Source organism: Haliaeetus leucocephalus, unplaced genomic scaffold (genome assembly GCF_000737465.1).
Source record: "Haliaeetus leucocephalus isolate CR32 unplaced genomic scaffold, Haliaeetus_leucocephalus-4.0 Scaffold3, whole genome shotgun sequence".
Lineage (NCBI taxonomy): Eukaryota > Metazoa > Chordata > Aves > Accipitriformes > Accipitridae > Haliaeetus > Haliaeetus leucocephalus.
Genome location: NW_010972439.1, coordinates 2,655,484 through 2,799,662, shown reverse-complemented (window position 1 = coordinate 2,799,662; position 144,179 = coordinate 2,655,484). Strand labels below are relative to the sequence as shown.

The following is a 144,179-nucleotide window of genomic DNA, read 5'->3' as shown; positions in this document are numbered from 1 at the left end:
CAAAATAAGGAGGAGGCAGTAATGAATGGTTAACAGGAAAAAAAACTGTTAATATGAAGAACTGTGGTCTACGCATGCTGAAAGGCCAAAAAACCCGTAGAGATGCCCTGCAGAGCTGAGTGGTACCAGAATAGTCGCTGGTCTATATGGACAGACCTGAGCTCCAAAACCTCTGACCCGAGCGCACGTCCCTCATCCTGAGGGCAGCGAGGTGGTGCCACCTGAGCCCTCCTTAATTACTGAGTATGGAGAAAGCATATGGAAAACCTCAGCGCAGGAAAGCAGCACAAAACGTCTTTGTAGAGCGCCTGTGCCAGTAACATTGCCCTGCATCCTGCTAGGAAGCAAGCCAGGGAGCAATGCTTCAGCGAGAGGAGCTCTGAAAGCCTTGATTCAATTTGTACCCAGCTCAGCTCCACGACTGTCTCTTAGCTGCTTCAGATTACTTTCTTTTTGGCAGCCCAGAAATTAGATGTTAACTGAGAGAACTGTATTAATCTCTATTAGCAAGGGGCTGGAATCTAAATAGCTCGAACTTAGGCTTTCTGGTGTGTCAACTGAAGCAACATGCATTTATCCAATCCATAAATCAGCTTGTCTGACAGAGCAGCCAAAAGTAGGTGCCACAAAAATACGGTAGTCTATGCACAGCGTTCATCTTGAAATTGTTTTATGACTTACTTAAAAAAGCCTGAAACAAATAAACAAATAAAATTATGACAAAAACTAGGAACTGATCTGGGGAGGCTAAAAATACTAAAATAATTCAAAATTTATTTATTTTAAGCTTTTCCCCAACATTACAGATTACAATAGCATACTGCAGGTTTTCAGCTGCTATTGTAGTGTTTCTGCAAGGGAAACTCCCTCTTAAATAATTCTTATCTAAGAGAAGAAGCTGAATTTCTTCACTACAATACACCATGCACAGAAAATGCCTGCTTGCCATCTAAACCCTTCTCTCTTGTTGAGGCAGTGTCCAGCACCACACGCTCAGAGGTAAAAAAAGGGCAAGAAGTGCTAAAATGAGCAATTACTAAGGAACCTGCCCCTAGCAAAAGTTGCCTTCTAATCACTGGGCAATTTATTGTTATTTATGATCTCAACCATGGTGATTTATATTCCTCGTAATTTGTTATTCTACTAAGTGTAATGCTTGGTGTTTTTTATTATTCATGGGCCTTTTAAAATCTTATTTCTCTGCCGACCTCAATAATAGCAGCTGGGGCAGTAAGTTCCACAAGTTAATTATTGGTTGTGTATAAAGCACCTTCCTTAAAAGAGTTGTATTTTACTTACATTTGCCTCCTAATTTGCTTGAGCCTCTCCCGTTCCTGCACTCTGAGCATGGCTTCTTCCTCTACAAGGTTCACTATTCTGCTTTGGCTACATCTTCAAAAATCATTGCTTTTTTGTCTCCTTTGTCAGCTCTGAGACTATGCATCCCTTTGTGTGCAAACAGAGTTTTTCTGTGACCATTCGTACCACAAATACTTTCTCCATCGGCCACCTTCTGGCAGGTTTTTTTACCAAAGGTCTCCAGGTTGCAGAACTGCTTTGCCCTACCAAGGTGACCACCAGGGTGTTGGTAAACAACAACAAAAATGCAAGAACTCTTCCTGAATTCTCTTCCTAATTAGGAAGCGAGCCCTCGAGCAGGGCTTTGGATCAGCCACGCTTGCATCGTCTGCCAGAGCTGTCACGATGGGGAAATATATTGTCCCTGAACAAATCCTGCCTGACAGTACGGACTGAAAATAGTGCTTCGCTGGGGCTTGCCTCCCTCCCACGGCCCTCGCTGGAACCGTTCCCCTCCCACCGCTCCCCCCTGGCTCTCCCATTGTCCCCTTGGCCCGGGGGTCCCGTCTGCCCCCCCCAAGGCACAGCTGCCAGGGACAGAGGGTCGGTGCTGCACAGATCCAGCGCCAAAACCACCTCTCCCATCCCTGTCCCCGTCCCCGTCCCCGTCCCCTCCCTGTGTTTCCCCAGGGAAGAAAGCGGGGGCTCGCTCAGGGCTGGGGCATCACCGGTGGCTTCCCAGTCCTGTCCCAGCCCAGCATCGCTTCACTCTTCCTCAGCTCACGTGGGGGTTCAATTTCTCACTTTGCTGTCTTGGGGGGTGGAGAACCTTCTTCCTACCTCATGTGGCCCCCGCGCCCGGCCCTGAGCCCTGTCCCACACCAGGCGCCCAGCCCCTGCCCACGCTTCCAACCTGCCCCCGACGCGGCGGTGCCTCACCTACCCCAGGGCATCTCCCTGCTCTCCGTGGACTCGAGGAAGGGGCAGCAGAGCAGAGCTGGGAGTAAAACCAAGCCGATACAAGTGCCACAGAGCTCCGTGTTTCTTCTGTGGTGACTTCTTCCATTGCCGCTTGCGAACTTGTGCGGTCCCGGGCAGATGCTCCATGCAAGGGAACTCCAGCCCGGCCACCATTCCTTGTCCCTGCGCACCGGCTGCACCCAGCACCAAGGCCCACCCAAAATGCTTTAGGACAGGAGTGCCGCAAAAAGCTCAGCCGCCTGGTTCCCTGGTTATCAAAGATGCGAGAAGTGCCAGTGAAAGATGATGGGAACAGCATTTCCCGGCTCCCACCGTGCTCCCCGGTGGCCTCGCTGTTGAAAGTCAACAAAGAGAAAGAGGTTCCCATCCCCATCCCCACCACCCACTGTGCCTGCCTGCAGTTACTACTCTCTCTACCTTGCTTCAGAAGCAGCGATTAAACGACCCACGAGTATATCTTTGTGATGGTACGCAGTAAATCAAATATCCATTTGGGCTAGACATGTCTGGTCTTCTAATTAGCTTGAAGTATTTGATGTCGACAGCTCAGGATCTCATCACGAGTTTTGCGTTATGGGTTTAGGTCTTTTTTTTTTTTTCTGTTCTCAGCCCATCACCTGGATGTAGTGATATCATTTGAAGCCCAGCTTTCATTTTTGAAATGGTAGTTCTGAGCCTTCCCAATTGCACTGAAAGGACTCCAAAACTAGAAAAGAAACAGAGAACGTAAAATATGTACTTTTAAAATAGCAGAGGTTTAAATTAAGCTCATTAATTCGGGAGAATAACTCCCAATGCACTTTTTATTTACTTGGGCTGATGAGATGAAGCATACCTCTCAATCTCGTTTCAAAAGCTCAAGTATTTTTCTGATCCTGAATCACGCGAGAAATACAAATATTCATCCAGCATCAGTGGAAACTCCGTTCCAGCAATCCTGGGGAAAGCGGGATGGTAGGAGTCAGGGCCTGCTGGTGAGATGAGAGGTGACCCAGGCACCAGGGCAGCCCTGGGCAGGATCGGTGCCGTGGGTGGACTCGAGGACAGACCCCTGCGGCCGGCCCCGGGGCTTGTGCGGAGCGGGAGGCTGTGCAGGGGCACGGCACGTGCGTTCGCACGTGTGTGCGGCAGGAGGTGCGGATTTGCAAGGGAGCGTGTCCCCGAGTGCGGAGGTCACTCGGGGGGAAGCGCTTTTCCTGGAGCGTGGGGGGAAGGAAAGGTGGCAAGAGCCGCTTCCATCGCAGCTAAGTGCCAGAGACTCCAGGAAAAAGCCAGGAGGTTTTGTTGCGCTTCTTTAAATAGGGAGGTTTTATTGCTGCGTGGGGCAGGCATCCCCGCTGGCTTGGCTGGACCAGTGCAAGGTGTTGCAGAAGGAGCAGCAGCAGAAGGCTGCTGAGGTGGGAAGGGCAGGAGGATGGGGGACGCTGTCCGAAGGAGGTGGAGGAAAAAGTCAAGATACCCGAGACCAAAGAGCGGCACGGCTGTAAGCGGTGATGTCGAGTCTGGAGGCGGGATGGAGTGAACGGAGACGAGGCACACGGTTATCCAGCTCTTCCCTCCTAAGGTCACATCTCCTAGGATCCACCTATGCTGAAAATTCGTGTCAGGTTGGGCAAACCCCTTTTTGGACCACGTGCTCTCCCCAGAGCCACGGGACTGCCAGGGCATCCCGCGGTGCTGACCCAGGCTGAGCCACTGCGCAGGTGGGCACTAAGGCACTGGGGAGCAACCTGCGCTGATCGGTGGGACTGTGGGGCGACACAGGTTACCTCGGTCTTCCTTCTCCTGACGCAATTCCTTGTTCGGTACTAGAAGGAAAGGACCCAAGCTATGGCGCTGCTCCCTCCACCTGGAAATCGCTCCTGCTTTAGCTGAGCCACTGTCGTACGTAGAATTGATGGAGGATGTTAGAGAAGTTCAGGCCAGGACAGGAAGGCTGCAAAGGCTGACTCAGCAGGGGCTGCCTTTACTCCAGAAGAAGAGGATTTGTCCGCAACCAGAAATTAAGATGTCGTCTCTATCTGATACAGCAATCACCTCTGCAAACGCTCTACGGAGCCATATTCCTCTACAAATAGACTTTAATCCTATTAATGCAACTATGAGAAGTTTTTCCAATATTCAGTGCAAGACAGAACCTGTATAGCATAGAGGGTGACAGCACCGAGCCTTTTCCCATCTAAGAAAATACCCAGAAACCTAAAAGAAATGCTGTACAATGTGAGCAAGCCTGACCTTTTTCCAGACAGCAGCAACAAATTATCAAGCTGAAAAAAAAAGTGAAGCAGTCTTTCTAAGAAGGAAAGTGAGCTCTGGTAACTGAGTAATTTCATGTCCTTTAATGTCTCCAGCCAAGCTTCATATCACTCGGAGCAGTAAGGGAAAAAAAGAAAAGAAAAAAAAATGAAACCACCTCTAATTCCCATGAGGAGGTCACAGAGTTTATCATGTCCAAAGGCTTACAGCCTGGTGCAGGGGCTACAAAAAGCAGCAGGGAGCATTCCCTTGGAAAATGATACATCTTTTCCCCTTCTGTCAGGATTTTTCTTCTTTAATCAGATAAAACCACTTATTATATTCAGTATACTTAGAAAAGAAAGAGAGATATAAGATTGTGCCTTCTATTCAACTCCTTTAAGGCCTTAAAGAGAACCATTACAAAATATCCAGTCTACCTGCCCGACCGCTTCTCTCATCTCATGAAAGATAGGAAAGCTGTTTACGTATTTTAACTTTAGCTCAGAAATTGAGGTTCTCTCTCTCTCTTTTTTTTTCTTCTTCCAGCTCAGACTTTCAGGCGTGCTTCTTGCTGTCTTACTTGATGTGAACACTGAGGACGTGGGGAAAGCCAACCACCTACGCCCTGTAGCAGGACAGCCTGTGGAGTACCTCTACCACTAGCAAAGCAATCATGCAGGTGAACCCAAACGCGCCCAGCTCTTTGTTTATACACACAGAACTGCCAGAAGTTAAGAGAGAAGCTTTCTGAAAAAAATGTGTGACCTTGACTCTTCAGCAAACGGTAGACAAATCTCCCAATCCACTTCATTAGTCCTCTCAGCTGGCATGAACAAGGCTGTCATAAAACTACCGTACAGGTCAAAAAACCTAAGCAAACCTTTTAGGACTTCTTCATGCACTTTTAGAATAATAATGGCGGCAAAAAGCCCATCTTGAGCAGAAGTTTCTATCACAGAGACATCAAAGCTTTTAAGCCTGGACTATTGTAATACAAGATGATGCTAAAAATTGCTCCAAAACAACAGCTTGTTAAGCAGGCAGGTACTTACCTGTAAGGCTGAGCAGACTACAGAGCCCATTTCTACCACAGGAGCTACCAGCTATTCTGCTGCGCAAATATGCTCTTCAGCTACACGGCTGCAAGCGAGCTCAGATCTTGGTGTAAGGGAGAAACCCCCCCTTCGGTCCTGCCACAGCAGCTGCCTGCCATAGGGACAAGGTTCGAACTTGCAGAGGAGAGGCAGGACCACGCCTGGGAGCTCACTGTGGTTGAAGATGAAGTCAACGAAACTCAATGTTTAGCCCTTTTTTTCAACTTGCAAGTTTTGCAGCATTTCTCCAACGTTTCCAAAGGGTAGAAGAGATATAAACTGCCCATGAACACACGTTGGCTAGGCTTAAAAAAAGGGAAGGAAGGACTGAAACAGCCTTTCAGCTGCTACTAAGGCTCCAAACCTTAGTGCTGGAAAAGCGATGATCTGTGGATGGGATAACAGTAAGTGTGGCTTGCAGCAGCAGAGTGAAAAGACCCTTTCCAGCTCTACATCCCTACATTTTGCTTTAGGAAGTTCACAAGCTAATGACAAACACATAGGCAAGGCCTGGCAAAAGGGAACGACAGCTCACAAACCATCCATATCCAGCTGGAGCAAAATGCGAGCTGCGTCACTGACAAACTTTCCTCTATGATCCGAGGGCAAGATTTACACTCTCAGGAGAGAGTCACGGAGTGCACTTACGGTTGTTCCTTCACGAACCCCCAGCTACTGGGACTGTGCTTAGACGAGACCAAGCGTGAGCAGCTCCTTGCCGCGCTCCTTTCGCTGTCTCCTGTCAAATGATGCCTTAGGACCGTGACTACTCCAGAAACCACCTCAGATCCCAGCTGGCTCTAGGACTGCGTGTGTAAAAAGGGCTTAAGGCCACGGCCAGTGAACCCCCTCGCTGCGGGACAGCGAGAGCCGCTCTCAGGCCGCCCCGAAAGACCCCCCCACGCTCCAGGAGGCCGGCACGCTGCACCCGGCTGCTTTGGAAAGGCGGCTGCCTGACCTTGCTCCATTTGTGGCTCCTCCTTCCCTCCGTAAGATTTGCTCGAGCATCCGAAAAATCCCTCTAGGAAGCCCGAGCCATCCGGGGCAGCTGGAAAGACCCGCCGCCTCTGGGAGGAAGAAAGCCGGGCTCATTCGGTTGTGTTCCAGAAGGAGCCAGGGTTATCCTGGCAGCCGAGCCGGCTGCTTGCCAGGAAGAGCAGGGGAAGCTAGGGAGGCAGTTTCTAGGGAAAACCTGTGTCTTTGGCTTAAAACGTGTGGCGCAAGACTCAGGGATGAAGTTGTGCTGGGAGTCAAGACCTGAAGACAAGAAAATATTTCTTGATGCGTGAGCAGGATTTGCAGAGGAGAGAGGGGAGCCGTGGACTCTCACCGGCTATGGGGGGGGAGCCTGGGAGGGGTGAGGCACACGATTTTTCAGACACGGCTGATGCTTCTGCGTGAGCCTGGGGGCTCTGGGGACAGCAGGGTTTCAGCTGACACGGGGCTGGGTGCATGTTCTGGAAATTTTCAAATGAGGCTTTAATAGGTCTGCCTCTCTTATCAGCGCCTCTAAGAGCTCAGGGTTCAGATAAGCACTGCAGAGGATGCATATTTAACCAAATGCAGAGAGGACTCTTATTTTTTCATCCATCACTTCACAGGTTTCCTTTTTAACATCCTCGGGAGGTATGACTCCTGCTTGTGTGTGTGCGTGACTGTGTAACATCTTCCCCATTCCATCTGGGTTGTGATTAATTTAGACGTAAGGCAGTCAATACAACTCATTCAATTTCTAGATACGTCATGTACAAAGGGTTGTTCAGGAACATGTCTGTCAGCCTATCTTCTTTCAGCAGCTTAGAGAAGAGAGAAAAAGCAGTAGGAAAGAATATGCGGTGTTTTGTATAGTCATAATTCTTCACTTTGTCCTCTGTGGGCATTTTTTTCTTAAGCCTGCTAGTTTATCTTGAACCCATGGACTCGAAAAAACATATCATTAAAGGATTTTTGTTTCTTTTTTGCTTTCAGCAATAAAAAGGTAATTGGAGGGGGAAACAACCTATTCCTCTCATGAATAATCTTCAGCGTGGGCCAGTGACTGCTCTGTGGTCAGCGGTCTGTTGACCACCATGGTCTGGCTGTGCTGGCTGTGAGGAGACATGAAATTCTGAAAATCTCTGACCTCTTCCCCAAGCAGTGATGCCACGAGCTCCATCCCAGCTGCCAAGGTCTGCTCTTGCCTCCAGCATCACAGCTGGAAACGGGGCTGCCTGCGAGACGGTGGGAGCGAAGCACGTCGTGCCACAGCCCAGTGCTGCGCCAGCAGGTGCCTGGAGTTGCTTGGCAGGGTGGAAGGGACAAGCGACCTGCCCAAAAGACCACAACTAGCCCAAACTGGACTAATACTGAATGAACTTACGTGGGTTCAAGTCGTCTTGCGGTTGCAGTCGGTAGACCTCCACCACAGCATGGTTAGCTCCTCTTAAAGGTCCTCTCTTTGTGATCTCTCTTCTTCCCGAAGGGTCCTGTAAGGGGCATCACAGAAGAGGGAGAGCAGCTTTGGGCATCACAGAAGACTTAACTAGCTGGGCAAAATTTACTGTGGGTGTAACTAGGGGGCAAGGCATGACACTTCTGGTAGTGTTACCCATTCTCCACGCTCTATTCATGCACTTCTGCAGCTAGTCTGTGCCTAAGCTGTCACTGCTGAGAGTGGTCCTGGTATTGCCCAGGTTCTTGTGGTCCAGGGTTAACATTTTTATCCATTTTTAATCTCATACAAGGCCATGTGGGCTTTGGAAACCTCTTCTGTAAACTAGCTTTAGAGTTCAGTTGTCTGGGCCTATCTGGATTTATAGGTGACCTCCTTTTTTTGGCCAAATGTTTATATAAAGATGACATGAGAATATATTGTACTTTGCCTGCCAAATTTTTGTCTCACTCTTTTTTGGGTTGTGATCGAGGTCCTGCTCCTGCTTGTGTTAAAGCTAGTAAGAGCTGCAGCATTTACTTAGATACTCCTGTGCCCAGTGCATTTATACGAGCCCTTGCTGAGATCTTCTGGCAGTAAAGACAACTTTGCACCTTTAACCAACAAAGTGCCTCGCGAACGTTACCCACACCACCTTTACGAATCAGGAACCCACCATAAATACCTGCAGTTTCACATCCAGGGAAGCTACCATAGATGGGTTAAGTTAATTACTGCCTTATTATAATAGCGATATGTTCAGGAGGATCACAACTGCTGCCCAAGACCTGGATACCCTTTCAGCAAAACACATTGAAACCCAGGAAAGGGCCAACAGAGGAGCTGAGGGCTCATTACAGCGGGACACTGTACCACAGGGGAGCTGCACCTCGCCGTGGTCTGAAACCACTGATTTACAGCTCCCTCGCAAATCTCCGGCAAGCCTTTACCCTCTACGGGTCACCTATTTCCTCTTCAACATGAACCAGTTACATTTGTTCTGCTGATAAAGTCTTTATCTTCTTTCTTTCTTTGACCACGTTGGCCACCCTGACCTTGCAAAAATGAGATGAAATACCACACAGGGACCTAATGATTTAAATATGAGACTGCACATTTCATCTTGAAATTCAGATGATCTTATTAAAGTGTGGAGGGAAAGCAGACAGAAGTACAGCCTTTTGTGTTTGGTTGGGTACATGTATTATTTATGATGTAGAACGAATGAATGATTGCCTTGAATTTTGATATGTGAGGCAAATGAAGAAACGTTACCTCTTTATATACAATGCCACAGGAAAGTGGTTTCTTCAAGCCTCTGATGTGGGAAAAGCTGGATTACGACACATTTCACATGTTTAAGCTGCAGCTGAAAGGTAAATAGGCAGAGCTGATTTAACAACAAGGACCTACAGTCATCTGTGGGGCAAATTCCATTATATTTAACAGTACAGTACCAGAGCTATGTTTGCCCAGTATTTGCTGATTAAAACTTCATGTAACTGCAATGTGGTTACTGGCAGAGCAGTGACCTTCACCCCGCAACTTGGCTTCAAGGGCCACAATGCTCTGCAGCTGAATAACAGACCCGTGTCTGCAGAAGAATTCAGTCATAAAAATCAAGCCACTGCTCTGACTTTGTGATTTTCTCATAATGGCCATCAGGGCACCAAGTGAATTAATCTCTTTTTCACATTACCAAAACGACCTCTAAATTATTAAAGGCAAAGAGAGGAAAACTGAACCTGTATATGCTGGGAAAGGACTTGGGTCACCAACTTGCACACTCTATCAATAACAGCATAAGTAACCACACTGTCAGCAGGTATTTAAAAATCATGTCCACCCCATTCTTCAAGGTACCTTTCTTAGCACCTAAATGGAGAGGCTGACTCCATTTTTGAGCGTGACCGGAGGCCGTGAGACAGTGTCCTTCCCCCGTCCCCCAGGACCACAACTGTTCTCCAACCACAGCCTACGCGCCGTCCTCTCGTTTTCAAGTTACGTCCGCTGACCCGCCGAGCGCTGTCCGTCTTCCTTGCATGTTTATGTAGAGCACATGGAAAAGGATGGAGCACCCACACAGATAGACTCGCACATACGTACTCCCGTGGTATGAGTTTAAATATAACTAGAGTTTGCAAGGCATTTTAAGGTGAAAAGCTTCACATAACTGCTGACTACCCTTAAAGTTGCATTTCTCCTTTTTCTGCTCAGCATATACTGTCTGTAAGTGATGACGACTGAATAGGCTATTCTCTCACAGGATAATGGCTTTCTGCTTCTACATTGTGCTAAGGTGAATTGGAGATACCCATGTGTGAGCAAGGGGAAGATGCTCATTTCCAAAGCAGAGAGACAATCGGTGACATCCTTCTGCAACCAAGGCTTTATTCTTCCATAAAACGAACCTAGGCACACATTGTAACAGTAACTCTTCCTGTTGTAATGTGCTACAAAAAATTCACTCTCATTTTATCTGTCTGCTGCCTCTAGATACCAGCAAAACCATTGCCAGTCAATGCCAGATATGTGGACTGTTTTACTGGCCAACAAAAGTAAACAAATGCATCCCTCCTCCTCCTCCACCAGATTTTGATAGCCTGATCCAGTGGAGTAACTAATACGTGAATAATCTCATTGACTTTCTGCAGCTTTTTGGCACGGCGAGGCACTGGTCACCGTGAGGGCTCCTCTACACAGGAGGTGTACCACTGCGAAGGCTGGGCTGCACACGAAATTGGAACTACACTGGTATAGTAAAAATGGTATAATTTCCCTAGGGTAGAAACAGTTATACCAGTATAAAGATGCTTATTTATGCCGAAATTTCTATTTCCATACAAGCAGGCGAGTAAGCTGTACTGGTATAAAGCACCCTTGTGCCAGCACAACAGCGTCCCCAACTAGCGGTTATATTGGTTTATCTTATTCAGCAAAAAATATCACACCTCTAATGGAAATAGCTGCACCAGCACAAAACCTATGAGTTGACCAGGCCTGAGCAAAAACTTTAGACAGGCTCCTTTTTTCCCCCTCAACGCTATAAAAACCATCCTAATAAGTAATCCGGCTGGATATTTTTTGAGCACTGGCTTGGACTACCTTTCCGCGCTCAGTGGCAAATGTGGGTCAAATACTCGGCCGTCTGACAGGCAGGGAGGCTTCCCGGCGTGACGACAGTGCTCGCAGGGAATGCTGTACTTTAATCCTTCTTATTCCGTTTCTTTTCCTTTTTAAGCAGCAGTTAATGCCCTGTGCGGAGATCCGAGCAGGGACGGGGGCTGAGCGAGGAGCGGCAGCACAGCCGCAGCCGGGGGGGCGAGGCGGGAGAGGACACTCGCACCCACACCCCACGGACAGACGCAGGAGCTCCAGAAATCGGGCAGAACGAACCGGGCGGCAGAAGCTGTTCCCTGGAAAACAGAAAGATGCAACCCCCACCACGCTGGAGAGCGGTCTCATGATCTTGCGGGTCTGACTCATGGTTCTCCATCTCCGATAATTCTGCCTCACACACTTAAAAATAAAATCTGCTCCTAGGCACAGGTCAGGTAGCGCTGGGATGTGTTTCTTACGAAACCAGGTTTACGCCTTCCTTTTGGTATTTCGCTGGCAGACTCCAGTGCCGGACTGGTTTGCTGCTGTGGAGAATAACATTACCTGCTCTTGGGAGAAACCTCCCCTGGAAAGTTAACCTGTTTTTTCTAACGCCACCTTTGATTATTGGTGACAATTCCCTGTCCTGGGCATATGAAGCAAATGCACATTTTCCCCATTTTTGGTAACGGTGGAAAACTTTCTTCCGGTTAAAGGAAAAGGTACGCGAAGGGACCTGGTTGAAATCAGTTTTGAAATCTCATTCACATTGCACCCTCAGTAATGTAACATGAGATCTGCATCCCGAGAAAAACAAGAAATCCTCACCTTTTGTTCCCGGGTTTGGGAACATGCAGCACGTTATTACCCTGGGTTGGGCTCTGTGCGGTCTGTTAGCGCCAGGAAAAACACTCTGGAGGTGAGGTACTGCATCTTGCTGGAGACCACACAAACCTAAGAACAGCTCTTCTGATTCAATGCAAAAAAAAAAAAAAAAAAAAAAGAAACAGGTTTGTGTGTGTGGGGGGAAGTACAGGCTGTCCCCCAGCCCTTTCTTTGCTTGTGCAATTACTGCGCTCACCAACTTTTGACTTGTCTTAGAATCGGGATTAAAATCCCCAGTCTTTCCACTGCGAAAAGAAGGGCGAGTTGTGAGCCTGTGCTGATGTAAGGCTTTTCCTTGAGAACAGGACTTCTCCTGTGCCGGGTCACTTGTTGGGAATTTTATTAGCCTGAAATAGTCTCCTTTGCCTCCCAAGCACAGCATGTAACACAAGATCTACTCTTCGCAGATCGTGCCCAATGATTTAGAACGTGCAAATGATTTAAAACGATCCGTGCTCTCTCCACCCGGAGCTGCCTGCCTGGGCTGCCGTCCTGTGTTTATACAGGGGCTAATAGAAAGGTCCTTGTTAAAGCGCTCGGGTGCTGTTGAAGCGGCAATATCAGGAACTTTTTCCTCTCGGGTCTTCCCCTGGGGCTAGTGGGCAGCACAGCTACAGGTGGGCGGGAAGCCGTAAGGGAGATAGAGGCTATTTAACGATCAGGGAACTTCTACCATGCAGAAAAGCTGTTTTAAATTTAGCAGCTGGATTCCAACTGCCTCTTGGATCATGCGTTTGCTGGAGATGTGTCTAGTTATAGATACAAGTACCTAGGAATATTATCCAGTATCTCCTACTTTATGCATTTGGGAGAACAAATAAAAACACAAGGGTACATTAAGGTGTCTGGTATGAAAGCCAGCTGAACAGCTGCTTTCCCTGCCTCTCTGAAGCTTGAGCCATACCATGAGCGGGTGAGTTTTCTTCTTATTTGACCTGTACTTACTGTATTTAGTATATAGGCCAGGAAGCTGCACGACTTGGAGAAGAGGGCCAAAGTATGACACAGGAGTCCCGAGCTCCAGTTTTGCCTCCGCCACTAACATCTTGGGTGACCTCAGGCAAGTCACCCGACTGCTTTGCTCCCATCCTCCTCTCCTGACTTTTCTAGTTTGTAAAGGTCTGTGGGGCAGGGACAGTCACTCACGTTGTGTTTGCACAGTACCAAACACAGCAGGGCTCAGGAGCTCAATTAAGGCTTGTATTTACAAATATAAGTAAATAGTAATATAAATAGAAGACATTCTGCCTGCTCAGCATACCGCTGCTGTGAAGGATTAACCCATTCCAGAAGTCCAATGTCTTCTTGACCGCTTTGATGCCAGGACAAGATGAATAAAACATGCTACTCATTACTTTTAAAAAGCATTTGCATAAAATATATTGCTATATTTTACTACATTTTCCTGTTATGCAAGCCCACCTTTATGTGGTAAGATTTATTGCAAGCTAAGATTTATTGACTTATTTCAGCATGGAAATGACTATTAGGATTGACCTGTCAGCAGTTTTTAATTTAATTGCTCTTTGATCCTTCAGCCTTGAACATATTTGCATTTTCAACTAAGCATCTCTTGGCAACACTTGTAGAATACGGCAGAAGCAGTAGCTGAGATGCAGAGTCTTAAGGAACCCTGTGAGTTTCTCCTTTTCTGGATGCATCCTGGTGTTGAATTACCACAGCTTTTCAATCTCACTTTACCCTTACAAGCATGCTTTTGGGTGGCAATAATACTGCTCTTTGTTTTCATTCCCTAACCTTTTAATCCCGCTCTGAGCATAGAAGAGGTAGAATCTCAAAGGAACAATTTCCAACCCGAAGCCAAAACAGGATATATCTAAATCCGTCCATATTCCGTGTTCCCTGCCCACAGCAGTGCACAGGCTTCATCCACAGGGTAGGGGGTCACTCTGCATGGAAATGGGTCTTAGCTTGCCCCTTAATACAAAGCAAAAGTCTGCAAGGATGGATGATTGCCATGGCATTTATATGGAAAAACATTACGCAGCATCCTTCTCTGTGGAGAAAACCAGCACTAATACGCAACCTAGTGCCAAACCGACTATTTGGAAAACAGGTAGGATGATCAGGACTGTAAATGAGAATGAGAAGGGGAACGGCCCTCTCCTGGAATGAAAGACCTGCTCCGATTCTTGGTTTGAACCTGGAAAAATTCTCTCTAATGACAGATGCATAGGATAAAACTAGCAAGCTTTAACTTGTGTAACTGGGCTTAGAAGAACACTTTGTACGAACACTGGCCCCAGCAGCAGTAAAGCGGTGATTTTACATAACACAGGATTGTTGCTAAATTATTCATCAACGCATAAAAATACAGCTCTTTGCACTTCTGCAGCACTGGCCATCTGCAGATTGCCTCCGACAGTTCCTTCCATAAGCTGGAGAGTCCGGAACATTAGCAGTGAGGCTAACGAACGCGGGGACAGGCACCGTGCAGGCAGCCAAACCGCTGCTCTGCGCTCAGCGTCGGCTCGTCAGGGAACGCGCCGGGTACACGCACCACCGCAGCTGATGGAAGGACGGGGGGCTGGATTTTACCAGCCAAGGGTCTGCAGCGGGGAGAGTCCAGTCTGGTCTTGAGCACGTTAACCGACCACGTAGCTGTGCTGCAGTCTTGGGGTCTCTTTGGTGACTTCCAAAATCCAGACATACCGGCGGTTTTGGTGGACCTCCTGCTTACCGAGGTGCCTCCTGTACGTCGTTTGCACTGTGGGGTGTTGCTGGGGAAGGGAGGGCTGCAGCTCTTTGGGTTACGCGTGCCTCACTCCTAGGTTTTGTCAGAGGGCAGACGCATCCATTTCCCTCTCCCTTTACCATTACCTCTGTTTAAGGAGATGAAACCGCACGGGCCACTGGGATCTGTGGACCGTAGCTGCGCACAGGCTGAATCACAAATCACTCTCCACCTCAACTGCCGTCCATTCACCCGCGGAGCCTTTGCTCATCGCCGTAGTGGGAGCACTCAGTTTGCCATCTCGAGTACTGGCTAAATCAAACCACATTTCGGTTTATTGCAAGGAAAAAAAAAAAAAAAAAAAAAAAGTGATGCAACCCATCAGTGGTGCCACCCAAACCAGAACCCTCAAGTCATGACCCAGTTCCCTGTGCCAAGCACGACAAGGGACAGATCCCAGCGCTTCTGACAGAAACTCCTCTGTTGAATGCATGAAACGAGACAAAGGAAACCCATGCATATTTGCACTGTGTTTGCTTTGTTCCTATCGCAGTAAACACAGGTTAGGATGTAGAAGACAATGATGTTCCACAGTCTTGTTCTTTCAATAAGGTTTCCTTTTTCAACTCCTGAATTGCCAACTGGACAGTGGTGTTTGTGTATGAATAATGTCCTCTTTCAGTCTGATGTTCAACTGCAACACCACTATGCTTTGTTCAGGGGGAAACCTTTAGGGCTTCGAGCACAATAATGACCTCAGAAAAGAGACATGGCATGCACATGCTTTTATCAGTCTGTAGACAAAAAACTACAGAAGAAAAAAAGCGAAAGGAAAAGAAATTGGCTGAAGACAGCGTTATCTGGAGCTGGATCTGACATTGCTTCCAGCACTGGACTGTGTATAGCTGTTGTGACTGCGTCAAAACTTAGACCCTGACTTTCTGAAAGTTCCTATTTTACAGGACAAAAAAAGCTTTTAAAAATGGAAAAGGATCCCGTAGTAAAGATGCATTTTTAACTATTCCTGACTTCCTGAAACGATGAAGTGTGCGTGCGCTCCCGTACATACGGAGTGAGTGATGGGAGGGAACAGACAGTGGAAGTGAGCTTGTTCTTAAACTCCTTAAGTGTGAAAAACACAATATTCCTGTTAAGTAGTTCTATTTTATCTCTCTTTTTAAAGAGTCTTCAATATTGCAACACATCAGAAAACTGTTTAAACAAGAACCAAAAAATCCTCAAATTGGTAGACAAACACAGGAGAGTGACTTTTATATCTGGTGCATCATCATGTAGCCTGTTAGTACTTAACCAAATTTAACAAATACTTCATAATATTTAGTAACAATGACGAAAAAAAGAAGTACCTTTTTGCTCTTAGAAAGGTTCATCCATCTTAGCATACTTTGATGAACAACCCTGGGAATTCCAACTGCATGGAAACTTTCTCCAGCCAAATGAAGACATCAGCAATGAATCAAACTCCACACCCTACTCAGCAAAAAAAAAAAAAGAACAGCGGATCGGAACAATGTTGCACCAAATCCAGGTGAAAATTACTGAAAAATCAGGAATGTCTTTGTTTCATTTTATCTTTAAAAAATGAACTCTGTCATTGCAAAGGTCATTTTCTGCAAGTGGGGAAATGCAACCATTATGGCAGCTACAGCTATAGCAGGGGTATAGCGTATTTTATTGTGTGTGCTCAACAGCAACAAATGGAGTAAGAATAGGAATAGTCTCATAAATCTTAACAGGTCTCAGAGGCAAAGCACATTGGCACACATAACGCACATGTAACTCAACAGAGGATTAGAGATAAGTAGAGAAACAGTACACAAATAAATATTCTAAATGTGTAAAAGCTGCTAATTAACTGTTGTAGAAGACAACTACTTTTCCCATTGCACCAATGAAGAACCAATTTATGAACATTTCATTCAAACTGACTCAAATCAAGATTTGTGCAAATCTTCGCATTTAAATTAAACCACGTGCTTAATGCTAAGCAGCACCGAACAACAGAACTGCTTCTTTCTTTTCTGGAGAGGTTAGAGGGAAAACATCGTACACTATCTCCGGGTGGCATTTTCCATCGTTTCATAAATGCGTCTCTCATTCTCTTCTTTTTTCCTACACGCTTACGAAGTGCCAATTTTTGGCTGTGGTAAATGTAGCATAAATTGTGCAAATCACTTGTATGAGCTGGGGAAGTTGAATCCTGCCACGTTCAGAACTCTGTAGATTGATGTGCATGTCAAAAGGTCTTTTGGTCCAACACTTTGCAGGACCAACATTAGCAGGCTGTCTGTACAAGAAAAAAAGAATCTATAATGAAGTTCTGTAAGTCAAATAGCTCATGCAGACAGCCAGTATTATTTAAAATTAAATATCTAATCAGAGCGATTTAACGCTGGCTTTATGGTTGAGTAATACTCTGAGCTCAGTAAAAAAAAAGTTAATAAAAACATGTAAAAAAGGGGAGACCTACAAATTTTATTTGAGACAGGAGACTAGATTTCTCTAAGCCCTGAACATTGATTTATACCTGTACAAGGAATAAAGGTACCAAATCCAAATTCTCCATTCAATTTCCCTGGTGATACCATTTTTCACCTCATTTCAACATCTTACCCAAAAAGACAAGACACAGGACCAGGTGAATCGGGCATGTATCAGACTCTTCCCTCTGGCTGAACTGAGGTCAGAGTATGTGGGAAAAACCTAGACTGAGAGATACACTGGGGAGAAGAGGAGCTCACTATCCTTCTTTCAGTCCTTCAAAAAGAAACCAGCCCGCGGATTGTCCAGCTACAAGCGTTACAAAAGACAGGTCAGGGACTAACCTGGGTGACACGTATACCTCTAGACATAGGCTGTGTCTGCACTACCGAACAGTGTGGACCGATACAAGCAGCTATACAGATGAAAATACTCGGTGCTGAGGACACGATGTCTTCAGCAGACACATTTTGGGGTTTTTCTTTTAACTCGGGATGAGCTCCAGCCTGGTTCCACGGACTGAACGCCAACTTGTGCTGGAGCGCATCTCCTGAATTAGTTTCATCCAGTAAGAACCCAGTTTCCGAGCTGTGAAGCAGGGTAAAAGAAGGGATGAGGGGGTGAAGAGCTTCAAATGTGCTTACCTGATAGACACCAAAATGCTGATGCATGATTACTTCCCAAATGAAGACTACTAAAAGCATTCATAGAAAGTTATTATATGGAAGGGTCATACCTATAATCAGACTTCATTATAAATGGGTTTATAGTAAAATTTCCATCCACCTAGGGTTAAATTAAGCTGCTACCAGGAATTCAACAGCACCTGGATGACAATATAAGAGCACACACAACTCCCATTAACAAGAGAAGGGAACGAACACCCAGTCTAGCTTCCTACTGTAGACAGCTGAACTCCCCCTCCATTTTTAGCTCAAGCTGTGACTGAGCCAGCAGGATTTTTCGTAATTTTTTTGCTGTCGCAGTGAAGGTGACATCTCATCTTGCAGCTGTTCTTACAGTTTTTACCCATGGGAATTCAATACTCAGAAGTTTATCCATGAATAACTCTTTTGTAAACTTTAGTTCTATACAGTGTCAAGCACCCAGAACCAGAACCTTTGCACTGCAAAGCCTGGAGAATCTGATTAACTCAAAATCCAGTTTTGGATCCCTTACACTGAAAAGTAAGTGCCCATACAACTTACTACACTAAAGGAGCCTTAGTAAGGAGAGGCTACAGACCCAGGGCCTTCAGGCAACACTCAGAACAAGAAGAAGGAGACCTGCGCTGAATTTTGTCTTACAGCACCTAACGAAGGAAGCTGTATTTGCTGCTGGTGGGATTATCTGCAGCATTCAAGCTTAGGAGTGACCAAATCCTTTCCTGTGATAGCATTTTTAACATGTTACTATTTCTGACCTAAAGCACACTGAGAAGACTTTTAAGGCAAAAGAAGGCTAATCAGTCAACAAAGGTAATCTTATTTATCCTAGGGAGTGACAAGAGCACCTTAATGCTGAATATATTAGCTTCCCTAATGAGGAAATGGATCATTATCAGTACTCCATTATTATCAAAATGTATATAGCTCTGACATCTTGATTCTAGTTGGTGATTTCTGCTGTGTTCCTAGATTATTAGTTGTGAGCTCTTTCCTGGCTTGAGACATTTTACATTAGACCTGAGACATCAAACACAGTGTACTGGTTTGCTTAAGTCCATCTCTAGTTCTAAGTTCTTTCTGTAAATAGAAAACATTTGGCAAAAAGAGTCTTTCAAGCCATGTCAGGTTTTGACTTCGCTTTTATTTGTGGCACTAACAGACATCGGTATTTTACAATACATAATACATAGTCACATTAAATGCAGATGGCTATATATTCTCGTGCTTTCAACATTACATAGCTATACATTTTAAATTTCAGCTCCAAAAAAAAAGAATCTGCCACCACTCTGGTCTGTGATTATAAAAACGTAAATGTACAAACTTCCTCTTCTTCAGTCTCATTACAATATAGGAAATGTGAAACAGCATTTTCATTTGTCCTTTTTAAGTTAATCAATTTAATGAAATATTTTCAAAATATGTACAACAACAACTACCAAAGTAGTTAACATTTGAAAAAGATGCTGTTATAAATACCTGTGAGACAACATACAACAGCCATACAAATTGGAAACAAAGGGCCAACTTATGCGTGACCTGAACAAGAGATGACAAGTCCTGGTTACTGATACAAACCAGCTTCACTTCATTTTGCAGTGCAGAAATATATTTGAAATCTTGGACCTCTACGCAGTACTCTGAATCTTATTTATAACCTTCACAGTCTGCTGCAAATAGAGATCCTTTAAGGTGTCTCTGTATTTTTAAAATGCCATGAATGTTACTAGGGTTCAGTACATCTCTGCATATTAGCATTCTATACGTCATATCCCATAAGTAACTCTTCAATAGACACTGTCTCACATTCATTATTGATTGCCTGCCTTCTCAGAGCTCCACCAGAGATATAAAGTCCATCTAATTTTAAAAACCAATGACTCCAGCATATGGAATTTAGGTTCTTCCTAATGTACCATAACTTTTTTCTTGTGATTGTTTTTTATGGATCTTTATTCTGGTTTTCACCCTAATCGCTTACAGCCCTTTTCCAAATCAAATAAGAAGCGAGTAAATAGTTTGAAATAGTTACATATTTTTAACAACTTGAAATGAGTATTACTTTTCAGATAGCTAGCAAAGTCTTTTAATTTTGCCCATAAACACAATTAAGTATTAACACAGGACTGCACAGTGTTTATATTCTTATTAACCTGCCAACAAGAATAGTTTATTGGCAACCTTAAATATTCAGAGGCAAAACACAATTCCTTGGCACAGAAGCTTTACAGCAGAGCAACATATTTTCCCCTTAGAACCATTATACAGGAACACACAGAAAATTAACTACAACTTATTTTGGCTCGCAGACAAGAGAATCAACTAAACTTCTTGATGTTTTCTGCCACTTCAGACCTTGAATGATGATTGTGGGTGCATACGGGGTTAGATTTTCCAATTACCTGTTCTTTAGACATGATTCAAACGAGCAGAGGGACCTATAACAAAGAAAAGCACATGATCATTCAAGATATTTTTAAACCTCCACCTGTTGACATTGTTAAGCAAACATTCTCCTGTGGGGCTGTTTTCAAGCCTGGTCTCTTCACCAGCTCCTTGAGACTACTTAAAGCCTACCTGCTTTCTTCTGGCTGTATCAGTCGGTCTACTGAAAGGTGTTATCCTTCCCTAAAAACCCCACACCTCGTACATCCTTAGGTATTACAGTTGCAATTATACGATTACTGGAACATAGGTGATGCATTTTTCTGTGAACTTCCTTCATTTTGTGGAATGAAGAGAAACCCAGGCTGCGAGTATGCGATATCTGACTGTCCAAATCTGTTCAGTATCGGTTAGCTGTCACTGGTCATAAAAATCAATTGATGAGCACTTTGCTTCCTGATTGAATGAAGGAAACTCCCAAAGGCTTTGATTCAGGAAAATACTTAAACAAATGCGTATCTTCCTTCCTAGTCCTCAGGACATCTAAGCATATGCTTTATTTTGAATACATATGCTAGGGTGCTCTTCCAAAATCAAAGTTACTGAGCTTTGATTCTATCAGAGAGATATATGTTAAGGTCACCACAAAAGCTAAACGGGAATAATGTATTTGATCGAGTCTAAATCTCCCATTTTGGCCTTAGTATCCATGGCAGAAGCTTTATTCTTGAGGGAAAAAATAGGTCACAGTATAAATTATTAGCAAGGTGAAGAGTTCAAATTAAATTTTATCTTTCGATTCAAACAGAGTAACAGCATGCAAACAACTGCCTCTCACTGTGCATGGGAACTAGAATCACTTTATAGGCTCATTTGACTACTGGTATATCAAGATTGGCCAACCTTTTAGTGGGGCCTCCTGCCCCATTTCCAGCATACCAAAGCCAACATCAACTGTGGCTTTGAGTTTGTAATCTGTCGTTGCACCCACACACATTGATGATATGAAACAGTATTTCTTCATTCACAATTATGTATCTCTGATTATGTGAGAAGAATAGTCCACTGCTTGACATAAAGGTATGGAACCAGGCCATGCTTCCTGGAAGATACTCAACGTGCCATAATTCAGATCGATGCATTACTTGTTGGCAACCAACTTCAAATTATCCCAGCGTATACCAGGGACTCATTGTAATGGCTGCAGTAATCACCTTGCCTGGCTCCTTTACCAACAGAATGATACACTGCGCGTATCAAGAGTTCATGTGACTAAATGTCAATGCCGAACACTGGCACGAATGCTTGTGGGTACTGTGATGGAGCCAAATTAATTTTCAAAATCGCAGGAAGCAAACAGAAAAGGCTGCTTAGATGCAGCTCCAGTCTTTGTTGGAAAATGTGCAATCTGTAGAATCTCTCTTGCACGTACCATTAAAAAGCAGTCCACAGCAATCAGTTTACCACGAGCAAAAGCCTGTTCTTCAGACATACGACTTGCCTCGTGCAGGCACATTCCCCTGCAACATTTCTACCAAATCCCTGGGTACAACTCTACCTAAAATGAGTAAATGGCATATAAGCAAAGGCAACTTTTACAGCTTCTCTTTGTTGGGTAAGATTTTTAATCCTGCATGGGCTTGTGCTACAACTATACCTACAGCTAGATATCTAACGGTTATTTGCATGCGTAGTTATGTTTATTTCCACAGATAATCATGGTAAATCCCAAGGCAAGTTACACAGACACACATGACGATATACAGAATTTCAGAAATCTAGCTAGGTCGTTTTGCACGTTCCGAGATAGAAAGTTAAAAACTAGACATAAAAGATCTTAAGTATGTGAAATTGTGACAAAAGTCACTCGATACAATTTAAGGAAAACACTCGTTCACTCTTAACACCAGAAGCTCAAACGGTACAGCTCTATGACCTGAGTTTTGCTCACCAGAATTAGCCAAAATTTGGTCTCAGATCAGCTGTTTATTTCCTAGATCAACCGGTTCCCCTTTGCGCAGGAGGCAGACCGCGTGGCCAGGAAGCAGGCTCCTCACCAGCGAGACACATCCATTTCTCAAGACAACGAGCCACCAGTGGCTGGCACTAGGTCAGCCACCCCGGCTGGTGGCTTTACTTGGTGCCGTCTCCCTGACTTGCTGCTAGACTTTGGAGGCGTTAAGCACCCGCCAGCTTCCTCAACAGACCCTTTGGAAAACTGAAGAAAAAGGTTACTTCCTGCATGTTGTCAGGTCTTTTCCAGTTTGGTAAGTTCATCCTTTTCCAGTAACAGGTCTGCGTCTCCGTTCCCTTTGGGTAGGATCTGTGGGGTAACCACTTTCTGGCAGCTCTTTGAACTGAACTGCACTGCGCTGGGGATGAACCATTTTACTGAGCAAGCCCAACTGGGCTTGGCACCCACAAGAATTTTCCTTCGGGAGTCTGTGGACAGCAAGAGTGTGCAATAAAACAGAAGCTGTTTCTTCAAAACAAAGTATGATTTATTTACCAAAGCAGGCACGGTACTCCAAGAAATGGATTAAAGAACAGCCAGGAGACCTATGTGCATACTGTTTTACCTATACTTGGCACTCCCCTCAGCTACCTGTTTTTGCTCTGGTTTGTTTTGGCCGACCCAATTACAGCCTATGTCGTGCAGACCCTGACTCTCAGCAAGGCAAGGTCAGGCTGCAGCAATTTCTCTCCTCCCTTCCTGCCCAGTGGATCTTTTAACCTTAAAGTTCATGACTTTAGCAAACAGCTGTGTAATCAGGGGTGGAGTGGAGGAGTTGCCTTTTCACAGATATTAATAGAGCTCAAATGTTTGTTGGGATGCTCCTTATCTAGGCAATTGGTTGCTTTTTACGTTTGGTTCCCAACAGCCCTGTTTGATCTACTTCCACTGCAAATAACCCCTCATAAATAAGCACAAACTGAGTCATACATAACTAAGCAATGCAGATTCTTCCCAGTTCCCCACAATACTAGCTAAATAAATGACTTCACCATCAGAAGCCCTTGTCGCAGAAAACTTTGAGAAGACAATGGAAGAGAAACAGATGCAATTACTGAACTGAACTACCTACTCTGCTCTCTAGCTGCTGCCACCAAAATCTTCTAGAAAGCAAAGCCAAAACCGGCTCTGTGCTCACCTCTCCAAATCACAACATCATAGATCTTTGACAGAGGAGGCAAAACAAAGAAAAAAGTTTGCTTCAGCCCTGGCACAAAACCACCTGCCAGCCACTGTCTACAAAAAACTCAGTGTTCCTTGGAGACACATTCTTCAGCTGTAAAAGAAAAAAACCCTGATACGCAGCTATCATGTATGCTCTCTCCTCTACAGGTTCAACTTTTGCTGCCACAAGTTGTCCAACTGCAGGGAAGGATCAGAATTCGACTTTCATTTAATGCAGCAAGCTAGAAGAGGTATTAATACGCACTGGATAGAGTCTTTGAGAAACCTGACAACATTTTTACTTTCATCAGTTATCAAGGGCATGAGATCTCAGATGTCAAAGTGATACAATGTCTTTGGCACATACAAGACTTAGCTTGCATATCCAATACCTGCAAGGACAGCACAGTAATAAGAAAATCATATACTCTGTCTTGGACAAAACACTGCTCTCTTTTAGTTTCATAAAGGACCTATATAATGAGAGATGTACTCTTCCGTCATTTCAATGTCAAAACTACCAAAAATTACCCCCTCTTGAAAATGAAAGACAGGCACAGCATTTAGCAGAATGCAGCAGTATATCCCGCTTACTTTCATGGCCTGCACTTGCTGTCCAACTGTTTTGAAATAAATCCCCAAGGATATGATAAAGACTTGTTTTAATGAGTAGAGCTACGGGTCCCCTCGGAGACTTCTGCAAGAGTAATGTAGTTGGAAGAAAAAGGAATTTGGAAAGATCTAGAAAACAACTGCATGAAGTATTCTTGAACGTCCAAATCCTGGTTTTTTTCTGTAAATTGGCGAAGTGGGGAAATAACGGCCTGATCTGGAGTGTTATTTCTTCATAGAATCACAGAGTCTCTCAAGTTGGAGGGGACCCATAAGGATCATCGAGTCCAACTCCCTGCTCATTGCAGAACTACCTAAAACTAAACCATAGGACTAAGAGCGTTGTCCACATGCTCATTGAACTCTGACAGGCTTGGTGCCTTGTCTACTTCCCAGGGGAGACTGTTCCAGTGACCAACCACCCTCTCAGTGAAGAACCTTTTCCTAACATCCCATCTGAACTTCCCCTGACACAGTTTCATTCCGTTTCCTTGTGTCCTGTCGCTGGTGACCAGCGACAGGAGATCAGCATCTCCCCCTGCGCTGCCCCCCTTGAGGAAGGTGTGGACTGGGATGAGGTCACCCCGCAGCCTTCTCTTCTCCAAGCTGAACAAACCAAGTCACCTCAGCCACTCCTCATAATAGTATGTATAATACATATGTAATTTTTCACATGCAAAATAACTGCACATCCAGATTTCTGTTTGCATGCTGGTGTAAAGTTCACTGAAACACTGATTTGTTTGTGCCATTTGTAAGATTCTGTGGAATTTCTGGTTTATCAGAAACAAGATTTTTTTGGCTATTTTTTAATGTTAAAATTGGATTGTATTTTTTGAAGTATTTTAAAGGGGACAAGTAAGCAAGGTTAAAGCCTATTTACACATTTATGGTTGGCATCGGCTAAATCACGTGTTGGGAAAACTACATCTGCTTTTGTACATTCCCTAAAGTCCTTGGATCAAAGTCTGTTCTTGGATACTGCAGTGTGATATTGGGATGACTCCACTAAGGCCAATTGATCTGCTTCTCTTTACCAAGAAATGCAGTATAACTCGAGGTTAGGAAGAATAATTTTTGATCAAAGAGATAAGTGAAGTTACTCCAAAAATCACACCCGGGCAACTGAGCGTTTAGCCATCTGGGAGCTGACTGACCCACAGCTGGCCACAGAAGTGAAACACACATCATCCAGTTAATAAAGTTCAGGTAGACATTAAAATGATCCCACAGTTTTACTGACAGCTCTCAGCACGTGCGACCAAGGTGTAAGTGTTGGGAATCAAGGTCTAGGACACACTACTGAAATTAGGAGAGAATACTTATTTCTAAATTTGCTTCAGGGTCTCCTATCTGATCTTTCTTAGGTTCACCCTGTCTAAAGGACATTCAGTGTTATCTCAGATTCACAAGAATGAAAGGGGCATGAAAATGCTTTCTGAAATGATATTCATGCTCTTGATGTTCTCTTTAAAAAAAAGTATTGACTATTCATACACTGCATATATGCACAGGTGTGTTTTAGTCTTAATAATATGTTTTGATAGCTGTTCAAAGGTTTGAAATACGTTCTGATCTTTGATTCACTTAGAGAAAAGAGTGCATGTACCTTCTTCTGATGGAAGAAAGAAATGTGTGGCTAGAGCAGCTTATAAATGGCTCTCAAAACCCAGCAAGCATAGGTTGTTTCATCCACGATAAAATATAAAAGTACACTTACCTTTTTCAACTTTGCTGCTCCGGCACCAGAGCGAATGGCCTCCAATAGGGCTTGCCTTGCCTCCCCAGGGTTACCTGTAGCCGTGGCAGAGAATCTTGGAGCTGCTGCTGCCAGCTGAGTGGGAGGTGGTGGTGGCGGCTGGGCAGGGGCGGGTGGGATACAAAGCCGCTCTTCCTGAGGGTCTGCTGCCTTCTGCAAGGACAGCTCTGTGTTCCTAAAACTCTGCAGCTCTTCGGAGGCCACGGAGGAGATCTGCTCATGATGCAGTTGAAAGAAGGTGATTAATATCAAGCATGACTAAACTGTAATTATTTGACATTTGATGCACTTTCAGTACCCCGATTTCACTTTGCTTGAATGATGTAAAACACATAGAACTTTTGTTTGCTCATGGGGTTGAACATCTGTTACTACTCACTCACATCACTCAGCTGGGCTGATTACCAGAATAAAGGATTTGGCATTGACTCTGTCTCAGAAACGAAATCTTTATTTACTGCAAGCTCCAGCATCCTGTAACTCTTCTTGGCACATAAGGTAAGAGAAAGAGTTGGACTTGATATTCATTTGGAAATGACCACAAGGGTTTTGGAATCAGGAAGATATATTAAGGCTGCAGTAGCCACCCAGGAATCTCGTTACTTTTTGCAGTCTGGGCTGCACAGAAATAATCTCAGATGACAGGCAGGCTCTTCTAGATCTGAGCTCTCAGACATGGCTTCATTGAAAAAAAAGTCATTAAACCTCAAGTTTTCAGCCATACTAAAATAAAATAAAATAAAATAGGACCAGAGAGAACTATGTGAAAGCACTGAGAACAAAATCAATTGATTGCTCTTCCAAGCGTGTTTCTGTGAAATTTCTGCAACCAAAATTTCTGCACGAATTACCAGCTTGGAAACTCATCCTACTTTAAATGAATGCAGGGAGAGGAGGCAACCTTTCAGACTAAGCCAGCTTTTCTGTCAACTGTCTCAACAAGTATTTTTGCTGTTAACAACATCACTAGTAATAATCATGATAAATTGTTAGCAATTACGATGATTTAGCGATTATTAGGAAATTCAGTATCATGTGCCAAATGGGAGGTTTTCAAGCAGAGGCATTAGCATTCCTTTCTGAGAGAAACTGAGGCACAAAACGTCTCTAGTGAAAAATGAAAGGATTCATCTCCCATCAAATAATCCACATTCAGAGAGCTCCTGTATTCTACTCCTTCACTGTACACAAACACAAACATATATGGGAATAATGCCATGTCAGATAAAACACGAACACTTGAGGTAACAGGAAAGGGACAGCCCTTTCATCACAGCACATCTGTATCTCACCCTGTACACATACAAACAAGGTGCTTTAACTAGCACAGGTGACATGGTATGAAAAAGCAGCATATGGTTTCTAGGCAACTTCCTTCAAAATGATGGCAAAAGCTTCTCTGCTGCGGGAAAGTAATCCAAAAAGTCTCTGTGATAATACACCACCACTTCATTGTCAGAGCCTCTTTTACACAAATTTACATTTATTCCCAAGGAATGCAGAATGCAGTCAAGCATGTGTGAAGATGGCTGCTGCCTAGCGCAGCCTGCTCTCAAGCTCAGAGGAAGCTGTACCCTACTTGCAGCAAGGGCAGTAAGATATTTGAAGGACAAAGTAATTCCCTAACACAGACAAGAGATTCTTTCTATCTAATGCCAGCTATCTGGGTATGTGCTAATGGCCTGAGTCACTGCACGAGGGAAATGGGAACCTACTTGCCAAATACACATCCTTGGCTGGATTAGTGAACTGAGTGAAAACTAAGGCTAGAACAATGCAGGTTTTGGCTATTAGGAATAAGAGATGCTTTAAAGATTAGGTAAATCTTTCAGACTGAAGGAATCATCCTGCTGTGGTGAAAGCTGATGTTCCCTCAACACCAGTTACTTGCATACAACTTACACGCACCAGCTCATGTTAACAGATAAACAGCATGCACGAAGAAGCCCTAGTGTGTTTTCAGGTAACTGGGATTTAATGCATATGGTAGGTAATGCAAATATATTAATCTAACTGCATGCTCCTTTAGGAGTGCTAAATGTGAAAATGAAGAAGATGATGAAAATCTGATGTCTTCTATATACACTCCCTGTAATTTGTTTGGATTTCTACATGCTACTTTCTCAGCTAAAAGCACACCGTTTGAAAGTGTTAAGTTTTACAGCAGAGGACAGGATCGGACCCGCTATCTATCTGCGTAAGTCAGGTCAGGTCTTGTGTCACACTATTCCCCCCTTAACTTTTCTCTTTGCGGCACAACATTTAGTTTGTGGCATATCTGGGTTTATTCAAAACACCCAGTAGGAACAGCCTGCACTTAAAAAGATGGCTTACCGTCTTGATTTCTTACCTTTTTCAGCTTTGAGGTGCCACTGTGGCCTCTAATTGCTGCTAGCAGGGCTGAGCGCTGATTCTCTGGCTCAACATATGAGGGTTTCCTCTGGCTGCCATTTAGTGCACTGTCTGAAACCTAGAACATGAAAAGAATAAATTGTCATTACATATTTACTTAGAGATAGTTTGGAAACACTCTTAAAAGTATTTTTGGCACTTGTACCAGAATGCAAGCTATGGAGACTAATCAGTCTGTCTTCTTTTGGGCCTGCTTTTACAACCCTTACTCACACTGAACGGTGAGGATACGTCTAGATAGTAATGCTGTGCTCACAGATGCAGTCTCGTATCCTCTGAGCATGAAGTCAGTGGCAAACTAGTATCACCTAGTAATATAAAAAGCAGTTTTCTTTCGTTGCAGGTATTTACACGTTTTCTCCACCCTGTGCGTTTCTGTTTTTACATAACACACTGAAATGCAGGTTCGGCTCTTAGGCTAACCTTAATTACCCCTCTTTTATGCTGTGTCTCTGTACCCTCTGCCTCTTCTAGCTAGTGCAGCAGCCATGGTGTTGCGTAATACACAGGACGTGCAGGATAAGCAGTGGGTTGTTCTGTATTTTGCCATTATAAATTTTTCAAATGCCTTGTGTACTCCAGCTCACCAGCAACTGTACCAGTTAGAATACCTCTGGTGTCTTGACAGTGTGAATACAGGGCTCTGCAGTCTGAACAGGCTAAAAAAAGTCTCCACTTTACCTTTCTGAGTTTCTCCTTTCCCCCTCCTGTTTGAATGGCTTCCATTAGGGCACTGTGAAGCGACGTGTCCTTTGGAATTGGTTTCTGGATGACAGGTTTGAACTTCTTCTTTGGTCCGAAGATATTGGTCTGCACATTAACATCCAGTTCACTGGTAGCATTAGTATCTGAATCATCAGGTTTCTCCTCCTGTTCTGACTGTGCATTTGCTGCTGCACCATTTAGCTCGGGTGAAGCTTTAAGTGAACTAACTTGTACACCGTTAGCAGGAGGCCATTTAGTGACTCGCAACGATGAGCCGAAAGAGGACGGGACTCCTTGGAGGTCAGGAGACTTGAGAGATGAGGCCGAATTAGCATGGGTCAAAGTCTCACATTTCTGGTCAAACAACACACACGTGCTTTTCTCTGCTATACTTTGTTTGCTGTTTAAACCATGATCATCTTCTGCACTGTTGTTATCCTTTGAAGAGGATTTAGTAAGTGGGACACTGGCATTCTTTTTATAGAAGCTCAGAGGAGTTGCTTGATTTGGTGCCCTGATGTTAACTACTTTGTTTTCCACGCCAGAATTATCACCAGGTGTAAACCTGTGGGATGCTTTTTGACTGCAAGTAAAAATACTTGAAAGCGTTTCTCTGGTTTCTGCAGATTCTGTTTCCACAGGGCTATATTTGGCCACAATAATGCATCTTTTTGGTGAAACTTCTGCTTCAGTTTTAACCTCTCCTGCCCCTTGCTTATTTTCATCTTTCTCATGATATTCTGTAGACTCAGAATTAAAGGTAATGGCATTGATGTGCCTTGCAATGGCAGAGGCAACGTACTGACTTGAAGTTCTCCTATGTGGCTTTACAAATGGAAGCTCCAGCTTGTCCTTATTAATGGCCGGGGCCACTAATGATGTTACCTGAGAATGCATAACTGGAACAGGAGGTTTGGTCCTTTCGTTCTCAGGCTGTCTTTCAGCTACCTGGGTAGTAACAGTTTGTGGTGCTACAGGCTTTGGAGCTGCAAGACAGACAGGTTTGTGTTCAAGTTTTATAGTAAAGGGCTTAGAGTTTGTGGTGACTCCTGACTTTTTAGGAAGATACTCAGCAGAGTCATCGCTTTGCTTTTCCATAGAATTTGACCTCCAGAATGCCTTCACTTTCCCAAGATGAATTTCCTCACTTTCATCAGTAGAGGTACCTGGTATGTGCTTACTGACACCAGTGTTTGGGCCTATAAGGTTGCCTAGTTCATCTATCTTAATGGCACCAGTGGAGAGTGAAACTCCTCTATCAAAATGTTTTACTTCAGGTTTGGGAGGGACAACTTTAAAGGTTGTCAAACCCATTTTAGGTTCGTAGTTTGTTCCTGAATTCTGGGCACGATGACACCATGTGGGTGTTGATGGGATTTCTTCTACTTCAATTTTTTTTGCTGGTGGCCATTTGATTTCTAATTCTGATTTACTTTTTTTCAGAGATCTTTCCCTGTTACTACATTCGTTAAACGGATTTATCTTCTCTTTCGCTGTACTGATTTCAGCTGTGACCTTGGAGTGAGACAGAGTCAGCTTAGATTTACATTCCTCAGACTTCGCAACATGTTTTGGGGGGGGTTCCAGTCTTAAGTTCTTTTCATTTCTCTTTTCGAAGGAGGATGTGAGAGATTCAAACATATCTCTCCTCTGTTCCACAGGCAAGTGACTGAATTCATTTTCAGATGGTTGCTGATGTATTAGGTCCTTGGATATGCATACAGCTCCACTATCTGTGTGTCCCTTATCAAAGGAACCTGCGTTGTTGTTTTTATTTTTAAAGTTTCCTGTACTAACAGAGTCAGCTGAGATATTTGTCTCTGTCTCTTGATCTCCAGCTGAGTTAGAGGTGCTAACTTCTGGAGCATCATCTATGACTGTTACTGGAACAGAAATGGTAAGATCTTGGGCAGCCTCAACTTTTCTTATATGTGGGCTCAACGCTTCATTGATGTACTCGGAGTCAGAGTTACTTATACCATCCAGTGCTGCAAAATACACATACAATATTACATACAGGCAGTATTTAGGCAGTATGACTTTAAATTATACAAACAGCCAGTACAAACTTAAGCGGATCAGATATTTTAGTTACACTAAAACTAACAGGAACATATTTATGCCTGTATTACAAAAAAGGAGAGATCTGGGTCCTTTTTATTGTCTGGTTGCTGATTAGGATCAGCCAAATATTCCTGCAGTCCTCCTGCTTCAGTCAGTGGGAAACATACAAATGCAGCTGAAAGCAGAATTTAATCTATTGTTCATACCTTATCTTTGACTAACTTCTCTCAGTGATAAACATTTCACCACATGACTCCAAAGGAGAAACATTTCTGAGAAGCAGCGAGCAACTCCAAATTATGTTTCCCAGACCTAGTTAGTAATAACAGCCCAGCTGAAGGATTTCCTTGAGCAAGCAAACAAAGAAACAGTACTTGTATTTTTTCTCCATTCTTCTCACCCTTCGTTACCAGTGACTCCAGAAGCCTCACTGTGCAAGAAGCTTAACTCTGCTCTCAAATTTGCTGGTATATATCAAGGGTTACAACACAGAAGCTAAGAAATTGCAGTGTTAGAGAACTCACAGAAATTAAATCAGAATCAAGTCCACTGCGGAAGTACTGAAATAAAGATGGGAAGTTTTAAAAAAGCATTCAACATCATTGGTGACAAACCATTAATAGAGAAATATTTTTATTCACAGTAGGAAAAAGAGGAGCACAATATGACATTTTATCTCTTCCCACTGTTTCTTTTCATGTTTTTTGATTTTTAACTTTAAAATATGGCTGCTAACGCAGAGAAGGCATTGGCTACAAAAATGTCCCCCCCTTCTCCACTTCATTGTGATAAAATACAAAATAGAGGCATTGTTCATTAAACACAGAGCTAAATTCACAACTGAAGTCAGTGAAATTACACCAAATTTGGGCCATAAAATGTGACCATAAACTGCTGTTCATCTTTTTTTGGTAGCAGACACCGAAATACAATGACAATCGGATAAGCAGCTTGAAAAACATTCAGCGTGAGCCTATAAAGAGCAGCTGCCCCAGAAGAAAACAGAGAGCAGCCACTTTGCGCGGACCACATTCTGCCTCAGACCTGCGAGTTGTTCCCAGGGACCTTAGTGAGAAATGTGCAGATGTCTCAGAGCACCTCCTGGGTCTGCCTCTCCCTTCTGTACTTCAGAGGTAACACACTTCCCTACCTTCTAAATCTTCATCCAGGCCAGCCAAAGTCTGCTGGAGTTGTGCAGCAACGAACAGATCCTCATTCTCATGCTTGGCCAAAGCCGTTTCTTCATCTCTCCTGCTAAATGAAAGAGGAGAAAAAGGCTGGGTCTCCCCCTTTTTTCGCTTTGCACTGTTGCTCTGCTATCCACTATCATTTCAGCCCCTTTGGTTCCACCGGGGTTCTGAAACTTACTCCCCAAAGTATGAAAAATAAGCAGCCTTAGAGACGCACCCCACCGCACTGACACAGCCACATCTAGGAAGGATCTCTGTGGTGCCTGAGCGTACTCAGCGTGCTGGCGATCAAAAGATTAGGGTTAATAAAGCCTGTCGCAAAGAAATGGTCTGGCTTCGCTGTGAAGTACGCAATTCAGCCGGGCTGCAGAAAAGCAGCATATGCCATGGCAAAGGTTTTGCATATCCATACAATTTTAAAGCAGACCACTAGCCATCCCGTGCACCCACTGTGCCAATATATCTGCACCTTAATTAAATAAAAATTGCCTGGTAATGAAAAATAAATACAGCTAAGTACTGTTAGACAATCACTCTGCATCCTGAAGGGAGGGAGGGGAGGAGGAAGGGGAAACTAATCCCTTGAGAGCTGTTTCTAATGAAACATATCAAGGGGCCTGATTTTGCCAGAAAATAACTCCATGGTTTTTGATGAAGTTGTACAATGACCTAAAAGAAACCTGAAGTCAGGATGAGTGCCAAGTGTTGTCTTGGCTTATTAAAAGAAAAAAAGAAAAAGAAGATGAAACTAAGAAAAATCCTAACAAAAAATAACTAAAATTAAAAAAATATGTATGGCAACCTGTTACACAGACCTTCTATTTCTTAGGAAGAAAAATCTTGACCAGCAGAGCTTTTCTATCTAAATCATTGAAGCTAGGATTTCACACTGGGCAATTCATTTTTTCTAGCTACCTCTTCCTCACCTGCATTTAAGACATTGTTGTCTGTGACACTATATCTAAATTTTGCCCTTGTGATTAGCCTATTGAAAAAATAATTTTCCATTCTAGCCACACTTAAACTAACTCTGGTCAGGCGAAGCAGATTTGCCCTTTTCAAGATCAAACTCTTAGCAGCACAGATACAGTAACAGATGACATTTTTTGGTAGTTCACCAAACACTACCTGAAAAATGCCATTTTTCTGCTGCCCTTTAAGATAATAACCTGAGTAAAAATTCAGGGATGTTTCCTGACATTGGTGTAAATTATGTCTAATGATGTAGCTTCCTTTTTTGCGATTTTATTGTTTGATTTTTCTTTGTTCATACATGGAGCAACTGAAAGCACATGTTGAAGCATTGGGTATTTTATTTTATATTACTTCATTATTTACTTATTTATCTAGCATTCACCTCTTCTTTCTTTTTGACTTTTGCAGTAGTCCTGGAGCCCAATTCTTCTACTTGCACCTAAACTGCATTGCACTTAAAAAGCTGACTTCATGTATGTGGGATCAATGAAAGAAGCAAAATACACCTGCAAGGAAACCTTCCAAAGCTTTTTTCACGTACACATCCTTGTGTATCTGAACATACAGACGGGATGAATTCAAGATGGCAAGGCTACATGTGTGCCTAAGTGGTTTCCTAAACTGGAATCTAAGACAGAAATCTGTATTGGTTGTTTAAGTACAGAGGAAGAGATACAGTGCTCCGCAACTGGAATACAATTTCTTCCAACATTTGCCATTGACCTGAGCTTTGACAGGCCCTGAACATCCCCAGAAGCCAATGTGAACTGATGATACTCAGGCTCAGCACCCACACTGCAAGACTCATGGTAAACTGAGTTTTCCCCCTGATGGATTAAGAGAAAGATGGCACAAATCAGTCAAGGTCTCCAGTGGAGGCAACTGGCGCTGTAAGACTGCACTCCTACTGTACCCTGAAGCATACATGCACACAAATCAATGAGATTACTCATCTGAGCCATCTGACAAAAAGATTTAAACTTGCTGCAGCATTTGGATTGGGAAAGAAGACTGGCAAACAAAATTCTCAACTTGAAGGTGGCAGAAAGAATGAACTGACTGAATTTCATATTGGTTCTGCAGTGGAAAGTTTTATAAAATTAGTAAATACTTGCTCTCTTCTGCGTGCATTTTAAAACAATTTACTGGCGAACTCAGAGAGAGCATTTTTGATGGGAGAATGATTCAAACGGTGCACCAGCTAAGCAACAAGTCTATCCAGCATGGAAGGCAAATATTGTTTTCTTCTCTACAAAGCTGGTCTTGCGGGGTAGCTGTACATAGGTAGAAGCAAATTAGTGGCAAATGTTGAGACTCTTTCTCTAAGCTACTGTGAAGAAGTTGTTTCTTAAACCTTGGAAGAAAAATGTGTAAACCTGTATCTATCAGAGAACAAGACCTAATTTCATGAAGGCCATGCCAGCTCACCACCTCTTTGGTATCTGATCGTCTCTTTCTATTACCTGACTGTTCTACAATACAGCCAAAATCTGGGACTGGAACAGGGATTCCTGGGCTCCAAACATGCAGTGTAGGTCCACTGCACTGACCAGCTCTTTTCTCATGTCCATCAATGGGAATCTTTCAGTGACTCCTTTTAGCAAAATTATCTTCTCCTTGATGGGCACAACAATCAGCAGAGGTCTCCTTCCTTATCCTCTGTGCACATATGCAGTGACTATACACAATTTGCCTCTCAGTCTCTGCTTCGATCTCCTTATCTAGACGACTGGGATAACAACATCCAATTCACAGAATTTTTCTGAAGGAATGAGAACAGTGCAGTGAAAATGAAAAGATTCTTATTTGCTCTTACAGAGGGAGCTTCAGAAAAAGCAGTTCTTTTCTTTTGCATTTCCAAATTCCTAAAAGAGCCATTGTTCAACTCATCTCCAAACTCACCTACAAAGCAAGCCAGAAGGTATAGATTAATCACAGGGCTTTACTTAAAATTCTTAGCATCGGGAATTTAAAATGTGATACGTGTTTTGTGAGGTGAAGGTCTGGCAGTTTCCAGTAGCTCACATGATTTATAAATATGCCTAAGGAGACTCTTTCTCACAACAGTATTTGGGAAAGGAAAGCAAAAGGCCTCTAAATTTTTTTTTCATAGCCTCCTTCCCTTCGAACCCTATACACTTTTCTTTTGTTGACAGCTCTGTTTTGGCCAGAATCCAAGAAAAATATGACTTATTCCAATACCACGTTTTACATTCTGAGTAAACATTACCAGTGGTATTTTCTCACACACATTTTTTGACTTAGGGAAGAACTTGATAACCTCTACACTGCCTTTCTGGTAAAACGTGGGGCGCTAAAAATACAGCACTTGTGAGCATTTAGCCCAAGCTCGAAATGTCAAATGTGTGCGGTTCCTGGAAGCCTGTGCACTTAGGTAGATTAGCAGAGATTTGTGTAAGAGCACAGAACGGAGCCAAGTGACTACTAAACTACAGCCTGTAGTGTTCCACTGAGCTCAGGCTACAATGCATTACTCCTCGGCGGTCGTTTGCGCAGTTGGAGACAAAATTAAACTTACAGCAGCATTTCATCAAATTAGCGCCATGGGAGATGGACATTTATAAGAAAGTTTACTTTCTAAGAGAGAAAATTCTCTGATAAACCTAGCTGGAAATGCTGCATTAAAAAGAAACCCAAACCAGTGGTAAGACAGTGGATTTGCAATGGCAGAAGCTGCCATTTTGTTATAGTTAGAGCCGCTTTACCTGGGGGTCTGCAAATGATAAAACTGACCCGAGTCCCTTTGAGCACTTCTCAGGAGTTCTGGTGAGCCTCATGTATGGTACCAGAGGTAGAGACCACAATTCCCACCGTAACTGTTTAAATACAACGCAGACCTACATAAACTGCAGAGAAGGCACTGAGGTAGAGATCCAGTTATCCCAACTCCGCACTTGGTGCCATCTGCAATACCGTAGGATATTCAAGACATCTGTCTGGGGCTGGCAGACATAATATGGAAGACAGGGAGACCCACGTCCTGCTGGAGTGGCAGCAGGCAAGAAGAAACGGCAGCAGACATCTCTCAGGTTAATTGACTATGACCTGAAAGTCTCACTCATTTTGCACTACGTTTGCTATATCAAAAGACTTGAGAATGTGGCTCCTGTGAATTTGTTACCAGCTGGGGAGGGAAGACAGAGCCATTGCAAATAAGAGAGAGTCAAATCCAGAGAGGCACCCCGCGCAGCACCACGCGCAGGGACGCAGCCGCTACTCTGAGGCAGTCCAAGGGCCATCAAGAGCGTTCAGCTTCTCACGTGTCTTAGGCAGCTAACAGGGACCGACCCGCACGGAAAGCTGATATGGTGACTCCAGACTGGGCTTTGGAGCATGCGGGCTCCTTTCCCAGCTCTGACAGTCTTCTCAGTTTGATACTGGGGAATTACGTTAACCTGTCTGTATGTATCCAAATTTGTCCTCTTCAGAATAAATCCACACTGTTCTCCTCTGGAAAGAGAAATGCTTCTACCTGGAGTATATCAAGGGGGTTGTTAAAGAAGAGACCGACGCTGAACGATTTTAAGTTGTAGAAAGTATGGCTGAAGCTTTTTGAATACACCTCTCTATTCAACCAGGCCAGAAAGGCGGCATTAAGTAAACTCAAGGTGTTTATAAATTTGTTTTGTGAGTGATGCAGCAAGTACTCTTCAAAAGTGGAGGTAACTATTTTCCAGATTAATGAAGAGTTTCCAAAACCTTAGGAGCCATTTTTCCATTCTTTGCATTTCTTAGGCTAGATGACTTTCTCCTATTTCCTTCCAAGGAAGGAATATAACACGAGCAGGAGAGCAGCTAGTGTAAGTTGTGGACTTTCTGGTCACCTAAGCTATGACCTGACCAGTGATATTTTCCATTTCTGCTGCCTACTGTGAACATGAGCATACAGTTTTAATGTTCGAATGACTAAAGCCTGTTAAATGCAAAATTCGTAGACTGAGCCACCAACTTAGGACTGGTTAGATAGCAAAGTCATCACTTGTCTTTGATGCCAGATTTCTGGAAGTGGGACGCAACCAGGAGAAGGAAAAAGCACAGGGTCATGTTCTGTCGAACACCAGATAACCTGCTTTTTATGTTCTTCAATGAGCAATAAAAAAAAGCCGCACATACTTTTTGAGCGCAAGGTACAGGTATCATTTCCATTCCAAGTATTTTAGTCTGTGTTCTGTTTCTAGTCTTATAGGACTGCATCAAACTTACAAAGGTCTTTAGACAGCATTTATATCTGTGCTGAATAAAGATAATCAGAAACTGAATTAAAACTATTTTCCAATCCTAGAACACACAGGTCCAGTAGCGCCTTCAGATGTAACACCACCCAATTAAAAATAAGAACTTGCAAATATAGATGAGGAGGAAAATGAAGTAATTTTTCAGCAGCAGTTGGGTTTATGGCCCTTTTGCAGTCCTCCTCCATGGTTACCGATCAAAAATCTGAACAGAAAGCAAATGAAAATGCTTTTGCTTAGTATCATTTTGTGTTTTAATGCTAGAAATCTCTAAGCTTGTTACGTACCAGGGTGGTTTAAGCTTCCAGAGTCCCCCGACATATGTCAGTTCCAAGGTCCTGCTGCATAAGCAGCAGCTTGCAGTTGCTATACAGCTGGAAGCGTGCCCCCGCTCCCCCTCCTCGCACGGGCCTCTGGCAACAGCTTCTCCACTGGAAAGCCCGCAGGCAGACAGCGTTGCCAGAAACAGTCGGGAAAGTGGACTTGCACGATTTAAATCTTAATACAGCCACATCACCTGTGCAATGTAACATTGCGAGCTAAAAGATGGCACAGTGAGGTTAAATGACTTCTCCTGGTTCACACAGAAAAATAAGAAACGGAGCAAGGACCAGAGGCTTTCTCTCCTGGAAGCCTGCACTACACCTTTAGCAACCCAAGCTGCTTCCTAACATGTAAAATATTCTACAGCTCCAAAGTATACGGCATTTTTCCAGTGGATGAGTTTAACAGAAAGGCTAATCTGGATTCTTGCTCTGTAACGACTGTGAATATCTATTACTTAACCATAATATCATTCCCTCCGTGCAGATCTTGCCAGCAAAAAAGCGCATGAGAGTATCCAAATTTAAAGAGTTTTCTGGAACAAGGGGAAAGGGAAAGCCAGAGATAAGGAAGGAAATTAGCAAAACTATGTAAGAAGCAGAGACTTGCAAATCTGTCAGACATCTGGGTCTTAATTAAGTAATTTTTCATCCCTGAAGTTCTCCCTGTTGCTTTAACCGTTTCTCTACCTTATTCCCCCGTAAGACTACATTTCTGCTTTCAGAAAAGTAAAACACGTGCCTACCCAGCTAAAATAAAACCTATCCTATAGAGAAATAACAGAATAAAACTTTCCCATATTTCTCAGAGATGGTTACAAGTGACATGTAATTATATGGAACGTGTTTGTGCACAGAGGTATATATAATACATACACATACACTGCTATTTTTCATTACAGTTTTTCCTTTCTGCCTACCTTCTGCTACTCACTATTATATTTTTTCTTCCTCCGACCAGCTTAATCACTGAATTCTCTCCAGCTACTGACTTCTCTTTCCCTCCTGTCCTTCCCAAGTGGAATACAAAACCTTGTAACATTTGAATTTGAATGGACTGAAAATTAAGCAGAACAAGTTCACCCACCCCTATCCTTTCAAGCTTTTGTTTTAAACTAACTCATGAAAACCCTGACAGTTTTGTAGCAAACAGCAAGTATGTCTCAGGTTGGTAACGAAGAGGACTCTTCTCCTCCCAGTAGCTTCAACTACCCCAGCCAGAGCCAAAGGTAACAAATTCTTCCAAGAGAAAGGGAGGAAATGGGATTATCCCTGTCCAGACCCACAGCACGACCCGATCTCAGGAGGGTTCCCCCGCCCCCACCCTATGCCCTCCACTAGCTGTACGTGAAAAAATATTTTTCTCTCATGGCTACTGAAACAGAAACTCAAGGGAGGGGAAAATCCCTTTCAGACCTTCGGAAGGTATTTTATCTTTTTGTCCTAAACAAGTCTGTATTTATTTAGCTTTATAACTGCCAAGTTCCCTTTACATTTTAAAAGACTTTTATTTGTTAAATACTTTAATACATTCAAAACCTTTTCAAAATTAAAAAAAAGTTTCGTATTTTAAAGTGTTTTTCCTGCTCAGAGAGGCTGGTGGAACCACTCACTCTTAAGATCCCTTTTAAAACCTTGATTTCAATTGCTTATAACTTTTGAGAAATTAAACATCTTTGCCAGGTGGCAGTCCAAATTCGACAATTTATATCATGCCCACGATCATTCTATTATTTTATTTCCGCCAAAATGGTTAAACGTCTTCCAAGAACAGAGTTTGGAGGAAAAGGAGAGCTGCATTCTGATAGATGAAATGCTATTTAATGGTCAGTCCTCTGAAAAAAAGGGGTCGTGTGGTCTAACTGGTCACTAGTCTGCCTTGACTCTCTGTGCATCAGCTCTCCTTCTCTAAAACAGGGTAACGCCACCTTTTCATCTCAGGTGAGTACTGTGCAGAGAAATGAATTTCAGTCTGCATAGCACATGGATACTAGTGTGATGAGTAAGATAAAAAGAGCAAAAGGAAATTAAATAGTCCTGTCTCCAGAAGAGAATTTTAACTGAGAGTGAACAGTGGTATACCTGCTTTATTAACTGAGCTCTGAAACTTAGAAAGAAAATAAAACAAAGCAGAGTATGATCACTTTAACTAGAGACTTTATCATGCTGCACAAAAGGGGGGGAATTAAGGTTAAAGGGGGGAATCTAAGGTTACACAAACAGCCTTAATATTAAAGTTACCTGACTTTGAGTGTGTGACCTAGCACCCCTAATAATATTATTTTAACATAATTTTTAATGTGTAATTATTTATAAAGCTTCAGACAGTAGGTGTGCATGATGCTTTATAGGATTATAAAATTGTCTGATCCCTGCCCCTAGGAGCTTGCGTGATGACACCACACAAGGGATGGGAAAGGAGGGGGTATGGGAGGACAGAGTTGCAACACTGTGAGATCATGAGATGTACTTACTGCTACATAAGCAACATTTCAGCTTCTCTGTGGTTTTCTTGTTACTCATTTAACACTATATATTAAAATTTGGTGAACAGATACGTAACACAAAGAAATCAACCGTAAGGAAGGATATGAAGAAAGAGAACTATGTAGTACAGTGTTCAGAGTCAGCAGTTAATATTAAAACATTCACAGCCAAACGCTGCATGTAGTCAATTATTTATATGGGGTTAGCCCGTGGCACCTCCAGCTGAGGTCTGGGTTCTGCTCCACCAGGCACTGTACAAACATATCATGAGATACGATAGCTGCGTTATGGTTTTTACCGTAAAAAAGGAGTCAGTGGCTGAAGGGGATATCAGAGGCGGAGAGACAAAGATAGTATAGCAGGTTAGAGGCAGAGCCAAGGGGAGAACTAGAGTTTTTTGACATTTGATTTGATATTCTACATGCTAATTAATATGTGTACTTGGATTAAGATTGCTTGAGCAAGAATCCCAAAACAAAACAAAAAAAAGAGTGCACTTGCAAGTTGCTCCCATGCACTGGCAAACAAAACCACAGAGAAAAAAGACCCCAGCTTGGAAACCCTGGAATCTGGGGACCTTCTTTTAGAAATTTTTCTGTCTGAGCTCTGGGAACTGAATGATATTTGAGCTCTGCTGTCTTTGTCATTTCTGCGTGCGCAAAGCCCATGGTATGTGCCATTTCGTACCCGGCCATACTATTATGCCGCTCTGTGCAGACAAATCTGTTGCATGTTGAAGGCTGTACCCTTAAATGCTCACAACTTTCCTTGACTTCAGCAGCAGACGAGGTGCAGACCTTGCTGTGATATTCTAATGCTATCAGGCATTTAAGCTACACAGAGACCACCCAGGCCACTCAGTAAACAATTCCAGAAACTCTAAGAAAAATGAATGAAAAACTAAACATATAACTAACCAAAGTAAGTAACATGGCAAAATACTCTTGATCCCTTGGAGCACAGGCTAAGCCCCTGGACCAAAGGTAGGTAAGAACTGTGGACTTTGCTCTTCACTGCAATACTTCACAGTGCATGTGCAAAATAACACTTGGACTTCATAGCCCTTCGCACTCCAAATGTAATTTGCTTCCACTTTAAGGGTACTTTTCACAACCCACAGAGTATAAAATGATTTTAGTATACAGCATTTAAATTCTTAGGAATTAGTTATTTCACCAGCTGAAAAGCCTGAGTTTTAGTCAGCTTTACAATTTAAAATGACAAGATAATATTTCCATTATTCTTATTAACCTTTTTTCCCGAAGCCTCATTTTCCTCAGCCAAATTAGTCACTAAATAAATTTTCTGGCTTCAGTGGAGCTCAGACTCAAGGAGGACTCCGATTCACTGCTGCTAACCACTGCTACTTTACAGTAATGACAAGTTCTCCCAATTTCTTTGTTCTTATCTTCCTTTTAAAATTGAGTAAGATCTTGGTATATGGACTAGAAGAAGATAGAAAGGAATGAATAAACTCCATGTAAAATTTTCCTTTAAGTTTTGTAGCTTATGAAACATATTTAAAACTCTGTATAGGTTGGTACCAATTATTGACATGAAATGCACTTTCACTTATCTGGGAATTTAGGAGGCTGGTTTGGTCCTGAAAGCAGCCTGTTCATCACAAGAACTACATACAATCTCAGAGCTCCTAACAGATTTTATTAGTGGGGTGGCAGCTGTTCTGACAGTGGAAGTTGAAACTGATGTTCTCCAAATTTGGCTGTACTCAGAATTGTGCTCAGAATTGATTTACATCCCACTAAAACAAGAATTTCATACAAATAGTTTTTAAAAAAACTCCTTATTTTTTTCCTTCCCTCTACACTTAGGAAGTGGCTTTTGAAAACTTAGCAAGTTGACCTCAAAAGGATTTAGATGAGCGCAGTTTTCAAAGCTCGTTTGTTTACAAACATAGGTTAGGAGCGGAATTGGATTTACCTTCAAATATTACTGGCACATTCAGAGTACAAAAGTTTCAAAGATGTTACTATCAGCACTGCTGCTGTGGCAATCTACGTGGTTGCTGACATAAGATGAAAACAAATCACAAATGTTAAGTTTTTGCTATTCCCTGAAGTTGATCAGAAGTAATTTTGCTGTCCCAGAGCCTGAAAAATAAATAGAATTTATGAAAAATAACCGCAGTCCCCAAACAACAACTGCCTCCTATTTCGGTCTAAAACCACTCTTTTAAAATTATGGGCGTATTAGGTAAATAGAGAATATTTAGCACCACAAAATCACGGAAAAGGTTAAGGCGAAAGCGTAGCCCAACCTCCTGCTCCAAGCAGGGCTCATTTCAAAGCCAGGCCAGGCTGCCCACGGCTTTGCGTGGCTGAGTTCTGAGCTCCTCTAGGCATGGGGACTCCTCGACCCCTCTGGGCAACCTCTCCCACCGCTCAACCGCTCCGTTTTGAGGAACCTCCTACTTACATTCATTTTTTATTTCCTTTACAGCAGCTGGTGGCTGCTGCCTCTTCTCCTCTCACCGTCCGCCCCCGAGAAGCCTCGTATTCCTCCTTTTGTTTAGGGAAAGACTGCCATCAGGTCCCTCCTCACCCACTCCGCTTTTGCAAGGCGAACAACCCAGGGGCCCCCTCTCGCCCTCGTACCTGGTGCGCCCCAGTGCCCCAGCCCTCTCGGTGGCTCTCCTCTAGACCCCCTCCAGTCTGCCCACCTTCCCCTTGGACTGGGGGCCCAGGGCTGGAGACAGTCCTACAGCACGGGCCTGGCAGCAGCCGAGCAGGGGGAGGCATCGCTCCCTGACTGCGACGGGCAGCAGACCCCGCCGTCCTTCCAGCTCCCGCTCCTCTGGCTCGGGAAGACCCCCGAGCGGCAGTCCTGCCAGCCAGCTCAGGAAACGTCCCGCTGTCTCTTTCACGTGCGCTCTTCCCAGCTATTAGAAGTCTTGTACGTTTGTGTGGCAAAGGTAGAACTCAATGCAATGTACAGGACATGTATCTTTGGCTGAAGTGAAAGATGGAGAGAATGCTGACTTCCAAGAGGGAATGTGTCACTCAGTGACCTGGGGTCAATCTTTTATTTAACTGAAAAAACAGAAAAAGTCCGAAAAATTTTTCGCTGATTAATATTGTTCTTACAGGGCTTTGCTTTGATGTCTTTGCTTGACATTATGGTAACTTCTTCCCCCCAGAATCAATGTTCCTGTGTGTCTTCCTTACCAGTTCAGATCCCGCATTTTGAGGAAAGTTGAGGTTGCTTAGTTATCTTACAAGGCCCAGTCTAAGTCTACTGAAATTAATGGGTTGCTTTTTTGGATCAGGTCTGGAATGTTAATCGCAGTTACTATACTAGACTATCTAATCCTCCAAATACAGACTGCATCAGGACCTAAGAAACCGTAAAACGACAAATCACGAGAAGAATGTATTGTTGAGCAAGCATCTAAGTGAGGCTTGACCTCGTCCCCATTGATATTGATGGATAAAGAAAAGCCCTGAGATCATTCCAATAGGTTAAATACTGACTTTGGCTTAATTTATCCCTAATTTATCGCCCACTGCATGATCCAAGATGAAGTTCTCCCTCAGAAATGTGTGGAAGGAAATAACTAGGTCATGATACATGCGCTTATGAAGGGGCTACAGATTAGCAGCTGAATGGAAAGAGACCAGAAAGCACAGACTTTGTGTCAACTGAGAATTCAGAGGAATTTCTGGCCCCTGTCCCATGACTCTGCAGCACAGAGCGGATCCCTGTCAGCATTACCAGGCCACCCTCCTTGCTGGAGGCATGGCTTCCTATTTGGCCAGTTTGTATTTGCAAAGTCCTATAAATTTTGGCCTTCCTTTGCAGCCCTGCCACCAACTATGTGAGCTTTGGCAAACAGTGTCAGAGTCACTTGTTCTTGAAGGCAGTTTCTAGTTAAATTCCAGGTTCTCGTATTTTCTTGCAAAAAATGCAGGAAAATGTTTGTTTATGCAAAGAAAAAGAAAAAAAAAGGAAATATCCTGAACCACCCCCCCAAGGTATAACGCCAGTGGAGGTTAGCATTAGGTGAACATATATATACAAGCACACACCCACAAACCAGTCCTCAAAGTTCACTGAATACAATCCTTTTCCACCTGGCTTTCAGTGGCTTGAATTTTTTCCATTTTATGACCTGCCTTTCATTTTCTAGATCAATATATAGTAACATTTTAAGCACTTCATATGCTATCATAACTACAAAATAAACCAAACTGTAACAAAATTATTTCAGACTTCTTGGAGAAATCAACTCTGGAGGGCAGCGGTCTTTTGCAAGAAATGTAACTACGAGTTCAAACAGAGAAGTGACCTTTGCCTGTTGCTACAAGTATGTCACTGGAGGGGATTTGGCAGTGAGCTTTTCACTGGGAGGAGTCACTTGGCATTGGTACTGGTTTATGAAAGAGCAGAAGAAAGTAGAAGTTGGTTTTCTTAAATGATTCCCTACAAGGAGGACATGCAAGGTATTTTCCAAGAGCTGGCTGCAAATAAATCTTTACCTCTGTGCAGCACTGTCGGATCCCACGCTGATGCAGTAGGCGTTCTTCACGGGGCAGGTCTCTGCACCGTACATCGCATCCCCCTTGGCTGAGTCCACGTAGCCATTGACCAGCTTGACGTCTCTCAACTTCATACTGTCATTTTGCGAATCCAAAGATACAATGTCAGATGGGGAGCTCACGACACCCGAGTCTTCCGTGGTGTCCTCAGATGCAAAACAGCTGCTTTCCGATGCTGTTTCTTCCACCTCCGATAGCTCCAGAACCATGTCATCCACTACATAAACATTATCATGTGCAGGCAGCAGGCTCTCTGAATGAAATACAGCAAGGAAAGTTAGCCGAAAGTCATCAGTACATAAATCAAACACAGAGAGATATTCCTTTGTAACTGGAAAAAAACACATGAAATACATTAGAAATAGTAGGATGGAGCTCAATATTTATATATATAGGAAAAAGATGATTTGAAAAGCGACAAAAAATTTGTCCTTCTTTGCTTTTAGGAAGGTGCTCTGCTATGCCTGTCCTGCGGAGTTTGGGTTTTATAACTTTCAGAGCAAATCAGTTTCCTTACTTCTGTGAAGAAACAACGTTCCAGGGACAGTTTCTTGGAGAATTAGACCAAAGTTTAAATGATGTGGCACAAGGAATGACTCTTGTTATTGCTTCTGACAACATCATCTCATTATTCCTCTTCCGTGCTGCCAAACAGATCATGACATTTCCAATAAGATGACTATACATAAGTAAAAATGGGCAGCATTTCCCAGTCAGGACGCTGAATTGGTATACTAGATCTACTGCTGGCCCACTGGGTGTCACTTTATTTTACCACCCTTCGATTTAAGATGCATTAAGTGGGAGCATAACAATTGTCTCTTTTTCAAAGCATAGAAAATCTACTAATAAGTGTACAGAAAAGTAGACACTACCATGCTTAAAGCAGAGCCTTTTCCAGCATTTAATCATTTATAAAGATCAAGGGATATGCCCTTTGCAAGTTTAACTCTATTAAAAGTTGCAAATTTTGAAAGATTAGACACAGTACAGTTTTTCGTACTCTGTTTTAGTTAGGTTCCTATGACCTGCTTGGGTTTTCATTTGTTTTGTTTTGGGGTTTTTTTTTGTGAAAAATACAATTTTGTTACTTCTCTTAAGAAATGTACAACTCTAGACTCCATCCTGCAATTATGCCATTAAAGGGGAACTCCCAACAAGGTCAATAATTTCAATGACCAAAATTATTGAGTGACTAAAGACAGAATCAAGCCCAAACACACTTCTTTTGATCAAAAGGAATCAATAAAGACTAATCTGAATGTTTAATTTGGAATTATAAGTGTGCTCCATTCTCTTCTTCAACCTCAGTAAGCAAAAGGAAGATTAAACAATAGTTTATGGTCTGATGCTGCAGACACTTGTGGTGGTTGTTAATTATATGAGAAGTCCCAGGCCTACAAGCATGACTAAGATTAAACATACAGCTCACTGTTTTTTAGGGTCAGAATCTACAACTTTTTGAAGCACGCATGAAGCTACAGCTCAATAAAAATGATCAATGGAGAGAAATACTTCTGTATTATGCTGTATACACAAAAGTATTTTAAGTCAGAGAACTGAAAACAACTTTGTCAAAAAACTTCATAGAAACAATTTTGTAAGGGTGTAGCTTAGCAGTGAAGCTTTGAGTAAAACTAAAATAAAAATCAAACCAACATTCTCCTTGACTGAGGTTACAAGATGCCATTAAGTACTGAAATTGATTTCTGACAGCAGAAGCTATAAAATTCAGAGGGTTACAAATCATGATTAAAGTTGTAAGTGCTGTCAAGCATCGATCTTAATGATGGAAGATGATCCAAAGCCTCTATTGCGACTTTGGAAGTAATGTTACTTGATTTCTTTGACCTTATTTTCTATAACATTAGCTCCAGGTTCCAGATTTAATCCAAGTGATCGTTCCATCTAAAAGTGGCAATTACAGGAACTAAGTATGTGTCACTGAATGGATTAGAGTATGCTTATGACAGAACTACAGTAAGGAAAACACCAACATCAAGGAGAAATATGAATAATTTGACATTAAACACCAAGTAACAAAACCCCACAAAACCAGACAGTAAACAAACAAGTAAGAGTATATGGCCTGCTTGGCTTTCAAACAAGAAGAACCCCCAGTAAGGACCCACCACCAAAGCATTAGTAAAAGCTACAGTATGCTAAAAACAGAACAAAGCAGGATAGCAAAGAAATCAATTTAAGGAGTGGAAGTTGACAAGTGGAAGCACATGGGAAGATTTCGAAGTAATGCACAATGCAGTATACCTTGATGCAAAGAGAATTCTCTATAACACAGGCCACATCTGTTGTCACCAGGATGCCATAAATGACCTCCACTCTGGAGCTGGCACAGCAATTTATAGCGCAGTATCTACTTCCAGTTCCTGAAAGGAGGATGGCAGGCGTTCCCCCCCCCGGCTGCCTCTCTCATTTCCTCATCCTCTTCTTGCCTGCCTGCAACTATTTCCTGCATCTTTCTGCTCAGGATCTAGATCCTTTTGGTCACACATCACCTGCTGTAGTAACAACACTCGAGGCTCCCCCTTGATGTGATCCAGCAAGCTGCTCTACGGCAGGACCTCCATCCCCCAGCCCATTCGAAAACCGATTCTCTTCTTATCGGGGTCCACACGCAAATCGATCCCTACCTGTTACGTCTGGATCTCGGCAGCTGAATCATCCAGTCCAGCGTAAGAACCTCCTCATTCAACAGCAGTTTTATCCTGAAGCACAAACTACAGAAAGACGTCTTTCATTTCAACGATTAAATTCCCTGTCCTCACGCACAACCAAAGTGTCCCCCTTTCTTCAAGCCTACCAGTTTGTCAAAGCGCTTCCCTAATCTTTTATCGTCACTGAGAAGATCCGTTAATTTTTAACACCGTTAACACATGGCACTGAACAGAGTTGCTGGCTGAGGCAAACCATTTTGGTTGCCACTGCTACTCGTCTGAGCATGAAAGCACACGCATAAAACACAACTGCTACAGTTCTGTGTCATGTTAACAACCTTGTTTCAGCTAAGAGCAGCACTAAAACACCTCTGTTTTAAAGTTAAGCCATCCTTGGATGGATTAAGTAAGAATCTATTCTTCCTTCTACACGCTTGATTAAGTCTCCACTGGTGCAAACTGAAGATGGATGGGCATTACTCAGTAATAATACATGACATGAAAAAAGCCTACCTCAACTTCACCGAATGGTCTTGACTCCAGGAGTCAGATAATACTTTTTCAAACTTTCTAATCCTACACAGGGAACTGGGTAACACGCAGTGGTAGATGCGACTCTACCTAGTGATCTTTGCATATTTTTTCTCAGAGGGAGCGCACATGCAGCAAACCACCACACACTAAGCACAGCGTGATCACAATGATGGCAGCAACTAAGATTATTTGTTGGTCGAATAAAGAATCTCAACATTTGTTTCTCTGTTCTCTGTCACGAAACTACGAAGATTTCAATACGGGCTCTGATCTTCAAGACCTTGTGGAGACACATCCAGGTTAAGACCGAACATTCAGCAAATACTTCAGGACTGGACGCACAAATAACAATTGCCACAGATAACGCATTACTGCAACACTGCTGTACCTCAGAAGACTGCCTGCGTTTCCAAATACCTATCAATGCCAAGACCTTTTTTTTCAGTAGACACGTGACCCCGCTCACTGGCTTCAGGTGGGGCGCGATACCGAAAGCGGTGTAGGACTTGGCGCGCGGTCCCCACGTCGTACTGCAGTAAGTGGGACACCTCACTCCCGCGTGGAATCGGAGAGCGTCCCTCAATGCCCGCATTCCCGCCTCCCGACGTCCCGCTCCAGGCTGCAGGCCGTGCAGAGCCCAGGCGAGCGCCGTACCAGGGATCAACTCTGCTCAGCAGAAGCAGCACTGTCGCTGCACAATTAGGTCAACCGCAAGTTACGAGGCTTTCTTGCGGGTGGGACTGGGACGTCTGTCTGCAAGAATGTTGCCCGTGATCATCAAGAGGGAAAGAGGAGAGTAGCTCATCAGTAAAGAATGCGAGCTTCTTGTTTAACACAAAGAGATCTTGTCCCTTTCATCTCAACAGGCTGTAAGTAATTAGGGAAACACTGAACTCTGAGTTTAGAGGAGTCGTATCTGCACTCGTGCAGTTTGATATCGCGTGTATGTACACATTACTCATACAGAATGCCAATGATGGGGAGACAGATAAACCTCACCTGGTTTAAATGCTCATCAGCACTTTCAGAAACGAAGGCTTCATTCAATAGGTGAAGACTACCATGGGTAAGATACTCACTTTGACTACTACTTTGAAAACAACCACCACCGACTTTGAATGAGATTAGAATCAGACCTAAGCGTTCAAAAGACGCATATCCGACCCAGACTGACCAAAGCCCAAGCCATCGCTCCGTCTGAGACCAGTGGGCACTGGGCGTCAGTCTTCTCAGACTACAACTGTTCACCAAGTGCTGGGACCTGCTGGTTTTACAGCACTGCTGGTGGTTTACTGTCACATTCAATAATGACAGAAACAGTATATCCAAAAGCATTTTTAGAGAGGTAACAGTTGATTTAACCCTTACGTGCCGAATAACCTGAACTTCGTAATGGTTTGAGAGAGGCAGAGCTCCTCTAGTTCCTCTGAGTTCTTTCTAAGAGGTTGGTAATTATTTTCCAATTTCTTTCATCGTTTGTTCCACTGCCAAAAAACTTTCTTTTCATGGACTAAAATTGCTTTGCTGTAGTTCAAATAGTCTATTACAATGAAGTTGTAAAAAATATTACAAATGTCATGATATTAAAGAATATTAATTCTTATAATGATCCCCAAATTACAATATAATTATTTCACTGACAGTACTTAAAATTTCTAGCAAGAGAAAGAAACACTGCTCTCATTATTTGTACAGGCAGTAAAAACTTAGACCATCACAAAATACCAGTATTAAAAAGTGTACATTTTTTCATACACTGGAAAGAAGCCTGGTGGAAGAAATGGGAAAATAAAGCATTTGTTATGGCGATGACTAACAGCGATGATGAAAATGGACAATACAGGATTAGCTTAAAAACTTTCACACAGGTACGTGTTCTGCTTACATTTTAGTTGCTCATTGATCAAAAACTTGTACATAGAGATAGGTGTTAAAAACCATGCAGTGAGCAGTTAAAGCACAAGACAGAACGGGCCAACTTCTCTTTTTTTATTGCAGTTAAGACTGTTTTAATCCAATATGGTGCTTCGCATATTTGAGCCTGCACGCATACTTTCATTTTTTTTAAAATCAAAAGAAACAGAGAGAAAAGAAATGACTGCTGTTATACAGTAACCACAGCATGGGGGGAGCGGGGAAACGGAGCAGGCGCGGAGGCACTCGTCCCTGCCCGGCTCCTGTGACTGCCTTGCAGAAACTGGAGGTGAGGAACCATGCTCTGCACCTCCAGCACTCCTCCAAAAGGAGGATGGAGAGCAGCTTAATGTCGGCTCAGCTCATTTAGGTCCTAGAAGCACAGAATAATTTAATTTGGAAGGAACCTCTGGAGGTCGCCTAGTTCAACCTCCTCCTCAAAGCGAAGCTAACTTCCAGCTTAGATGAGGTTGCTCAGGACCTTGAGCAGCTGAGTTTTGAAAATCTTCGTGCATGGAGACTCCACAGCCTTTCTGGGAAATCACGAATAATTCCTTGGGCAACGTTTAATGCTTCTCCCCATGAAGAACATTTTTTTCTGCCAAATGGAAAGATTTCTAGCTGCAACTTGTCACTGTTGCGGTCTTATCCTTTTGCAGTGAATACTAGAGAAGAGTCTGGCTCGCTCTTCCTTTTCTTTCAGACACAAGACAGCATTCCAGTTCTCCTGACCCTTCCCTTGCGCGGGCTGAACAAGCCCTGCTGCCTCAGCACCTCCATGTACCTCTTCGATGCCTTCTGCCAGACTCTGCTGCCTCTGCTCTGGTTTGTCAGTATCTTGTTCCACAGAACTCAAAACTGAACCCGCTTTTGGACAATGGACACAGATGTAGCCTCATGGCAGCCAGGTAAAGGGGAGTAATCGTTTCCCTTGATCTGCTCATCATGCTCTTACTAGCGCAACCCAGCCTGTGGTTCGTGCTTCATCACCGCAAGGGCACGTTGCTGACTCACACAGTCCTGCATGTGACTCCCAGTTCTCACATAATGAGATATTTTCAGCCTCCTTCCTAGTCTTATGCCCCACGCTCATGTTTTCCAACGGGTTCTTTAACTGCAGTCATTCTTACTGCACAAAACCTGCAAACAGAAGTAAATCCATTCCTTTACAACGCTAGCCAGTAACAAAAATTAGAAGACTTGCAAAGGACGTGTCTCACCAGAGATATCATCAGAAAGGTACATATGGAGTATTACTAGATACACCCTGTGAATCTTCAGCATTTCCACAGTCGATTGCAAGCTAATCACAGTTAATTTAGCTACGCAGTTCTACTCTACTATGGTTGAAAAATACATGCAATGTGGACTCATTTAACCTGCCTTACGAATTTGAGGTAGTTAAGCACTTCCCTTGAGGTTAAACCTGTCTGCTGTTAGTTGATATCACAACACAAAAGTATTGTAACTTTTACAAAAGCTTTTTTGGCAATGGTGTTTCCTACACCAAAGGCAATACAAGATAGGATCGAGCCAGGGAGCGGGAACTGAAGCGCATTCCAGTTCCTCCACTGTTTTTCCCATGTACAAGTGACTTTGAAGGTCTGTGCACTGATGTTTGATTTTCCTTTCAAACCTATGCTGACAATTATTGTGAAGTCTCTCTCTCAAAACAACGCTAGGTAAGACTGTCTGCTGGCTCTTCAAAGACTCAGAGGAAACTACCACTTCCAGTAAATGTCTGCTACCCTCTCCCATTTCAGACCTTTATTTTTACCACCTGCCAAAGAAGCAAAGAAAAATTTCTGAACTAATGCAACCCAGTTTTTCAGATGGGAAAATTAACATATTGGACTTTATTATCCCCATTTCTTTCCCACAATCCTTTCTTCAATGACCGCAAAAGCCTCTCTGACCTCTGCAAAGCCCATTTGACCTAGAATGCTGCTGCTATTGCTAAACTGCTTTTCATCCTCTCCTTTTTGGCACTCTCTTGAACCTACTAGTTCCTTGCTTTTATAAAAGCCTTGTTTGGACGCTCTGACAACGCTACACCATAGCCAGTAACCAGCCTTCCTTATTCGAAGGGATCAGATGTCACAAAAGTGACACGAAGAGCAAAACGCTCTTTGACAGGAACAGGACTGTGTGCCGGAGCAGACCTGTCCTCGCTTAACTGGAGAACATTGCCACTTGGCTTAGAGAAGGAGAGATTTTAAGTCAGTAGTGCGAGTTGTTCATTTCCTTCTGTACACAGTGAAGTATGACGGGGACGCTTTCACACCAGTTCCTGGCGTTCACTATCGGAGGTTAACAGCAAGCTAGGACAACTCACAAAGTGCTTTCCTGGCTCCAGTGGGTTCTTCACTTTGGTGTGAGGAGAGGGGCAGCCTGCTCAATCCATGCAGTTCAAAGAGACTATGAACAAGCAGACAATGTAGGTTAGAGGAGCAGGATGACATGGAAATATATTTAAGAGCATATACTAGATAGCTCCAGGCTTGCACTTCATAAATCACCATGTGTAACACTGGTAACGTGCCGTGATCAATAATGGTGCTCTTCGGAGGCCTTTGCGGGAAAGGAAAATCTAGATCTAAACCCAGAGACTGCCCAATATAATGAGCCTGGTGAAGAAATAAACCACTCTCCACATTTTGCTGGGAATTATTAGTCTTAAGTGATAGATTTTGGCAATCTGAATCTTTTACAGAGGTGGTCGGCTACCATTCAAGCAGACTGCAGAATCTAAACAAATGGACTGTGAAGGTGATTTTCATGAGCCACCTTAGAGAATACACTCTATAAAATTGCCTGAAAAGTGTATGTGGTGCAACCATTAAAACCAGAAATTATTAGTGCACCTATGCAATAAAACAATGTTTTATTAGGTGATTTTTCAGACCACAGAAAAAAGGCAATTTGCTCAACTTTTCTTTTTAAATGTCATCATCTTCCCCGCCCCGTGCACTCTGTTCTATCCGTTCTCTTCCTTAGTTTGTCAGTTAACAATTCCGTAAAATCTCTACTACAGTTTCTTATTTCTAGGATAATCCAGGGGAGAAAAACATAAAACACTTTTGCATTGTAATTATACTTTCCATCCCCAGAGACTAGCTGCCAGCAAACTCAGCAAAGAAGAGACAAAAAGACCCAACCCTAAACCAAACACACACATACATACATACACACACACTTGTGGGATTTAAGAGCTCTTTCCATAGTACAGAGACACCATTCCACTCACAGCTGTGTATTTATTTCTGATTAAAAGTGATTTAAAAGTTAGGGAGTGTGGAAGAGAATCAGGTCAATGTGTAATAAGTTATCTGTTACTGAAACCATTAGGTATTACACACAAAAATAAAAAATTTTGAACAGTAGCTTTCAATTTATGGGGACAAAGTATACTTGCCTTGGGCATACGAGCACTTCTATTGAGAACTGCTGCACAAATGAGAAAAAATAGTTTTATTACCTTCCTAACAATGCAGACTTACTAGGCAGTAATGGCAACAAATACTGGTTTTGCTTAATACCAAAAGCTGAGAGTGAACTCCAGGCTGGAGTAGTGGTTAACAAAATGGGATTTCATCACACTTGCAGGTTTTTTCTTATCCATCCTCACAGCACCTCAGTCCATTCAGATCTGTGATGTTGCCCTTCAGTTCCCCATCAGCGCATCCATCATTTTCCCTTACATCATCTTCTATCTTTGTATAGGATAGTATCTATAGCATCATCTGAAGTCAGACAGAGCCCTGAGAAAATTAAATGTTTCATGCACAAACCACCTGTCTAACTTACAATTAGGACGGCACAAAATAACTCCGTTTAATTGGCCAGAATATGCTTCAGCCAAACCACCAATAACGTAAATACCTTCACAGGAGATTTTCAACAGCTAGCTCCAGATTTAGATATGAAAACATTTTCATAGAACTCTGTGCTACAAAGACACAAAGCTCTACTCTGACCTCTTTAGATGTACATTAACTGCCTCCTCTTGGACCTCCTGATCAATGGAATACCTGCTTCCCTCTCCAAAGTTCAAACAACAACAGACTTTTCAATACACTTTGGCTGGTGGTTTACTTTGGCCATTATATTTCCAGAAATATTTTAACCTAGAAAAGCATGCCCCTCTTCTGAATTTAGTTATCATACATTTTACTGCACATTTGCACTCGATTACTCTTCTATCTTATTTCTTATAGCTGTAAGACATCCGATGATGTCAATAAAAGTATATACCTGGAGAGACTGCTTGGAGTACCTGAACACTCCTCGTCACCGAGACATTTTGCCTTCTGAAACTGCCCAGTGAAGAATGAATTACTCTCGCGGAGAACAAAACTGAGGACCAGAGCACCTCCCCGAGGATCTCGTGCGATAACCTCTGCAGGGGAATTGTACCATTTTCCAAGGACATTTCCTAGGCACTCTGAAGACCAGACTCCCGTGCTGGGATGAGGGCAAATCGCGGGCAGTGAGGCCAGGAGAGCGTGTGCCAAGCACGCTCCCCACCAACACCACCGCCAGGCACCCTGGGGCTACGCTAGCAGCAGAGAGCCGCAGACACGCTGCAGAGCCCATAAAGGGAACTGGTTGCACGGAAGGATGGCAAGAGACAGACTTGTTTTCCAGCAACACAGACGTAGCCAAGAAATCACTGCGTGGGGCAAGAACCAAAGGCAGGGTATCAGGAAGACTTCAGGCTCTAGCCATGAGGTTACCTTTTTCAGCAGCACACACTGATGCTCTCCCTGGGAGCCTAGTAGAGAGGGAATATTGGACAGGTAGAGAACAAAGTGCTCACGGAGGAGCTCTGCTGCCATGCTGCTACTCCTCTGACAGCAGATGGACTAGATCAGATTATTTCAGACATAAGCAGAGATGGGAATACTTAAGTGAGAGCTGAATTTGGCCCGCTCTTTCATAGTCCTCTTGTGAAGTCAATTATCTCATCAACTGTGCTTTGCCCTGGGGCTCTCCTTCTCTATTAACTTGAAATACCAGGAGGAAGAAATGCAAACATGCAAGAGTGGTAACTGGATGTTATGCTCTGTACTGATTTGCGGATAGTAAAATGTTAATGGCAGTGTCATCTCTGGTGCTAGGGTGAACAGCAGCCTGATGCAAGAAATGGGTCATCATCTGAATGATGACTTGGAATGAATTTTCCCCTTTCATATTTTGCCCTGTTAGTATCAGATCCTGCTTCTACCTCAGCAGCTGGGTTTTGCCACCAACTTCAATGGGAGCAGGATCAGACCGCTCACTGATTAAAATGCAAAGCTGCAGATATCTCCTGCATGGGATGAAACCCCACAGGGAAAATTTGTCTGCATTTTTATTCATGTGAAGCATTTTAAGGCTTTCATTTACACAGTTCATTCAATAATAATGTGCATGCCATATAATGGGGTATCTGATTAAGCATGCTTAAGTGCTTTGCTGGAGCAGGGCCATTTCTAGAATTTGAAGGTTCGCTATGATCATACCCTCAAAACAGACAAGCTAGTTTGGGGAATTTTTCACCTGAGTTAATGGGCTTAATTAGGATCAGCATAAAAGGTCATTCTTCCTACGGGAAACTTGGAAATGTCTTTGGAGTTTCTTTCTTTTTAGCCTCAGTTCCTACAGAAATTAGGTTGAGAAGGTCACACTGCTGTAGGTTTATAAGTCTGTCTATGAAACCCTTCAGTAACTTTCAAACTGCCTGCCAACTTCTCCTGAATTAGTCAGGAAGGATAACAGTCTGAAGTTCAGTTCCAAAAGTTTCATAAAGAGGTAGAAGGACAGAGCAAGGAGACTTTCTTCATATATGTGCTGACATAAAGGCTCATTCTGTATTTAATCTACCAGGGATACCTGAGGGAAGGATGCTATGAACAACAGCAAAGCTTCAGCCCAGAGCGTGGTGGGGTTTAGATACCAGAGAACTGAGTCATTAATGCAGAAGTCCAAAAGAATGCTTAAGGAATTACTCGATAGGGTCTGGGGGAGGAGAAGAAGAAAACAAAGAAGAAAAAAAAAAGGGGGGTGGGGTGGGGTGGGTGGGTGGATTCCCAAATCCTAACATCCATTTTGGTTTTGAAAAGCAAGAAGTTGAAGCTTCTGGGATTTTCTCATCCACCTATTTTTTCCCTTTTTTATCCATTATTATCCCTCTATTATCCTTTTTCTTTCCCCTTCTTATCCCTAACAACAACAAAAAAAAAGGTAGAAAGAGCCACCTCTTCTTTTAAACTCCAAAGAACCAGTTAATTTATTTTTCCTAAAAACACTACACAAGGATTGTGCTTGGAATTTTTAGCAGGTGTGACTGGCCACTGTTCCACTTTGTATAGTACAGTTTGTACAGTAATGCTCAAACATTATCTTCATTCTCCTGATTGCTCATAATTTCAGCATGATATTATAAAACTCTCCTCTCACCTTAGAGTGGCTCCTATCAGACCAGCACAAAATCAAGCTGGTGGTTTGTTATTACTCTTCACATTACAGCATGTAAGTTTAAAGACTTCTGTCTCTGTTGCTTTCCGTCTGCTAATTTTCTCACAGGCATTAATTTAGCTCTGTGGAAAAACCGCAAGGAGTTTCTCTGTGTAAGGATTTTTTGTGTAAAAAAATGCAATCAATACATTGCCGAAGCCTTGTATCATGAACAGTGGCATGTACCCTGAAAGTGAAGAAAAGCCTTTTTAGTACAATTTGTGTCCTTCATAAGAGCAGACTGAAGACAAATGATTTTATTTGAGGAACATCTGAATCCCATTGATTAGCTTGATGAATACAGAGCAGGAAAGCTGCCAGGTACAGAGGAAGCTGGGCATGTCCACAAGGGAGTGGAGCAAACAAGCAAATTACAGCATATGCATGCTTTTTTTTTTTTTTTTAACCAAAAGTTTTCATTTGGGAAACTTGGACACTTAAACCTCTAAGTTTCTTTAACTGACTGGTCAGTTAATCAGCATATTGTTCTAATTTTCTGAAGGCAAGCAGAGAAGGGTTTTAAAAGTAAAAAAATTATATTTTTAAGTTATAAATAATCAATAAAATGTTCACATACATTATGTTTAATTGAAGTAAGATTTCTTCTGGAGGGAAAAAAAAATATCTTTCCTCTTTTTGGGGAGAAAGCAGGATAAATTTTACCTGGTAAACAAGAATCGTGTCACTCCTGAGCATCAATTTAACACGTCTGAGACACTGGTAGTACCCAAAAAGGGTTTCAGAATAAAACCAAAATACCAACGCATTTGTGCAATAGTCCCCAAAGTAGTACCTACTTGCAGCAGCAGCAGGAAGCGATACAGGCTGGCCCTGCTACAACCCTTAGCAGTCCACTGTGAAGGCTTCTGTAGAGCAAGTCAAGTATAAGAGTCTGTTTAGCTTCCAAAATGCTCCATCTCTTATGAGTAAAAGTCAAGTAAAGAAAGTTCTTACCTTGAACTTAAAGCCAGTAGATTAGTTTTTCTTACAGTCTTTATAATTCTTATATAATTCTCCATAATTCTTATAATTTAAGAAAGATAGGAATTCTTAAATTCTTACATTCGAGTCTTGACTGTTAAACATATACACACACCTTATAAACAGAGGTATTGCACGTTTTCACTTAGTTAAGAAAAAATGTTGAAAATATTTCTCCATTAATTTTCATGTTTTTACAAACTGAAAAAATATTTTCCCCTTTAGTTTTTAACTTCTTGTCAAGTGAAAAAATTGAGGAAAGAGAAAATCATGGGAGAGAAAAGAAGAAAAATGCTAACCTACATGTTTAAAAATAAGATACCAATAATAATTTTCATTAGATGCTTGAAATGAAAAAATCAGTTGTTTTGTTTGTTTGCTCTAACAAGTAGATACTCCTTTACCAGTCCTTCACTGTTTATGGGAGGTTACCATATATTTTAGCAAGTTTACTTTCACCTTTTAATCACAACAGTCTTAAAAGAAAAAAAATATTTGTCTGTCGTAGCCTCCTTTCTCATTCTTTCCTCAGTCTTCTTTTGGTTTAGGTCTTTGTCCTCCATTACACCCCACCTTTGCTTATGGTACAGTAGGTTGGAAAGTACTTCTTTTATCCATGCCAGGAACCAATTATGGAATCCACAAAAGGAGCTGACAAAAGAGACTGTCTCTGCTCTCAGCCTTTTGCTCCCTCAGGCCCTCAAACCCAGAAGTGAATGTGCATGGCCAGAATTCTCAATTTCTTAGAGGAAAGCAGGCAGGCATTTTAGTCAGTGTTTACTGACTTAGAAGTGGTAATAGGAAAAGCTGAGTATGAGCATCTCCAAGGATGGACAAGCACTTTGGTATGGGTATTACCACCTACCTAGAACAGAGAATTAAAAAATTTTCAACAGTTTGCTTTCTGTAGCTGCCTGTGCATTGCCTGCATTTGAATCAGTAGGATCTCGCACTATAAATTTCAATGCCATTTCCAATACCAACCTTCCAGTTTTGATTTGGCTCATACATAATGTGTAAATCAAGAATAACTTCAAATTCTTACCCAGGATTAAAGTTTTCACACACTCCACTCACATCATGTGCATTTATATGGCTGGACACCGATGTTTATCTGGCTTGTTACTGATAAAACATGCCTAAATTTGTATAGGCGTGAGGATTTCTTCATATTCCACTGTTCAAGCGCAACACAGTATGTTTAAGATGCCACTCACTTATTAAAGGTACAGCTCACATAGTTAAACTGCTCTTACTTTGACTAAGGAAGAGGAAACCAGGGAATTTGGTTTCACTTAGAATAAACATTCACAGTTTATCCACAGACCACTTGGACTGCAGAGCTGGGCTGCAAGGGAACTGGAAGAGAAAAGTCTTTACATTTAGTCAGGATGGGAAATGTGAAGCTAAGGTTTATTCCTCTATGAAATAGGTAAATAACCAGTTAAAAACCTAAATATCAGGAAATGAGGCTAGAAAAACTATTTGATTCACAGGAGTCCAGTCCCATACTTAATGTAACCAGAAAATATTTTGTTATATTCAAAGGAATTGTTCTCCCTTACAGTAGGACTCACTTCTGGCTCAAAGTCTGCAAAATCACAGGTATTATTTCCAATACAGGCAGGCAGCGGAGTGAACATGTAAGGGAATACAAAATACCTCCTTTCCAACTGGTGTTACCTTTACCCAGAACTGAGTCTCCTTCTTCAGAACTTTCTCAAGGCATGAGAAAATGAAGCAGATCTAGCAACTCAAATTTACAATTTTCTTATTAGAACTGAACGGGAGAAAAAATATCTTCCATGTTCAAGGAACATTCAAGGCATATAAAGGACTCAGTAGTTGATACCTATTCGGTATGTTATCAACATCTAAAGTAGTTAATTCTTGCTACTGGGCTTGATCCTTTCAACAGCCATTTACCACTTGAATTCAGAACATCACAGAAGAATATGCAATAAACAAGGAATAAAGCAGCTGATTCTTGCACAGAAAAATACAAGATCACCTTCTCCCTTCTCCATCTCAGCAAAAATCAGCAGAGTTTATTATGTGTAAGCTCCTCTGGATAAATAAAGAATTAATTAGGTCACTTTTTGTTCTGTCAACTTCTTACGAATTTTAACAGTGGACTTCTCTAGTCATACAGGTGCTATACAGAAGCTTATCTGCGTACTATACATGAGATACCTGAATAAAAAAATGCGTAAACAGGGACAGCAAGTTTGTCTCACTGACCTTGAGGGGGGAGTTCATAGTTTTGCAATGACATTAGAAAACAACATGGCTGTAATTTTCGAGGGATGGAATAAGTTACATTCTGTCTTCTAAAATAACATGTATTTTAGTATGGAAAGTTAAATGGTGCCTACTGCATGTACTAAATATATATTGAGAGTCATGGTAGTGACTGGAAGCCAAGTTCGGAAGACAGAACTGCCGTCTTATGTATGCACACAGAGCCCAACTCTCACGAAGAGGCACTTTTATACTGGGATTGAACAATAAAGAAGGCTTAAAGTGGCTGTAAACATAAATGATGAATGTATGAGAATCATGACCACAGAGTTTACTTTACAAATGCAGAATACAGGGACAGATGATGGGCATATAATAGATTGTATGGCCATATGTTTAATAAATAAATGCATCATAGGCTTTTGCAATTCATCATACAATTTGGACTGGTTGATTTCTCTACCAATCACTCCCCCTTGGCACTTATTTGAGCAATCTAGATGCCACAGACAGCTTTAAATAGTTCCAGATAAAAATGAACAAAAAAAGAAATAATTCCTTTTTCCATTCATATATTTAGAATATTCTGTCCATATTTTACCTGCCCAGAATAATTTTCAGTTCCGGACCAGTAGTACCTTTTCTAAAGATAAAAATGGAATGAGTTCAAAGTTTAGTATTCTACAGCCCTGTCACTGGAAAAGAAAAAAATCCAGCTGCTCAGTGAGAAAGACAACATTCATTTCAATCCTCAAAGATTTCAATCCTAAGGAAAAAAAAAAAAGAAAGCATTACATGTAGAAAAGACATTTACAGACATTTGGAGAGTCTCTGAATCCTAGATTTTAGTCTCTGAATGACTGAATTGCTGGTAATGAAGTCATTTGTCTGTGAAAGGGGATGGATACTAAAACAGTCTGCTCATGCTTTTAAAATGCTAAAACTCAAGCTGATAAACCTTTCTAGCAGAACGTGTCTCTCTATATCGGCACTAAACGTGACCTACTCCTATGCACTTGTTCTTAAGCACGCACACCAGCCATATGCACTAATTTCCACACCTTGGACACAGCTGCCAGAAACATACAGGCAAAATCTATGCAATATACTAGTCAACCAAACATGCCACCACCCTTTCCAAGAATGCCTACAGTAAAAATTTGAGCTTACATCTGGAAGGTGCCATCACTGTGGCACCACCAGCAAATATGATTTTATCTTCGTTTTCCTACTTGTGATTAAACTGATTAAAAAAAACCTAGAAAAAAAATTTATTTTTCTTTTTAGTTGCTGAACAAAACAACTCAGTAAACTAATTTTAGTTTTATGGCATTCTTAAAGAGATGAAAATCTTTGTATAAGCATGATATGTGTTGGCTTAAAATTCACCTTTAGCATTATTCTTACTTGCTACCTACTGCAGAGATGTGGGGACCTCGGCTCCCTCTGGTGGTCAACATAAAAAAAAGTTTTATGTGGCCTTCAGTAAAATCTGTGCACCAGGAAGCTTAACCTGTTTCTAATTCACTGGATTTCGTAGGCGTTGAGCACATTCATCAGGTATCAGAATGGGTTTAATCATAAATCATACATCTGTCCTTATTTCCTAAGAGCACTGAATGTCACTGACATTGGAGTCGTAATACTGGAATTTGTTTTGATTTATAAGATATCTATGCGTTTACTTGTCCTCCTGACAGGGCTCAATAATATTTTCCAATTTTGGTTTTTGTTTGTTTGTTTGTTTGTTTGTTTGTTTTTCACCCCAGATGTCTTGCAGAAAGGACAGTATTTGAGCAATGCTGTTTAGTAGTGCAGATAAAACCTGTAAAATACTAAATTTGTTTCTTACTAACTCTGGTAAGAGCATTTTGGTGAAAAATTGTAGTATAGTAGTCAATTTGTTACCAACTTCTCCATGTCATTCTCATTACACTTCTAATGTCTCCATGGTTAAAATAAAAGGAGTAAAACCAAGCCAATGTCCTTTCATATCACTGCTAACCCAAGACTCCATCCAACTGACCTAAACTGACATTTCTTCCTCTCACTGAAAACGACAGAAAAACTCTCCTTCTCTTCCAGAAGGCGAATCGAGGCGACGTTAGAAATCCTGGGTCAAAGCCTGGAACAAGCAGGGATTCCCTCCCCAGCTGTAGGTCGGCACCGAGCGAGTGCTCATGAACCAAACTTCCAGCGAGTTCACGCTCCCATAATCACACTTTGCTTAAACACTTTACCCCTTGCACGCACACTATTAATGAATTAACAGTTGTGAAACAGAGCATCTATGCAATTCCACTGAATAGATGTGGATTTAATGAGTGTCACTGAAAGTTCTTTCCCACACTGTGTGTAGTAATGGGAGTTTTAAACATGTTAATATTATAAGTATAGTTTCTTATAATTAAGATGATTTCTTGTAAAGATGAAGCAATTTTTTCTTCTTTTAAGTTCTGTTTAATACTAATATGTACCTGGCATTTATGAAACTGTAAGAAACAAAGGATATGAACTAGCATAAGCAAGGAATTTTTTTTTAAATTCAGAAAGGCAGAGTAGCTAGCTTAAACCAGTATTAAGATATTTTAAATGGGAATTTCACAGAAATTGTTAATTCCCACAAACATATTTTTAGAGGCAATTTTGCATTTTAATAAAAAACCCCAGTAAATTAAGCACACCTAGGGCTTTTGAGAGTTTCAGCAGACCACCTGAAAAGAGAGAGCTTTTCACAGCAAACTTGTCAGCTACATGGAGAGGGGTCATAGCTGGATTCCTTCAAAGCAAGGAAACTTTTTCATCGAAAATGTAATTTTGTTGAAAACTCAAGCCTCCTTTAAGCTAAACTGGTGTCAATGTGAAGAACTGCTTTTACAATACACTGTACTTCTACATTTTACTCAATACAAACCCCTTTGTTTCACCACTTCATTATTCCATTTTCATACTAGTCTGAACTCCACATGGCATGTAACTCTATGGAGTTACAAATAGGATGTAAACAGAGTAATGAGAATGTGTAAATTAGGTTCTTAATCTTCACATTGTGAACACCTACTATCTTTTTTTTTTTTTTAAGGGAAGACTTATAATTAAACCATTGTCCTGTCTTAAGAAGCTATTACAAAGTACTGGCAGCGCAGAGAGTTAAATTCTACTCCACTTTTATTAGAAGACCCTCAGGTTATTAAGTATACTTCCTGAAGCATCACTTAAAACTTATTAACTACATGTCATATTTGTATTAAAAACCGTCAAAACCCTTTTTAGTCATGTTTCACATTATCTGTAGGAATGCTTTGCTTTCTTATTCTCCATTTTGCCTACCTGGAAAGGATTCAAGATGAACATGATTATTTGCTTGAGGGTAAAGCAATAATTCCTCATCATTTAAATTAGAGTTATGTATTGCAACTCAGTCATTTAAGTAACATAAATGTCTTAAATCACAGTACATGTGAGGTCAGAATAGTTCTGGGTGCGTGCAGCATTGCAACCCATAAAATCTCTGTTTATAGTTCAGAATGATTAAAAATACATGTCTTGTGGGCCATTCACATGAAGAACTTTCTTCAGCACACAGAAGTTTTCGGTAAGTACAGTCCTATAGCTGATGTTTTTTTTTAACTCACTGGCTATTCCTAGTACAACTGTAAAAAGGAGACCTGCGGAACGAGACTTATCTTGAGCAAACAGTGTTTGCATCTTTTGTTACAGAAACAGAACACACACCTTGATTTCCACAGGATGTCTCCAGCATCAAGATAAAATTACTCCTGCTAAGCATCAGGATGAAAGCAGAAGTAAAGCCTATGAATCAGTGCATTTGGTACTGGTTCTTAGTACTCCTTTTAGGCCCCTTATAGATTCAACAGATCTTTCTGTTTCTTTTTTTTTTTCTTGGCAGCTTGATTGATAGCCAAGATATAGAAAGAATCTTGCACTTCAACTTGACTAGGCCATGCCCAGTTCTAGTTTCGTTCCAAAGGAACAAAACATATGCAATGAAGGAAAAATAGAATATATTAGAGAATGTAAAACGTTATTCCTCGGCTAACAGAAAAAAACCAAAACATGTTTTTAGGAAGTTTTCATTAAATCTTTAGACAGTATTGAAAGTAAGACAGCCCGTCCCCAAACCACACTCTTTTAAACACCAAATCAAATTAAACCATGGCTCACAATAAAAGAAAATCTTTTGAAAAAGAACAGACAAATGTACGGATAATCTTTCTGAGGCTGACATACAGATTTATATAACACAGCATTCAGTTCTGCAGCGTACATATCACAAATGAGTATGAACCACAGCCAATCAATAGTAATTAAAAGAGAATGTGCGAGTTCAAAAAGAAAGGAAGCCAAAATCTCAGTCAGAAAAAAAAGGTTCTTTTCCAGCAGGGGAGGAAGGAAGGCAACAGAAGAATCGGGGTAGCAGAGGCAACAGGAGGTTCAGAGGTATGAAGGTCATAGGAAGAGGCAAGGTCTGTCAGACGCGCTTGGTATATGAAGGGAATGATGCACAACAGTAAACTGTTGGGGGAAAAGAGTAAAAGGATAAAATTATAAATATTGTGCAGGTCAGACAGCAGAATGGCTAGCATGCTCAGTAACGTTAAAGAATCAGATGCCCAAAGGAGGTGCAGGTGTGTGGGCACATGTATTAAAATTCAGAATCCCACAGATGCTCTGAGAGTAACTCCCTGGGTTCACGTATAAGCTAACTCAATCCCAACAGCACAACACGTACTGACATGCAGCATGTCTACGAATTCTGCTTTACTTGGCCTGAATTTTAATTCTCCAGAAGGTACAAGATAGATGATATTGGAAATTCAACTTCATTCTTTAGCCTCAGATCAGGCTGGATGAGTAAAAGCAATGTTGGTGGTATATGTCTCCTAAGTCACACTTGCAAGTTTTCTTGCTTTAAAGACCATTTATAAGAAAGAAAAGGCTGGGTCACTTGACAGATGCTTTCTGAGGCAGTGCGCTATGACAGGCCAGCAAAATTCCCTGCTTAGCAGCCCGCAGTTCTAAATTAATTTAGAACCACATGTAAGAAAATGTAGTTTTCTCTCTGTGAGTTTCTCTACCTATTTTTTGCTTCAAGTTAACCAAGTCCAACCCTTAGAGACTATCCCTAATGACTGTGAAAGACTAGATATATATCTAAGGTGACTGAAGAAATATGACCAAATTGCTTGTGAAACTGTCACAGCTTTTGTCAAGCGGCTTGTATTACCTGTTAATGTATCAATGATATAATGAAAAACATTAAAAATTAGGTATGGGGACAAGGCTCCTTTCTGTTCTCCTGGTTCCTTAAAATTAACCTGGTATTATCCATCAACTAGTAGTATACATGTCATCTATACAAAATAACTGGGAAATGCTTACACCCACTCCTTCACCCCTTTCAAACTGTCTGGTTAAGTGATGATTGATTATTTTGATCTACAGTTAAAAACAAATCACACTTTCAAATTGTGATTTCACTTCTTTAAAGACAGAACACTTTCCAAAATTTAAAAATCAATCAGTTGTCAAGCCCTTACCCAGTGCAAACCCTGAGTTCACTAGTACTTTATCCAGTGCCAGTGAAGAATTTAACTTCAGGATCTCATTCTACAAGAAGGTGAATTGTTTATTCTTTTTCAAACAGCTTTTAATTTCTTACCGCATTTCTTAATGATAGTTCATAACAAGCCAAATAAAGGGCTAATCATAGAGGTTCACAGGAATATTGCATTTACTCTAATGAGCTAGTGAAAACAATTCAAGGCAGCATGTTTTAGTTGCTCGCCTAGGTGCAGCAATCTTTCAATATGAGCATTCTTTACCTGAGAGAAGTAGCCCAGAGCTTACTATTGACTCATTTATTGGGAACTTCACAAGCTGTGTGACATAACCAAACACCATGCAACAGAGGTGACAATCTCCATTTCTGCATTCCCAAAGCGCAGTCAATCTTAGAATCACAGCCCACGAACAATCTGATTAGTAAGGTAAGGAAGGAGAAAGGATCCCATAAACGTATCATTTTAGACATGCACACGATATGCAGGTAAGGGTCTGCCAGACCAAAAGTTAAGAGGAAAGGTCATGTAATGAGAATAAAAAGATTAAAGAGCAAAAACTGTGAGGGACGGTTGTACTCTTGTTTGTGGAAGAGATCCTTACCATTAGAGCCAGAAAAGTCCAAGTATCTTACTAAAGGCCCTATTCATGAATGACTTATACTCCACATAAGTTTGGAAAACTCCGTGAAGAGCAATTACCGCCGTCCTCTATGAAATGAAAATTCCTCTACACGGGTTTCCCAGAGCACAATGGGACAACTGTGTGTTTGCTGAGAAGGAATGAGGGGTGAGGCACGGTGCCCCACAGACAGTGGCAGATTGTAAGGAACAAGAATTTAAACTCCACATGATCAGAGAAATTTAATTTCTGAATGGAAATCTCATCTTGTGAAAGACAAACTGCTGCTGACAGTCACCCACTCAGCAAAGGAAGACCACAATCCTCATCAGAGAAAGCTGTTTTGAGAGCAATTTCAGAACAAATATGCCTTTCATCACTAGCTGGCATCAGTAGCTCATCCTCCTTCCCACCTTGTTCTATGAAAAAACACATTTACTGAGGTTAGAGCTAGGAAGATTGAAAATTTTGTTCTTCTTTGAATCTACCGCCAAAGTCCTATTTGCACTGCTTAAGGCATTCTCAGGCAATAAAAAACATCATTGCAAAACTCTGTTCTTACACTGCTCAATTGCTACAGTATCCAAGCGCCTTTCAGAACAGCATTAGGCAATACAATTAGCATCTGTCATATGTGCTACTTTCTCTCATGGGTATATCTACACACATTTCTCTTATGTAAACCTATACACCTACCTTTAGGTAGAGCACAGCATAATTATAAAGCTAAACTTGTCCCTCTCCAACACTGATGCTTTAAGTCTAAAATAAGTACCCACTACACACTATTCTTTTGCTCTCAGTAAACTGAGGATAATAAAAGCTCATGTGATGTTTCCATGTACAAGCTGAATCAAATCCTTTTGACTGGGATATTGTGTTTGTTTAAGAGCAAATGATCAGGCTGATAAAATCAGGGCTACAATGATTAAAGGGTATTTGATCACCAAGGTAGATCAGGAAAGCATTGCAAAATAACAGTGGTAGAAACTCAAATGCAAAGAAGGCCACAACAGATTTTTAAGAAAAAAACCCAAAACATTGTAGGCAAGCTGATGGTATCCAGCAAAAAAAAGAGAAGATTTTAAGTATGATATGATTTCTGTGCATATGCTGGTAAAAATGAATTAGGGTTAATCCTCAATAAGATTCAGGTTTTCTGTTAGTATGGATCTCCTTAATTTCCTTCTCTCCCTCCCATCAAAACTTGTCAATCTGTATTTCCTCAGCACAGATTTGAAATATAATGCTTCAGATTTAGCTGGTATCCAACACCAAACACACAACATTAATGTATCAGAGTCAACTTCTACCTGCAGAATAATTCTGGTCAAGAAAATCTCCTGGAAAAAGATCTTTTGTCAAATGAGCAGCTAATGGAGACATTTCCCTATCCCATGGTTAGGAGACACCCTCCTAACCTTCAAAGGAAGTGTGTCCGGGAGATGCCTTAACGTGCAGATCTTTGCTGCCTTTACAGGATCTACATGGGTGTGCAGGGCAAGCCCACAGAGAATATAATACGTGATCAAAGACTTGGACTGCGTACAAAGATTTAAAGACAGTCGATGGATAAGCATGAAGAAGTAGCATGAAAACGTGCTTTTCACAAATACACAAGGATGTGGAAAATATCGTATTTCTTTGTCTGGTAACTGTTACGCCCCAAGGGGAAGAGCACACAAAGGACTATACAGAGAAGGCAAGGAAGATGTACCCATTAGGACAGGAAGGTCTTTAGCGTTATACAGCTCCTATAAATGGTTTAATTTTCCTAAGGGAGACACCCTGTAGTTTTTGACCTAGACTGATAGACCTATTGACCCTCAAAGGTACCCGTCTCTGGGGAGACAGAAAAACAAGCATGGAGAATTAATACAAGACAACAGATTTTTGCTTCCAGCTGCACAAAGTCACAAGGTTTGATGGTTGTTTCTAAATGCTTCCATACAATGGCCAGGTATCATCCACAAAACTGTCTCCAAACAAGTGTTTTGTTTACTTTATATTAATTCGTTACACTGCATTGGGCATTTTAAAAGACAACAGGCTGGAAAAAAGGGAAAAAACAGACATGTATGTCTAGAGAGCAGAGAGGAAAGTCTGGAAAAGCTACCCCTGAGAGTAACCATCAGAAGAGTGGAAATGCAAATACACATATTTTCAAACATACGTTTAGGTACCAGCTCTGTTGGTGCTGTAACGTCTGCTTCTCTGTAACAGACTGTTGGATCCACAATGTCTCTGTCAGGAGGAGGGTAAGGTGGGGGTGGGGGGATCACTAACTGAGGTGGACCACGAGTGGTGCCTCTAGGAGGTTTTTGTGGCACCAGCCGTCCATCACCTACAAGGGGATCAATTGACTAGTTACTTCATTGCAAGGTAATGATCTCTCAGTTTATTGTTATTTTTTCAACACACATTGACTTCCCTTACCCACATCCAAGGTCTCTCTGGATCTAATTTTGCTCTTATTTACCTCAAAATAATTAAGGGAGAAGGAAAAGCTAGGTCTCTCTTAAATCAACAGAATTGAGCCCAGCACATACATGTACATCACAACTAACAGTCAAAATCACCAGTTTTGGCAGACATAAGGAAGGAGAAAAAAAAAGTTAAAAAAAAAACAAACCTGAAAACAGCTACGTAAGGAAATGTGAAAAATGTGCGTTATTTGTATCTTCTTAAGTGCCAAACTGCCTGAATTTGTTGACCTCTAGGATAAGAGAGAACGAGGAAGATGCCTCAGGTCAGTATTTTGAAGTAGGTATCTTGACGGGTTTTTCTTTTCTTTTTCTGAGTAGGTTTCTTATTATTTTGACATTGTGGAGAAGCAGATGATTAAGTTGCTTTTTGCAAAACAGTGTTCTAAGCTATCAAAGGAAATGCTCATAACTTTGGCTGGGGGCTTATTTCAATACTATGTACAGTAACTAAATAAACACATGAACCTTTGCACTATATTAACCATTTGCAATGTTTAAAAACTGCTGCCGGTTTGTAGTGTACAGACCCAGAGCTATTGCAATCTGGAAAGTCCTCAGAGGCTGGAAGTGCACTGAGGAACCACGACTACCTGCCCGTTCTGCTCCTACACCCTGCCTTAAGCATCTGCTGCGGTCGCTGCTGCAGACGGATGCTGGCAGAGACAGACCTCTGCTCTGATCCATTCTGATCATTCCTATACTCTCAGGCTCATGCTCTGGTGCTGCTGAGAAGGGAAATAGCACCGAGAGGGAGGAAAAAAGATTAAACCATTATCGGTTTTTACTTACGAGTCACTAGCTTCCAGAGATTCAAGACACAATGTAATGCTGGCAAACGTGCAGACCCTTTTTTACTGCTTTGAGAAAACCGGGCACAATACTTCAGGGTCACACTAAGTGATTCAGTATTGAATACTGAGGTGAATTTGCCAGTTGGAGAATATTTTTTATAGGATCTTTTGCTTTGATTCATGTGGCTAACTTGGGAGATACATACGTAGCTTTAATCCTTTTCCACCATGCGGCCGCCTATTTCTTGCGGCACGTTTTCCCCCTCACTACTGTCTTGCTTTTTTCACAGCTTTTCTCTCTTGCTTTCAGAGCCATCTGTGCTTTCTCATAGTTTTCTTGCAAGGGCCCCGAAGAGAGGCTGTTTTACCAACCTTCCCTTGCTGTAACATTTTTTTCTTGTTAATGAACACATTCATTCAAGAAAGTATCAGAAAATGAAAAGCACTGAAGACACGGCTACTGTGGGACGAGTTCTTTGTCAGTGTAAAATAATAAGGCTCCATTAAAGTAAACGATACTACAGAATCCTACATCAGCAGAGTCTGGCCAGCAAGCACTTATGTACACAGTACTGAACGGACTAGAAGTGGCTCTGCTCTGCTTTATTTCATCTCTAACATTCCAAACAGCGATACAAAATAAAACAGAACACTCACAAAAAGTTAAAGCACCAAATGTCATCAGTAAGCGACCAGAAGTAGGGCAAAGCACAAGGAGTGACAGACTGTAACATCTGCAACGGTTAAAAGTAAGCCAATTTGCTGAAAACTCCTGTGCTACATGGCACAGCGATAACATTCCCCTTCGAGGGTTTAAATAAGAGATGTCAATGGAGTCGAACGTGTCACAAGATAATGGACTCCTGCTGCTACATAAATGCTGAGGCATTAAATGTGAAGCATTTACTGAAAATAAATGTTGGAACAAAGCCAAGAGGTTTCTTTCTAAACTGTGAGGCATTTGTAATGTAAGTGATTATGTATGACAGGATGTCATATCTGTATGTCTTAGGCACTTTATGAAACACGAGGTCAAAGGCACGAACTGAAGTGCACTGAGTGCATCACGGCACTTGAAGACTGATTCTCTTAATGTACTGAAAAATGAGTTCCAATATGTGGGGTTATTATCTCATATCTTTACCCATCATAAAATCACTTTGTTTGCTAAAAGCATAATCTTGGGGTCCTCACTTGGGCAAAGCTCTCGCCAATCTGAATAAGCTAGCAGTCAGATAATGACCGAGGTCTGGGAGAACGGTCTTCAGTCCTTCTGTGCGAGAGTGAGCGTGGTGTCACAGACCGCTGGAGGCTGGAGTGTCTTTCATTGTCTCCAGCCAGGTGTGGCATTCCTTTGAGAGCACCAGTTCTGTTCTTCTACTGATTAGCTAAAGACTCAGCAGAGATTGATACATAATAAAACTAAGGACTAAATTCAAAAGAAAACCTTCACTGAATGTGGTCAGCTGATGTCAAACTGTTGGAAGACTACTGGAAAAGAAAATGTCTTCAGGCTTTAGGAACACGAGGAGATACTGAACCAGCTTGACTGCACTTCAGTTCTAACAGGACCCCATGGCTTCAGATGCATTCAGTATTGCCTGGCCTATCTCCACTTACCAGCATTTCCCTTTACTATTTCCCTATTTCCATTAACTACCAAAACCACCATGACCTTAAAGGCACAGAACAGGCCCAAGGCTAGTGCTTTTGGATACCCAGCGCGTACCAAACATTCAAATCATCTGATGAGTGGTATCTACCTTTTACTACCCTAGGGTACTCTAAATGGTGCCATTAAAAAAAAGACGTAATATACAAACACTTATTTCCAGACTTTCATTCTGCAGAGAAATGCATTTTTTTCCCCATGTTACAAAAGTTTCCGAACTCACAGCATAACAGAATTAAGGCAACTTCGAACAGCGAGCACTGAAAGCACATGCACAGGATTACACAGGAGAAAAGAATGCCTCTCACCCATTGTGCTCTTCCTCTTGTCTTCCCTCTCCTCTGTCCTGTTTGGCATGGCAGGAGTGGGCGGCGCGGATGCAGTGGGTGGAAGAGGGGCACGCCTCTTCTTTTTCCGTAAATCGTTTAGGGATGCTCCTTGTGAAATCTAGCAAAGTTGAAAAATAGGCACAGGAAAGGAGATGTTTTGTCAATGCTGTAAATTGTCAGTAACAAAAAAAATGTGATATCTCAGCACAGTATATTTATAATGAGCATTTACAGTGACAACAGGAGATTAACAAGACAGATCAGAAGAGGTATAGTAATATTGCACTCAGAAAAGAAAAGGGACAAGAACTGCAGATGAATGTCACAGTGGAAATACCAGTCTGGTAGACATTTGATGTTTTTGGTAAAAGGGAACCAGAGAGCTCAACGCTCAGCAATGCACAGTATGACACTACATGTGTTGTTAAGCTTGAGCCATAACACGACCTTGCTTTTCTATTGGTTTCTTCAGACCTTAAATTATGGTTAAATACTCCAATCGGTATGTGTAGGGAATAAACTCTCTAATTTCTTTTATTTTCCTCTCAAATTCTTGTTTAAGGACTTCTGAGAGAAGAATCAGAATTGAAAGTTTGCTTGCATAGTGATATGAGATCATACTGTACTCTATTTATGTCTACTGGACTTCACAGACATACTTTTGAAGATCTGTAACTCTTTGGCTTCCAATAATTGCAACATGCTAGCTGGCAAGCCAAGACTTCATTACTGTTTATGCTGCTTTTAAAAATAAGAAAATTTTTATTACAAGTGACTTGGGTTTCACTGGGTTGCATAATATTTTCTGTAGCTTATTGGAACTTAGCTCTCTTTCCTTTTTCCGGAAAAATAATAATAATAAAACCAAAACCATGTAGGAAAATCTGTTGGATTTTTATATTTGAAAGGTACTGACAACACTAGACAGAACCAGGTTTAGCTGAAGCAGAGGGTAATGGGAGCTGCCCACACATGGCATGCTGTTGGCATTCCTCAGTCTTCACTTGCATGACTTCACTGCTCTGTCCGTCCTGGTACTCCCCAGAGATGAAGATATCTAATACACCGAACTGCCTGGTGATTTTCTAATATTTCAAAGGCCTAAACAATAATAATAATAATCATCTTTCCTTTAACCCAGAGGATTAACGAACCCTCAAAATATATTTGTTGTGGGAGATTTCAATAAACAAATAGTAGCTTCACACTGCTCAAAGCTATTATCAGAGTTCAGAGGAAAGGCACCCATTTACATGCATCCTTTCCCATGTTGAGTGAACATTCTGAGAATAAATGAATTTTAAAAAGAGCAGGACGTGTATAGAGCTTCCCTCGCTTAGCCTTCCTTTTTAAAAGCACTCAGGAGGGTCTTAGGTTATAAAACACAAACTTTGTTCCCACCTTTCAGGATCATGCTTTAACCATCATGCCACATGACAATTGGACACTCTCCACCCCTTCTTGTTGAACCTGCACCCTGCACATGGAGAAACTTGGTAGTAACCGCACTGGACACAGAGCATGTTAACCAGGAGGAGCTGCAGCTTTGCAGCAAACAGTTTCTATAAGGTGGAAGGGACAGAGGGTGGGAAAGAAAGGTGTCCTGGTCTTACTTCCTACTACCAGGGACTACTTCTGCATTTTTACATTAAATGTCCACTGGATACAGCACACGACTAAAGCCAGTGAGGCCAACCTAGATAAAGTTAGGCACAGTAAATGGGTGAGACTGTTAATAGTAACTAGTGATTTTGCAGACTCCAATTTTGGCCACCAAACTTAATGGAATTTGTAAAATTAGACTTATACCCAGAAAAGAGCAATAGGCCAAATGTTCAGGAATGGATACAGCAAAATTTTAGAGCTCCTCTGAAAAACTTTTGCCCAAAGTTATGGTGTTACTCCATATTAAGATGCGGCACCTCTCCTGATGAAGAAACTGCCTGCCAGTGGTTAGGAACTGACTGCCACTGACTTAAGTTGAATCACACCCTCCACCTCCCCAATTCTTCTAGAATTAGAATGCTCAATATTGAGTTGAACATGGGAAACTGTTCAGTGAAACAGGCTCATCAGGCTTTGGTTTACAGAGGAGGAATTACATGGAGGACAGCTACCTAAAGGTGCATTCTTCTCCATGTCTATTTGGGGCAACGGGCAAATAGGCACTTGGAAAAAAACCCACATTCTTCTGCACTGCATTTTAAATAACTAAAGTCATGTGAACATTTAATACTGTATCTTGATTCTTCAGGACACTACCTTACAAAAATGAGAAAATTATCAAAGCGGGGACTCTGATTAATCCGACTGCAAAGTCTTCAAAATTCAGTAGCTATGGTGAACTTGAATCATCTGGGAGACAGGCAGCATCTCAACTTCCCCAACACTTCATAAGCACAAGCGATGACTTCTGCGGATATTTAACGGCATTTTGCAGCTTCCACATTCACTCCTGTCTCTGCAGACAGAAAGGTCTGGAGGACCTTACTTGAGGACAAAAAATGGATGGACTCGTGTCCTGGTTTCAGCTGGGATGTAGTTAGCTGTCTTCCTAGTAGCTGGTACAGTGCAATGTTTTGAGTTCAGTATGTGAAGAATGTTGATAACACTGATGTTTTCAGTTGTTGCTCAGTAGTGTTTAGACTAGAGTCAAGGATTTTTCAGCTTCTCATGCCCAGCCAGGGCACCTGACCCAAACTGGCCAACAGTGTATTCCATACCATGGGACGTCCCATCTAGTTTAGGAACGGGGAAGGGGGGGGCGGGGGAATCACCGCTCAGGGACTGGCTGGGTGTCGGTCGGCGGGTGGTGAGCGATTGCCCTGCGCATCATTTGTACCTTCCAATCCTTTTATTACTGCTGTTGTCATTTTATTAGTGTTATCATTATCATTATTAGTCTCTTCTGTTCTATTAAACCGTTCTTATCTCAACCCAGGAGTTTTACTTCTTTTCCTGATTTTCTCCCCCATCCCACTGGATGGGGGGGAGTGAGTGAGCGGCTGCGTGGTGCTTAGTTGCTGGCTGGGGTTAAACCACAACAACTCGTGATTTAAAAGATAAGTCTAGCAAATCTTGAGAATCAAGGCAGAAAGTTAAGGAAGCGTGTGCTTGCACTTGAAATGACAAGAGATCACTAATCACCCTTCCCCAATACCAGATGAGTGAAGGGTGTTAGTTTGGTATAGTCAAATTCCTCAAAGGCACATTACTGCTTTACTAAGAAGTAAGGATCCTTGTCAGAAGCCAGCTTATCTTTTTCAGCTCTATACATTCTTATTTAGTTGAATCTTCTGAGGAACCTCGAATCTTCTGAGATATATGTATGGATGAACATGCTGCTACAGCTAAAGAAAAGGCTAGAAAATAGTGCACAACTGCAATAATGTAAGTGTGGTCAAATACACAGCAAAAATGCTTTTATTATACTGTCAGCTCAGTGCAGTATACTTCACAAACACCATAAAGAAGATGAAAACCTTGTTTAAAGTCAGCCACGCTACAATGTATATAACAAGTGTCTAGTTCAAGAACAGGTCATAAAAATTGTTAAAAGTAGTTCTTAAACACCAACAGTAAACCTATGAGGCTAAACATAAATGGAAAAAACACAAAGAACATTCTGTTTCTTTCTTGCAATTGTATATACCAAAACAATAGAACTTGAAAATAATTTGTTATGGCTGGCTGCTTCTTTTATAAAGAAATGAAGCCTTAACAACATTATCTGAAGTAATTTCCCATCCAAACTTTGTTACAGGAGCCCCTCTCTGAGCGTAAGGGAGTACTTCCTAGTCTTAGCACTTGTGCTTCACCTATGTAGCATTTCTAACTAGAAGAAATTATTAAGTCAGCTTCTGTTACACAATGAATACCTTATTTTTAAAGATGTTAACAAGTGTTCCCTGACTGTAATTAATACCATTAACTGAGCTAGAAATCAATAAAGTGGGCGAAAAGGACATAAGCCTGACAAATAGTGTCACTTCTGTTCCCTTATTGATGAGAACACATATGATGCAAAAAACAATTTTCCATTAAATTCATGTCATGGCTCACATGCTGTTTTGAAAAATACTTCCAATATTGCAGATGAAATATCTGAGGAATGTGCTGAATGTGTTTTCTGTCTGTGAAAGCTCAACATCTTTATTAAAATGTGAGGGCTTTAGATAAGATTTTAGAATATATTTAGAGCCTAACAACAACATCATGGGGAGGTTATGTGTCAAAATTGTGTGGAAAAGAATCCTACAAGGCTAATGCTTGAAATTTTCAATCAGTAGCATTTGACAGACACCCTACTTGCAAAGTGTCTGTGGATACTGCAAGAGTGGATGTGTAAACTGAGTTTGAGTTTCCTCATGTGTAAAAGTCCAGTATTTTCTTTGGGTTAGGTTGCACTGAATACGAATTCATGAAAAATATTAATGGAGGCCCAAGGAAACAAAAGCCACCACCACCAAAAATTCATCAAGCATTCAAAGACAAGGAGGTTCTCAGATAAATTTCCAATGTGAGCTCCGCTGCTTTCCCTTGCCTGTCCTCTACTTACAGGTCAGACACTGGTTTTGTATTTATCAACCCTTTCCTATTAATCTTTCTAACATAAAAGTTTATCTGTGTAAGTACTTGCTGAGTCATCTGGCAAATGCCACCTTCCTTTTATTCACAGACCAAACTAGGCCTAAAGTTACTGCAGGTTTGCTGCTACTGAAACTGAGCCTCCTCCCGTGAGCCAGAAACTCTATCGTTAATTTGTGCTCCTCTGTCCCTCCAGTATCTACCAACATTCACAGCCCACTCGATGACACTGACTACATATCTCAGTCATCTGAATCACTACTTTGACCAAGAAGGAAATCTCACTCTGATGTCTCCAAAGAGATTAAAGACTCTACAATAACATACTCGGAGATCCGCACAGACGCAAGTCTGTCCCCTTAAGGATAGCCCACGTACTCTTGCCACAGGTGGTAGAGAAAAAGGGACTGGGCTTAACACAACCTTGGAAAGTACGTGAGTGGGCAGACGAGGAAAGTACACGAGTGGACATACGAGAGACACGTACTTTCTGCAGGACTGAGAAAGAACTTGGAAAAAAGCTGGGTGATCTCCACTCAGAAGCACAACTAAGAACACAAGTAAGGAAGAGCAACTTAAAAATTGCCTTGGACTTGCACACTAAAAGCGAACAGCACCTTCTCGAGTTACCTGGAACAGGTTTTCCCTGAACAACTGCAGGCATCTGTGTTGTAGTTGGCATCTATGCTTACTGGAGAAAGCCTGGACGACTGACAGACAGGTCTAAACAGTTCTAACTGTGCCTTAACAGAAAACCCCTCAGTGGATCTAGCGAATATGTGATTGAGATGTTAAAAAAAAGTGCATAGTTTGTGTTTCAAAATCCAAACCACTCTTCCCAATAATTTCATAAACATTACAAGAAACATTTGTCTTACAGCAACAGATTTTTGCTTTTACTCTCACTGCTATCATTTTGCCATAGGAAAGGAAAAAGGGAAACTTGAAAACCTAACAATTTTCCAGGTTTGCAATTTAACAAAATCGTCCTTAGAGCAATTTTCTTCCTGCTCAAACGCCATAGCTACAGCTGATACACATATTCTATCAGCAATAGGATTATGTCTGGAATAAGGATTGTTTTTAAGGGATGTCCCATGGTGGTTTAGCATATACAAATAAAAATTGTATAGCATATGATATAAACTGTGTGAGGAAAGCTCATATACTCTCTTGCTTCTTTCTCCTTTTTATGCAACATTACACGTCAGGATCTTTCATTGTTTTATAGAACAACTGTCTAATTTGTATACAAAATGTCTTGTTCGGGCAAACAGTGAGTGATTGTTTGTAGAAATTATTTTTAGAAGTAAATAAAAAGGATTGGAAAAAGAACACATGGATTCAATCACTGGCATGCCCTGACTACAAACTGGTTTCCATCATCCAACACTGAGCAGACACACACTCTGATTTAAGCAAGCCAGATTCTGATACACCTGCTGGTGATGATATCGTGTGGGGTCAGAATGCCTATCAAATTACGAGAGTGTTTAAATATGAACCACAGAAAAATGCAGAGCTAACTTGTAACTGAACAAACAACAGTATCACCCCAAACTATGTGTGGGACCATCCCAACCCTCTTCCCTTCACAAAGAATTTTAAGAAATCTTGAAATAATTAAGAGCCATTTTCTAAGAATCTCTAGAAGTAAAAAGAAAAGACACATGTTTTATTAACCAGTTTTAAACTCCTGATATAACCATAACTGCACTGATCCTTTATAGCATTGTAAGAAAGACAAGTGGTAGATTGGTATGTAAGAAAGATTTATGGTTTGAAAGTTTTTAAAAATATTTTGCTCTGATTTTGTACATAATTTAAAGCAGTTGAGAAGAAAATATTTTGATCCAAGAGGAGCCGTTCTAGGAAAATCAGAGAGATAAATCTTTCAGCTGCAGAACGGAGACATAAATCTGTCCATGAAACTTGACGATATAAAAGCTATTCTATCCAGCTGATTCTGCATTTTCACAGGGCAACAGATGCTTCAACAGGCCTAGCACTAGAAACCACAAGAAGTCCCAACTGAACATTAATGTGTCTTAAACAACATTTACTCACATGTCTAATATTCCCTGGACAGGTCATACATTATTAGGCTTTTCACTGGCATACACTGACAAAGGAAAATTCAAGGAGCTCTCAAAGAAACTGGGCGTATGAGCAATTCATGAAGCTGACCACTGTAAGTTATGTTGTATTAAATTGCCTATTCAGCACCGAACTTCTCTACCTTGTTTCCTTATTGGGTAGTACCCCATTTCATTTGATTAAAAACTGAATGTTTAATCCACAAGCATGTTACAAACAGCATTCAAAGACAGCAGTCTGATGTTTCCCAAAACCATGTCCTTATGTTGCAGAATGCATTTGTGTGGGTTATTTAAAATGCTTACTAGGATCTCATGCAATGCAACAACATATTGCAAAAACAACATACACAGAGATACTAAAAAACATGGCACATGGAAACAGTTTTAAAGAGGAAATTATTTGAAAAACTTGTCATTTTGATAAAATGCACAGAAATAACTACACTTCAGAAATTAGCAAGCAATTTCTCCAGATCCGTCATTTTAGTTCTGTACATCTTGATTTTTCAGTGTTGGATCTCACAAACCTGACAATAAAATGAATAATGATAACAAACTTAAAGGGAGATTTTTAAATAAGCCATACGAATAAGCATGCTGTGATTGCAAGACTGACATTTGGACCGACTAGACCCAATCGCTTGTGTTACGCTGGACACGCCACTCTCACGTGGAAGAAGTTTAGATGGGAGATTCCCAAGCTACTGCCAACATGAGTTCAAGTCCACAACGTAACACCGACTAACTCTACAAGCAGGACAACCACGTTTGTGTCCTGACACAACACGGCTCAGTATCTGGGTGTTTCCTCCTGACTTTGAAGCTCTGCACCATGCTTCCTTGGACTGCGTTTGGCCCACGTGGTGGCTGCACCCCAGCCATACTCATGGCCTCAGCTTCCGAGCTGCTTTGCTGCTGGAAGCATTCAGGCGCTGTGATAAGTGGGAAGTCTGGCTTATAACTGGAGTGCAAACTGCATTGCTCTTCTGAAAATAACCTTACCATTAATATTTTAATCAGATGCCACAAAAATTGTATCATTTTGCCTACTTTTATGCTGCTTAATTTCAAATTAATTTTTTCTCCTTATATGATTCTGGTATTGAACAGGGTTTTGTAATGAAATTTAGTATTCATTATCAAAAATCAAGCTGTGACTGCAAAAACATCTCAGTCTTAATAACAGACAAAAAGCTTAGCACTACTGAATTTTACAGAAATTGCTATGCTCTTGCTATTTTATTCATAAAATGAGGAAGACAAAAGCCAAGGATGTCCTTGAATACTCAGCTGATTGGCGACAGAAAGCTAAATCAGTTGACACAAGAAAGCCACTGCAAGGTGAAGGGGCAAGCTCATTTTTCCATCTGTTTTTATTGAACACACCCTCTGTGAAATGCCATGGTCAAGGGCAGTTAAAAATTAATGTCATTCTAATCTTCTTTAAACACTTTAACTTGTTCGGTTAAACGTGTCAGACAGGAAACTATCCATAAACAAATCTGAGATGTTAAATTACTAAGATAGCTGTGATTTCCTTCTTTTGCAAAATCTCATTACTAGCTGCAATATTATTTCCACTCAAGGAAGTCACTCTACAACACCAAATATTTTCACATGCATTGAAACATGTAGACTACACAAGTCTGCGGATGTTTGCTTTGGCAAAGAATTTAACTTCCTCTGTTTCTCTGAATACAATGTAATCCTCCTCATTTATGTCTTCATTTGGGCGTGGGGGATGGGGGTGGAAACAACAAAACCCCCTCAAACACTTAAAAATCACATTTTAAAACCACCACAAACTGATTTGCTACTAAGATTAATTTCTCCTCTAGATAAGTTAAGCAAAAAAGGCAAAAACCACATCAAAATTTCGTTTCATGTTTGTGCTTATCTTAGAACAATACAATTAATAGAACAAATGAACATTAGTAAAAGCTTAAAATACATAGTAGGACCGCAGCTCATATTTCTTCTGACAACTTTGTCAAGGAGTTTGACGCAATCAATGTCATCTCCTTGAATCGCTGCCTTTGGGAAAGGCACTGGCCTAAGGATTTTATACCTCACCTTTTCTTCCTCAGTCTCACATCCAGGCTAGCTGATTGGTTGCTCTGCTTGCCTGTCCTTAAAAATCTGAGAGATGTTATGAGCCAACTGAAGATCTGCAAAATTTATTTTGCATCTTTGCCCAATTTTCTGCCAAAAGGATAGGTTGTAGCTTAAAATCTGTTAGGGCTAGGAAGTGGAAGGCAATCACACCAACGTTTGACCAGGAACAAGGAGAACCGTACCCTTTCTACTGCCACTAAGCAACATACCTCCCTGGAGCTTAAGTTTTCCTCTACACTTAGAATATTCTTGCCAAGTTGAATTTCTAGTGCTTAGCACTAAGTCCTAGGCGATCACCTCAGAAGTCTTCTCAATTTAGAGAAAAACATACCTGACCTATTTCTAGTGTTCAACTCCCTTATACCAGCCCTCTCCATGTGCAGGCACACAGAATGCCTGGGAAACCTGGTTTGGGTGGTAAGTCAAGTGATACTTTCCAATTCCGTTCCAATTTCATAGACCCATGGAATGGTTTGGGTTAGAAGGGACCTTTAAAGATCATCTAGTCTATTCCATCCTTTCGCACTGTCCCCTGCAAACTTCCACCCAAGTCTAGTTCCTTCCAGCACTTCGGAAGGGCAGCCAGAAGCCCCGACTTCCGCAATCTTCGGAAACCAAGAAGAGGGCGGAATAGCAAAGCGTTCCCACAGCGCCAATTAGATGTGTTACTAGGGGCTGTGGCGTAACACGGCCCTACATCAAGCTAGTCCCCACAACTATGAGATTTTTATCATCCAAGATTACAAACAGACTGTGCTCTGAAGATTTGTTACAGAAACCCACGATGGCACTCCGCTTGCTATCCACGCCTGGAAGCGTCAGGGGACACAGAGCTGAGCAGGACTCAGGGGTTGCCTGTTGAGCTTCAGCGTTCTGATTAAGATGAGCACACTGCGAACAAACGAGGTGCTATTTCTCCCAGTGACCTGCACCATCCATCCTCTAAAGAGGTGAAAACTGAAGCGGTGTGCAGTCAGAGGAACTGGATTTGCATTCCCCTCTCCCCACTTCTATTACTTTCGGGATATGACTATGAAACTCAAAAAAAATAGCATGAAGTAGCAGAGAACAGCTTTTACTGGATTAGAGTTGTGATGTTTTTCCTTGCTCATTTGGCTAAACAATGACCAGAATGGAATGCTATTAAGCCATTAAATTAAACCAAATTTACAAAGCACGCATTTACTTAGCTGATTTTTCTATTCTATAATTTTTTTACCTTTTTAATTTAGGATCTAAGAAAGGTGGAGTTACAAGCAAAATCTAAGAAGCGACATAAACCCAGGTTCTAAATTAAGCACGGTGTTAGGGTCATTTTTCATTGCGTACCGAACGCCAGTTCCTCAGAAGCCTCGCTGCTTAAAATTATCTGTCTATTAACTTCCCCTAAATACCTTGCCCAACAAAGTCTAATAATTACTTGACACATACTTTCTCTTTAATGAGAGTTAAAGCTTACGATGACATCAGCCTGTCCTATTTGTCTGTGACTTGCAAGCCAGATGAAGTTTACTTACTAAATGTTGCAACCCTGCCAAAATTCAGGGCTGCATAGAACAGTATGTTCGGGCCCTGATGTCTTGCCAGTTTTCAATGAAGTGCTTGACAGAGACCACATGTGGAGGTCAAGTGATACTATCATGATCTCACCAGATGGTAAGTTGTGGTATTATTCCCAAGGCAGGTAGTATAGTCTGTTCAAAAACAGTTGGCAGGTGATCCATGAACTCACAGCCAGAAGCAACTGGATTATTGCAAAAGATCAAGAACACTATTGATGTTCGCGAAAAGACTATTCCAAGAATTTTTCTTGCACGTAATTCGAGGACTCAACTCTCAAGATGTACATTTTCTTGCAAAAAAATAAAAGGATCTATTTTACTAACTGCTATCTTAAATCAGAAGCCCTCCTGTCAAACGAATCTTGTATTCTTGCATGATTATTGTGTGATGTAAATTAAATGGTAAAATAAAGACACTGCAAGCTCATATTGCTTGGGTTCTTGTACATATTAACGATCACCAGGTCATTCTGACTTTCATGTCAATTCAGAGGTTGTATCTACACAGGTAGGAGTGCAGGACTGAACTACTTCACAGAGAACAAGAAAGCAGACCATGGAGGAATCGTACAAAATTTTGCAGATTACATTCTCCCACCCCTCTACAGGAACAGCCTATCCAAGTCAAAGTGTGAAGCATTTAGCACTTCACACAGTCCAGCCTTCAGTTAAAGCAGGTAAGCAATTTTAATCACTACTGAACTCACATTGCTACTATTTCTAAAAATGCAATAAGGCCACACAGTGGACTCCTCTTATGAAGCAGCAGCTTTTTTCCCCAAGCTAAAGAAATAGTATTCTCCTTTCAGAAAAAGACATAATTTTAAAGCAGACTTTAAAATTTTAAGTTCTTCTGTTGCAAAACCTATTAATTGACCATGAACTTTATCTGAGTAAAGCCAGATTCTCAAAGGGTCAGTGCAAAAGCAGTCTTACTTCCCCTTGCAATTCTGAGAGGCTGCACCTTCTGGCTAACATCAAAACTGAAATTCTGAAATTCTGCATGAACATCCTAGTTTGTACTGGCCAAACTTCAGAAAAAAATATAATCAACTGCACTTAATCACTTTGTGACTGAGAAAGTTAAGAATCCTTTTAATTAATTCATCACAGGGACACCTTACTCTATTTAAAATTATGGGACAGAAGAGTTGGAAAATAAGTATATTAATAACAAATTACAAAAAAAAAAAGAGCAACACAAATACTCCTGGAAAATAAGTGGTTGCCTAAAAAAAAGTTGCCTCAAGTTATTATAATGCTTTCTGAAATTTTGTTTTTAAAATGGGACACATGCTGCTAGTAAGTAAATGTGCAGCAACACAAAGTTGAGCATTAGGAGCTCTAAAGAGGATGGGTGGCAATTTGGACTGAAACTATGGAATTTCTGTAGATGTACAAAGAAAATTCCGTGATATAATATTAAAATGTAACATACCCTTAACCAATAATCTGAAGATATTGAGAAAGTAGTCACTACAGTACATGTATCATCTAGCTGTAGCCTTTGGTAACTACTTTAAAAGAATTAACATGTTTGACTAAGTGTGCATATACCAGAATTAATTTTTAGAGCTGTTCTTCTCATAAAAAGAAGTACAAATTACTCCCTTTCACTAGCAGCTTTTTTGGAGCCTTCCTAAATTTGATGCTTTGCATGACAGCAAGATAAGCTTTCAGCCACCATTGCACTTTTCTCTCTTCTTCTCTTAATTTGGGCCTGCATCATTTATCCAAACTGGAGTATACCTGTTCAGCTAAATTAAGCATCCAGACTGCACAGCACACATTATCTGATGTTCTCTCAGTTGGTTTCATGTTTGCCATCTGAGCATTGTTTTGTCAGAGATGAAAAGAGCAAGTCTGGATACTTCCCATTCAGCTAACTGAATGTCAGTCATGTTTAAAGCTCTTTGGGAAAAATGATCAAAACACCTTCAAATCGGAAATTAATTGTTCTGTATTCTGATTTCTTAGTCATTTACCGCGGTGTAGGGCATTTTAAGGACCACAGACCTCTTTTACTACTCTCGTTTCTACTAATTGGTTCCAGTACATCTTGGTAATGGAATTTGCAATAGGATAGCACTAGCCAGGTTCAGCTCCAGTAGAAATATTAAATAGAAAAAACTTTTCAGGTTTATGACCAGTTACAAAGATGATTGTTTCTATAAAACTTAATGTATGTCATCACAGAATTTCATGTCTGTGAAGGGCAACCATTTGTACATGGCTTTTTCAACACAAGGCAATTAACTGGAAGTCATTAAGAAAAGTTCCACCCTCATACACTCTTCTTAAAGAAATACTGCCCAGTCCTTCCAGCAAAAGCAGACAGATCCACGAAAGCAGCACGCCATACGAGATCAATTTGACTTGCTATCTCCTGAAAGGTAGAAATACCATCATTTGCTAAACCAAATAATAGCCCCATCACTGCACAAGACAGAAGCATTCCAACAGTTCCTTCTTCAGAGGATTTGCAATCTGGAGAATACCTGGCACGCACCTGGATCTGACATTGATTTCAAACGGAATGGGATCAAGTCTTTCACGCAGCTTCTTATTTTGTCAGTGAAAGGCCCACGTCCAATAGAGTGCACTGGACATCACCCATACAGCTCGCGGCTACCTGTAATTTGACCTGCACACCTGCATCTCAGTATTTTGAGATTCAGCCCGGAGGGGCTGCAAATATGACCCTCAGAGTCCTGCAGGGCTCTTTGATACTGCAGTCACAGCACTAAGTTTTGACGTGTATACCAGGCAAGTTGCTTTAGGGTTCATGCTGGAAAATTCTTACTGCTTATGTGATTTACTGGCGAAACTTACGGCCTCATTCTGCAAGTGCAAAGTTTTGCACTTATGAGCACAAAACAAAGAGAGCGATGATTGGGAATAGCAATCAAAGACAGCTGTTTCTGTTTTTAACGAGAGACATGTTGCCTGTTTATCAAATTACCAGTGATAAGAAGACCTAGTGAAGTCATTGAGAATGCTGCCAATGACTTTCCTGAGTGGTATCAGATCATATGAGACAAATATTTAGGTATGAATCTCTTCAGTATTCTCCAAAAATAGCTGTACTGGGTTAGACCAAGGGTTCTGCTCAGGCTTCTGTATCAGACTGGGGCAGTCACCTAGAGGACAGCAGAAGAAAAAGGAAGGTATGTTCAATACTACCTTCTCCCTAATACTTTTGCAGCCACCCACCATCTTCATGTCAGGGACTTCCTGGTGTGGTTTATATATAAAAGTTTGCAACAGATCTGTCATCCAGCATTTGTTCAGTCTCCTCTTGAGCCCATGTAAACTTTTAGTGCCCACATTAACCCTTGGCAAGGAGTTCCACAGATTTACTGCTTGCATGAAGAACCACCCTCTTTGGTTTTGCCTGGTTTGCCTGTTTCCTACCAGCTTGAAATGCTCTTGTAATGGCTGACTGAACGGTCAAATCCCTATCCGTAGTCTTCACGCCACTTTTTCAAGATGAGGAATCGTGGTTTACTTAAGTTGTACAGTTGTCCCTGTATTAAGCTACTGCACACCTTCGATCACCCTTGATGCCCTCCCATGAGTCTCTTCCCATTCTGTAATACCCTGCTGAAACAAGGGGAACACTGTTGTAGTATTTAAGATGGCGTAATAAAGCTCACAATACAGTGGTGTAATAAAGTTCTCTTTTTACCCTCTTTTCCTCGGCTAAAATGCTCTGCATCCGATTTGCTTTTTTGATTGCTGTTGAGTTTTGAGCTGACTTTTTTCAAAGAAATATGTCTTACGATCCTAAGGTCTTCCTAACTGGTTACTGCCAGCTGAGAGACTGATATTTTACAAGGTATTAGGGAAAATTCAGAGTGGTCTTTTCTCATGTATATCACTTCACACTTACCTACACAGAATTTTACTTGCCTTCACCTGCAAGTGCTGCCAGCACTCAATCTCATAAGGTCTTTCAACAGTTGTTTTTCATACTCAGCCTTGTCCTTACTATCTGGATAACTCAAGTACCAGCAATAAACTTTGTCACTTCACTGTTTTTTCCCAGGTCGCTTCTTAATATATGATGAACATGGATCCTCCAATACTCCAAAGCTGCTGCAACATTCCAACACTAGATGAGTGGATCATTTACTCCTAACCTGCGATTCCTCTTTTCTTTACCGTCAGTTATTTAAGAGTAAGATGACCTTCCTCCTTATGGAATGGAGACTTGGTTTCCTTAAGAAATCCCTGGTGAGGGAACTCAGTAGAAGCTTTGTGGAAACCTAGACAGACTGTATCAACCAGATCACACACATCCATCTGTTTGCTGAATGCGTCAAGAGCACTCGAAGGTAGTTGTAAGGCAGGGTTTCTGTTTTACTGAAGCTACATTTACCCTATTCATTATCTTCAGAGATTACAACTAGTTAAATTCTCTATTATATTTCTAGTAATTTTTCCAGTACATAAGGCACATTAGGAGGCTTATAGGATTCTCGATTTCCCTTATACTTTGCAACACCAACTCTACTTCCACCTTTTTTCTCTGAATTTCTTTATGAAAACCCAAAATGTGGCATTGGTAGCATTTGGCAATACTATTCAGTAATATTTTCTCTATTTTTTGCTCCACACAGTAGAAAGACTTAATACAGATACGGTTATTTTATACAGTCTTTTTGATTTCAGATAGCACTGCAGTCTCCGGTGCACCATCTTGAGAATACTGTGCACAGCTGCTGCTCAGACAAAGGAACTAGAGCGCACTCCGTAGACAAAGGAACTGAAGTGCATACCTTACCTACGTTACTGGACAAGTTTGATGTTCATTATCTGCCTATGTGGGCAACCTTAACCTGTGAAAAATGTAAAACACAGTCGAACTGTTTTACCATCTTAGGAGAATAGTAGGCAATTCTCTGGCCAAAAAGTAAGGCAGTGTTTATGTCAGTGTGGCAAAACAAATGATTTTTATATGTCTTTATGAGCAAAGAGAAAAAAACCCTTCATACCATAAACGCTCAACATCTATAGAAATGCATAAATGAAATAAATAAGCTTCTAAATCAAATTTCAGACAGAACAACTGGAATAAAAGGCCCAAAGAGAGATGGATACTAAAAGCCTAATGGAAATTTTCATAACTACCATGCAGTATTTACAGCCTAGTACATGCAAAATAAGCGACTGCTACACAAATTTGATGTGAAATACAGAGAAATAGATACACTCTCCATTTTTAATGGGTTTATCTATTAATATCTATCTGTATTAACACACAGACATAGACTCAGCTACTTTTTGACCTTATGAAAATACTGCCTCATCCTAATTGTGTAAGAAGTCCCCAGCCTCTTAATCTGGCATCTTACAGCAGTACGGTGTGCACTCCAGCACCTAATATCCAAACTCTAATTATAAAGACATCTCATACATTCTTGACTATCTGTTGACTTCTTAAAAAAAAATGAAAAATTCTTTTCTTTAAGCTTACATAACTTTGGCACCTGAACAGTATTCTGGAGAAAGAGCATCTTTAATAAAGATGCAATATCCCTGCCCTCATCAGAAAAATGCTGTCATGAGATATCACACATTGCCTGAGAATTCTAACAAGTCTGCCACCAAAACTGGAGAAGATCATAGCTAACACTCATGATATCCTCGGTTAACGAACAAAGACAAAGAAAGTTTTAAAAATAACATGCACCATTCACATTTCAGGCCTTCTTCATGCACAAAAAGAAAATCAAACCAGGCTAAACTAAAAGGCTTTACAAACCCAGTCATTAAACTCCTTTTAATCAACATTTAAAAAAAAAAAAAAAAAAGTCAAGTGTTATCCCTCCTCCTCTGGAACAAACCCTGCTTTGATATCCTCAGGGAAACTTATAAAAACCTGAGAGGTGACCTAGAAGATGCAGTATTTTGTAAAAGTAAAAGACACATTTTGAAAAACAGTTTTTTCCTACAGCAGAAACTGATTCATTGCATCCTTCCTCAGAATGTGAAAAAAAGTATCTGTTATTCTCAAAGGAGACTTCTGGATGCTCCACAGAAAAAAACAAAGCAAAATAAAAATACATTCACAGAGTACTTATGGGAGAAAGGAAATGTGTCATAAGAGAAAGGTTGAGAAGACCTCACCCAGAAGACCTCGGAGTCAAAAGAAACCTCCCTTCCTCTCTGAAAGATGATAAAAAAAACATGCACTCGTATCTTGTTGACTTCTAGTAGACGTTTCTGGCTTAGGTGTAACCTATGCAAGAGAGATAACTAATCTGAGTCCATTCACCCTTTTGCTGAATTCTGGGCTCCTTGTTAAAACAGAATACAACTGTCAGATGATCTCCACCATGAACTGTTCATTACCTTTCACCTCGTAAAGAAGTACAGAAAAAAGTATAAGGTAAAAGGGAAGAAAATACCTACAGCATAAGGCTATTCTGCTGCAGTATGAAAAACAAACAACCCCTCCCTCAAGTACAACTACAATAATTTCTACAAAAGTAGGATCAACCAACTAGGTAAATCTAAAACAATTTGAAACTTTTCCTCCTGGGACACAGGACTCTGATCGGAGTGGAATTTTCACAATAACAAATTACAGTACATGCACAAAGGAAGAGGTACAAGACAGTAAGCTGGTAAGAGTACGGTGCTTATAGACGTGATCACAGCAGATGTTAATCAAGCGGGTTTTAGACACCTGCCTAAGATAAATCTCAGTTCTGTAGGTAACCATGGCGGATGTTCTCATCCAGTTGTGATTCTTCTGTCCCTCAACTTCCCTACAACTGCAGTGCCTGTTGGTATCATGCCTCTCCCATAAAATGACGCTTCTGGTAGTCCAAGGAAATTTGTGAGGAAGAAAGGCTGTTGTCCACACAAACACAGGTTCTTTCTAAGCGCTCAGCTGTTTCTCAGAAGGAAAGCCAACTGCAGGAGTATTATTATTTGAAATACCAGATTTATCCGAAATCCCCAGGGACAAAGCAGATTAAAGAAACTTTAACTGACAGGGCACACAGATGGAAAGCTCTGCTGATGGTATCCTTACTGACACAGCTGTACAGACTAGGAACATACCTTACTCTACACTGTTCTACAGGATCTGGATTCATTGCTTTAGGGCTTAATTTGCAGCCACAGGGAAATATGTCATTTTGAAAACCTGAGGAGAACAGCACTAATAGTGTGATTTCATACCAATCAAGATTATCCTTGCAGTCAGCTAACCACCAGTCTGTGGCATTAGATTGTGAAGAAGTAAGGTGGAAGAGTGGTAATCACTTCATGCAAACATGCAAGATACCTGTGCAAAAAACCCCGCTGCACTGGGGGGAGATCAGTGGAAGAAATGCTTGTTTGCTCAGATTTTTATATTAACAATCTCAATTTAAACTCCTTTTGCAACAGAAGGTGGCATAGTGAAAAATAACATGATATTAAAATCACAGTGGCCAGATAATGAGTTGCTGAGCAACCAGACGCAGCTTCTGACATCTTAAAAGTTCAGAAAACATCAAGCTACAAACTCAGCTTCCTAATTATGGACAGCTGAGCTAACCATTTCTAAAAATCTTGGCCACTGTTTTAAAATACATTTTACTTCTACGGAAGATAATGAGTCACATTTCCAAGTGGCTTCCAAGTCCATGCCTGTACCATATACACATACGCATGGGAAATTTGAGAAGTGCAAATTCAGGGACTGATTCTGGAAATTTGGGTGAGTCTATGGTTTCATAATGCTTTGAAAAAATTTAAGATGTTAATTATTATTTCAATATAATTTTATTCATACATTTCCTTCACTGCCTGTCCTTTATTTTTACTACTTGAAAATTATTCTGTGGTTCTTGCTGGCAGAATGATTTCCAGGCATGCTTTCACTATCCGCTGTGCTCATTTGCAATGTCATTTAACATATTTCAGGGTTGCCTGCAGATGGGCACAAATTCAATGGCTTTCAGCAGGACATTTCACTAGAGTATTTCCTCCTTTTGACACACTCTTAATATGCTCAATCAACCAGAGGGGACCTAAGCTTTCAATCACTGGTGTATTCTGTTTACATTGGTTTATGTATAAAGGACAGTGAATAGTACTGTGACACAAATTCTGCTGTGAGAAAGGCTTCCCTACCAAAGGCATGAAAATGCTACTAAATGGCTAGGATGCCTAACCCAGTGTCCTGCCAGCTCCACGGCACTCCAGTCAACGACTGCCAGCAGAATCGTAACTCTTTCAAGTGCAATATGCACTGGAACAGGGGAACATACCTCGCAGGAAGCTGCTATCTCCAACAGGAGTACAGGAACACTTGAAAAGGGGAAAAAAAGAAGAAAAACCCTGTGTGGTGGTCAGTATTAGAAATCATCAACTAAGATGGCAAAAAATAACATTTCCGCTGCACTTCCACATTTGTCATCTCCTTCCATTTAATAAGACATACAGCAAATACAGGAAGTATCTTAACCTATATAAACAAGAAATTTCGCAAATTTTTACTGTGAGTACCTTATTTTCTGCAGGAAAGATATGAAAGGCTCATTTACATTTGTTCATGTTAAAATGATTCCCTTAAAGCTGAACTTCTCATTTAGGCATAAAATTGGTCAAAAATAAACTGGAGGTAGGGAGAAAGAAACCTGCCAGCAATGATCTGATTAAGGCTGAGACTCTCTTTGGCTGCAATATTCCTTTTTATTCATGCGAGTAAGCCTCTTCAGTGAATAAGGTATTCTTGGTAAGGAAACATCAGCCTTGATAAAACACTGGGGGCAAGCAGTCTGCTCTAAAGGTATGGCCTTGACCAAGAATGGGGAGTCACCAACTGTCCTCAACAACCCAAGTTTGAGGTCTAAAGGGAGAAGAGGAACGTAAGAAGCAGGGCAAAACCCACAGTATGTCGCATACGTTAGTCCACAGCAACCTCCAGGAAACTATATAAACATGGAAATAAACCTGAAAATTGTGTTGGTTTATAATGGAACCTTTTGAAAGTGTGAGGCCAGTTCCTCACCTGCACTAAAAGCAATGATGCAGTTTTTATTTAAACCCACTGTCTTGCCATATGACAACTAAGATTAAAATCTATGAAACAAATGTGAGAATATTGTATCTGTTACATCACCCTATTCCTCTATTAATACAGGAATTTGACTGGCTAGTAACAAATCCCAGATGCCTCCTGTTACACCTACATATTATATGAAAGTGCTTCTGTTCTGAAAATCGCTGCAGCTGAAGTAGCACATGGCTCCTTTATCAGTCTACAAATTGCATTTCTGGCTTCTAGAGTTAACATCAGAGCTATTATACAGATGAAGGCACTGAAGAGCCCTCTTCTAATTCTGACATTGCCTCCAAAAAGCCTCATGATTTTATTCTGAATAAACCACTCCATTTCACAGAAAAGGCTCTTACAGAAAGTCCCTGAGGCCTTCTTTATCATCCCCCCTCACTACAATTTTCAGTTTTTGCTCACCCCCTACAGTGTTCTGCTCTACTCTCTGGATGGCGCGGGCTCCGTGTTGCAACTTAAGAGAGGAGGGGACCTCCTTACTTCTTAAAGCATCTAACCTTCTAGATTTCGTCGTGGAAATGTTACCATACCCTGGTCTTTTGAAGACTATTTTTTTTCAGGTGACTTCTCATTATTCTAAATAGCATCACTTGGAAGATGTTTAAAAAAACAGGGGGGAAGTCTCCAGGGAAGAAATCTGTAGACTCCTTTCTTTGACTCTGCATTCTTTTGCAAACTACTCAGTGCATGCTCAGCACACTCTGAAGCACTGCTCAATTGTGCTCTGAAGAGAAATGGGTATTTTCTAGAGGAGATTTAAAACAGTTACAGAGGGAACACTACCTTTAAATAGACATGGAAAACTAATGATGCTGCACTAAAAAGTAATTAAAGTTACTGCAGGGGCCTTACCCTCAAGGAGGTAAATTACTGTAAGCCCCACAGAAACAAAAGCTGCAATATAGTAAAATTATATTGCAGTAATCTACCTATCCAGAAGAGCGAGTGGAGAAAATCTAAATCTAAAGCATAAATTAAAACACCCTTCATACACATGGAAATTTCTGATTGCAACCACCAAGCAGGGAGATGAGATATATATTCCTAAAGGATCATCTGTGCTGTAAAGAGAATTGAATGCTCTGGAGTTTAACAATGGGTTAAAAATAACAGGCTTATTGCATTCGAAAGTCAAATTACAGGTATTCATAACAGCTACAGTATTCGCCTTTCTACACAACTTTATGGAACCAGACAGCTAAAAAAGAAAAAAAAACCTTCTGAGAGTTCAGAATACCACTTTTTTCATTTTCTATTAATGTGCTAGCTTCACTGGAAATAAACATGTTCCCCTTTTGCAGGATCTTCCTGTTAGTAACAGTTGCACATAAATAAAGTTTTCTAAACAAACATCTTATCTTTTTATGGAAGGAAGTCCTTTAATACGGAATTGACGTCCTTCCCTGAAAAAAAAGATCAGTGCTAATTCTTTCCCATAAACTAAAGAAATAAACTTACACCCTGAGATTTTTTACTCTATTTTCACAGCAAACTGGATAGTCTGCACGTAGATAAAATAGAACTGTTTGGGTTTTCTTATAAACAAAATCTCTGTTGCTACCTTGCCACATAATACTGAATAATTAATCTCTTCCCTTGGTTTTTGATTGCTTCACGGAACTTGTGCTCCATTTCAACTGTAATCCACACATTCTTGTTCAAACTACAGGGCAGCCTGTGAGCAACTTTCAGCCTGGGAGCTTCAGAAACACACCATAACTGTTTAATATTTTGACCTATGCCACCATTTTCAGAAAGATGTCCTTTACCAACAAACACAGTCAAACAGACTCTAGCAACTGTGCTCATAATCTACTGTGCTCTTCATTGGCTTTGTTAGCTACACAAGACATTTCTATTGCCCAAAATTAACTTCATCATGGAAAATCCTCTGACGCAACCTTCATCTGTTTCCTTTCTTCAAAATAGCTTTTCCTTTAGACTAAGAAAATTTGAAGTTGACACTGTACTGTATGCTTCTTGCAATAAAGAAATACTTTTCTCCCAATGGCTTCAGAAAGTCAGTACTTTAATCTATTTGCAACAACATTGAAAACAGAAATGTTAACATAGTTAAAGAGAGTTTAGTTTTTCAGTGGTTTTGTGCAACAGAATTTAAAATCTCCATGCCACACTGCAAGGAGACAAGCATAAGAGAATGGAAGAATAATATGGTCCATGATTACCATACTTTTATAAACTTAAGAGTTATAATGCCGTGGTATTTTTGTACAAAAAGATCTATTTATCTTGAACACATTAAATGTTTAACTCTGGGGGACACAAGAAGCTGCATCAAAATATTTACAATAGGAATTTCAAAAGGAAATTTTAAAAAAGAAAGTGCACCAAATTTTGCAAGAAAACATTGTTTCTCTTCAGCTGTGTCTATAATAAATGAGTGCTATTTCAAAGGCACATATTCCAATTTTGAAAAATGAAACACCGCTATGTTCCAGCAATCACACTTTTAGACATCCTAAGAATGGGAAAATAAGGTTCCACAATCCTTTACCAAGAGTGTGCATCAACTTTGCTTACACAATGCTTCACTGGAGAAGGCACTTAACGTATGTCTTAATGCAGATAAATAAAAGAGGGACAGGGAGTGAGACTGAGCACTGGACGACTCCTCCTCCATTATACTGAACTCAGAGATTCCTTCCTGACTCCATTTTGCACTAACACAGTTCGCTTTCCAAAGATCAGTCTGCTGTAGAGGTGACAAGCCCTAAGCAGACAGAGTCGGTCCACATTGCACAACCTTGAACGTATTGGTTCCTTGCATTCGTATTTGGCATCCATGTATATAGCTTTACACACTGACTTTTACAGTTTACATTTAGAACATAACACTTTTTGTTGATGGCGGAACCTGAAGTCTTAACATGCTTGCGCATGTTTAGTAACATACGTACCTGAATGTCACTATAAAAACAAGAACAACTTCCTTTTCCCTTAACTCTATTCTTTTCAAAGGGTTAGGTCCTCAGAAAGCTTTCCCTCCCATTTCTGTTTAATTCTCGATAACTGTATTGTGGAACGGTGACCTTTTTTAAAAGCAAAAACAGAGCCCTGCTTTAAAAGGTCACGTGGCAGGACTCGGAAAGCAGAGCAGATCTTCTGGTGTCCCACGGCAGTGCTGGAGACGGGGATGTAGGCGACAGCCTGACAAGTGTCTGGGCAAAACAGCACGCTGAAGGTTTTTGTCAGTCATGAGAACTGCCACCCATTTTCCAGGCCTGCCGTGGCCAATAAGGATACCTAATTACCCCGCACAATTTCCAGCTCTTCTGCCTTCCTTTTTCTTCACCCTCCTCCCCTTAGCATAGTGCTTCACAAAACTTTTCTGATTTAGAAAGACTGACATGGGAGAAAGCCTGGGGCAGTCTCAAGAAAGGTCAGTGAATATGTACAAAACTCCAAGACTTCTCATAATTTTATTTTGTAAGATCAAGAGGTTTGGTGAGCTGTAGTTAATGGCTAACCAAAATATCTGTGAATGACTCGAGCTCCCATGAAGGAACTGATGGTAGCCAGCACAAGAGGCGAAGCAGCCCGCTCTGTGGTGTCACCGTTACCTGTGCTGCTGTCTTGTCTTGTCCACTCGTCTCCGCGTTCTGCAACGCAGGCATCACAACCGGGGGAGGAGGTGCTCTGCGTTTCTTCACTTCTGGGTTTGCTGTCATTCCTGAGATGTTACCAAGGGACAGTGATGGACCCAGGCTACTGGAACGAGAATTCACCGAAGGGGAATTTGGTGCTGTGGAAAAACCCTGTAAATGGATTAACATCTTGGATTAACATCACTTTTTAAAAACAATGGGAAAGAAAGAATTAAAACAAGACACATCTGGTTACCACTTAAACAATGATATGAATAATCAGGTACGTTCCTCTGCCAAAGTTGCTGAATTGCAAACTGTAACTTTTGGAAACTTCTAAAGGTCAACTGGAACAAAGCTTCCAGGCAGTATTAGTAAGTCAGGAGGCACGACGAGCACCTAATGCAGTTTAACAGTAGCGCTGATGGGAACACTACTACTGCTTGCTATTTAAACTATAAGCTTCATCGAGACACATAATTACAGTTATCTAAATGCATCTGCAGTTGTATTTAAATTACAAGTAACACATGTTTCTGAAAGCAAGAGTTACTCTTAAATGAGAACACTGTATTAACCATATGCTGTCTGTCTCAGGCTTGTCTATTTTATTATCAATCTGCCTGGTTTACCTGAGTCTTCTCTGCACATTTACGTAAGAGAAACTCTGCTACCATCAAACTATTTCCAACTTACATGCACAATCAAGCACAATCATTTACAAGCTACTGAAAACAACCATTTAACCTAGTCAAAAGAAGTCCTACTGACAGGCACCACTCTGGATTTTAACCGGCCCAGATGAAAGGAGAAGCAGAAACTATTTCAATAATTCCTTAATATCAAAAATAACTTTAGTTCTCATTGAAAACTTAATAAAATCAATAGAAAAAGTTTCACTGAGTTCAGATCAAGGCCTTAATACATTTTTATATTAATATACAAACAGAAATATATGCAGTCATATAGCAGTAAATCTACAAATAGGAAAGACTAGGAACATGACTGCTTGAAAATATCCATTTTTAACTTAGTTTTGACACTTAAATTCAACATTATTACTTTCTTTAATCTGCTAATAAAGACCTTGCAAAAACTTCTCCCACAAAACCTGTGAGTTACTTTTTGCTATTTTTAATTAAAAGAAGCTTCCATTTTAAATTGAAGATCTTACTTTTTAAATAAGTTATGAGATGGTCGCTTCTTAGAAATGGCTTCTGTGAAATCACAGAATGGTTTGGGTTGGAAGGGACCTTAAAGATCATCTAGTTCCAAACTCCCCTGCCATCGGCAGGGACACCTTCCAGTAGACCCAGTTGCTCAAAGCCCCATCCAACCTGGCCTTGAACACTTCCAGGGATGGGGCATCCACAACCTCTCTGGGAAACCTGTTCCAGCGCCTCACCACCCTCACAGTGAAGAACTTCTTCCTGACATCCAATCTAAATCTACCCTCTTTCAGTTTAAAAATGTTACCCCTTGTCCTACCACTGCAAGCCCTTGTAAAAAGTCCTTCTCCAGCTTTCCTGTAGGCCCCTTTAGGTACTGGAAGGCTGCTGTAAGGTCTCCCCGGAGCCTTCTCTTCTCCAGGCTGAACAACCCCAACTCTCTCAGCCTGTCTTCATAGGAGAGGTGCTCCAGCCCTCTGACCATTTTCGTGGCCCTCCTCTGGACTTGCCTCAACAGTTCCATGTCCTTATTTTGGGCCCCCAGAGCTGAATGCAGTACTCCAGGTGGGGTCTCACCAGAGTGGAGCAGAGGGGCAGAATCCCCTCCCTCGACCTGCTGGTCATGCTGCTTTGGATGCAACCCAGGATACGGTTGGCTTTCTAGGCTGTGAGTGCACATTGCCAGGTCATGCTGAGCTTCTTGTCAACCAACAACCCCAAGTCCTTCTCCACAGGGCTGCTCTCAATCCATTCTCTGCCCAGCCTGTATTTGTGCTTGGGAGTGCCCCAACCCATGTGCAGAACCTTGCACTCGGCTTTGTTGAACTTCATGAGGAACGCAGGAACCCACCTCTCCAGCCTGCCAAGGTCCCTCAGGATGGCATCCCTTCCCTCCAGCGTGTCAACCGCACCACACAGCTTGGCCAACTTGCTGTCGACCAACTTGCTGAGGGTGCACTCGTTGGTATCACCAGTGATACCAGTTCTGGAAGTAGAGGCTGATGACCATGGTTGATAATGCTGTTCTTATCAGAACAGAACATGCTACTGCACTTGCAAAGCTCACCCATCAAGGACATAAAGCTCTTAGGTGGAATTTTGTCCAAAACCACAGAACACATACTGCCAGGAAACTAAAGGCCACCACAAATCCCATCACTTTCCAAATAAAAGAGGTAGTTCTTTGAACCTAAGTTCTCCAATCTGGAAACTGGTGGAAGATGCTTTGCCTCAATTGTATGGCTGCCTCATCATTGTGGTGGACGTCTGGATTGTCATAAGGGTGTAACTTGCAGTGAATCTGACTTGTGACATGGCATGGTAATTCCTCTCCACAAGTGCCAAGTGCAGTCTTAGGTAAAAATTAACAATATGGGGCAGCAAGCTCAAAAAGACAATGAATTTGATTTTAGGACCGTTGAGAAGCACTGATGAAGCATAAAGAGCTAAAAAATACAGCAATGCAAAAAGATGTGTGTAATACAGGTTCCTGACTGCCTGGTAAAGCTCAATGTTCTATAGGTTCCTGTGAAAGCAACTGAAAATGCTAAATACAGACAGCAAACTGATTTGTCTTGTCCTGCATTTACTACACGTGATAACTATGTGATAACCAACACTTAAAAATATGAGCTGGACGCTTTTGTTATCTTTTATGTTGCACACTGCGCAGCAGACGTCATCTTGGAGTAGCATATTTAACACAAACAGGGTTTTACTGAAGGATTAAAGCAGTATTTGCTACATCTTTTTCATCACCAATTTCTCTGAACTGAATAGCATCAATAGCTTCTTCGCTTTTCTAGCAATGAAGGAAAAAGCTTGTGGAAAAAGTGGAAGGTGGGGTTTAAAAAAGTAGGTCTAATCTTATAAAGAAATATACTCTTTTCTTGGCCCTATATCTTGGGCAGTGGAACCAATAATGATCTCATCTGTAACCTACAAGTTTTAAGTCATTCTTAGTGCATATTGTACCTGGTTCTATCAAATAAAGTTTGTTTACTCCTAAAGAAATTACAGAGTTCCAGGGTGAAATATAGTCTCCTCTTTTCACACACCTACAAAATCACTGAAGAAAATAATTTTACAGTGTACTCTACAGGTATGCTTTTGTGACTGTTTTAATTCTTTGATTCTCCTTGCTGGATAAAAAGGTTGAGAAATTTTGTTAAGAGATTTAAAGATGTACACAAATAATAAAGAACTCCTAAGACTTCCCTCCTAGCATTACATATACAGAGTATCAGTAAGAAGATAGGATGTATCCAGTTTCAAATTAATATCCTATTGGATTCTATGTCAAGGTCTTGTGGCTGAAGAGCTATGAGAATCCTCTTCCAGGCAACAGATCACTATGAATGAATACAGTGATGAACAACTGAACATTTTAAAGCTGGTTGTTTTTTCTTTTAAAGCTTGCATATCCTAACAGAAGATACAGGGAAAAAATTTAATACTTATATGACACTATAAATAGTTTACAATAAAAAGACTTCAATGAAATTAAAAATAAAAACCTTGGAAATGCAGCTACATTTTCTTTTCCAAGTCCAACCTTTATATTAAGCCCATTATTTAGTCAGTGAGCATTTCAAGAATGCTCATGTTAAGACTCTTCCCCTAAAATAAAAACTTGCTACAGCTTCCAGGAGAATGGAATGAGGACAACCTCAAAGCAGTTTTGAAAGCCCAATCATTCAGCAAGGAGATGTTTGTCTAACTGGAGGCAGACCTTCAAGCTCTCCCATGTGTGCAGTCATGTTCAGTAGCTTTAAGAGAAGAAAAAAAACGTTGGACACAAACCACTGACACAAGTGTTTTTGGCATGGCTCTTCTTCTGTTGTAAACCTAATCTAGAGAGACAACGCCTTACCCAGCTTTTATGTTTTATGTTGTGCTAGATGCAGTGCAGCTTCTTTCCAAATCACTGGATTTTGGAGGTTTGGTTTTCAGGCAGGTTAGCAAGGCAACTATTAAAAGCACAGAGCATTAATTAAGCAAACTTGTAGGGACCTGATACACACATACCACTTACTCAAACCATCTCTCATGTCTTGTTGTTTTAATTGGTTATCAATGGATCGATTTCAGTGGAATTACTCAAATTACAGCAGTGTAAGTAAGAGGAAAGCCAAGTTCAAGTACTGCAGCCAATGTAGCTGGCTAAAAAGTCAGCCCTTACCCTCTGTTTCATTTGCAAATAGGTTAGCATCAATGTTCTGCTCAGAATCAAAATCAATTCCTACAATCCGCTTTAACTGCTTTGCAAAAAAAAAAAAAGGAAAAAAAAGAAAAATAATGTCAGAAAAAGAAAATTCATGGCAATGAATTATATAAAGAGCTTTTAAAAATGTCTCCCAACTTGTAAAATCATAGTCTTTGGTAGACTTAGAGCACTTTGATAGCAGTTCAAACAACAAGTAATGCAAACTAGCAAGAAAAAAGAAATAGTTTCCTCTTCTTTTTTTTTCCCCTCAGTTAATGCAAAGCAAACCCAGCAAAAACACAGACACACCAGCATAGGTCAGCAGTCAAGTTAGACTCTGGTCGAGCAAGGGTCTTGAACATGTACTGAACCACAACCATGGACTAAAGTCCATTTCAGTTCCATGTTGGAAGGAGGCAAGAAACAGCTGCAGTGCCTACATACGGTGCCATCAGGTTTCACGGATCCATTGTTTCATGTACTTGCCAGCTAGTTTCTTCCCTCTCATCAAACTTCTGAAATCTAAAGAAATTCCTTTTTTTCTAACGTACAAGATGCTTTCTTGGGGGTTAAGCAGTTTCATTTTAGGATTTCTTCCTACCAGTTCTTCTAGTTAAAACCTAGCTTTCAAAGACTTTTTGGGAGGGCAAAGAGGAGCTGTTAAAAAAACAGGAGTATGAACGCTCAGAGTAACCTGGTGACTTAGGCATACCAGTCCCATTTTCAAAGACATTGAAAAGTCAACTTTCTACAAGACTACCAAAGTCCATCGCCTGCTGAACTCAACACAAGCTAGATTAAGAGCCTAAAGCAGAGGCCAGTCTGTGTTCCAAGGTCGTCAACCTAGAATACAATCATAAGACGTCTTTTGCAAACTACTCACTTTTCAAGAATCAACAGGAGCTCTGACATCTTACAGATACTTCTGAAAATTTTCACGTTAATATTAATAATGTAAGATTAATCTATTAAAAATATAACTGTACTGCTGTGAGAATTTAATTTTACAAAATAGATGTGTATAAAAATGGAAGTCAGCTTATGTTTGTTTTCAGACGATATCCCTCATATGTAACTCTCTTACCCAAAGCCCTGTTATTAGCATTTCCTTGATTTCCTGATGACACTAAGTGGCATTTAAAGGTCAGCAAGGAAGAGACTGCAGCTCGCCTGTGAGAGTGATTTGACTTCCCGTTCCCTGTCCACACCGGTCAATAAAAATTTTTCAAAATGTCAAGTTCTTTTCTTGTGAGGTTGCTACAGCCAGGCCTTTCTTCCGCAGCTCTTTGCCAAAACTCACATATTTTAGCTCCCAGTCTTGTTATGCAATTTCCTTCTGAGAAGTTTTTAAATCAAAAGTAATCAATTGAGCTGTTTTTAAGCACTCAAAGTACCAGATGTATCAGCAAAAAATAAAGATTTTCATTTTTTTCCAAAATAGAGACAAAAAATAAGAATAAATGTATTAGAAAGAAAATAATTTTTTTTTTTTTTGCAAGCATACCATGGGTAAATACAAAAGGTAAGATTTAGAGCAGGCAGACAAATCCATCTACTTAGCGACAAGAAGAATATTTATGCTTATTAGACATTTAAACTCCATTAATGCAAACTTTTATTGATTTGCTGAATGACACCACAACTGATTACAACTGGCCATTTAAAATGCCAGACAGGTTATTTCAGACCTACTGCACAAACTGAAGTCAGAGGCTGCTTTCCTTGACATGATAGTGAAATTCTTTATACTAGCACTAAATCTGACAACACTGAAACTGAATTAATCCAAGCTCCTGCTTCAAAACCAAAGCATATTACTTCAGTCATGAGATTGCTTGGAGACAGTTTAAAAAAACAACAACATTGTGACTACTCAGATTTTCCTTTCTAACCGGCCACACTGAATACAGTTTGGTTTTTGTACTCCCTGAAGCACTTGTGATTCTGGTACTTGCATACAGTCTGCAGTCAGAAAGGAAAAAAGTTACCCTTTTCCTGCTTTGACCTAAAAAAAAATAAATGCATTTTTATGCAATTTAATTTATGTTGCTTTATCATCTCATTGCATTTTGCTACTGGTAGGAAATGATCTGGTCACCCATCACAATATTAAAAGAGAAGGAACTATTTCATTGCCACAACAGTAACTCATACAGGCAGCACCATGTTAATTTTCTATGTCCTGTGAGGAGGCTTTCAAGGTTTTACTGTAAAAGTTTTGAGTTATGCTTTGAAGTCTGTACAGTGCTGTCTTATGCTTGTATAAGTTTATTATAGTATCTAGCTAGCAATTCCAGATCTTGCTGTCAGGGCCTGTTTGGTGGACACCAGAACTTACACAGCCAGAATTAGGAATGCCCGAGAATGTCCCCTCTCCTGTGCCCCTGCCAGTCCTCCCTCACAGCGGCCGACCACATTCCTCTCGTTTTAGTACAAAGTTTGTTGATCAGAACTCCTAGCAGTGCCAGGTAGGTCACCTCCCTTTACAAAGTCAACCACTTGCGTCTCCCAGCACTGGAGTAGCGTGACCCAATCTGTCACTGCAGAGGTTACGAAACCTTCCTATGACACAGGTCCACATCATCCGCAATTATGCTGTTCTATTGCTTAACTATCCTTAGCATTAACATTTTTTCCCTTGTACCTTAACTATAATTTCCCTTCCTAGAAGTTTATCTGATTACTTCTTGTCCTCGCTTGGGTAAGGTCATGTGAAGTAAAGCACCTTTACAGCTAGGAGCACAACCCTGGTGTCCAGCTTCAACTGATTTATGGTCGCTTTGCACCTCCTGTGATGTCCAACCCCTTTTCCAGTAGAAAAGCTGAAGAACAACTAGAGGGAACTAGAACAGTGGAAGCCTCCAGGAGAAAAGCTTTCCAGAACAGACCGCCGGTCTTAGATTCACTGTTTGTGCATTTCTAAGCAGGGGACAAGTGTGGGTAATAACTCAAGCCCTGTGCACTACGCTGAGGACAAAGAGGGAGCCCAACCAGAGAGAGCTGCCAAGAATCATCTTTGGTTTTTGTTATACTTCTTGTGTGTGAAGCAATATTCAAAACTAATTTTCCAATTTAAAATCAGATGGATACTAAATGAACATGGCAAATTTCACAAGTAAGTTGATTACTTCTTTTATGAACAGTCAAGGAGTTTGATGTTTGGGAATATAAACTTTTTATTCAAATCATTAGTAGGTTAGAAAACGTGGATTGGGAATACATGCATTCCAGCTAAACATGAACATGTATTTAAATTCTTGCAAATATAAAGCACCAGATGCAGTAAAACTAAGCCTAACTGCTAATATCAATACCACCTACTACTACCACTTCCCTCAGTATTCAGCCAGTCTGAGATCACAAATTTAGTCTGAGTTCTCCAAAAGTGAATACACTAACATTGCACATATAAAGCAGTGGATTACAGATCTATAAATTCAACAATGTATATATAATATCCAAGCAACTCAGAAACAAATAATTTATACTTTTTCAAGATTTTATGATAGATGTGATGCCTCAATGTTTTGAGAATAGCAGCTTTTAAATCACCTCTGGCGATTTAAAATTCAGTGTATTTCCTCCAAATAATTTCTCCTGTTTCCATTTTTCACTCTTCGGATTTTCCCAAGTCACATTACTCTTCATGCTTAACAAAACCTTTGTCTGTTACTGCTACCCAAAATCGCTCATGTCAATCTGAAGAAGTCTCCCTGGTAGAATGAAGACGACAGTCATAGTATCAAGGGAAATGGATGCAATGATTTTTTTCCAGCACAGCATTACATGCAGAAAAGGGAAGACAGTCTAACTTGATTTACAATTGTGTGCTTGATTCGTGTCTTCTGTTTAAGTGACAACGCGTTTCAAATAAATTCATAGTTTTAAAAAAGAGTAGCATCCCAACAGAATTTGCAAAAATAACCTTTCTTGACAGGAGAGTGTAGACACTACCCTTTCTGAACGGTGGGACAGACGGAAAGAAGGCAGAGCCATGTCTCAACGACTCAGAAGGTGGGAGCAGGCAGCACGCTGCCTGGTGCTAAAGAGAAGACCAAAGTGTATAAATCAGTGTTTGGAAGGCACACATAAATCATTTGTGTCCTCTCCTATCAACCTGGACACTGAAGTCATTGTAGTAACCAGCAAGCATGTATCCTGTAGACCTCGTGAATCAGAGCCGAGGAACTTGTTAAAAAGAAGGGAAACGTATCTTTGACTCAGAGCTGTTGGCATTGACAAGTCAGCCTCAACTCAATGCAGTGAAAATACACTTGGTACAAATCTTTCAAATGCACAACTTAATTTCTGTCACTGTGTCCTATGAAGGATGAAAAATTGTTTTGCTGAAATCTGAAGCTATTTAGCCACAAATGAAAGAAACTTAGGTTGCTAAACATTCTTTTCTGAACAAACACGATGGGCAAAGCAAGTAGGTTTACGGTCAAAAAAACAAACTTCAGCTCAAAACCACACAAGTCGATGTATTTTCCACTTAATAATCTGCTTTCCACAAGATTCTCAACTTCCGGAAATACAGCTAAAAAGGTATGAAACATAAAATTATTGGAAGATAATTCAACATTGGTATAAATCCAATGACATCCACGAAATAGCCACAAGCTGCAGCACGTGTGCATTACAGGTATCTTTGTAGGTGGATATACTAAGACCACCATGTTTATTAAAAAGCACATGCATGTCCAATCCCTTAAAACGCCACATTAAGGTGGCAGACACATCACAGAGAAATCATAGACATATATGCACAAGCTTCCCAAACAAGCTAACTTCTTTCATGCCCTTCTTGTGCTATGCACCTGATACCATCAGGCTAACTGACAGCACACAAAGCACGTGGTTTGGTCTGTTTTGTTTTTGCTTTCTGGATGACAGATGCATTTTGAATACCCCTAAAATGTAAATATTCTTGCTTTTGTTTTGGATATGTAAACCCTAGTGAGGCAAAGCCATCATTAACATAGCATAGAAAACATTTCTGCATCGGATATTTTCTATGCTGCTTGGTAGTTTAATGGAAACAGTGCTGTCCGTCACTCGAGCGGGAGGTAGGAGTGCAGGCTGCAGACCCAATCTGAAGTGAATTCCACAGTCAAGCTGAACCATGGGTGACAATCTGGGATGCTTAGGATAAGGTTTGTTTGTACTTCATACAAGTGTAAAATGATTTATCTTGACTTTCAGAAGTGTGTGGACAAGCTTGTGTCTCATTTGCTAGACTGCTGTCTTTTTTTTTTTTTCTTCTTCTTCTTTTTTTAATATCGTTTTGGGAAAATACCTGAATCAATTTATGTATAAAATGAACCCTCTCAGGGCTGATTTGCATCCTTCTGGTCTGCTAAAAGCTTATTTCCTACAAGTCCAACTCTTTTTGTCACAGCGCACTGTCAAAATGTGTCAGCCTATAAAAAACAAGGCCGTATTTTGAAAATAGATTTTTCATAACTGTCAAAAATACAAATATGTAAAGGCAATATGGGGAGAAAGATTAAATCCAAAATATTCCCAAAAGGGAATGGCTAACAAAAAATAGGCAGTCAGCAAATTGAGCTACTCGCATCACTTGTAATTTTTTTGCTAGCTATGTGCATGTATGCTAAGTAAACATATCATTGCCTGATAGTGCAATAGATAGATGAGAAAGAAAGATTTTTGTCACATTCTATGCCAGATCAAAAAAACCCAGAAGAGCTAATCTATAAAGAAAAGGAAGGGGTTATCTATTCAAGATGAAGTATCTCATCAAATGGAGACAGAAGATGGGCTTGTAACAAGAGACATGCAGGGAGTTCAGTAAATTATAAAAGGAAATGGGAAAAAATGTGGAAAAGACTACAAGTCTCTCTTGGATACTCGTCCAAGCGGTACAAAAGCAAACGCAAAAGAAGTAGGAAAGAACACAGGAAGAAGTGAGGAAAGAAACAAAAACACAGTCATTATGGTGAAAAATGAAGCGAATCTGTTCACCGGATTTGACCAGAGAGGAAGCCCTTGCAGAAATTCAAAGACAAAAATCTGGAAAAGGAAAGGAGCAAAGCAAAAAGCAGAAGACTTCAATGGATGTGATGATAGCGTACTGGCTCGTATCCCGGGGAAGGAACAATGAACTAAGGAGACTGTGCAGGACAGAAACCATATTCTGCAAGAAAAGTCAATGATTGCTTATATGTTAGCCTGGAAAGATGGCAATGTTAATGCTCACTTGTTGACATGAAGACAGTGAGGGAAAAGTCACATGAACAGAACTCAAACTGGTAAAGATTCAGCACTGAAAGGCAAGGGGGTTAGTATATAGATTTGTGAATGTGTAATAAATATTTCTGTGGTAGGGATTTAACGCATACTGAGACATGGAACGAGGCAGAATGGAAGAAAATAATGAAAGAAACATTTTAAAACCTACCAAGAGAGGTCTAAAAGCCAATGACAGACCCTAGTGGAAAAATGCATTTTAAAGAAACCTGAAGAAGAAAGACTTACAGACAAAAATTCACATGGACTCCAAAATTCAATTCAATCCCAGTATAGAAAGAAGACAGAAAAATACCAAGCCAGAAGGAAAACAAGGAAAGAACATTTGAAAAGAGGCTATTTACACTTGGCCTTGGAAGGCCATTAGCAGATCTAGTGAGAGCAATCTTGGAAGAGTGAGGACGGAAAAAGCCAAATTTTCTTTGAAAAGGCTAGTTTCTCCTTTCACTTACACTTTTGCACTACGTGAAAATAGATTAGCTCAATCAAATAGTGTTCAACAACCAAGCTGAAAATCAGAATCTGCCTTTATTAATGGTCTGGCAACAGACTTCAGGAAACAGGGAGTTCAAAAGGTCAAAGACCAACAACAGCAAAAAAAAGATTTTCGGAATTTTCACTGGTGTTAAGCGTTCATCAATCATAAATAACTACAAAAAGGATCAGAGGTTTTGAGCAAAATGAATTCATCATTGCAGTAAGAGTTTGTTTTCTCTAGGTTTACTAATTCTTTCAAATCAATCAGCCAATGTGTTTGGTTCATGGAAGACAGGAGTTGTTTTATTTGCAATATATGTCCTTCTGAAGTTCAAAATATTTTGAAAAACTACTGAGAAGAACTTCTTCTGCAATAAATTCTTTTAACATATAGGAACTATCAAACCACTAAAGTTGATCATCTTCAATATATTTTCATTGTAGATATGCCAATTTATACTGGAGGAGGAGACGGAAACTTTGCATAAAACATACAATTTTAGAAATATCTGCTTTAATGTCTGCATAGCCAACTTTTATGGGGACCAGAATTATGAATGGAATGGTTCCTGGCATGAGTTTTTTGGGTGTGTATTTGTTTGGTTTTGAAGAAATAATTTTTGGGTTTTTACTGACTATTTTTATTCCAGTTAAATTAAAAAGTGTTTTCCTCCCATTTTAATGAAAGTGTTGTCATTACACAAGTTTTCCAGAGACAAGAAACATTAATGATCAATTCTCCTCATCTTTCAGTGTCTGCTGAAACTCTGACATGTCTGAGTTTTGGCCTCTGAAAATCTCTACTTATTACAGCTGATGATGAATGGAGAAAATCTGTACTGAAATTCAAAGCCAAATTTTCACCAAGAGATCTGCAGAACTTCTCTAATGTCAAAGGAATTGCTCTGATTTACTCAAGCTCAGGGAATTGAATTCCAGCTCCAGTCCCTATAATCCAATTCTGACACAAATACTTTGTTAATTTAGAATGAAGTTGTGCAACTGGTTTTCCCTTTAAAGTCTATGGTAACTGTAGGTGTTTAGCTAGAGGGAGACAAATAAAATCATCCAACTGTCAAAGCAAATTTTCAAAAAGGAAGTTTTACACTTCTTAATGGTATAACACTGCCAAAAATATTACTGAAAAACAATGCAACCTCTGAAGATTTTAAAACTTAAATTAGAAGAACAAATCAGCTTTTGAACTCTGAAATGAGTGCAAATCTTAACACAACTCCTAATTACAGAGTCACTAAGAGGATTCTAGCAACATGAATCAGAAGTCAAGAGCCAGGAATGTTACCGTTTCAGTTAGCTCTTTCAGATGTCCGGATGCGCACGTGTGTGTGTGTGTGTACATAACTTGTGTGTGTACCTACATGTATCTACATACAATCACACGTACATACACACACACAAAATTTATTACTCCAATTTGCTCTTTCAGATGTCTGTATGCACCTTGTGAGTGTATGTACACATACTTACACACACTGAGTGCAATAGGCTGCGTCCGAAATCCTAAGGGGCGGCCTAGGCAAGCCCCCAAACTGTATCTGCATCTTTCATGCTGAGAATTTCTGGCCACAAATAACAGCACTGAAGCAGACCAACATGACAGTTGCTGCAGAAGACAAAAACAAAAGACTAACTCACAGGCATCGTGCTCACAGCTTGATGCTCAGGTATTGATGCCAACGAACCATTCTGAATTATAATGGCTTGATATTTAGTCCCAGATCAACATCAGTGGCCAGGAGTACAGAGGTGAAGAGAAGGTTTAAAGACAACACTCTCCTGCTCGACAGTGGATAGAGCACATCCAGGTGTCATACACATCCATCTTCTGTTTCATAATACCTACAGAAATTAAGCTTGTCCCATTAAAGGAGATGAACAATTTGGATAGAAAATACATATGCTTATACCGCGAAGAAGTCACAAGCAAATTCATTTCAGGATCTGAATCATGCACAAGCATGAAATTCAGATCCAAGCTTCCTCTCCATCTTGGAGGATTCTCCAAAGGCTATTCTCTTTGAAGAATAATCAATATCCTGAACATAGAATCACAGGATATCTCAAGCTGGAAGGGACCCATAAGAATCATCGAATTCAACTCCCTGCTCCTTGCAGGACTACCTAAAATGATGCAAGTTCAATAACTGGGCACAGAAGAACAGGTTAAGAATAAAGAAGCAGACCCCCCTTTGAATTTTCTTAGAATTATATTCAAACATTACTTCAAATATCCTTGGCCTTTTATTTTTTTCCCGTTGTGAGCACTCATTATTATCCTTTTAACTCTGACCTTGTCTAGGCCACCCCACCTAAATAAAAGTGAAGCGAGAATACAGGATACTGCAAAATGACTGGAAGTACAGCTGTGCTGGAGCCCAAGCTACTTCAGCCTTTTCCCACTTTTTATATACATATAAAAATATATATATAATTTCATATTTTTATTTTCCTTTGCAATATACTATAGCCAGCTAAGTTTCTCCGAGCCTAGGACACCAGAGCTTGACTTGTGAATGTTTGTTATTCCTAAGAAACTAATTTCCCACTGTGCATAGCCTTGTTTCCTTTGTGCATTTAGTGTGAAATACTAAGAAATCACAGCTCTCCGATCTGTTTATTCCTGCTGACTGGAGTATTCCAATCCACTGGAGTGCACTCCCCACTGAGGAGCTGTGGCAGAAACTTTTCAAGCACAGTCCCAAATTTAACTAACACTGAAGTTAAAAACTGTGGAAACAGACAGAACATATACCTACGCTTGGACTTTCACTGGCACGATTACATCTTAAACAGGGCAAGCAGTGCTGAGACTTCTGCTTACTTCTCTGGGTATGCACTGCTTCAGATAACAAAGAAAAACCTGCTTTTGCAATGAATTATTGGTTGGTGAAAGCCACTCCCTTCCTTTGCCACTGTTTGCAGTTCATCTTCTACAAGACTTAACATGTGTACTTTGGGGTTTTCTCCTTCCTCAGTGAGAAAATGCTCTAGAAATTTAGCAACTTCAAGGGGTTTATCTGTGTCAACTGTCCATCAAAAAGGAACAAAGGTCTTACATTTTCAAAGATGACAGTGAAACAGTCAGAAGATCTTTGTCCATGCAAAAGAGAACCTGAAGTAGCACAAGAAAGAATGATTTTTAAAATGGCCTAATGAGATAATGGCTAACAACTCATAAAGAGCACGATCTAAAGCCAGCTGAAACCAGCAGGAATTTTTCCACTGGCTCTAGTGAGTTCTGCATCAAGTCTCTGATGGTCACTCTAACCTTACGATGCCAAAAGACAGTAATGCTCTAAACTATGCTGCTGCTGTCATTTCTCCAGGAAATCTTTTTCTTCAGTATACTTCCAAACTCAATGAAAATCATAACAACGCCAGCACAGAAAGTATAGCTCTGATTTTTTAAACATAAAATTTGGTGCCAGATACCCATACTTTAGTCTCTACTGCTAAAGAAATGATGAAAGTAAAGCACTTCCAACAAAACACATATAAATCGGATCACAACCAATAGACTAGGACTTGTTTTAAAAGCGTGACCAAAACACAAGCTAAAAACCAAAATCAAAAAAAAACGATGCACGATCAGATACCCTGATGTACAGCCTAGTTGTGTAACTATTTGGCGACGGCCTAAAAAACCAAAACGTAACCCCCCCCCAGATGATGTTAAACAGCATATGAATACCAGTCTACAAAGCTAACAGAAACTACACTACTTTCACCCTCAGCATGATGCTTTCTTCTGATATAATACTCAGCCACAGGAAATTAAAAGCAGAACAATATATTATATTAAGAATATAATTATATTCTTATTAATTAATAATTATAATTAATTAATTATAATTAATTAATTAATAATATAGAATATATTAATAATATATAATATATATTATATATATAATAATATATATATTAAGAATATATTAAGACAGTTCACAATCCAAATAAACAACATTAAGAAGTCTCAAAGCGCTGCCTTTCCATAGATAGAGGATAAAGTGGTTTGTTGTTTTTTTTTTTTCTTAATTCAGACAGGTTGTGTAGAGTATTTTCTCCCCAAATCCTTTTTTTTTTTTTTCTTTTTTTTTTTTCCCCCCCCTTTTGGTGGGGCAGGGAGGAAGGTGTCACAACTTTGGAAAGGCAAGTTGCTTTTAATTAAATACTAGTTAATGACTTTGACTGACTTGTGCAATTGCCAGTATTTTTAGTTGATGCTGTCTTTCTGACCTGTAACCCTCTAAACTAGAACAAGCACGTTGTTTAGCGTTTGTTAAATTTAGACAGCACCACTACCCACTATTACCCCCTCCCACCGCTGCTGCACTAATCTCCCATGCCAGCTGCTCAAATGTTTACATTTGAAGGGCTTTCTCTGTGCAGAAACAGTCTCTGCACAGCATCTCTCATCTGTACATTTGCCAGAATCAAGGCAAGAAAAGCTTCACTGCTAGAATTCTTGATTAATATAGTCTTAAATCTTTCTTCTTCCCTTCCTCCTTCTGTCAAATCCATTGCCGTTCGGTTTTTACAAGGCAAACCTCCACAGTGCACTTTCCTGGCCTGACTCTTGTCCTATGCAAACAACCGTAAATCAGAACAAGCTTCGTTTAGAGCCAGTGAAATCACACCATCTCTGTGCTGAAACTGGGAGAGATCAAAATCAAGATGTGTACCCGAGCATTTGCTGGGACGGAAAGAAGAAAATGTTATAATCAGAGGAGGGGTGTGGGGGGGAACCAAACACTAACTATCGTTAATCTGCTGGTAATCTCTCCACCTTGCTATGTCAGCGTACTTCAGAGACTGCCTACAGAGTTCATGTCCTAGACATCGGCCGTACCTGGCTCTCTCACCAGGTCACCGAGGTACTAAACCAGCAAAACACTTAAACAGGTGCTTGGTATGACACTGAAAACATCAATGGGTCCAACACCTACAGCTCCTCACCTATTTAAGAACTCTGCAGGGCCACATCTTGCTATTTGCCTTGATCTGCTTCCTCTTCTGGCCTTCCAGCTGACCATTTATAAAACCAGAAATACTTTCCTTAGTTTCCCCAAGTATTTTGAGATCTGCTTAAAAGTATAAATGATACCAAAAAAAAAAAAAAAAGGTCAAGAAAATGGATCAGACTGAAAGTATTACTACTTCATGCTGTTGTAAAAGTCTTTTAAAAGACTTACTGCAATTTGTCACACTCTTTCCCCTCTTCAGCTTGTGTCCCAAAATTCTGCTGAGAATTCAAATGAAATATTAAACACTGGAAAGTAAGAGAAAGAGCAATGACTGGAATTATTTCTAATCATTTCTGCTAAGCTCAAAGGGGAAGATCAGTACTGGAGCTGCATGTAAAAGACCAATGAAACCTAATTTAACAGTTGTTTATTAAAAAAGAAGAAAGAGCGTGGAACAGCTCTGCAGACTACAGGCGTTAGAAGGTCTCTTTCTGTAGTGATGAACAACTGAGCGGCACACACAGTACCTCGTGCTATACAGTCTTTGCTTCGTATACACAACTCCTCTTTGAGTTAAAGGGAGACCTGTAAGGCCCGCTAAGCCTCATGGAGGTTTGACTTTGCATGAGAGAACGAAGCCATAAAGTTCACTTAGGAAAACTTCCCCATCAAAGTAAAATACATTGTGTCCTGTCAGCAAATGTTGTTTTGCAAATGCTCCCTCAGCTGCCATAAGATGTTATTGAGACATATGGTTTCACACGCTACTAAGCGGCTTAGTTTTGCCAACGAACAATAATGCACAACAAATATGTGTGGAAATCATGAGATCATCTAATTAAAAGAAATGTTATTGTTTGCCACTACTTTTAATGAAATCAAGTCTTCACTGTCCACAGAAGAGGCTGGAAAAGAACCAAATCCTATTAGCGCTCATGCTTCAGAAATTGGTTGCAAAAGAAAAGAAATTATACCTTAACCAGTGTTGAAAATATTCACTGTATCTAGACTCTACATATGCTAATAAGATATTTTAGACTAATATAATAAATCTGTGGTTACATGTGATTCAGATTATGCCACTACAAAAACAGGTGTTACTGTCTGAAAAAAATTTTCCATTGTATATGAGAAATATGGAGTCGACGACATACAATTAGCCATTTCGGATTTCATCTAATAAAGGGCATTGGCATAAATACACACTAATCTTTTCACTGCAGTAGTTACATTTGGAAAGCTTTACAAGAAATATTTTGGATATCCATCACTAAATCAAACAGAAATTTACTTTGCAGTGGAATTAATAATTCCCTGACTCATTCCCAGACCATCCCAAACTTAAACATGAAAAGCATTTTATGTGCACAGAAATATGTGAAAGACTTTTTAAAGGAACTACATCTCTGCTTATCCAATTGCAGAAAAGCCTGATTGTGGGATAACTTTTCTTTAAAGGTGGTATTTTCCACACCACTGCATGCTTGCCAGTTACACTAAGAACAATATGCTGAAGGAATTATGACTGAATATGAATTACAAGGCTATTATACACTATTAAGGGGCTCTGGTAATATTAAATACCAAGGAAGCAAAGCCTGAGCGGTTGAGATGTCACTAGAAAAATCTCAAATGGAATTTAAGTTTGTCTTTGGGTTATTTTTAATGTCCTTTTATTAATGCAAATTAAAAGCCATTGGTCTTATTAGCTGTTGCTTTATTCTGTTTTTTTTCTAGTGCGTTAACTTCAGAACTTTTCAGTGAAATCAGTAACAAAAAATGAATCAGACATAAAAGGATTTGGGTGGTTAAGGGCGTGTCACCAGGTCTTAATTAAACTTCGGAGGGAGATATCTGAGCCAACTTACGCCACAGCGACTGGGTACATCCACAGTACGGAGAACGATGCCGCGCAGCCAGGTCTGGAAGCTGAAGTGCCTGACGCTGGCCTAACTCACCACGCTCCTGTTAGACCGGGCCTCCCTCCCTCACACCGCTTTGTGCCTTCCCCGCGCTGAGCCGGACACATACCCTTCTGACGTGCTCACTCCCAGTTCGGTGCCTGAATTCCGCTTCTGGGCGTGCTGAGCACGAAAACTACCCAGAAGCCATGTTTCTAGCCTCCTGCCTAAACTCCACCAGGATCCACGGAACCGGCACATCTCTCCACCTTCATCAGCCAAGGGGCTTGATCCCATAGGTGTGCTTAAGGCACAACGAAGAAACCTGGCTCCGCAAAAACGTAACTGCTAGCCGAGGCAGCTATGGCATTTCTCTCCTGTCTTGTCCTCCCCCTGCCCCAAGTTCAACGACTCAATAAAAATATGGTAAATCCAGGCTCACAACCTTCTTCTAATTGAGAAAAAAAGAAACTTCCCTCTCTCGTGAGCAGAGGGAGATTATTCTCTGTTCACGGACATGAATATGAGTTTAGCTAGAAAGAGACTGAGATTAGGGCACTCCTCTGGGCAGCGAGCAACAGCCATCTGGCTCCTCCAGTTCTAGCTTCAGTGACTACTTATTTGCTAGATCTAACATCTGCTTAGCATAAAACATAGAAAAACATCTCTGGCACTGGCACTGGAACCCAGAGCTGCCACCGCACTTAAGCTGTTTCGTTACTGGTCTGAATAGCTAAGCTTGCTCTTGCTCTCTCTTTCTGAGTCACTGAATATTTGGGTACTTTTACAAAAGGGTGCTTCCCACATCAAGAATACCTCGCAGCTTTGTTCCAGGCAGTCTCCAGCCCAGCAAGTATTTTGGTTTTCTTTGCAAAGGAGGAAATAATTCCCTCAGTAATGGTCCTGAGAGAGAGAGAAGATCGGCTGGTATCTCTAAAGGCAAAGAGGAGAACTGAACTTGGCTCTCCCACGTTTTGGCTAACAGTGGTAGGTGGTAAGCTTTTAGAGTAAAAGCTTTCGATACCTAAAACTAGCAGCTGACTCGAGGTTTCAATCTTGAGCAGCAGCAGGTAGCAGACACAGAGGATGGGCAGTGTTTAACATGCAACTCCTGCCGTGCAGATTTCAGTGCCTTCCAAACTCGGGAAATCGGAGTCTGGGATGCTTAGATCCAGTGTGCAATGGAAGCCCACGCTGCCGGGTATTTAAAACAGGCACTGCCAGGCACAGTTGGGTCCATTTCCTTTTGTAGATATGGCCCTAACTCAAGCCCTTTTGATTCAACTTGCTCCATTTCTCTCTGTTCATCTCAGAACACCTCTTGAGAATATTTCCTTCAAACTGTCCTGCAAAAACCACTGCAGGAACTCAAGTTTCTGAGTTGTCTTTTTAAAAGCAACAACTTGAATGCGATGCGTTGTGATGATTTTACTCTGAACCATGCAGTTTTATGTAAAGATGCATGTTCTGTCAACCAATGACTACACGATAATCTTTTGTTTTTAATAAAACCTTTACATTTGCAAAAAAAAGTTTAGAAATGTGACCTCTACAGAACTAATGCTCAGAAGCCAAATGGAGGGAAGGGAAGTCCACCCTAAATGATGTTTTCAAATCTCATGATCATAAGCCACTTTTGTGTGGTGAGGGCAAGAGCTGACAAGTGATTTTTGAATGCATGCAGTTGGCAATCCTGTGGTAGTACAAGCCAAGCAGCACAGACAGAACAGGGGTCAGCCGACAGACATGTCTCTTCACCAGATACTGTTTTTAATAGCTTGTAACTTTACCATGCTTTAACCATAGATGCTGAGACTTTCCATTCCAGGTGTCTGCCTCAGGCGATTTTTTTCTTTTTTCTTCTTTTCTTTTTTTTTGAGCCAGAGTAGTTCAGCTGGTTCTGAGATTTTGTTGTTGTTGGTTTTTTTTAATACTAGCTCCAAGGACTTTTTCCGTGAATAGGTCTAGTAACACCATGCTTTACGCTTTGGAGCAAGAACTTGGTCTGGTGGCAGGCAGCCACTGTTTCAAGCTCTTGCCTTCTGCTATCACATACTGCAAGAAAAAATCTAAAGATATTACGTAAAAGCATCTATGATTCACATGAACAAAGACTATTAATATCCTGTAAGTGCACGCCACAAAAGGAGGTGGGTAGAACTCCATCTCTTCAGCAGCCATAATCTGGCTGAAAGGCACCTCCATGGTCCACCTAATCTATCCCTCTGCTCCAAGGCAGAATCTAGTACGTGTAGCTCATTCTCTAGACATTTTTTGAGGCTGTACAGATTAGGTGATGATAAGGATTTCATAGCCCTTTAATAACCTGCTCCCTTGTAAAACCTCCATGCAGTCAAATTTTTTTCCCTCTAACATCTAAGTTAAATTTTCATTGCCATATATAAAGCACATTACTTCTTGTCCTGCCCTCAGTAGACAAGGAGACAGAAAGTTGATCACTGTCATCTTTGCTACCTATTGGAATTCTCTGAATGCCAGTCACAAGCCCGTTGGCTCTGGCAAACCTATCTTCTTACCAAGGAAGCTTAACAATAAAATGATTTTTTTGTTGTTGTTTTCCCAGAGAGTATCACAGGATATCAAAATAAAACTAACTCTACTGTGACGGTGAACCTTATCCTGAGATATCTGGTATTTAATAAATCTATTTTTCTTCTAGTCATGTGAACAGCTGCACAAATGAAAACATTTATAACTATACTGTATCTTCCCTAGTGTCATCCTGTGCCATTTAACTACTGGCTTACAGGCACCCTGTAACAGAAGACTGGGGGCAACAGATCAGTCTGCTGTAGTATTTAGGCAACTCTCAAATTTGGTGAGTTTTACGTTTTGCAAACCAAACCACTCTAAGCCGTATTGTTTCAAGGCCAGATCACAACCTACGCCTTTGACGGTACATAGATAGCTGTATAAAATGCATCAGAACTATCCCAGGATTTGACCCTGCTAGTACAAATAAACACACGTAACCAACATCATCCTAAGCATTACCAGGAGACCAAGAAGCAAGAACATGAAAACAGGAACTTAAAGTGAATGTGACTGTCAGACACAAGGACATGTTAAAACCAGATGGCTGTTAACTTCTATTTAGATGCCATGGGCAGTATTCTCATTCCTACTGCCCAAAACAGTACATGGCCATGTGAGGTGAAATCCTTGACAGTAGACGGTATTAACTGATCACCTGGGACCTGACATGGTTGAAGAGAAGCCACATTTCCAGTCACTTTTGCATAAATATACTTGATCCTTCTTTCCAACCACTTCTGAACTGGGAAAGCATATCATGAATTATATAACTCCTGCCATCTACGAGGGCATACAAGTTTGAGCGCATCAAGAGCAAACAAGGCCCTGAAAAGGTAAATAATCTATTTTTTAAAGGCCTTTATAGGGAAAATAGCTGTTCCCATCATTTAAGAAGTGACTGCTGAGGTTACTAATGCACCAGAAGTCCTGATGACTTTATTCAAACACTAGCACAATATTTTCTTCTGGAACATGATACTCCAATTAAATAGGTACTATGAAATAAAAAACCCCATACATATATCCTAAACCTATCTAATAACTGTTTGGAATTTAAAATTACATTGTATTTTCCGATGGTTTTGTTCATGAACATACCTAATAATAGCCACGACAGATTCATGAAGCAGGGAACTACTGGACTACCTGCTTCGTTTAGGTTCACTGATTCTGAGTAACACCTCTATTCAGACATACAGTGAAGACCAGATATTTTAAAAATGGTCCTGGTGAAAATCCTCTAACATTGCTCTGCTGAAGCCCTGTTTGAACTAGAGAAACCTTGTGTGATAAGACATTGTGCTGAAGTTTCAAATCCTCTGGTAAGTGTCCCTGGCTGTACTTCTAAATATTTTTTTCCCAAGCTGATTTATTACATAAACAAAGTCCACATCAGAGCTACACGTTGTTCAGCACTTGGGACGTTGTTTTTTCGCTCTTGATTTATGAAAACACGAAGGCCCCAAAAATAAAAACAGCTAATTTTAGTACTGCGTTCCAAATATCGGGTTTCATCTTGATCAGTTGTTTACTTGAGGACAGTGACACCAAGCGGCAGAGATGACTTAAACTCCCTTTTTTTCCCTGGCTGTTCTAAATTCCAGCTCTGACCGTCTGCCTTTGGCACACAAAAAGTGGAATATGGTTAACTGGGCTGCAACTTCTAACTGCTTTATTTGTATGTTGTATTTATACACAACTGTATTTTAACAGCATTTGATTTGTGTAAAGTTAACCCAGATAGAAAGCTCATCTGCTTAGCACAAAACTGGAACAGATTAAGGGAAAAGATTTCTGTTGCATTTACAATACACCATTAGATTTCAGATCCTTTACTGGCGTGTTGTATAATGAACTGCTGCACTCTGAGGATTGTCATGGAGAATTCTTTTCTCGCATTTTTACAGCCTCTAAGGTGTTAACAAATTCTTCTTTTTTCACCTTTATTTTTTGCTGATACTGTGAGCAAATGTCCTTTCACCTCAAGCATAAGTGTTGACTTTCCCATCTTGACTTTGAAAATCTGCTTCCCCATCAACAATCCCAAGTATTTTAGAGGCACTAATAATTCGAGTAATAATTAGATAAACACGGCACTGAGAATTGTTTGGTGGTTAAAAAGCGAATATAACTTGTCCTTGAATAAATACTAAGGATCTCTTGTTTCTTACACCTTTATTCCATTCCTTCATATTGCCCAGTTTTAAAAAAAACCCCCACCCAATTAATACCCAGAATAGAATCATTACTTCTTCTACAATTCAGTGCACATCACCACCACATAATACTGAGGAAGGGATTTAAACTAAGCATACCAAAATTCATGCCGTTACCCCAGTAGTACTTCATGAGTCACATATTTCCTTATAGGCAAGAAAATTTTCCTAATCCAGCCAGTGTATCCCCTGGCACTACGCTGAAGGCAATGGCAAACTATCTTCCTTTCAGAAATAAATCTAAAACTTTGGCTTTGATTCCCACACAGCAAATGCAAAATACTTTCAGATGACCCAAAACAGTAACAGAAAGTAGAACTGAGGAAACTGCAAAAGAGGAAGCCTCTACTGGATGACATTTTGCCAAAAGTCCTTAGTTCAGTGAAACTTCTATATAATGAGTTCTAAATGTGCATTTTGCATATATGGCTATATAATATACCACTCATTTTGAATAAGGATGCTCAGTTCCAATGAAGTAAATAAGTGAGGATATCCATCGAGCAAGCAGAATAAAGCATTACTCAGAACGATTGAGGGTCTCAAAAGTCTAGCCCATAAGGAACTGCTAAGCTGAATTTTAAAAATTATAAAATGCTTTCATTGGCATTCCCACTTGAATTTTATCTTACATTAATACAAGTTATCTATGCCAAGTTTACAGTATTTTAGAATTTTTCACCTAAGACGTCACAATTGTTGACCTTTTTCTTGAAGCCCATCTAGCCTGTTCAAAGAATGGACCTTCTGTGCTGCTGAGCAGATCTGTTAGACTAATTTTATACATCTTCTGCAAGCTTTAACAGAATAGTACCAAAATAAATGGAACTATGTCAATACGTTCATTTAAGCATGTATTTATGTCTTAGCAGGATCGGTGGTCATACAAATACAGGTGTCAAGCCAGAAATGAAAGATGTAAACACTGAACAATGGCTACATTGTTCTTGAAGATTAATTGCTCTTAAGAGGAAAGGGGGGAAAAAATTAAATCCCTGACATGTTCATGTAACTGAGTAAAAAGAAAACATTTTTTACCTCTTCAAGATCCCTTTGCTCCCTATCACCTGTGCCTTTAGAAGACAGTTACATGTCCAAGACAGTTTTGAAACTTTTTTTCATCAGTGTCAAAGGAAAAAAAAAAAAAAATCTTCATTTACAATTTGCCTTATAAGTTTCCTACAAAAATAAATTAAGACATGTCTCTCTTCTAAGGAAAGCACCACACACTAGTGTAAAAGACAGTTCAGAGTATCTGAACCACCTTCATATCCTCATTTGGAATCCTTCCTCTTCCTCCTCCTCCTCTTCTAGTACTTGGGTATCAAGATATTGAGATTAATTTATAACAGCAGTAAATACTAACCACAAATTGATTTTATTTTGGCAGAGCTTGTGATGTTTTTTCTATACTTTTACCTAGTATACTTCAAATACCCACATCACCCTCTAGTAGCACTATATATTAACAGAGCTCTCTCACTAAAACATTCATCTTTATAGTGTCACCCAAATTTTTAGTGTTACAAGCAGCTTTCCTGTTTCAGCACTCTTTCATTATGATGTCTTCACATTTGCAGAGGTAGGTGTTTTTTAACCTCGCAGCCAATCATTTCTCCATCTATTTCTCCTTTTTGACTTCTTTTATATTATCCTTTTTATCTGGGATTTGTTCTCTCACACCTCCATTTTCCCCACTATTTTCCGTCACCTTTCTCTGTGGCTAGTCAGCTGTACATTTTGCAGATCAGCACTCCTTTTCCAAATACCTGTTTGTGAAAGGGGGATTCAGACCTGAACCTTACATTTCAGGCTTCTATCATGTCATCAACAGCCTCTTCTCCAGGTTTTGAAAATACGGTAACAAAAAGCCAAGTAATGAAAAGCAACAAAAAGACACACCATTTATTTGATTACTAATTCACCAGAACAGCCTTACAAAAATATTTAGGATTCACACTTCCTAATTAGATACCTAAATCCTCATAATTTAGTAGTCTGTCAGGCACTTAAAAACCTTTCTAAATATGGTTCACAGGATTTTAGTACCCCAAAACCTACTGAAGTACTTAACAAAAAACCTTTCAGCTACTTCCAGTGTTTAAAGCAAAAGTAATCTCTACCCCCGAGCTACTTATGAAACAAATGGAATGCCGCCATGCTGCAGAAGATGTGTAAAGGGATAAAAATGAGAGGTGTGGTTTTATAAGAAAAAAGCCCCCTCTAAATGTCACTGATAAGGCAAACATACTCTTGCATCATGCAGTACTGTCACTGCCTTACAGTCACAACACCTATGTCCTTGGTTAAAAGACTTTTTGCTCACAACTGCTTAGAATTTAACTTCGAAAGAAACTTTATTTATAGTGAAGTTAGCAAGTTTTACTTGAAGACAGTGGATTGCATTTTAACTTCTTCAAGATACACGAACTGTGCACTCAAGTAACTAAGCCTGCTAAGAAGTAAGCTATTTCTACTTGGCTAAGCATCAGGAATAGCAGTGGTTTCTGGTTATTCAAACTGTGGGATCTAATAGGAAGGCAATAGCATCTACAAGCCGTGTTAGTACTTACATCCAAGCTTCCTTCACTTGTAGATGCAGAACTAAAAACATCCTCCTCACCACAATCTCTGTTCATCCTCAAACGTTCTTCTGTCTGCAACACAAACAAGTATCCTACACAGCAGCAGCAAAGGAAACAAAACAGCAAAAACATGCCAGAGCAAAGCATCAAACCTCATTACAGAACCAAGACAAACTGTCTCAGTAGTGCTGGACCTGATTGATGAGAAACTGAAGTAGTCTGCAGAATTTCTCTGATGTAGGCAAGGCCCTAAGAAATCTATGAGCAGAAAAATTTAAACCCAAGAATATAAAGAAACAGAACAATTCTTGGGCAGGGAGGAGAACAGGTAGTAAGCAACTCCTATAGCACCAGGGACCAGACTGCGAGTCTCTGCTATACCCCCACACACAGTGGAACAAGCAGAGAACTTCGTCCCTGCCCCTGTCAATGATGGGACTGTTTCTGTGCGCTAGCACGTACCCTACTTAATTCCAGATCCCATGATTGTCTGCACGGGGCCTCTGCTCTACCGGATTGCTCAGCAGTGCCAATTTGATCTGGATTTAGCCTCAGGCACATGACTACATTTCACATAAAAAAGACACGGAGATCATGCCACCTTTAGGTTTTTTATGCCAGCTGCAGGAGAACAGAGGGTAACTGATCCAGCATAAAATTAGAATGGAGAGAACAAGATGATACCTGATCTGGCATTAAGCCTGGCAGTACAAAGTTAACCAAAGAAATATTTTCAACACATTTGTATCAACCATGAGGAACAGGAGGACTCTGCTTTCATGCTATGTCACGATGTTTTTAATATAGCAGAAAGTTTTTTTCAAAAAGTTAGATCTAGTGTATTGTCATACCACGATTATTGCTTTCAGTGAGCTAGCTGAGAAGGAAAGCATGTGCGTGGGCACAGAAATCTGAGCATAGGCCTGTAGTGTGCAGTGACACCTGATCCAGGACAGTTTGCAACACAGGCTAACGCTCTTCTTCCCTTGTAAAAGAAATTGCCCTCCCCTTGTAAAGGCCTGCAGCTCTGCAGCGCTACTACTGTGCAAGACTTTGGACAATTCTTACTATCAAATAGTTCTAAAATACAGACTATGTGTGACCACATATATACATACACACACAGCATCACTGCAAATCATAATGCAAATAAACAGAAAATAAAACAAATAAGCAGAACCAACTTAAGTCTTGCAGAGGAGTAAAAATGTAAGAATAACTGGAAAGAGCAGAGTTTAGGAAATCTGGGCCTTCGATTCCAGTGCCCTAAAATCACAGGGCATCCCATCATATAATCCCTTTATAAACCTACCAAATCCTTTCTTAAAAGAACTTAATTAATTTGCCCTCATTCTGCTAACTAAGACTGTTTAGCAGTTTCACTGCGGGTTTTTGGCTACAGATCTTCGACAATACCAAGCCAAATGTATTATGGCTAGTTAACACCTGCTTGCTCCTGTGTGCTGCGCTACTCTTCGGGTTTCAGTAATTCTTCCATCTATTTGGGTTCAAACTCCTAGAGGTTTGTATTGAAAAGGCAACAATGACTTCCTTGCTAGACTAAACAAAGTAACTGCTTTAGTTTCTTTTCCGACAGAGTGTTTGTCCTTTGCAAGCAGGAGTCCAATAAAGAAATGACCAAGAAAAGTCGATTAACTTGTCAGAACTAGCAGCAAGAAAGACTTACACCTTTACCTCAGATTTAGAAGTAGTTTCTCATACTTGTTTGTACAGTTCCTACTTTTTCCCAGGTCGAATACTACTTATAACTTGTTAACTGATCCTCAATATCCTTAACATCTATTAAAATTTGTATTTTAAAACCCCTCCAAGTAACACCTCCTTTGTGATTACCAAGCACAAGGAAGAGAATAGGAAAAAAAGAGAGGAGTTTGCAATCTCGGGACACTCATCCCAAACTCAGCTGTGAGAAACCCACTGCAGTAACCACAGAATTGGGATGCTTCGTAGCAACTTTTTCTAAGGTTGCAAGCGTATATATTTTACAAGTTAAATCCGAGCTGCTTCAGGAGTTAGAACTCCAAGAGCACACACTTCATACTGAAGTTCAGAAAAATTGAATCAGAGGACAAACTATAATGCAGAAACTGCATGCTGTAATATACTTGGTTCTTCCAGAGGAACTACAGCCCCGCAGCGTGCTCTAGAGGCTCAAGCTGAGCTCCCTTGCTTACTCGATTCTTCCAGGCAGATACAGCATTATTGCCCCAGTTATGCTTTTGTTCCCTTCTAAATGGGAAATATTTTCTTACAGAGGATAAACACTCTGAAAGTGACTGACTTCCTATCTCATAAAATACAGTTTCCATGTGTCCTTTGTAAGGTGTTAAGAATAGCTCAGCATCCATGACAGATCAGATTTTTCAACACAGTAGTTCCCAGTGTCCCTAAAGGAAGCTATTCCACAGCAAAAGCACTCCAAATTCAATCATAATCGAAAGGGCAGAAAACTAATACAGATTTTTGAAAGCTTTCACAGTTATAAAAACATAACTGAGAAGACTGGAAGGATAAGTGAAACACTGGTCCACTAACAAGCATATGTTTCTTAGTACCAGTTAATCAGCCACACATTTTATGATTTCACTGCAAAAACCTTGGAGGACTTTTTAAACTAAATGAAAGAAAAATCCCTTTTTACTCTGACATCCTGGAGTATTAAATACTTTACAATCAAAATCAGTTGACACCAATATCTGTAGTCAAGGATGCAAAAAGTATGAAGTTAAAAGCCCAGTGTTTTATGTTCTTGAGTTAAAAAGGGGTTTTTGTATTTAATTTCCGTGATGAACGAAAAATTTTTCATAAAGGCAGGTCAACAGAAGAAAATTATTTTATGGGAAATTCCTTTTTTAAATTTTCCAACTCAAGATTAAAACCAAAGTTAAAAATGCCTAACATGCACCCCAGAAGATACTGATCCTTCAGTTTAGTACTGCAAGTTTATTTCTTTTACACCTGATTCACTGGTTTTACAGACTTGGAGATGGCAATAGCATGATTGCAGAGACCTTCCTAAAGATATAAATGCTTTAAAACAGATTATCACCCATGCACAGAAGAGTTAATAAGACACTTCTACTTGATATCTTAATTGTACTACATAACATCAGTTCTTTCATAAACACATTCTGTAATGTGAGCACTACCAGTTAGTGGACATAAGTTGCTTGAAACGACTGCCCTTTGTTAACACCCACGGACCCCACATCATTTGGGGGGGACGGGACAGGACAGTAAGTAAATGGTCAATGTGCCTGACTGTCAATAAGCAGCTGGTATCTCCATCAGGCTGCACTGATTAAACATACTTTATGCACCTGCTAACAGAAGCAAGGAAAAAGGGAAGAGGGAATAGAGAAAAGAAGGAAAGAACAAACAAAAAGCCCCAAACAAATGACACCATCCACAGACATAATACATCTGGGAAGAAAACAATTCTCTTTAGTAAGGTAGTACGCTGCTGAACACTTACCTTGCTGCTTCTTCTATCAGCTTTAAACAATCCCAGAAGTCTTGCCTTTTCTTTTTCTATTGCATCATTGCTTACTGAAGCCTTTCGACTTGGTTCTGAAACAATCATAATGGAATATTTTTTACATTTCTGAAATAAAGATTCAGAAGATCAGTATTTTAAAACATCCTGGATTAATGCTGTATTTTTATGAACTGGAGATGTTATGAACTGAATTATCTAAGTAACTGTCAGATCCTGCACTTACTTTTTCATCAAACTTTTATTTGTTCTGAGTTTGTTCCAAAATCTAATAGAGACAAATGGAGTAATTTAATAAACTACAGTTAAGTTTTCTATCACAATTTAGTAATCCTTATTAAAAGGCAAAAAAATGAGCAAGTCGCTTTGTCTTCAGAAATGCTTGTTAGATGTCTCACTTAAAACTCATAGAGTACTGTAATAGTAAAAAAAACCCCAACAGACTTTTAAAAAAAAGATGGTGAGTATCTTCAGCAATTCACAGGCCTGACTTAACACAATGAACCTAACAGAAAGACTCTCAAAGTGGATTGGGATAAAGCTCCACAAAGAGGAAAGAGACCCTTCCCTTGCAAAAAGGGCTCTCCTTAAAACTTAAACCAGCTGGCTGTGCTCATCTTTTCTCAACTTGGTGCTTTTACTTCAGGTGGGAGACGAGGCAAGTTTATATGTACCTCAGGCTCTAAGAGCTCAAACATGCATGTCCTCCTTGAACCAGCTAAAGAACTGTAAGAATCCTCGGCCAGTTTAGTCTCCCTTCAATTTCCCCCACACCAGACAAACTGGATGAGCAAAATAAGGTCATGCATTACAGGGAACAACCACTGGTTTGACATTCAATATACAGACTGTAAAGCTCTTCCACTTTTTTTAATGGACACTGCATAATGCTATAAAGGTTTCTCCCTGGCTCCAAGCACATCAGAGCATCCCACTAGCGCACAGGAAGTTTAATGTACAGAGAAAAATTGCTTTCTCTTGTAATATTTGCTTTACTTGTTTAATAACAATTAAGAAGCAAATGCAAAATGACTTGCTTGTTGACACAAACTAAACGTTGACTTCACAAAAAAACCCCTCATCCCAGAACTCCAGTAAACTGATTTGCATTTCACACAAAGCACATGATTTTCACACAAATCGCTTTAGCATGTCAACAATGTCAGGTGTTAGAAGGTGTTAAGCACATGCAGTAGTTCAGAACACAGTAGAAGAGTAAAGATGGGGAACCCAGAGGAAAACAGGGAGAAACTATCCTTAAGAAACACTGCAACTCTACTGCAAAAAAATACAGTCATAAATTAATACCTTCCTCAAATACTAAGTGCGGCCTATGCTTATTCTCCAAAAACTGCCGTTTTTCTGCTCGGGGCTGGGCTGCAACTAGATGTGGATCACGATTCCCTTACTCACACAGTCTTCAACTATGAACGATAATGATGAAAGGCTAGCATAAGCTATGTCAGTAACAGCTGATTGTCAACGTTGCCATTAAGTGTTGTATAATACCAATAAACTGGGATTTTAAACACGGTGTATCATCTCAAACAACAAGGAATCTTTATAAATCTGTATCAATTTTTCTTAAATAAATACAGTAGATATTCTCTCTAGTATTATGTTCTGCATAAGAGGAAGCCACAGCAAGTAATGACAGAGGATTAGGGCATTAGTGAAGCCAAGAGGCAACAGGCCATGAGCTAAGATTTGCTCGATGGCTGTCACCTATTGGAGGTGGACTTCTTTCCTTCCTGAAAATTTAAAGAGTTATCCACAGTTTTATTTTTGTTATGTTGTGTTTACTAGTAATGCAAAGAAGTAAAGCTAATTAGAAATCAACCATACCTTTCTTGGGGAAAATCAGTTTAAGCAATGTATTATAACAGACTCAGTGGGGGAAAAGGATATACTAAATACACACATTTTCTGTTTAACTAGAAGCAGAAGCACCAATGTAATCTAATCAAACCCCACCTACCGCAGCAATGCAGAAGTCAGCATTTATTCAGTTATCCAATGTGTATACATAGGTTTGATATTAAAATGCTTCGTTTCATGTAAATTGAAATCAGTGGAAGATCTCACAGATCTCAAAATATTCTGTCTTTGCTACTAACTAAATTTTGAAGCCAGGAGACCTCTGAAATGTTAGTATTTCTGAAATTCAACTAATCATGCTGCAGGTAACCTGAAAAGGCTTGGAATCTGTATAGAAACATATCATATCACAGAACAGTTAAATGACAGGATTTGTTAACTGCTGGCATTTTAATGACAATTACTGAAAAAGCAGCATGCACAGTGTGTGTTCTGACCAAAAGCACAGACATGTAAACAACACTTCACAAAAGACAACACAGATCAAAAAAAGCTTGTTTCTCTACAGCATTTTATGCGACATTCTTAAAATCTATCAAAGCCACATTAAACATAGTGTGAAGGGAAAGACAGTTTTCCCTCAGCAGCATTGTACAGTACCTCTATAGTTCAGAGAAGGTTCAGACTGAGTTTTTGATGGAGGAACTGGAAAAGGCAGGCAATGAAAGGACAAGAGAAGACATATTAAAGTTCTAATATTGCCTTGTAAACCACCATATTCATTAATTACTCCTAGTACTTGTTTTCCTAAGCATTACAGAAGAAAATGTTGACTAACAACAGACATGCAGAGCTGCTACTAGAAGCAGTTTACCTGTGTTTGTATTAATTCCTGATTCACTTGTGAAGCTGCTTCAACTGCTAAATCGAATTAAGTAAGCAGGTGGCAGCAGAGCTTGTCTTTTAACAATCCTTCAGCACTCAGTACTTCTGTTCCAGGGAAGGAGAGAATAAGCACAAAGTTTTTCTAGAACTTGCTCTTAGAAGCACAGCCTATGCTTTCAGCACCTCCGATGCCTTACTTGTTAGTGGGAATGTGTTTTAAAAACCTATCTGTTCTGATAACTGAACAGACTGGACAGCTACTCAATGCACAATTCATAGACCAATTGCTACTGAACCAATGGGATTATTCCACTTGGAGATTACAAATGAGAACACAGGAAGAAGGAATTTGCTGTAACAAAGGAAACTAAATTTTATGTGTATTTACCTGTTTTCTCATCAGACACCAATGTGCGGAGTAAGAGGAAGGCAGAAAAGGCTGAAATACATTCAGGATGGGGGGGGCGGTATCATAATGAAAGGTATACTGAAAGGTTAAAAAAAGAATAAAATATAAAAAAAATTCTAATGCAGAGAGCAGCACACTATGAAGTGTTATGTAATTTGCTGCTATAAACCCAGCTCTGAAGTAAAGTCTTGGTTTTGACTGTACAGGCTACAGCTGGATTTGAGGACCAATATTACACCAGTATATACTCCATCACTTTCATTTTAAAGGAAAAAAGTTTAAGGAAAACTTAGGATAATTACTCTATAAGTTGTCCCTGAAGTATGCTGAATGTATCCTGTTGAATACTCTGCATGTTCAATATGTTGCTACAAAATTGTTGGCTTAATTACGGTAAACATGTCTTAAAAAAACCCAAACAAACATGCAATTGAGTTATGACATGCTGTCAGCCACTTCTTTGAGCATCCTACCAATTCAAAGGAAAAGGAGACATTTAGTTTACTTAAAAGTCTAAACTCATTGAAATTTGACTCACACAGAGGTAGAACTGTCACTTACCAAAGGAGTTTGAAAGAAGAGACAGAACGTCAACATAAATAAATAACTATATAAATAAAAAATAAGCCTGCTGCTCAGCACCTACAAGATGACGTTATCTAAACAATAAATAAGGACATTTACTGTGCTGGAAGCGATACCGATTGAGAGAAACTGCAGGAGACAATTTTAATGAATATCACTTTCTGACCTCAAAGGAAGTAGCGCTTGTCAATGTGTATTTTTAAAGCAGGCATATTTTAAAGCACATCGCGTAATTATGCAATTTGAATACATAATCAGGCTGATAAAACTCAAGCCCAAGAAGCTGCCGCTACAATATTGTCTACGAGAATGGAAAGTGAGGGTGAATAAACAAGAGAGCAAAATTTTCAATACAAATACCTCTTAGCTCCTCTTCACTAAACTGTGAATAACGTCGCTCTTTGGAGGAACCGTCTCTGCGCCTATCCGGTCTGTTTCTCGTAAGCCCTGGTCTGTCGCCTTCGCCTCTCAGCTTTCGCAGCTGCCATCATTACGGCATGTCTCGCCTGCCCTTCTCCCCAGCCCACTCCACAGGCAGGTGCGAGGCTCTGCCTGGACGAGGCCCCCCCGTGTTACACTCACCTATACCCACAGCAGCTTCAGGAGGTAGCGAAGCTCCTCCTTTTGCTCTGCCCTGAGCCAACCTGCAGCCTGCCAGGGGCCAGCCCAGCCTGGCGCAGGGCCCGAGAAATTAAAAAAACCAGCATGCTGCTGTCCTGGCTGCTGCTCTGGGCACAGCTCCCTGAACTAACCCACGCTGCTCTCCGGACTGCGATGTCACTCTGCTGTTTCAGCCAGGCCCCAAAGGAACAAGAGCACAACTGCTTTGAAGTTGCCCGTAATATTGTTGGTGCATCATTGAACTCTGTAGCGACCACTTTCAGTCTCAGCTCACCTCTTTTTCTGTCCCAGGCATATAGCTCCTTTATTCCCAGCTCCTCCAAGGACTTGGTAAGCTCCAGCTCCTCCCCAGTGATGCCGTCTCGCAGAAGAACGATGTGCTCTTGACTGACTTCACACTTCTCACAAATAGCTGGGATGATGCTGTGGAGAGGCACCTCTGGACTAACTCGAACCACAGCCTTCTGCGTCTTCAGGTAGTTCACTACCAGCCTCACAGATTTCTGCAGAAACAAACACAAACTCTCAGCTCTCCTGCTGATGGCTAGGCTCTCTTACAACGAGAAAGGCATTGGGGACTTCCATACTGTCTTGACTCCTCCCAGGCAGATTTACCACACTGCAATAAATATTATTAAACCCCCCTCTCCAAACTCAGAACTCCCCTGCCAACTAAGGAGACATTCACAAGAACAGGCGAATAAGGAAAAGGAATCGAGGCAGACATAATTTGTCATTGTTTACAAGTACCACTCTGAAAGGCGTGACAGTGTAATTAGCTATACAAATTCAGAATAATAAAAATTTCAGCAAACATATTTGGCAAATGGCTACTTCTGATTCTTCACAATACTGTGAAATACATTTATTAATGATCGGTCTTCTCCCATATCTTCAGTAAAGATGGCAAACAAAATACCACCAAAACCCTATCTACCTCCACGCAATCCCACAACCCTCATTTCAGCCACTATTACAAATGTCAGCCACCCCAGTCTTCAATCAAGGGTCTTTGTAAGAACAGGTTTCCATCTATTCAACAACATGCAACATAACATTTTGTCTAAATGCTGGAGTCCAGACTAGCACCTGCCAGCCTGCATGCAAATCAGTGAAGCTAGCAAAGCAGGTTATAGTCAATCTCAAGCCTTTCCCATCTGGTTTGAAGACACAAAGACTGCAAGAACTGCCTGAAATCACGGGAACGAAAATGATGTTTCATGACACCATTTTAGCCCTACAGAGTACTGACCTCAGGGACCCTTGGCAGAGGTCGCTTTGTCTTCTCTTCAGGAACCTTCTCTTTCAGAAGTACCGTCTGTACGTCCAGTGCTCCTATCAAAGTGTTTGGCTTGTAACTCAGAGGTTGTTGAGTTCCCGAAGACTTCAGTTCAAGACTATGTTGGGACGGATTTAAGCGATACTGGCTGCATAAATCAACCAATAGATCCATCACAGCTTTACTGCAGGGAAGAACACATTCACTGTTAGCATGAGAAAAAAAACAGTTGCTAAAAAATTTACCTCAGTTTTAATACAGGAGAAAAAAAGACAATACAAACCGTGGATGTGTCACTAGTTAACCATCTTTCAGAGGGAACAGTGCTAATGCTTTGAAATGCTAAACAGATCAGATAAAATGTTAGGAGTTAAATATATTTGCACTTCAGTGTGCTTTTATGAGCTGGCAATTAACTATTCACTATGAGGCAGACAACAGTGCCAATAAGAGCACTAACAAACACAAGCTGAGAGCGGACAAAGTCCATCTTATCTGTTAAATCCATACATTAAATTCTCCAACTCAAATCCTGTTCTTTAACATGAAGACAAGATCTAAATAAATGATGCATTCATGGTACAGTGAACTCTACCTAGATTTGAACCGTCACATAATGCAACTTTAAATGGAGCATTTAAATCTGGAACAAAAGGTAGACAGGATTATTTCTTTTTCAGCTTACAACTTTGAGTTGTCTCCCCACCCCAAATCCACTTGACACCAGCAATATTTCCAACTACAAGAGATCCCTTCCATATTTATTTTGGTGAGAATATTAACCCTGAATAAAAACATCTGATTTCAAGTATTTGCATTCTCAAGAACTCTTATTGCAGATGTGATTCTTGAACCACAAGATTAAGAGAGTCAGTCACTGCCCCTCTCTTATTCCATGCCTCTGTACGGAGGTACTCCATTTTGCGTCAATAACTCAACATTCACTGGAGCTTGATACTGCCTGACGCAGTGGATATGAACTATGTTCCTCAACACCCAGAAATTCTCTTCTACCAATGTACTGAAGGGTTCTTTCTTTTCAACCTTCCTCCCTAAAATTCCATCCAGGATCAGAGAAAAGAGGTTTATTAAAACTGGTTACATTTCTGAAAAGCTTTGGTTCCATAAACCAGTATCTGTCATCAACAAAACAACGTGAGTTGAAAAAAATTACCAGTTGTACCTGAAGCCTGTCATATACATGGGATATTTCTCTTCTACCAGGAAGTAAAAATAAATGCATAGACAGCATATTTGCCAAAGGAATTGGCATGCCTTCTAATGTGTAAACTGGTGAAACTGTATACGGATTCCAAATGCAAGCAAATTCAAAGAAAATAAAATCCTTCACAGGTTATCAGCTACCACCATTACAACCGCAGCTCAAGAATTGCCCTTCAACTGTGAGCTGTCAGCATCTGGGAAAGTACTCTGTGGTGGGCTGCCCATCTTCTTTCTACATATATGTTGTTGGCCAACAACTGCTCAAGAAGTTGGGGAAGAACCCTGGAGAGCTACTGGCGAAGATGACGAGAATGGAACATGAGAACAATCCCTTATTAAGAGGCAAAAGACTAAAATACATGTAGGTGACAGCTCTTCCCACGCAAGCGATGAGAAAGGACCTTCTTTACAGTAACCTATTTCAAGTTTAACTGAGTTGCGCAGTGTGAGCTGAAAAAGTGGCAAGCGTGGAAAATTTGAAATAGGTGATCACATTGAAAAGAGAAGAACACAGTGAGAAGATGATGACTGAAGATCAAACAGGGAAAACAGATGTCATTAATATGTATAGGAGGCTTCAGAAAAACAGCGCTCTGTGGTAACTGCTAACATAGGCAGCATCTAAACAGAAATACGTAGTATCTAAATCGAAACTGTATCAGGTCATTTCACAATGACTTATTCTGGCACTGTCCCCAAGTTGCAAATGCCTGTATTTCACAACCTTGTTTAAATCATATGCAACACGCCACACACCAACCAAAACATTTACACCTACTTAAGTCCAAACTATAGGAGAACCCCACCTACACCAACGTTTACATGAATATTCATTAAGCTGTGCAGCAGTGAGCATTTAAAAAAGTGTTAGTCCGCTGATAAAGATCTCAGCTTGTCTGTTTACAGACATATTTCTTTTAAACTAAAATTTGCATGTGTTCTTTTCCCCTCAGCCTTATTACTATTGTTTCACAGAAAAGCAAATAACCTGGCAGAACCGCAATACATGGTGTTCTATGTGCTAGACATTTCTATTTAATGTGGAACGCTAATATATTTCTGTAGTGCATAATATTGTGATAATTCATTCAAATTTGGACAGTTATCTTGCCTCACGTAAACTATTTCATCAAAAACACTTAACCCCCCCCCAAACCCGCAGCTTGATTTTAAATGGGAGTTTTATTTCAAGTAACTCCATGTATATGCCACAAACAGAAGAGAGCCACGAAACACAGCAAAGAATGGTACTGAGCCCTCTACTAACCTAGACCAACTTTTCTTTGTAACCTTGGGCCGAATACGGCTGGAACGAGATGGAAGCAAAGGACTGACTCTTTGCATCTTCCAAGAGATGGAAGAGTCAGTCCTTCCTTTGCTTCCGTCTTGTTCCACACGTATCTGCACTTGATTTTAACCTGCTTTTGAGACCTGGTGGAGAGCATATTCTACTTTGAAATTCAGGCAGGTCGGATCATAAAGGATTAAATCTAAAGCTGAAATGAAGAAGTTAAATGTCTCCTGCCTCTCCAACTACTCAGCTAAGAAACACATTACTTTCTTATTTTAATAAGATGTTGCTGAAATTTTGGGTGGGGAGACCAAACACTTTCTGACAGACACCAAACATTAATGACTGATAAGCAAACACTAGAGCACAGAAATAAAACTGGAGGATGCACCCAGTTTAAGATTCAGACAAGATGGTTCAGACAACTATTCTTGGCAAAAGAAAGTACTTTGGCTCTGTCCTGATAACCTATTACTAGGCTGTTTGACATTTAACACCAATACTGGACAGTAAAGAATAACTACTTTGTCAGCAATATTTATCAGGCCGAAGTCCTGATCAAGTTTTAGGGTGTCAGACCACTTGTGTCCTGTTGTTCACCAGTAAAATGCAGCAAAGACGTCTATAGTTTAAGAGGCAGAAAACATATGGGCTGTTTTGGGTGTGGCTCGGCTTAATCTCCTTATTTAAAATACAGTCTTGTACGTCTAGGAAATAAATGTGTTGGACAAAGTTGTACTTTATCAAATGACATTGACTTTCCTATTACATTCTATTTTCATGCTACAAATACCTATAAAAAAATCTCAAACTGAAAGAAAGAATCTTCTTTATTTAGGTCAATGCCAAAGACACATTAGGAATCTAAAGTGACAAATGACTGGAAAAGAAAAACAGTAGCGTAAAGGGGGTGACCTCACGTCTCTGATACTTTCACTATCTGCATTTAAAAACAGGAAATAGCATTAGTCATTATTTTTTTCTCATGCTCTAAAGCACAGCAGGCACTTCATGAAAGGATTGGAGGTTTTCCTACACAACCAGAAATGTATACAATAGCAAGCTGCATCAAAAGCGGTACAGGAAGCGTGATAAACAGATACTCATAAATGCTTTCTGTTTCTTTTCTGATTTTGCTCATGTATATTTGGCTCTTATTTTCCATAACTGAGCAAGTCCAGAGAAGGAACACCAAGATGACACACAAGAAGGGTTTGCTGAGCCTTGAGAAGAGCGAAGAGAAATCTCGCTGCTGTCTGTAAGAACCAACCGGTAGGCTTACAGAGCCGGACACATCTCGGCCGTGAACAGCAAGAGGGCAAGAGACAAGTGCCAACATGGGAAACTCCACGTAGGTACAAGGCAACATTTTTTTCACGACAAGGGTGGTCAAGCCCTGGAACAGGGGTACAGAGAGGTTCGGAAACCTCCTCCCTGGAGGTATTCAAACGTGCCTGGAGACAGCCCTGAGCGACCCGCTCTTGGAAGGTCTGCACTGAGCAGGGAGTTAGAGCAGGTAAGTTCCGGTGGCCCCTGCCAACTTAAATTACTCTCTAAATTAGTCCAGTAAGATTTTTATTTTTTTTTTAAAGCCTACATTGAACTACTGTAGTTTTGACCTGACCCCTATTTAGTATTTAGTTAAGCTCGTTTTTAACACTTTTGCTGTATATGCCCTGTTCGTCTTCTTCTAACAAGATCTCTTTCACATTTTACCAACCTGGGCTGATTTCACACCTTCAGTCTTTCTTGAGACACTGTTCTGTATGTTGAGCTATAAGCCCACAATTAATACCACTTAAGAGTCTTTCACTGAGAATTATGCGAGAATATTCTTTCTGTGATGACATTAGCCTTATGCTCCATATAACACAAACTCTGCACTGAGCTCTGTCCTCCAGTACTTACAGAATGGGAGTACAGCTTCAGCTAGTTTATTATTTGTTCTAGTATCCTGCTCTGTGTGCACCACATGTGTGAGAGAATTTGTATAACATGTAAGATAACAGCAGGAGCAACAACTGTCCAGTCTACTCTTCTGCTTATCGGTCATCCATGTGCTGACAACTCCAAACCAAACATCATTTAGCTTCAAACATGCCCATTTTTCTGCAATGTATTTCAACTACTACTATAAATGTCTGTATCTGCGTTAATGAGGAAGTCCTTCTCAGTGGCACTCAGTGTGAATGGAGAGACATGCATCATCCCTTTATTTATAGGTTACCCATTGGAAGTGTTACCTGTGAGAATCACGAACAGAAAAAGTTTCTGGTAACTCTTGTGAGCCCTTCCACTTATTTTCTTACTAAATGTCTAGCAATCGCCTCTGTCAGACCTGCTAACAGTTTGTGTGGATCTGCTACAGATCTATATGCATAAAATGTATAAGTGACCAACGCCCTGCCTATTCTTTCAGCACATCAGTTAGTGCTCATACAACAGTACAAATACAGATTACTGGTGGGGGTATTTTATAATCCTTTTCAGGGGAGAAAAGGCTAACAGTTTTTCATGAATTCTTCTACATGTTTTACAGCAGAGTTCACAGGGACCAATCATTTCAAAAAAGAAAACTGTTTTTTAATACTATTCTATTGCTGCACACACTCCTTAGAGGACTCAACTTTGTCCTAAAATCTGCACTACGTATTTCCAAAATCTAGAATAAACTGTGTGTTACAAGATGGCAATAAACTCTTAAAAAGAGACTGTCAGCTTGAGTTAACTTTTATAAATAAATCTACTTAAAAATTCCAGATTCCAATAAAATATCTTTAAAGAGCACACTTGCTTTTTTTCTTGAACTATCCTTCAACAAAATTCAATGAGAATTTTCAGCCCTCTTGCTGATATTTATAGGAACTTTCTATTATCGAGAACAAAGTAAAACTAACAATGTGCTGCTTTGCTTACATACAATGAACAAATTCAAAGAGATGATTTTGACTTTTAGCTTGGTTCATCTATAGTAACCTTAAGTGATACTAATTAGCTACAGTAGTTATATTTTCAAACGTCCTCTAGTGTACTTCAGTGCTCTGTGAACTGCTTTCCTGAAATTACAGAATCATTTTTCATTATGATGATGCCCAGGGCAAGGTTTTGCAAATTTTTCTGCAACAGAAAAGCTATTTCCCCAGGTTACCCAAAAGCAGATTTTGCAGAATGCAGTTATAATGATGACAATGAAAATACTGAAGATTTATAGCAGTATAAACAACAGCAGAATTTGTCTGAAATGTCCTTCCATGATATCAGCATAGGTAAAAAGAGTGAACAGGAAAAATACAGTATTACCTGCTCTGGCTCCCATACTTGCTTCAAGCTAAATGAAACTTTTTTTTTTTTTTTTAAAATCCAGTATCTTTATCATTAAATGTTTACCTCCGAATATCATTGTACTTCATAGCTGTCCAGTTTGCAATGCCAAAACAATGCAAAAAGATGAAAAAGCCTGGGCTTTCATCCAAACCTGGAGACTTAAGACAGTTCACCCCGTAAAAATTTCAGATGCTCGACATTTTTTTTTTTGTATTCTACATCCCTAAAAACGTAACCAGTGTTAATGTGCAGGAAATTTCATCTTCCAGTGGTTAGAAAGAACAGCAGGACACGAGGTCTGTTCACAGACCGATGCCACTATAATACAGAGCTCATTATAGGGTATCCTCTTCTTATTTCATAACTTGTTAGGATGATTTACTCCCCTCCTCAGTTTCCATAATCTTCCACTTCCCACAGCTGGCTATCAGTGCCTGACATTTGTCACCAACTCTCCACTCCAAGTGCTCAAGACAGCGCTGAGGGAGAACACCTCCTACTTAGGTTAGGCATTGGTGGTACTCAGATGAGCAGATTAGCACAGGCAGGAATTTAATTGCTGCCTAAATCAGGGGCCTAGACCTGTCATGCAGACAATGGAGAGAAGTGGACACCTTCACAGAACAATGAAGAGAACGTTTTCGTTGTTTAGAGTGCTTAACGTAGACGATATAAATAACCCCACAGAAAGATCTAAGGTTTAATTTTTGACATTTCTTTCAGGTTTTAGTCAACAAACTAAAGACTCTAAAGATCAAAATACTCAGTCTCAGTGTATGTGACAGCAATGGTAGTGATAATAAACACCTATACGAGAGACAGAATGTTTATTGTATAAGGATTTTCCATTTGTTCTCCGCTCCTGTAGCTTGTATGTTCTTCAAAAGGTCACATTAAAACACCACTCTTGTGCTCTTGGAGTGTGTGTTTTCACGGGGGTTTTTTTTTTGAGGGAGAAGAAAATCTTTTCTAACCATATGGCAATTATGTATCTTGCTATATAAAATGCTGCATGGAGACTGGCCTCTTGTTAGCTCCCAGATAGCTTGCATTTGCCAATGATACCACCTTTCTTTGGGATCTAATGGCCAGCGAGTTTCATGTCCTGATCTACTTTCCCGGTCTGTTCTCTTCTTTCTGTCATTAAGTCCAAATCTCCCCATAAAAACTTGATCACTAAATGTGTAATTTGAGAGCTCTGGTAAACACTGCTTTCCTTTAAAACCTTTAACATCACTCTGGCTTTGGGGCTGACCCACACAAGTTGCACTGGTCTCCTGAGAGTGGCTAAGTGAACACTAATTTCTACAAGAAAAGTAAGGGGGAAGAATGAAGTATCAGCCACTACACGCTGCTGTACACATCCTCCTCAGCCATCAAAATACACTAATAGACAAACAGCCAAAATAGACTAATATATCAGACCAAAAAGAGCAGTTTTACGGGAATGCAGACTAACTGTTGCAAACCCAAATGTAAAATAAACACACAGCCTGATTTATCAACAGGCATCTCTACATATCCACCTTATCTGGTATTATCACTTTCTACAGTTTCCTGACCACTGCTGGCCACACCATTGTTTGCTACAGTTTCATCACAGTATTGAATATATTATTAAAACTCTTCCAAATTCTTTCTTAAAAGTTGTTAAGTCTCCCTCTTTAAAAACAGTTCTCGCAGAGAGGATGAGGAGAAGAAAGAGCTGCCACGGTGAAGCAAATTATCTCAAAACTGCCTTTCCAATACAATTTGCCCTTGATTGTACCCAGAGACAAGGAGAACCTCTCCCTCTTCCCGTGCAAAAAACCAATACACTTTTATATAGAGAAAAGGCTTCTTAAATACCAGCAGATGCTTTGCTGTCTACACAATCGCAATGTGTTTGTGAAGGCAGGATCTCTGAATGTGATGAATCATTCATCTTCTGAACTTGCTTCTAGGCATGACTCCAGACAGGCATACTGTCAGGACTGCTGTTTGCCAGCAGCACCTACTTCCACTGCACCAAACCCCCTCTGTGTTATGAGGTGGGATACAACCTAAGACTAGCCCAGTAGCACTACATGGAAGAGGCGGATCCATACACGTGCTGAGGGTGATCCATGAGGAAAACAGTGACACAATAGCTGTTAAATACCTTCTTGCCCCAGCAGAGAGGGGCCTTTATACATGGGTCTTGGGACTCTCTGGTACAACAGCTGCCTAAAACGCAGAGAGAAGCACGGCAGAGAAACCCCATCAACTCAGAAAGGGAGACATTAATATCAGCAAGTATGCCCCTGGGAACAGAGGGCGCTAATCAAAGCCTTACCTTCCTTGTACTGTGCTCTTCTGCTCCACCCCGCTGGGTAAAATGACTGTGAAGTCCACTGATCTGTTTATCATGTTCTCCTTCATGCTCACAAGGTTCTGATCAGAAATTACAGCTGTCTCTGCAGGTGACTTGCACTCACTGTGAAATCTACTTGCTGGAGAAGGTTGACTTGGTGGAGGAGGAGCGCGAGCTTTCATTCTTCTCCTTGAAAAATAAAGGCAAGTAGAAAATTAATAACTTCTCGTGACCAAAGTATAAACATGTTACTAACAAAATCTGTTCTCCCAGCCATAATCTCAGATTGCTTTAAAAAGTTCCTCTAATGCAAGCTGGTTTTCTTTATCGTGAAATTTTTCAATAGAGTCGCATTTTATTTTTACCTCCTCTCTAAAAATACGCTACTTTTTTAATGATGCACTCACTCCTACTGTTTGCTTTCCATGCCCCGGGGGATGAATCAGTTCCATAATTAGGATATGAAATAATCATTATTCTGTTGAGTATGAAGCATGCTCCTACGAGGAAAGGAACAGAAATGCTGGGTCCAGTCCAGACCTGACTCAAGAAAGAGTTGTATTTACATAAATGAATGTTTCCTCCAAGTCAGAACGGCAGGAGTGGAGGCAGGGTGAGGTTTCATTCAGCTGTATTTGGGTTCCACAGTACTACTCTGCTTGAAATACTGTCTCTTCCTCTGCTCTGAGTAAGTAGTATTAAATTTGGCTCATCGTACTTCATAGGGAAGCACCATGAAAAGGTCAACCATGAATGATATCACTTCTTTCCATGCAACACTAAGAGACTACAGCTCTTTGAGAACACCCTGAAGAGAACTCATTCTTCAGCAGCAGGCTACGTGCCACGTGTGACATACAGAAAAACTGCATCAACTTCCACCAAACATGCAGTGTACTTTACAGATACAAAACCACCACAAACTCAAAGTTTACTTCACTGGCGAGCTGCCAGACAGATAAGCAACATATGTTCGCTGTTAAATGTCTGAATAGCTGGCCTCATACCAAGCACATGTCTAAAAGGATTAATTCTGATGATTAATATTCCAGTGACCTCTTCTGACTAGATTTATGTCTAGTTTAAGTCAGATTTTAGTGTAACAGATGGAAAAAGCAGTAAAATATTTACTGAGAAATTATTACCCAGGCTTACTGCCTGCATTTTTTAATCTGCCTCTTTTTAGGGTGCAGGAAGAGATTACGGTTCTGCACATCATTTTCACCCTGCGAACAACATAAACAGAAGTCCAGAAAAGAAGAGTACAGAAAAAGCACTCTAACCCTTAAAAGCCTGCAAAGCTTACAGGTTGAATCAGCCAAGGGCAAAACTGTGTTCAGGGGAAAAATAACAAAACTAAAAACAGAACAGGTGAACAGGTTTAATACCAAACCAAACTCCTATTTAATTAGACACAACCTGTATTCTCACAGATACAAAGACTAAACATACAGTTTGGATTACCAATGCAAGCTCCTGGCAGAGAAAAATGCAAGAGCTACATCACATCAGCAAAAAAAGAAGCGTTCAGAAACAATCCCAACCCTCTATACTTTTTAATCAGTATTTGCATTTGACCAACAATTTCTGTGACATGTCTCAACTTGCAAAAAATCACCACACTGCCCTGAAAATGCACGTTTCAGTAAGACCTCAGCAGGACACTGTAAAATTAGCGGTAATGCAGGCAATTCCTTTCATTTCCTGTGTGCATAACAAACAGCATTCTCTACAAATATGTAGGGAGAGCTACTGCCATATTTACTAGCATACAGCAATTTCTCTTCCATGGGAAATTTTCCCTGAACGTTCACTTCTTATCATATATACACCCAATGACTCATGCAGTCATCAGCCACTAACTTGCAGCTCCTCTGCTCCTCCCCATGGAGGTGATGGTAAAAAGTTCAAGGCTTTATTGTTTGTTAAACTACCTCGACTTTCTGTATGTCTGTGAACCAAACTCTTAATTTATACATGTCTATAAAAGAAAAAAAAAGAAATTGGGATTCGTCTTCTGCTCAGATCCCTTTACATTTGGCTGCAGTTGTTATTTGTAAGCAGGTGGTGAGAGACATGGGAGTTTTGCATAAATCCAGATCATGCCAACATAGCCTTACAATCACACAGTGCAACATTTAAGGACTTCAGATCAATTTACAATGATGAAATTCTTCCCTCCATAACATCAACTGCATCAATAGAAGTAGCTACAGAGATTCACATCAATTTTTTTCTTAAAATAAGCTTTTCTTTATTGTTTTTAAAGCTTGTCTTATAATGTGGGGGACAATTCCAATACAGCGCTCCTGACGAAGTACCAAAGGGGGTGGGAAGAAAAGAAGCAGGGAAGTGTCCCGAGACTGGCAGAAACGGGGCGGGGGGGGGAGTTAATTATGATTTACCTGGACTTGTAAATTCCAGATCTCACAGTGAACAGAGATAGAGGAAATAAAGCAATGGTAATAAAATAAACATGAAACTGTAACCAACTGAAACTGAAGAGACTTGAAACTTCAAGGGAGAAGTGAAGAATGCCTGAGTTTTGAAGCTGACGAAGGAGCTAGAAGTAAATTGGGAGTATGCTACACGTGTGTTTGTTCCCTAGCAATAACATAAAGCTGCATCTCGTTTTCTGAAGTAACAGACAAACAAGGTCAGACACCTTAATTCCAATTTATAGCTCTGAATGGGAGTGTGATTTTTATGTGGCCACTTTTTAAGTGGCTCTTTACAGCCAATTCTGCAGTTACAGACCTTGTACAACAGTGCCTGGGGTTAGGGCGGGTTGGGGGGTGTCAGGAAATCAGGCATCATACCATCAAAAGCATCGGCTATACATTGACCAGGGATGTTCACCTTACCTCCATAAAATACATAACAAGGCATATTCTTTTTGGCATTAAGACAGTCAGGGCCTTTTAGACACTACAATCCTCCTTTCCTTTTGTGCAGAAAGGACAGTGCAGGTCTGTTTCCTTCAGAGACATCAGAGAAAGGAAAAGGGGAAAAAAACATTCCCACTACAGTGTCTCTAACCTAGCAACAGTTCAGGTGACCTCATATGAACTTTTCCACAATAGCGACTACATATTCTCTTGAAACGCTGTGACTGCTTTAAATGCCTGGTTTTCAACATTTTCCAAATGACAGATCTCAAACTATTTCAGTGGAAGCAGATCCCTTTAAAGTTCACATTTATAGAGCGATACGTGGCACAGATTTGCATTTCCTAGACAACCTTCTGAAACATCTCACTAGTAGAAAGTAGCCCCACGAACCACCGACTGAAATCCAGCGCTCTAGCTCTACCTTGGATCTGCACAAGCAGCTGCTTTCTGACAGGCTCCAGCAACTGCAGTCGGAAGGTGCCGAGAAGCCTGTTAATACTATAGAATGCGAGTCAGAAAAAGAATTCAGCTTTCTCTGTCAGAGCTACGATGGTTATAAAGGACAATACAAAAGCACTCCATAATAAAAGCCTTTTTGTTCCCCCACTAAAATAACGCACAGAGAAAGCGTGTGATTTAAAGCCTGTTTTAAGCATGGGTACTTTCCACGCTATAAACACAACATACTACAAAGAAGTTGCATACCATTCTTCAGTGTGAGCTAAATTCAAACTAAATTTAGGTCACTAGCAATTTTTTCTCCACAAACATCTTTCACTGTGCTCAGTACCGAAATACTTGGTAAGCTCCCCTACCTGATATTAGTCTGCAAACTTACAAGTGGGAACACTTCAAACCTATGATTCACTCATGGTTACACGAATGCTTCAATCCAGCCCTTGATAAGGAGACAGAGTAAAAACAAGCAGCTGATTTTAATACCCAAATGTACAGTACCTTTTACCAAGGCTTGAAATAGTTAATCTCATTTTACTGTAGGCTGAAGAAATGCATATAGCCATGAAATAATTAGGCAGAATACATAAATAACCTACCAGCACTGTTCTCAGTAACAGTATCAGGCTTCTCAAAATGGAAAACGAAAAACAACAAGCCAACTGACCAGCAAGACCAGTGTTTCTGTAGTACAGCACATAGAAGAAATGCAACAGAAACGAAGAAAAGTTTCACTAGATTAAGAGCGTCAAGACAAGGTAACACAAGCCCTTTGGACCTACACTTTATTAATATATAACTACCAAGCAATAGGATGCAACCTGGACTTTACAATCCCATGCTGAAAAAACATGATCTCTCATCCTCTCTACTTCAAACAGAAGTGGTCCTGGGACTTCCACCCTCATGGCAATGCTATGCAGAGATTGCCTTTCTTCAGATAAGGTCTCACACACGCAAAAAATAACCCCTGATCCTACACATTTCCACCATGCTCAAAAAAATCTGGAATCCTCTCTGCCCCTTAAGGCAAAGGCAACTTAACAAGCACAGGGCAGACTTCATCCCATGGATGTCCCCAGGAGTTTGGCAAGAGCTCCATACTACAGCAGTGTGTAGAATCTGGTCCTTTCTATGCCAAGTATCCCTCTAACCACTCACTTCAAACAAAAAAACCCAACCAAACAAAAACAACAACAACAACAACAAAAAACCCCAAACCAAACAAAACCAAAAACCCAAACAGACCTCAACATAGCAGAATTGTGGGCAACATTCATTTTTGATATAGTGAACAGCTAGCACAGGACCTCCAATCCAGACAAGTCAATTTGCAATCTTGTCAATGCACAAGGCTCGAACAGTTACACTGGCTTTCTTCGTGACATTTGTGTACACCCCATCTCATAATTAGAAGGAAAAAATCAACATGAGAGTGCTCAGCAATGAGTGCAGTACACAAACAGTGTCCCTTGGGTGGAAAACAGGAAACACTGAAGTAAATGTTCTCGACTTTCAGGTGATGGCACTCCTACAGTCCTTTGAGGGGAAATCTATGCACATTGCTGTTTGAGAAAAAAAAGCAGATGAGCACGCTCACTCACTCACTCTGGGAACTTGGACAGCAAAGCTAGAAACCGAGCCCCGAGGCACACCTTGTACTCCAAACCATCAAGACATAGAGAGCACGGTAGAAGTTGCTCCTGCCTAGTCATCTAGCCTGAGAAGCAGATATCCTTCAGAGAACATTTCTTTTTTCACTCTTTGTTGCTCATGGCAAAGCAAAGAAAACCCAGATCACAGGCTGGGAAAAAGACCCACTATATCAGAATTCGTAGTATGCCAAGTTCCCTCTTTGTAAGTAAAATCCTTTCAGCTTCTAGGTGCAGCACCTCAGAAAAATCATAACGCAACACAAATGTAAAAGAAATACAAACAGATTAGCACCAACATAAAGCCACCTCAAGAATTTTAAAAACGGAAAACAAAACTTAAACAAATCCCACAGAGATGGAGAAAGGAAACCAGGAGAGCATGATAACGTCTGTAACCACTAAAGAGGAAGGAGCCCATCCAGACAGCCCTACATTGTAAACCAGAGCTCCATTCCACTTTGCCATCTGTAACACTTTAATTAACCAATTAAAGTGAGGTTTTGGTTTGCTCTTTATTTGGGGGGAGGGGGAGGGGCTGGGGGAGTGGAGAACTAAAAAAAATTGAAAAAAATCAAAAAATATTCCCAATTTTACTTAGTCTATTACAGGCAAAATACACTGATTCGTTACAAGTATGTGCAACACAGGTAACTTACGCCTTGATATGTCTCATACCTAGTAAGTAAATTACAGGACTAAAATATATTACTCTTATACTAACTAGTTTCCGGTATTATTTTACAACATTTTGTAACATTTATAATACTACAAAAATATTGCACTTTCTAAACAGCTGAAATCTTCAGCAGACACCAAGATCTAATGAACCGGATTACTCCCGTATTGATATGGGTCGGGGAACAATTAGGGTTCCCTATGTTACTTTATTTTTTTAAATAAGATTTATTATTTTTAAAAAAACCAACAGTGTTTACTCTGGATTCCCTGGCTATTATGGTATATAATTATTTTACATGTTTCTCTTTTCAAACATTTATTTGAATTTCATAATACTTTTAAAGGATCATTCCATTTCTAAGGCAAGATCACACTGACAGACATGATGAAAATGATTCCCTTGAGGGTGTGATAAAGTCACCCAAAATAGACAAGAAAAAATAATTTGTTTTTGGCAAAGAAATGAAAGTTATTTAATTATATTTTTGATCTTCTGTTTGATTCTACTGATGAGAAACCCTACAGCTTTATGTATTTTAAAAATAAAGTTCTAATGCCAGAGGGGGCGGGGGGGAAGACCAGAAGCAGACTGAATGAGAACATTTGTAGAAGAGGAAGCAGGGATGGAAGTACATGACCATGCTTGCCCAAGGGTGAAATTAAAGAAAATATAAAAAAAGTCACGGTGAGATGATGCGGTCTAATACAAGTAGTTCTAACGTTGTATCTCTAATTGCAAACCTTTCACAAACTTAACCAATCAACCATTACAGAGCATCATGCCGCAGTTTCCCGGTCTCAAACGTACAAGTGAATAAACTCATTGTTATAAAATTTGCTACCAGGGACATCTCCCCAGACGTGACCCATTTCATGAGAGGCTGAGACGCGTCCCAACGCAGGGCAGAGACCAGCGTGAAGCAGGGCACAGCTGCCAGCCCAGGGCACGCTGCCTTCCCTCTGGGCACGACTCCGACTCCTGCACGGACACTCCGTAGCCTGAACTATCGGGAGCTCATCCTCGGGCAGGAACGCCAAATGGTTTGTCAGCCTGTGGCTGGTATCCTCAAATACACTTTTTTTATACATCACCCACACTTTCGATTAAGAGTGCATTACCTTCCAACAAAAGCCTAATCCTCCCTCCAGTCACTGAGGCACTCCCTCAAGATCCAATACAAAGCAGTTCACATACCAGTTTCATGATACAGTCATTTTTTAGGGCCAGAAGAAACCATAAGCACACTAACTTGATTTCCTGTAGTACATGGGCCATGCAATTCACCCCGCTTTAGAAAGCCCTCACTTTCACATGAGTGAAAGCAAGGACGGAGCTGTATGTGGGGTGGGCTTTAACTGATCAAGGAATAACTGCAGCCTACAAATGCTTTTATACCTATTAACCACAGTCACGCCACGAAGCCTAGCAAATCTACCTGTATCAGTTCCCAAAACAAAACAGAACACAAGCCCTAGAGAAAATCTTTTAAAAAGCAGCCAAATCCCAGGATTTGGGTAGATGCCCACTGCAGTTAATGAGAACACTGCCTGAATAAGCACTGCAAGGTCTGGCCTGATAGCTGTATCACAGGACTTTTGAGATACACCCACACGTTCAGTGTGTGGTAAAGACCACACTACGAGCTGGTGCCATCATGTGCAACTCCATCTGGTTGCACATCAGTAAAGAGGAATGAGATTGGAGAGC

At 40.7% G+C, this 144,179-nt stretch overlaps 1 protein-coding gene across 1 annotated transcript; it reads right to left on the bottom strand.

The window, feature by feature from the left end:
• Positions 1 to 25,685: 25,685 nt before the first annotated feature.
• COBL (cordon-bleu WH2 repeat protein) lies at positions 25,686 to 136,975 on the bottom strand. The gene is made up of 14 exons (XM_010574085.1): positions 136,774 to 136,975; positions 128,594 to 128,804; positions 127,616 to 127,844; positions 125,502 to 125,546; positions 123,003 to 123,097; positions 119,495 to 119,578; positions 94,116 to 94,310; positions 71,075 to 71,213; positions 67,991 to 68,161; positions 44,711 to 45,023; positions 32,137 to 32,240; positions 28,899 to 30,910; positions 28,156 to 28,275; positions 25,686 to 26,018 (listed from the first exon to the last, which is right to left on the bottom strand). Exons 1-14 carry the CDS (start codon positions 136,971 to 136,973, stop codon positions 25,686 to 25,688), a joined length of 4,251 nt encoding a protein of 1,416 aa, XP_010572387.1. The 5' UTR covers positions 136,974 to 136,975.
• Positions 136,976 to 144,179: the final 7,204 nt, after the last annotated feature.

Coding starts and splice junctions, on each gene's coding strand:
- COBL (XM_010574085.1), bottom strand. CDS start 136,973: ATGAAAGCTCGCGCTCCTCCTCCACCAAGTCAACCTTCTCCAGCAAGT. Junction 128,805..136,773: donor AAGAGCACAGTACAAGGAAG/GTAAGGCTTTGA, acceptor TCTTCCCTGCAG/TAAAGCTGTGATGGATCTAT. Junction 45,024..67,990: donor AACAGAGCTGGTACCTAAAC/GTATGTTTGAAA, acceptor TATTTCATTCAG/AGAGCCTGCTGCCTGCACAT.